We start from the raw sequence: 110,407 nt of genomic DNA, 5'->3' as shown, positions 1-110,407 counted from the left end.
TTTAAGTCCAAAGTCTTAAGTACAATTAGAGTCCAGTCCCACCGTAGAGAACGACCAGCGCCGCACGGCTTTGGGAAAAAAGAGCAATCGCGATTAGATTTGTGAAGCGCGTTTTAGTTGTAGGATTCTGTCCAAAGTTCTTACTTCAAACACGTCGAGGAGCGTTGACTTTTGAAAGATGAACTGCTAAAATCATCCAAGAATCGACTTTAGATCGTGTTTGTAGAGATCGTGTTTGTAGAGATCGTGTTTGTAGAGATCTAAGCGACTTTGTGAGCAGCTTTTATGCAGAATGAGATAAGACGTTTTCTTGACGTTTCTTCATTACTTTCCGTCGTAATTGCCCCTAGAAACCTGCAGCCCCGGTTAAAAGTCCAACGATTGTACAGTTCAGAAGTCAAAACCGTCGAGAGCGTCCACGATGCAAAGTCCAGTTTGTCGTCCGGATCCGATGGCGTAGACTCCGGGCTCTGAGATCTGCAGCGTCTGAAGAGCTCCTGAGCCCGTCTAATCCCGGTGTGACTCTTAATCCCAGCGGGAGTGCCGGGGTCAGGCTCGGTGCCAATTACACCCAACACTCTGCACATGAGCCGCCCCGGGGCAGCGCGAGACAGGTGTGGCGGCCTTTCTGCATCTGGAACATCTGGAAACATCGTCTTTGAACAAGTGCTCCGGAAACTGATCTTAAATTTGAAATGATTTGACTGTTTCAAGAGGGAAATCACAGCCGACCCTTCTCACCATGGACAGGGTCTATTTGAGCCACTCCCCTCAGGTATGAGGCCACTCCCCTCAGGTATGAGGCCACTCCCCTCAGGTATGAGGCCACTCACCTCTTTCTTTTCCTTCTGCCGTTGGACTCCTGAACACTTCTTAAACACTGTCACTTTAACAATTATTCAACCAATACTATTCACGCACTGTTCACAAGTTTATTTTTTATTCTTTACCTTATGCAATAAACCTTTTCTGATTCTGAAACGAGCCGGAGGAGTCAGGTTTGTGGAGGAGCAAGGTCACTTTTTTTTATACATTTTAGTGGAATAAAAGCTTTTGTTTTAGTACATTTTTGGGCTAGAATGTTACATAATCTTTTAGTGTTTTAATGGAATAATCCTGGTTTAAGGTCAAGTTGCTTCAATATTATGGTTTATGGTGATCTTTTATGTAACTTCTGTCATTTTATCTGATTTGATTTGATTCCACCAAGTAAAACTGTGGCAAATATCGTGATATTGATCCGATCCGATACCAATAAGTTTTGGACTAAAATGCATTGAAACTCCTCAATTTTACATTTGCCCTCGTTATTTTCGTTCAGCCTCTGCTTGAACTAAACTGCTTCTAAGCATTTACACTTAATTATTAGTCTATGGTGAATGTTTTAGGAAGATGAAGTGCACCAGACGCAGGCAGAACATGCAAACTCCACACGGGAAGTCCCTTTTGCTCAAAGCAGCAGCAAAAAGCTCCAAAACCCACATCTTCTCATTGTTTTTAGACCGTAAAGATGAAACACTGCACTGTTCCAGCTGATCGAATAAAACAAACACCTGCAGTCATTTCTAAACAGCGGGAAAACGATCACGGCGCCATTATTACTGAGAAAACGAACTCAAGTCGCACGTTTCACACACAACATCGCCCCCGTCATTTGCTCTTTTAATTAAAACGTACGGCGTTATTGACCACGGGCCGACGGGGGGAACTGCGGAGGCGTTCCTGCTCCTGTGAGAGGCTGATACTGCCCCCTGTGGGCCAGAGAAGGCTTAATCATGGGGGTCACGACCTGCAGACGCGACACTGCTGAGCGTGCATCCATCAAAGAGCGACGCTGCCTCTGTGTCGGGTCGTTTCAGCCGTTTTATGACATGTTCTTGGCCCGGGCTCAGATTGAAAGGTCACACACTTGGCTCTGCCCGGAATGTTCCGCAGTACGGCATTGACCTGATCTGTCCTGCGATTATTCAGTCACGGGTGATTATGTTTTTTTTTGTCCTGTAAATCATACATTACTGTGGCCTCTCCACAGATGTGAGCTGTAACTTGGTAATAGATGCGTTTAATGCCAAACTGTGGAACATTATGGAATAAGAGGAGGAGGAAACATCGTGGGTCTCTCTATCGACTTCGCGTTCAATAAATCAGGGTTTCTAGGGTTTAATATTTATGGTATGTCATTATTAGTAGTATTATCTTTTGTGTACAACGTTAACATTGGAGCTGTGTATTTATTGCAGCTCATGTTTTATGGCTACATTCTGGGTCAATCACTGTGATTGACCCAATGGCTGTTAGCGTGTTTTCCGGACTATAAATCAGTCCAGAGTAAAAATCGCACGAGCCAAAAAATGCATAATAGAGAGGAAAAAACATATATGAGTCGCACTGGAGTATAAGTATAAGTATAAGAACAGGCATTACATCTTGAAATGCAGTTTAAAATAATAACAGATGAGAGAACATGGTGAATAGGTGTACGTATGCTAACGCTAACACCTTCAGCTACATGACGTATGCTAACGCTAACACCTTCAGCTACATGACGTATGCTAACGCTAACACCTTCAGCTACATGACGTATGCTAACGCTAACACCTTCAGCTACATGACGTATGCTAACGCTAACACCTTCAGCTACATGACGTATGCTAACGCTAACACCTTCAGCTACATGACGCATGCTAACGCTAACACCTTCAGCTACATGAGGCACAGACAGAACTGTGGTAAGTGTCTGGTATGTTAACGTAACATATGAACAGTTATTCAGATAACTATAGCATAAAGAACATGTTAACAAGTTTAGCAAAGCATCAGTTTTACCCCAAATCACTAAATCCATTGAATTCTTCTTCCTCTGTGTCACTTCTAAAAAACTCCACAAACTCCAGAGGAAGTGCAGATTCTTCTTCTGCGTCGCTTAGAGCCTAGAGCGCCCTCTTGTGGTTGTCAGAGTGAAAATAACGACCAAAATGATATAATAATGTGTTTATAATATCACATATAAGTCGCATCCCGGCCAAACTATGAAAAAAGGTCATAACGAGGCATAAACCGTTGAGCGACCAGTAGATGGCGCCAACTTCTGTCTGATTTGCAACCGCACAAAATAAACTAGAATAAAACAGAAGCTTGTCATTAAAAGTCTGCGTTCCCTGCAGCGAACTCCCCAAACTTCCTCAAAAGCGTCTCCCTCGGCTCTCGCTGAGTCGAACTGAAAGAGAAGACACGGATTTCGGAAAATCCTCTTCAACTTTCCCCTCAAACGAAAAGGAAAAACGCAGGCGCGCCACAGGGGGAAACGCCATGAGATAACAATGTCAATTACAAAGACATTCCGCCTCTTTCCAGGACACGTTTCCACTGAGGTGAAAGCAAACGGGACGATCAAGGGTCTTTCCTCAAATACTGCGATCCGGGACGTTTGCCGAGCCCCCTGTGGCTTCAACGGAAAGATCCAGAATCAGGGGGATAAATGGGCCTATATTCTGCTTAACTGACATTCGTGTGGTAAACCGTGTCATATTGAACCTAGAACGGGGTGATAATCGATACTAAAACACAGCATCGTTGATAAATACTCATTTGTAAAAGTATTATTAAACGAATCACATAAATAGTTGGAGCTTTCCTTTAGTCTTGATCTATATCCTAAGACGTAGAGTGTCACATGGTTTGAGTTTGAGCCGCTTTCCTCAGGTCGGATTGTTTTACGATAAAAAACAATTCAACGTTTGATGAAAACAATGTTCTGTTCAGCTGCTCTGAGCGGGACAATCCATTATATTAATCCAATTGTTTTAATCGAGGTCACTTTCTCTCTGTTGTTTTGGATGTTGGACGTTGTTTTGAGATTGTATTTCATCTACTTCATGTGTAAAGTCCAGTTTTGTTCATTTATACACAGCAAACCAAGTTACGGAAACATTATAAGAGCGACACTTATTCTTGGTGGTGGTGGTGGTGGTGGTGGTGGTGTTAATGTTTTTGGTGTGGTGGTGGTGGTGCTGTTGTTGTGGTGATTGTCGTTGTTGTTGTTGTTGTTGTTGTTGTTGTGGGTGGTGGTGGTGGTTGTGGTGTTGTTGCTGCTGCTGCTGTTGTTGTTGTTGTTGTTGTGGTGGTGTTGTTGTAGGTGGGGGAGTTGTTGTTGTTGTTGTTGTTGTTTTGGTGTTGGTTGTTGGTGGTGTTAATGTTGTTGTTGTTGTTGTTGTTGTTGTTGTTGTTGTGGTGTTGGTTGTTGTTGTTGTGGTGTTGGTTGTTGTTGTTGTTGTTGTTGTTGTTGTGGTGGTGTTGTTGTAGATGGGGGGGTTGTTGTTGTTGTTGTTGTTGTTGTGGTGTTGGTTGTTGGTGGTGTTAATGTTGTTGTTGTTGTTGTTGTTGTTGTTGTGGTGGTGTTGTTGTAGATGGGGGGGTTGTTGTTGTTGTTGTTGTTGTTGTTGTGGTGTTGGTTGTTGGTGGTGTTAATGTTGTTGTTGTTGTTGCTGTTGTAAGAAGAAGAAGAAGAAGAAGAGAAGAAGAAAGAAGGAGAAGAAGAAGAAGGAAGAGAGAGAAGAAGAAGAAAGACGAAGAAGAAGAAGAAGAAGAAGAAGAAGAGAGAAGAGAAGAAGAAGAAGAGAGTAACTGAATACACACGTTATAGAAGCAAGGCAAGTTTATTTGTAGAGCACATTTCATACACAAGGCCATTCAAAGTGCTTCACAGCAGGAAAAATGCATTAAAATCACAAAGAAATTACAGAAACACAATAAAATTAACTAAATAAAAAAATAATAATAAAAAAAACACCTAGCCACAAAGGGCAACGCGTCCTCGGAGTCCAACTCCTTCTTAAATCAGTCCAACTGAATAAATACACACGTTATAACTGAATATACACGTTATAAACACGTTATAACTGAATATACACGTTATAAACACGTTATAACTGAATATACACGTTATAAACACGTTATAACTGAATATACACGTCATAACTGAATATACACGTTATAAACACGTTATATAACTGAATACACACGTTAGAAACACGTTATAACTGAATACACACGTTATAACTGCACATTCATGTCTTTGTGTCACTGGGTTTCAGAGGATGACAAACAAACACTGTTGCCTTAAGAATTAACAATTCAAAACTAAATACTTTCTATATTTGGAATAGTCAAAAGTCCTCAAAATGTCTTCCTGAAGATGTGAGACAAGTTCTACTCTGACAATGTTTTGCTGTCATTTCTTTGTGATTTTAATGCATTTTTCCTGTTTGTGTGAAGCACTTTGAATCACCTTAAGTATGAATGAACTTGCCTTGTCAATAAAAAGGACAGTTATTATAGGACAGTTATTATAGGACAGTTATTATAGGACAGTTATTATAGGACAGTTATTATAGGACTTTTATTGTGGGACAAATGGTCAAACCGGTCATAGGCCCTCTGAGATCTGATTTTGGATCACGTTTTGGATCATTTTCTGTGTGACAACAACAACAACAACAACAACAACAACAACAACAACAACCACCAGTGAAAGTGAGGTCTGAACTTCCCCCTGATCCCCTCTCACGTCCCACGCACGTCCCCCGCACGTCCCCCCGCACGTCCCCCGCACACACTTGCCCCGCGTCTGGAGGATGCTCTGCGGCGGTGCGGGCCTCCTCTCTCCCCCCCGCGCTCCTCCGGGGACCAGACCCCCGCTGCGAGGCCTCCGCTCCCCGCCTGTCACGCGCCCCGCTCCGGCTCCACGCGCAGCGGCGGCGCGAGGAGGCGACTTGTTACGCGCAGCATCACCGCCTTTTGTCGCTTCGAGCTCCGGCGAGCGGCGGTGACGCGCGTGCGGCGCGTGTGTTTGCGTGTGTTTGCGTGTGTTTGCGTGTGTTTGCGGGGCATTTCCTGCGCGGTTATTGACGCGAGTGGCGGACACGCTTACCTTCCAGATCCACGCCATTCTTCACTGCTTCGCAGACGATGGTGAGGCGCTCGTGCTCCCGTTCGGTGCGGAGAAGAAGCGGAGTAGAAGCGGACGGATGCGCCGCGTTTCCAGGTCATTTACGCGCGCGGCGGAGGCGGTGCGGCGTGGTGCGGAGCGGCGGGAGGCGGTGCGGCGTGGTGCGGAGCGGCGGGAGGCGGTGCGGCGCGGTGCGGAGCGGCGGGAGGCGGCGGACAGGGCAGCGCCATCAATGTTTCAGTCTGTCCCGTTATACGTCTCCGCTTTCCGCCGAGGAGCGCTGGGGACACGGGGTCACGCCGCGCTCTGATTGGACGAAGATGGAGCGATGGCCCGCCTCGCGCTGGAGTCACGTGACCGGCTTTACTTTCACTGCGTTTCCGTGTTTATAATATATGAAGTTTGATCAGATTATTTGAATAAAGCCCTGAAACAATTACTCATCTTTTTTGGAATTGCACTATTATAAAAACCTTTTGTACAGACTGTTTACAACACTTCACATTGAATATTTGAATAATAGAATATAAAATATTTTGAATATAGAATACAGAATATTTGGAATATAGTCAAATGTTCAATATGCAGGGGACAATATTAGTCCATGGAAGAGGAAATATTTCACTTTAAGCACCACCGTGTAAGATTTATGACAAAAAATACTCCTAAACACCTAAATAATATGTTTTGATAGTAGTAAATATATAAAAAAGATTTGCACTCTTGATGTGAAGGAGCTCGTTTCTCCACAAACTTGACTCGTAACTTTTCTGGTGGAGGTTTTAACTTCACATTTCCAGGAGTGATGCAGGTGGTGAGCGGCGACCACGAATGTTACACGTTGCTGCTTTAGGTCAGAGTAAAGTTCAAAGATGTGGCTCCAGAAATCACTATTACCATTACTATACTATTACTATACTATTACTATACTATTAATATACTATATTATACTATACTATTACTATACTATTACTATACTATATTATACTATACTATTACTATACTATACTATATTATACTATACTTTTACTATACTATTACTATAGTAGAAAAAGCTTCAGTTGTAGTCATCTGGACACAGAGCTCAAGGTGTGCCCACCAGCTCAGAGGGCAAGAAGAAAGAGGAAAAATATGTCCGAAATGCCCTCTCAGCCTGTGGTTACCCCGCTTGGGCTCTCAACAGAGTGAAGAGAACCAAGAAGCAGGACAAAAGGGAAACTGAACAGAGAAGGAAGGGTGTTTCTATCCTTTATGTCTCTGGCCTGTCGGAAAAACTGCAGAGAATTTTTAGACAATACGAAGTCCCTGTTTATTTTAAACCAGGAAACACTTTAAGACAAAAACTGGTTCACCCAAAGGACAAGTTGCCGACTCAAAAACAGAGCAATGTAGTTTATTCGATCCAATGCAGTGAAGAAAGCTGTAAAGAACGTTACATAGGTGAGACGAAACAGCCTCTACACAAGAGGCTCTATCAGCACAGAAGAAATACTAGTTCAGGACCTCAGAGTGCCGTGCATCTCCATCTTGAAGCCTCTAATCACTCGTTTGAAGACGGTGAGGTGAAGGTTTTAAGCAGGAGAAAAGATGGTTTGAAAGAGGAGTCAAGGAAGCTATTTTTGTTAAAAAAGAAAGACCTTCTTTAAACAGAAATGGAGGGCTAAGGTTTAATCTTCCTGTTATTTATAATGGGATACTGAACCCCTGGAAAGGTAGAGGACCAGGACAAGGACATTTAAATGCTAATCAGGTACTCAGGGTGGTTGAGCCAGGGTCTCACAAAGACAAAGAGGATTCTAATAGCCCATTAAGATTCTGAATAGGCTAGCTCGGTAGATACAAGGGGGGAGTTTCTGTTGAAACAAACAACTCTTTCTACTTCAGGAAGGCTCCTCCCAATGGGCGGGTCTTACCACAGAACAGTATTAATATCGGAGTTCTCGATCTAAATTCTTTTATTGACAATGACTCTTGGATGAGAGTCGAAACGTCTATTTTTTCAAACTGAGTCCAGATGACTACAACTGAAGCTTTTTCTACTATGGAACACGCCTGGACGAATGAGGGATTACACTGACACATACTATTACTATATCTATTACTATTCTATACTATACTATATTATACTATACTTTTACTATACTATTACTATACTATTACTATACTATACTATATTATACTATACTTTTACTATACTATTACTATATCTATTACTATTCTATACTATATTATACTATACTTTTACTATACTATTACTATACTATTACTATACTATTACTATACTATTACTATACTATACTATATTATACTATACTTTTACTATACTATTACTATACTATTACTATACTATTACTATACTATTACTATACTATACTATATTATACTATACTTTTACTATACTATTACTATACTATTACTATACTATACTATATTATACTATACTTTTACTATACTATTACTATACTATTACTATACTATTACTATACTATTACTATACTATACTATATTATACTATATTATTACTATACTATTACTATACTATATTATACTATACTATTACTAAACTATTACTATACTATGTTATACTATAATTTTACTATACTATTACTATAATATTACTATTCTATACTATACTATACTATATTATACTATACTTTTACTATACTATTACTATACTATTACTATACTATATTATACTATACTATTACTATACTATTACTATACTATTACTATACTATTACTATACTATACTATATTATACTATATTATTACTATACTATTACTATACTATATTATACTATACTATTACTAAACTATTACTATACTATATTATACTATAATTTTACTATACTATTACTATAATATTACTATTCTATACTATACTATACTATATTATACTATACTTTTACTATACTATTACTATACTATTACTATATTATACTATTACTATACTATATTATACTATACTTTTACTATACTATTACTATAATATTACTATTCTATACTATACTATACTATATTATACTATACTTTTACTATACTATTACTATACTATTACTATACTATACTATATTATACTATACTATTACTATACTATTACTATAATATTACTATTCTATACTATACTATACTATATTATACTATACTTTTACTATACTATTACTATACTATTACTATATTATACTATTACTATACTATATTATACTATACTTTTACTATACTATTACTATAATATTACTATTCTATACTATACTATACTATATTATACTATACTTTTACTATACTATTACTATACTATTACTATACTATACTATATTATACTATACTATTACTATACTATTACTATACTATTACTATACTATTACTATACTATATTATACTATGCTATTACTATACTATTACTATACTATTACTATACTATACTATATTATACTATACTTTTACTATACTATTACTATACTATTACTATACTATTACTATACTATTACTATACTACATTATACTATACTTTTACTATACTATACTATTACTATACTATATTATACTATATTATTACTATACTATTACTATACTATTACTATACTATACTATACTATGCTATATTATACTATACTATTACTATACTATTACTATACTATACTATGCTATACTATCTGCGAAGAGTTGGCCACTGTCCAGGATGTACCCCGCCTAAGGCCCGAAGTCACTGGGATAGGCTCCAGTCACCCGCGACCCCAAAAGGGAACAAGCGGTAGAAAATGGATGGATGGATATAATACTATGCTATATTATACTATACTGTTACTATACTATACTATACTATACTATATTATACTATACTATTACTATACTATACTATACTATACTATACTATATTATACTATACTATTACTATACTATACTATACTATACTATACTATACTATACTATACTATACTATACTATATTATACTATACTATGACGTTTTTGTCTGTAGATTTAGTCTCAGTGGTAACCTTAAGTAAGACACTGTAACTTCAATAAAAATATTTGTGTTCAAATGTATTTATTTGTTCAAATTTATTTATCTAAATATATATAATTTAAAAGTATTTGTTTATTTATTTGTTTATTTATTTTTGAAGCTGGTGTCTTACAGCTACAACGGACTTATTTATGTTTTTTGTCTTTTCACTCTCTTTGTCTTGTTTTGTTTGTTTTTGTTTATTATTTGCTAAAAAAAAATTTTTTTAATTAAAACATCTAAAAAAATATAAAAATAGAAGTATAAGACTTCTAGAATAAACAAACAATTGTCAGATGAATTAAGAATGAGAATAAATTCCTTTTCATCTGTGTTCTATTGTAAAGCGTCTACAACATTCACTCTTCTTTTGTGTTGACTGAAAACAGAAGAGAAAGAAATGAATGTGACCTGTACAAATATGTTTATGTCTGCACTTTTCTTCTTTCCTCCTCCGGCTGGGCCTTGAGCTCCTTGTGCTTCTGCATTTTGACACAAACAGTCGACATTTCACACATTTGAGGTGAAAGTGCGACACACTCGCGCTCTGACTCTCGTGTCAGTCGAATCCTTCTGTGTTTTCACTGGAGATTCTACTTTTATTCCAATAACCCGCGGTCAGACACAATTTCAACGATATGTCAGATTAAATTCCATATCTGATCATATTTTACACCTCTGATCATTGTAATATGCTCTGTGGGTGAAAATGAGACCGATGTGCGCTGCCTGCATCTGATTTCAGAGCAGTTCGTCCTCCGTGAAGCAGAAGCAGCGAGTGTTGTTAGCCTGCTCGATGCTGTTCATTCAATCAATCACATTTTATCCTAGAGCACAATTCGTACAAACATGCAGTTTGCATGTTTGTACAAAACACAATACAGTATAAATCATGATAAATCAATAGAAACACATTTAAATAGTACTTTAAAATCAACAAATAGTACTAGTCAAGTATTTCAGTCCAATGCACGGCCAATGAGAGAGAGTTCATCTAGTGTAGAGAGTTCATCTAGAGTAGAGAGAGTTCATATAGAGTAGAGAGAGTTCATATAGAGTAGAGAGAGTTCATATAGACTAGAGAGAGTTCATCTAGAGTAGAGAGAGTTCATCTAGAGTAGAGAGAGTTCATCTAGACTAGAGAGAGTTAATCTAGAGTAGAGAGAGTTCATCTAGTGTAGAGAGAGTTCATCTAGAGTAGAGAGAGTTCATCTAGAGTAGAGAGAGTTCATCTAGACTAGAGAGAGTTCATCTAGAGTAGAGAGAGTTCATCTAGAGTAGAAAGTTCATATAGAGTAGAGAGAGTTCATATAGAGTAGAGAGAGTTCAACTAGACTAGAGAGAGTTCATCTAGAGTAGAGAGAGTTCATCTAGACTAGAGAGAGTTAATCTAGAGTAGAGAGAGTTCATCTAGAGTAGAGAGAGTTCATCTAGAGTAGAGAGAGTTCATCTAGAGTAGAGAGAGTTCATCTAGTGTAGAGAGAGTTCATCTAGAGTAGAGAGAGTTCATATAGAGTCGAGAGAGTTCATATAGAGTAGAGAGAGTTCAACTAGACTAGAGAGAGTTCATCTAGAGTAGAGAGAGTTCATCTAGACTAGAGAGAGTTCATCTAGAGTAGAGAGAGTTCATCTAGAGTAGAGAGAGTTCATCTAGAGTAGAGAGAGTTCATCTAGAGTAGAGAGAGTTCATCTAGTGTAGAGAGAGTTCATCTAGAGTAGAGAGAGTTCATCTAGAGTAGCGAGAGTTCATCTAGAGTAGAGAGAGTTCATCTAGAGTAGAAAGTTCATATAGAGTAGAGAGAGTTCATCTAGAGTAGATAGAGTTCATATAGAGTAGAGAGAGTTTATCTAGAGTGGAGAGAGTTCATCTAGTGTAGAGAGAGTTCAACTAGACTAGAGAGAGTTCATCTAGAGTAGAGAGAGTTCATCTAGAGTAGAGAGAGTTCATCTAGACTAGAGAGAGTTCAACTAGAGTAGAGATAGTTCATCTAGAGTAGAGAGAGTTCATCTAGTGTAGAGAGAGTTCATCTAGAGTAGAGAGAGTTCATCTAGAGTAGAGAGAGTTCATCTAGAGTAGAGAGAGTTCATCTAGACTAGAGAGAGTTCATCTAGAGTAGAGAGAGTTCATCTAGAGTAGAGAGAGTTCAACTAGAGTAGAAAGTTCATATAGAATAGAGAGAGTTCATATAGAGTAGAAAGAGTTCATCTAGAGTAGAGAGAGTTCATATAGAGTAGAGAGAGTTCATCTAGAGTAGAGAGAGTTCATATAGAGTAGAGAGAGTTAATCTAGTGTAGACAGTTCATATAGAGTAGAGAGAGTTCATCTAGTGTAGACAGTTCATATAGAGTAGAGAGAGTTCATCTAGTGTAGACAGTTCAAATAGAGTAGAGAGAGTTCATCTAGTGTAGACAGTTCATATAGAGTAGAGAGAGTTCATCTAGTGTAGACAGTTCATATAGAGTAGAGAGAGTTAATCTAGTGTAGACAGTTCAAATAGAGTAGAGAGAGTTAATCTAGTGTAGACAGTTCATATAGAGTAGAGAGAGTTCATCTAGTGTAGACAGTTCATATAGAGTAGAGAGAGTTCATCTAGTGTAGACAGTTCAAATAGAGTAGAGAGAGTTCATCTAGTGTAGACAGTTCATATAGAGTAGAGAGAGTTCATCTAGTGTAGAGAGTTCATATAGAGTAGAGAGAGTTAATCTAGTGTAGAGAGTTCATATAGAGTAGAGAGAGTTCATATAGAGTAGAGAGAGTTCATATAGAGTAGAGAGAGTTCATATAGTGTAGAAAGAGTTAATCTAGAAATATCTACACTGAATGTACAAATAAAGGATGATTGCAGCGGTGGAGAAGCCGTGGCTCAGACCGCGAGGCTGTTCATCTCTGTCTCTGGACGACTTTTATCTGTCCTGCTCCAGCTGCGACGCCTCGATGGCCGATAACCTCCAGCCGCGTGTGTTATAGATATTTATAGAAATGTGTGAGGGCGGAACACACGGGAAAAGAAATCGGCTTTTATTCAACAATGATGTGGTGAAAATGATGATCCAGCAGCACAGGAGACGCTTTTATACACCAGGGAAACCAGAAAAAACAGTGAATGAAAACTAGATACACAAACTAGGAACATTCTTTGGTGAAAAGGTGCAACAGGAAACAACAGATATAATTGCAAAATGTGAAAGAAAAAAATAAAATGAAAAATAAAATGAAAATGAAAATGAAAATGAAAATAAAATAAAGAAAATAAAATAAAATAAAATAAATAAAATAAAATAAAATAAAATAAAAAAAATAATAATAAAATAAATAAATAAAATGAAATAAAACAAAATTAAATTAAAAATAAGAATATATTTAAAAAGTCTACCTAACTGGCCCCAAATATATGACATAATTTAGTTTGAGTCGACAATGCAATGAATTATTTTGAATCTTTGTGTAATACATTATATTTATATGGATAACAGGAACAAACATAATTTTATCTCATTTTTAGGTGCATTTACATGTTGTATTTGGAACAGAATTAATTTTAAATTTTTTCAATCATTGAAATTTTTCATTTTTTTCTTTTTTCCCCTTTAATTTCCTTGTTAAAACCCGCTCTAGTTCAAACCAGCAGAAAGAAATCAGATTACGGTGGGAAATCAGATGGTGATCAGATTTCCGGCGTGCGCTGCGAAGTAAAGAGACGTATCGGTGTTAAAAACTCCACAAACGTCTCACGCTTTCACGTCGCTCCACGTCAAACTGAACTTGTGGCACTGAACCCCGGGAAAAAGTGGATCAAACGGTGGTGAAATCCAATCCCAGCGCACGACATGGAGCGGACGGGACAGAACATGCTCTTCCCTGACCCGTTTAAGCCCGAGTATTTAATCAGCACATTTCTAATACTCCTGTGAGGATTACACCCACCCACGCCGCTCTAATGACATTATATCTCCTTTAAAAGGGAAACCTCATTCATCTAATGCTTCAGCTGCAGAATCTGGATAGATACAGAAGTAAAAGAACAGATCACTTATAGGAAGCTTTAAAAAACACTCTTCTTAATAGAAAAACTCTTATAAACAAAACTCTTACAGACAAAACCTGTCATATTCTTAATTGAAATAGAGAGAACCAATAAAAATGAAATAAAAATGAAATAACATAAGACAAAAATAATATTCATAATAATAATAGTAATAGTGGCAAAAGTAAACACAGCTGTTATATGCACATGCATATGACATTATTGTGTATGAGTATTGCACATGATTAAGTCAGTATTGCACATGATTAAGTCAGTATTGCACATGGGTATGTCAGTATTGCACATGGTTAAGTCAGTATTGCACCTGGGTATGACAGTATTGCACATTAATATGACAGTATTGCATATGGGTATGACAGTATTGCACATGGGTATGACAGTATTGCACATGATTATGTCAGTATTGCACATGGGTATGACAGTATTGCACATGGGTATGACAGTATTGCACATGATTATGACAGTACATGGGTATGACAGTATTGCACATGATTATGTCAGTATTGCACATGGGTATGACAGTATTGCACATGGGTATGACAGTATTGAACATGATTTTGACAGTACATGGGTATGACAGTATTGCACATGATTATGTCAGTATTGCACATGGGTATGACAATATTGCACATGATTATGACAGTACATGGGTATGACAGTCTTGCACATGATTATGTCAGTATTGCACATGGGTATGACAGTATTGCACATGGGTATGACAGTATTGCACATGATTATGACAGTACATGGGTATGACAGTATTGCACATGATTATGTCAGTATTGCACATGGGTATGACAGTATTGCACATGGGTATGTCAGTACTGCACAAAGGTATAACATTGTTTGTTTTAGAGTCTGACAGCAGCAGAAGGAAAGAACTGTGAAACGTCTCATTCACACAGCGAGGGTAAAATAAAAGATAAATCCAGATAAAATAAGATAAAACCAGCTCCGAAGCACCTCTGACTCACACGTTCTGTTTTATTTACACCTTTTTTTGAGCCAGAATCCACATGAATCCATGAAATACGAACATCCAGGGACGGGACATTGAGAGAGTGACTCATACAAGTACCTGGTGTTCATCTGAACCACAAACTGGACTGGACTCATAACACGGACGCACTGTACAGGAAGAGCCAGAGTCGGCTCTACCTCCTGAGGAGACTCAGGTCTTTTGGAGTGACAGGGCCACTCCTGACAGGGCCACTCCTGACAGGGCCACTCCTGACAGGGCCACTCCTGAAGACCTTCTATGACTCTGTGGTGGCATCAGCTCCTGTAGGTGTGGCCTGCTGGAGCAGCAGCATCACAGAGAGGGAGAGGAAGAAGCTGGACAAAGCTCCGTCCTGGGCTGTGCTCTGGACTCGGTGCAGGAGGTGGGGGACAGAAGGGTCCTGGCTAAACTCACATCTATGCTGGACCATGAGTGTCGCCCCCTGCAGGACACTCTGTCCCCTGTCATTCATGTGTATATAACTGATGTAAATAAGAACATATTATTTTTTTTACTTTTTTCCCTCCATTCCCTATTAAGTTATGAGAGGTCCTGTCTACAGGAGTTTTGTTAATAAGAGTCTTTGTTTTTTGTTTATAAGAGTTCTTCTATTAAGAGTGTTTTTTTTGTAGAAGGAGATGGACTCGATGGACGAACACTTGTGGAAGGAGATGGACTCGATGGACACTTGTGGAAGGAGATGGACTCGACGGACGGACACTTGTGGAAGGAGATGGACTCGATGGACACTTGTGGAAGGAGATGGACTCGATGGACGAACACTTGTGGAAGGAGATGGACTCGATGGACACTTGTGGAAGGAGATGGACTCGATGGACGAACACTTGTGGAAGGAGATGGACTCGATGGACACTTGTGGAAGGAGATGGACTCGATGGACACTTGTGGAAGGAGATGGACTCGATGGACACTTGTGGAAGGAGATGGACTCGAGGGACGGACACTTGTGGAAGGAGATGGACTCGAGGGACACTTGTGGAAGGAGATGGACTCGATGGACACTTGTGGAAGGAGATGGACTCAATGGACGAACACTTGTGGAAGGAGATGGACTCGACAGACGGACACTTGTGGAAGGAGATGGACTCGATGGACACTTGTGGAAGGAGATGGACTCGACAGACGGACACTTGTGGAAGGAGATGGACTCGATGGACACTTGTGGAAGGAGATGGACTCGACGGACGGACACTTGTGGAAGGAGATGGACTCGATGGACACTTGTGGAAGGAGATGGACTCGATGGACGAACACTTGTAGAAGGAGATGGACTCGATGGACACTTGTGGAAGGAGATGGACTCGACGGACGGACACTTGTGGAAGGAGATGGACTCGATGGACACTTGTGGAAGGAGATGGACTCGATGGACGAACACTTGTGGAAGGAGATGGACTCGATGGACACTTGTGGAAGGAGATGGACTCGATGGACGAACACTTGTGGAAGGAGATGGACTCGATGGACACTTGTGGAAGGAGATGGACTCGATGGACACTTGTGGAAGGAGATGGACTCGATGAACACTTGTGGAAGGAGATGGACTCGAGGGACGGACACTTGTGGAAGGAGATGGACTCGAGGGACACTTGTGGAAGGAGATGGACTCGATGGACACTTGTGGAAGGAGATGGACTCGATGGACGAACACTTGTGGAAGGAGATGGACTCGACAGACGGACACTTGTGGAAGGAGATGGACTCGATGGACGAACACTTGTGGAAGGAGATGGACTCGATGGACACTTGTGGAAGGAGATGGACTCGAGGGACGGACACTTGTGGAAGGAGATGGACTCGAGGGACACTTGTGGAAGGAGATGGACTCAATGGACACTTGTGGAAGGAGATGGACTCGATGGACACTTGTGGAAGGAGATGGACTCGATGGACGGACACTTGTGGAAGGAGATGGACTCGAGGGACACTTGTGGAAGGAGATGGACTCGAGGGACACTTGTGGAAGGAGATGGACTCGATGGACACTTGTGGAAGGAGTTGGACTCGATGGACGGACACTTGTGGAAGGAGATGGACTCGATGGACACTTGTGGAAGGAGATGGACTCGATGGACGCTTGTGGAAGGAGATGAACTCGAGGGACGGACACTTGTGGAAGGAGATGGACTCGAGGGACACTTGTGGAAGGAGATGGACTCGAGGGACACTTGTGGAAGGAGATGGACTCGAGGGACGGACACTTGTGGAAGGAGATGGACTCGATGGACACTTGTGGAAGGAGATGAACTCGAGGGACGGACACTTGTGGAAGGAGATGGACTCGATGGACACTTGTGGAAGGAGATGGACTCGAGGGACGGACACTTGTGGAAGGAGATGGACTCGAGGGACACTTGTGGAAGGAGATGGACTCGATGGACACTTGTGGAAGGAGATGGACTCGATGGACGAACACTTGTGGAAGGAGATGGACTCGACAGACGGACACTTGTGGAAGGAGATGGACTCGATGGACACTTGTGGAAGGAGATGGACTCGACGGACGGACACTTGTGGAAGGAGATGGACTCGATGGACGAACACTTGTGGAAGGAGATGGACTCGATGGACACTTGTGGAAGGAGATGGACTCGAGGGACGGACACTTGTGGAAGGAGATGGACTCGAGGGACACTTGTGGAAGGAGATGGACTCGATGGACACTTGTGGAAGGAGATGGACTCGATGGACACTTGTGGAAGGAGATGGACTCGATGGACGGACACTTGTGGAAGGAGATGGACTCGAGGGACACTTGTGGAAGGAGATGGACTCGAGGGGCACTTGTGGAAGGAGATGGACTCGATGGACACTTGTGGAAGGAGATGGACTCGATGGACGCTTGTGGAAGGAGATGAACTCGAGGGACGGACACTTGTGGAAGGAGATGGACTCGAGGGACACTTGTGGAAGGAGATGGACTCGAGGGACACTTGTGGAAGGAGATGGACTCGAGGGACGGACACTTGTGGAAGGAGATGGACTCGATGGACACTTGTGGAAGGAGATGAACTCGAGGGACGGACACTTGTGGAAGGAGATGGACTCGAGGGACACTTGTGGAAGGAGATGAACTCGAGGGACGGACACTTGTGGAAGGAGATGGACTCGAGGGACACTTGTGGAAGGAGATGAACTCGAGGGATGGACACTTGTGGAAGGAGATGGACTCGATGGACACTTGTGGAAGGAGATGAACTCGATGGACACTTGTGGAAGGAGATGAACTCGAGGGATGGACACTTGTGGAAGGAGATGGACTCGAGGGACACTTGTGGAAGGAGATGGACTCGATGGACACTTGTGGAAGGAGATGGACTCGATGGACACTTGTGGAAGGAGATGGACTCGATGGACACTTGTGGAAGGAGATGAACTCGAGGGATGGACACTTGTGGAAGGAGATGGACTCGATGGACACTTGTGGAAGGAGATGAACTCGAGGGATGGACACTTGTGGAAGGAGATGGACTCGAGGGACACTTGTGGAAGGAGATGGACTCGATGGACACTTGTGGAAGGAGATGAACTCGATGGACACTTGTGGAAGGAGATGGAACAGAACTGACTCAAGCGCTGGAGTGTGAAATATCTTTGGACTTTTGTAAAACTGAACCATTGACTTTTGCTCTGAATTTGGACAAATTTACGGGAAACTGGAACGAATCCTTTTGGTTTTGAAATATCTACATTTCTTTTGTCACGTGTGAATATGACGTGGCACTTTTACTGACGCCGCCTTTGAATGTTTAGTACAACATCCTTTCTTCAAGTTAATAAGGTAAAAAGTGGCTGAAATGAGTAATATGAGTAATATTTGTCTTGTTTTGAGTATATTTTGAAGCATAAATTATCTTGTTTTACTTAAAATAAGAAAAAGACAAGTATTTTTCCACTTGAAATGAGGAAAAAGAAATGCTATAACACTGGAAATAATAACAAAACTTACTTCTATTGGCATTTTTTTATTTGAAGAAAGTCAAAATGTACTAAATGTGATCACTTTTTGACTTTTGTCTTGTGTAAGTTTCCAGTACCTGTGATGGACACTACGAGAAGAGGTGTTTCATGCGTGAGTGGAAGTACTCGTGTACTCGTGGTTTCATAATACTTTCCCAGACTCTGATTACAGCGTCGTATTCTTCTGTCACCGACTAAATACCTCACATCGGACGAGCTCGCTGCGTCTCCCGGCAACCGCCATTATGTCCCGTCCAAAAGGAGAGACAAGGAACAATCCTGACCTGTGTGTGCTGACCCAAGGGACGGGCCATCGACAAAGGCCAAAGGGAGAAGAGGAGGAGGAGCAGGAGGGGAACAAATCAGTATGAATGTGAACAGAGACTGAGCCACAAACACAGACTAAAAGATTGTTCTTAAGTCTGTTTGTTGACACTTCTCTTCTCCTCTGCACATGCTCAGTTAGAGCTTCTCTTCTCCTCTGCACATGCTCAGTTAGAGCTTCTCTTCTCCTCTGCACATGCTCAGTTAGAGCTTCACTTCTCCTCTGCACATGCTCAGTTAGAGCTTCTCTTCTCCTCTGCACATGCTCAGTTAGAGCTTCTCTTCTCCTCTGCACATGCTCAGTTAGAGCTTCACTTCTCCTCTGCACATGCTCAGTTAGAGCTTCTCTTCTCCTCTGCACATGCTCAGTTAGAGCTTCTCTTCTCCTCTGCACATGCTCAGTTAGAGCTTCTCTTCTCCTCTGCACATGCTCAGTTAGAGCTTCACTTCTCCTCTGCACATGCTCAGTTAGAGCTTCTCTTCTCCTCTGCACATGCTCAGTTAGAGCTTCTCTTCTCCTCTGCACATGCTCAGTTAGAGCTTCACTTCTCCTCTGCACATGCTCAGTTAGAGCTTCTCTTCTCCTCTGCACATGCTCAGTTAGAGCTTCTCTTCTCCTCTGCACATGCTCAGTTAGGGCTTCGCTTCTCCTCTGCACATGCTCAGTTAGAGCTTATTTTCTCCTCTGCACATGCTCAGTTAGAGCTTCACTTCTCCTCTGCACATGCTCAGTTAGAGCTTCTCTTCTCTGCACATGCTCAGTTAGGGCTTCTCTTCTCCTCTGCACATGCTCAGTTAGAGCTTCTCTTCTCCTCTGCACATGCTCAGTTAGAGCTTCTCTTCTCCTCTGCACATGCTCAGTTAGGGCTTCTCTTCTCCTCTGCACATGCTCAGTTAGAGCTTCTCTTCTCCTCTGCACATGCTCAGTTAGAGCTTCTCTTCTCCTCTGCACATGCTCAGTTAGAGCTTCACTTCTCCTCTGCACATGCTCAGTTAGAGCTTCTCTTCTCCTCTGCACATGCTCAGTTAGGGCTTCTCTTCTCCTCTGCACATGCTCAGTTAGGGCTTCGCTTCTCCTCTGCACATGCTCAGTTAGAGCTTATTTTCTCCTCTGCACATGCTCAGTTAGAGCTTCACTTCTCCTCTGCACATGCTCAGTTAGAGCTTCTCTTCTCTGCACATGCTCAGTTAGAGCTTCACTTCTCTGCACATGCTCAGTTAGAGCTTCTCTTCTCCTCTGCACATGCTCAGTTAGAGCTTCTCTTCTCCTCTGCACATGCTCAGTTAGAGCTTCTCTTCTCCTCTGCACATGCTCAGTTAGGGCTTCTCTTCTCCTCTGCACATGCTCAGTTAGAGCTTCTCTTCTCCTCTGCACATGCTCAGTTAGAGCTTCTCTTCTCCTCTGCACATGCTCAGTTAGAGCTTCTCTTCTCTGCACATGCTCAGTTAGAGCTTCTCTTCTCCTCTGCACATGCTCAGTTAGAGCTTCTCTTCTCCTCTGCACATGCTCAGTTAGGGCTTCTCTTCTCTGCACATGCTCAGTTAGGGCTTCTCTTCTCCTCTGCACATGCTCAGTTAGAGCTTCTCTTCTCCTCTGCACATGCTCAGTTAGAGCTTCTCTCCTCTGCACATGCTCAGTTAGAGCTTCACTTCTCCTCTGCACATGCTCAGTTAGGGCTTCTCTTCTCCTCTGCACATGCTCAGTTAGGGCTTCGCTTCTCCTCTGCACATGCTCAGTTAGAGCTTCTTTTCTCCTCTGCACATGCTCAGTTAGAGCTTCACTTCTCTGCACATGCTCAGTTAGAACTTCACTTCTCCTCTGCACATGCTCAGTTAGAGCTTCTCTTCTCCTCTGCACATGCTCAGTTAGAGCTTCTCTTCTCCTCTGCACATGCTCAGTTAGGGCTTCTCTTCTCCTCTGCACATGCTCACTTAGAGCTTCTCTTCTCCTCTGCACATGCTCACTTAGAGCTTCTCTTCTCCTCTGCACATGCTCACTTAGAGCTTCTCTTCTCCTCTGCACATGCTCAGTTAGAGCCTTCTGAACACGGTCACAGACTGAGCAGCTGCAGGAGAAGAAGACACAAGCTTCCCGCGCAGTAACGCCCAGTGGCCTGTAGAGGCCATTTTAGAACATTTCATACAGTTGTGACACAGTGATTTTAGATTGCCCTGATTGCCCTGAGCGCCCTGAGCGCCCTGAGCGCCCTGAGCGCCCTGAGCACACGCCACTGATAAACAGGCGACGCCCACACTTTCATCTACAAAACAATCACACTTTATACAAATGAAACCCTTCTGTCGCGAGTGTGCGGACGACTTTATTACAATCACGAGTGTCCGACTCTGCACCGGCTTAAACGTCAGATTTACTTGAAATTGGAAAAGAATCTACTAAAATGACGTCGAATGTCGAATTGTTTAATCGTTCATCTCACAAAAGGAGACGACTTTGACATGTTTCGACTGTAACTTCAGATTTAATCAAGTGTTTTCTCCTCGTCTTTATTGAAGTAGAAATGTTCTCGTTCGTGTGACAGAAGAAACATTTTCCGCTTGAATGAAGTAAATGCTGTTTTCACATGTTCCACACACGGCTCTTGAGCGCCCCCTACAGAAGACTGAAGAACAGTTTAGTGTCTGTGGTGTTTCTCCTCAGACTCAGACGTGAAGGTTCCAGAGCCTGGTGGTCATGGTTACCAACATTAACAGACTTTATTGAACCAGGAACGTCCCACAGAGATGGAGCGAGTCCTGGCCCCAGTGGGAGGAGCCTGCTGAGCACAGGGAGAACATGTAAACGCCACACGGACGAAAAGCAGGACCTTCTTGCTGTGAGGCGAGAGCACCAACCACTGCATGAGGTTCATTCTGGCTTTTCCTCCAAATAAAACATGTATTTTACTCATGAAAACGCTTCACTCACACTTCTGTTTCTGCTGCAGTGAAACCCAGTGCTAACCACTCTGCCACTGTGTAAAGCCCATGAACGTTTTGTCCAATCACATTCAGCCTTTTACTGAGGCGTTTCCTGCGACTTGTTCATTAGGAAATATTAAACTGCATCAGATTTAAACAGAGGACATGATGGAGGCGGGGCTAGCATGTTGTAGTCAAGGGTTACGGTGCCATCTAGTGGTTTCCTGCTGAAGCAACAAAATAACACAACTTAACAGAACTGAAAGAAGTTAACTCGAGTAACTATTTTTTACATATATTTTATTTATTTCATTTCATATTTTTATATACGAAACAGAATGTGCAGAAAGAAAAAACACTCGTAAACATGAACTAAACACAAACATAATCACGGCACATTTCTACAGAGCCAAAGAAACTTCCAATGTGAAGATTCCGTTCGCCGCCACAGGCCAGGGTTCCCTCAGAGTGGTTTAGTCTGTAGGTGACAGCGCCCCCTGGTGGAGCACACGCGCTCAATAGAGTAAAAACTTTCCATTATTATTAAACCAGCACATATCGGCCGTCTTTGTCTTTAGATTCATAACTCTGTTCTCTCCTCTTACGTTTGCCTTTTTATGACGAATAATTGAACAAATTGACCAAAATTCGGTTAGTTTTTCATGTTCAATGTCACTCAAATGGGACTTAAATGGGCTCAACGTGCACTTAACGTTTTGAGTAACACTTTTAACTCGCTCAGAAAGTATAATCATTTGGTCGACGTCACAGTCGGACTCACCTGACCCGGGTCCACATGAGACTCGACAGGACAGAGCAAACTCCACCGCTTGGACTCCTCTCGTGACTCCATCGAGTCCTCCATCGAGTCCTCCAGACTCCTCCCTCCCGTGACTCCTCTCGACGACTCCTGTTTACACCATCAACTCGGACCCTGCACCAAAGGTAAACCTCTCCTGCTCCATGTCCTGACTGTGGACGCTGCTCCTGACCTTTAACCCAGTGAAGCGTGGGTCAAATGCAGAGGACAATCACGTGCACCTTGACCTTTAAACACAGCAGCTCAATAGACTTTATTTACATTGACAGTATTTTACATAAATGACGTCACGATGTAGTACAACAGAAAACAGTCAAACACAGACTGACGTTCCAGAGTCGGACTCGTTACAGGAAAAGGACCATCACATGTTCATTGTCTTTAAACGGGTGAGAAACGATGTCATAAGTGTTCAGTTGCATTATTAATGTTCTTGTGACTGCGTGGAACCGCCCTGAAGAAGATGATTAGGAAAACTGCATTTGTGGATTTAGTTTGTCTAAAACAGACCTGGGCAAACTACGGCACGAGGGCCACATACGGCCCGTTTGTCTTTATAATCCGGCCCGCCAAACGTGCCAAGTAATTTTTTTCTTTTTTTTAAAGAAAAGAAAATTAGGCCAGTCCTGGGCATTTGGCCCCCGGCATGTTTTAATCCGGCCCCTAGAAAGATTTTAGTTTCTATTTTTTTAACTGTCTAACATCTGTCTGCACTTGTATCCTTAATAAAGATGACATGAAGTGAATTAAATAATAGATTTAAAAGCTTATATTTGACAGAAAAGTGATATTCTACTTGATATTTAATATATATAGATTTTATTTTTTTCACACCAATGATCACGGGCCGGCCCTCCGCTTCTTGCCTGGATTTAAATATGGCCCTCAGAGGAAAAGAATGGCCCACCCCTGGTTTAAAACCTCGTCCAGCTTCACTTTGCATCCGTGTTACATTTGTCCATAACTGCATCACAACATTGTCATTTAGCGCGAGCGGAATCCAGTCATAACATAAAACATTAACATTAGCTCGTCCTCAACACGCCAACGTTGGCTCGTCTACGACATGCTAACGTTAGCTTGACGCCGTAGCGATCATGATTTGAGACAGAGACGAGTCCGATGACGACTTAAGCACAGCACGGGACACGACACAATCAGAGGAACGTTCAAGGCAAGCGGTTTTTTATGAGGCTCAGAGGGACACGACCTCGTAAACAGGTGAACGTGGCGTGTTTTTGACGTGTTAGCCGCGTTAGCACGTGTTTAAACGCCTGTTATGTGCATCGTATGTCCTTCAACACGTGTAAATCCTTCAGCCTCGTCTGCAAAAGAGTTTCAATGTTTCTGACATATGTTTTTGTCCATGTGTTGCTTGTGTCCACATGTTTTTGGTCCACGTGTCGTTTGTGTCCACATGTTAGCCGTTCGCGTGTCCAGCAGGAGGCGCTAGCTGAGCACGTCGGGCTGCAGGCCTCTCCTCTGCAGCACCTCCTCGGGCATACACAGCACCGGGTTCACAGCCTTCACCGGCTCGTCGCCCAGGAGTGACAGGCCGGCCACTCCGAACAGCGTGTGGAACGGGTCCACCTACAGGACACGCGGGGAAATACACGCAATCAGGACATGTCATGTCACCGTACAGATTTAACACGTATAATGTGTGTAAAGACGGCGACTAACCATTATTTTAGCATTCAACGTGTCTAATAATGATTTCTATTGAACATTGAACACTTTTAAATACAAATAAAAGGTTGACATTTGATGACTGAAGGCTTCTAGAGTGAATATTTATGGACAGAGTGTATTATCAAAGAAAGTCTGAAATTGTTCATCATTTTTGGACGTTTTCATTTAAAAATACAACCGTCTTTGTTATAAAAGCTCTTCTTGTCTTGTGTTGTAGAATCTGTGTGATTACTACCTTTACAACAGTCTTTTCACACAGTTGCAGTAAATAAACGATCTCTTGAGAGTCAGTTACTGTAGCAGGTGTCGCCCTCTGCTGGTCGTCACTCACCATGTCTCCGGGGCGGTCGGCGAAGCCTCCGGTCTCCTCGTCCTGACACGCCAAGATGAACGCCCGGAGTTTGCCTTTGTCGATCCAGTGGATTTTACCGATGATTTTCAGAGATGCCAAAACCCACCACGAGTAGCAGACGTCGGGGAGCTGCGCCGGAGACAAGGAGGGGGAGGAGCTTTTATGTGACCACACCCTCTACACGCCAAGGGAACGCTCTTATAGCACAGGAACATTATTGTAAGTTATGAAAATGTGCATAATGTGTGTAATATTTCTGATCGAATAACAATGCATTTTCTAAGAGAGAAAACTCAAATATATGAGTGGAAAAAGGATGACAGTCAATTTGGGGCAATAAAGCTCAGGGGCAAAACAGAAATTAACTGAACTATGTAAATAAAATATCATTATTGACCCATATTGTGAGCATTTAAAGGGGACGTACGGTGGAAATTCAACTTTTATGAGTTTTTGACCAGGTTTTAATGTGCTTTCTTCATCATCAACTTACTCAAAGTTGTATTTGTGCTTTCACCTAGCCCCTATCTCCGCCCACTGCGCCGGGTCAAACGTGTGGGGTTCAAGAATGTTGCAAAGGCATTTTTAAACAATAAAACTAAATCAAATTAAAACCTTTTGCTTGTTACAGTGAACGGGATTATGTGGTTTTAGAAGCGTTTGGGGCGGTTTGGGGGCGGTACCTTCTCTGGGCGGCCGTTGAGTCCTCCTGAGGGCAGCTGCCTCTCACAGAGCCACCAGCCGAGGAGGTCAGCGTTCACCTGATGCAGCTGCCCGGTCAGGGACAGGAACCCAGTGCAGCAGTAGATCTGAGGGGGAGGAGCACAGGAGGAGGAGCATATGAGGAGGGGGAGGAGCACATGAGGAAGAGGAGGAGCACATGAGGAAGAGGAGGAGCACATGAGAAAGAGGAGGAGCACATGAGAAAGAGGAGCGCAGGAGGAGGAAGAGCGCAGGAGGAAGAGCGCAGGAGAAGGAAGAGCGCAAGAGGAGGAGGAGCACAAGAGGAGGAGGAGCGCAGGAGGAGGAGGAGCACAAGAGGAGGAGGAGCACAAGAGGAGGAGGAGCGCAGGAGGAGGAGGAGCGCAAGAGGAGGAGGAGCACAAGAGGAGGAGGAGCGCAGGAGAAGGAAGAGCGCAAGAGGAGGAGGAGCACAAGAGGAGGAGGAGCGCAGGAGGAGGAGGAGCGCAGGAGGAGGAGGAGCGCAGAATGAGGAGGAGCGCAGGAGGAGGAGCGCAGGAGGAGGAGGAGCGCAGAATGAGGAAGAGCGCAAGAGGAGGAAGAGCGCAGGAGGAGGAGGAGCGCAAGAGGAGGAGGAGCGCAGGAGGAGGAGGAGCGCAAGAGGAGGAGGAGCGCAGAATGAGGAGGAGCGCAGGAGGAGGAGCGCAGGAGGAGGAGGAGCGCAGAATGAGGAGGAGCGCAGAATGAGGAGGAGCGCAGAATGAGGAGGAGCGCAGGAGGAGGAGCACAAGAGGAGGAGGAGCACAAGAGGAGGAAGAGCGCAGGAGGAGGAGGAGCGCAAGAGGAGGAGGAGCGCAGGAGGAGGAGGAGCGCAAGAGGAGGAGGAGCGCAGAATGAGGAGGAGCGCAGGAGGAGGAGCGCAGGAGGAGGAGGAGCGCAGAATGAGGAGGAGCGCAGAATGAGGAGGAGCGCAGAATGAGGAGGAGCGCAGGAGGAGGAGCACAAGAGGAGGAGGAGCACAAGAGGAGGAGGAGCACAAGAGGAGGAGGAGCACAAGAGGAGGAGGAGCGCAAGAGGAGGAGCGCAAGAGGAGGAGCGCAAGAGGAGGAGCGCAGGAGGAGCGCAAGAGGAGGAGGAGGAAAAGTCAGGACAAAAACATGTTTAAAACAGGAATTATTTTTTAATTAAATTGACGGCGAAACATTATTTTTGATAAAGATCATAAATACAGATCCATCTGAGGGAGGCTCACTATCGCCCTCTGTGGGACACAACACACTCATTTTAATGTTATGCACTGCAGAATATGAACATGAACTTTTCTGAGGTAACGCCATGGCAACAACCTCCACGGAGACTCGGGTGACTCGACGTAATTAGTTGTGCTTAAGATACACATAATACACATAATACACATAATACACACTATGCCGACTGTATTTACACTGACTGAGAACAACAACAAATATTTATACAATCATATAATTTCATATTCATACAGTCAAATGAAAAAGCAGTTATTAGTGAAAGATTAAGACTGTGGCTGCATTATCAACACTACTTAGTCATTTCCCCCACAAACAGAATGATTTGGGTCCGATGTTGCTGTGGGACTCACCTGACCAGCGTGAGACTCTGACCCGGGTCGACATCCGAAACCGCCGTCGAAATTCATACACGACAGAACAAACTCCACGGCTTTGTCCACGTTTATGGCGTCCATCTTCCCCTAGAAACACACGACGCGTCACAACACAAGACATCGCTCTGTCAATCCCAACGTCACAACAAACACGACGTACCAGCAGCGCGAGCGTGGCCACGGCGCAGAAGGAAAAACGCGTGTCTATTTCTCCTGATAACGGGACGGAAAGACAAGAAATAACGTTCAGTTTTTGTTTCGCTCGTCTGTACATTTCACTCTGCGGGAAAATACTCGGGCTGCAGCGAGTGATGGACTAAGAGTTACTCGTATGATTGTGTATTTGTGTTTTTGAGCATCGCAGTCGTTATCTGGACGACACAGACTTTAAAAAAACACACAAAAAGACCATTTATGGCAAAGACAGTGGTGTAACTACCGTATTTTCCGGACTATAAGTGGCACATTTTTTCATAGTTTTGGCCGTTGTGCGACTTATACTTATATACTTATACTCCCGAGCGACTTATATGTGATATTATTTGTTATTTTCACACTTGCAACCACATTTCATACCCCAGTGCAACTTATATATGTTTTTTTCTTCTCTATTATGCATTTTTGGGCTTATACTCCGGAAAATCAATAATCAAAATGCCCAAAAAGAATGAACAATTTGGGATTTTAAATCAATAATACACGGTAGTAGTAACTATTCTTTATCTAGAAGCCTTCGGTCGTATTGTTAAAACGTTTATTTGGTCGATGTGTGTATTTAAAGTCGCCTGCTGAAATACTCGCTGGCTGCAGCCCTGACAACGGTGCTTAAAGACAGTTTCTGGATTTGGCGCGTAAAGTGTCTGACCCCACTTGTCTCCGGCGAAGGAGCCGTCGTCCTGCTGCAGCCCCTTCACGTACTCCACCACACGGCCCACGTCCAGCGCGTCCGAGCAGTCGAACAAGCACAGGATCTGAAAGGGGACAGATTATGCTAAATCAGCTTTAATAATGAGCTATCGATCCATTTATGACAGTGTTTCCTCTTCATTTAACTCAAAGTTGTGGTTGGATTGATTCCTGCAGGTTTGAATAATCCTCTATTGTCCTGTAACTGAGGCTCCAGAGCTCAAGTTTTCACCTACCCCCTATCCCCGCCACTTTTCTGTCACGTTTACTCCACGAGAATTGGATTAAACTAAACTAATGCCACCACAATCTGTGTGCAAATCTGTGGGAAACGCTCAAAAGCAATTATTTATACTAAAACTAGTATCAAATCCAATTCAATAATCACAGAAATATAAACAACGCACACATTAATTGCCAAATGTACCAGACCATCTATATAAATATAATCATATTAATAGAATAGTCTAGATTTTTTATCAGAAATAGAGTGAAATCACATGGTACAGGCAAAACCTGGTTTACTGTTTTTGGTACTATTTTTTCCCCATCATCATCATCTCTGGAGTCGGAAGCAAATTGATATTATTATTATTATTATTGTCACAACATCAACAAGAAGAGTATAATTGTGTTTTGGCCAATCATTGCAACACATTTTGAAGCGAAATTGCCACAGAAAATACGACTCTCTTTACCGACTGAAAAAGATTGTAAAAAACAAAACAAAATACATCAGCTGTAATAAATACATTGTAGAAACACTTAGAGGACTAAGTAACATGTTTCATGTGATGGTTAAATATGTGTTTTTGGAACCTACAGACTCCAAAGACAAGACTGAGTCTGAGGAGCTGAACATGTGACTTCATCATAGGACAGTTTTCTGCACTTAAGGACATCAGGAAGATGAAATTCGAATGCATTTTGTTATTGCACTTAATCAAAACATAATTTTAGTAAACTTTTAACACCGACTTTAAGGGATATCATGAATCAGGACGTGTATGGTATCGAGGACCCTGTATCGGGATAGGTATTGTATCGTGAGGTACTAGGCAATACCCAGCCAAAGCCCTAAACGAGTCGTGGACGGCGAGCGGACGTGTCCCGGTGGGCGTGTCGCGGGCTCACCTGCACGGCGCCAAGTGTGTACAGCAGGTGCGGGTCGTAGCGGGCGTGTTGTGTGTGTCGCGGCGGGCGTGTCTTGGCGGGCGTGTTGCGGGCTCACCTGCACGGCGCTGAGTGTGTACAGCAGGTGCGGGTCGTGTTGGGTGTGTCGCGGCGGGCGTGTCGTGGCGGGCGTGTCGCGCGGGCTCACCTGCACGGCGCTGAGTGTGTACAGCAGGTGCGGGTCGTGGCCGATGCTGGCCCCGACGCCGCCGCTCTCGTGCTGACAGGACTTGATGAACTCCACGATCTCGCCGCGGTTCATCCGGTGCAGCTGCCCCATGAGGTCCATCACCGTCAGGCCCCAGTAGATGCCGCTCATCCTCAGGTACTCGGACAGCGTGTACTCCTGGCAACGTGGTGACAAACACTATGTTAGTGAATGTTGTCACAACGTGGTGACAACATTCACTAAATGTTTCTTAAATGCAGGTTTGTGCTGAATTAAGACACATTTTCCCACCAACTCTTATTTTTATTGTCCTGTGTCGTTTTAATTTTTTGCAATGTTTTGTAATTGTCTTATATGTAACCTGCCTAAGGACAAGATGGAAATTAGCATCGGTCAGATATATATATATATAGATATATATATAGATATATATATATAGATATAGATATAGATATATATATATATATATATATATATGTATAATTTACATGTGTTCAATAATACAAACTGTCCCGATGAAATAAATAAATACAACATAAAAAAAATGAAAATTAATAAAATATATTAATAAAATATTAAACATTTAAATAAATTAAAATTTAATTTAATAAGAGGGCTACTGTAAAACTTGAGTGACAGTTGGATTCAACCAATTGCAATGAAGCGTGACCTTTCTGTAGAAGATAATTACTTTCATTACTCCTTGAAGACAATAAAAAGATACTGAGTTCACATTAAATCATCGTGATAAAATCGAAGTCTGGCTCGGTCTAGTCTCTTGGACGAGAGTCCAAACATATTGTGTCAAGATGAACAACTGAAGCTTTTTACTACAATGGAACACTCCTGGACCATTGAAAGATTATATATACAACAAGGGAGTGTCTGCAGAGCCGCGGCGCGCGGCCGAAAAAGCCATGTTATTTTTCTGCCGGCTCCTGAAACTGCGCCGCTATTTGACCGCGTTTAGCGCCGTTTTAGACCGCGGCGGGTTAAGGTTAGGGTTAGGGTTTGGGTTAAAGTTAAGGTTAGGGTTAGCCATGAGGCTATAACGGGCTATAAGGGAAATGCCGCGGTCCCTGAAACTGCGCGGCCATTTGACCGCGCCGCGGCTCTCCAGCCACTGCTCGTATCACAAACAAACATGGAACAGAGAGCCGACACCCTCTAAGATAGCAATAATCATCTTACTTTTGTCTAACGTGTAATTCATTATCAGGATTTCCCAATAATAATATGAGACTACGGTGACCCCAAAAAATTCAAATGTAATCCCACATATTCTAAAAACAAATAAAATACTACATTTTTATTACAATTTATTATTTTTGATTGATGAACTTTCACAAAATCATAAAAAACTAGCTGAACTGTTAAATAAAAACATTTAAAATCAAACAGATGATTTTAATCACAATTGGACCCTTCATATAAGTATAAGGAGGATGTAAACAGAACACTGCAGTTACACTACATAATAATCAGTATCACGAGATTCAATGACACAGACCCAGCCCCAGATGCTAACATCAGTCACATTTACTCACATAATCGTCCTTTTTGGAGCCATAACTCGCGATGTAATCCGCGTGTTTGTCCAGCAGCAGGGTCGACGGGGCATCCGGCTTAATAATCACATCTTTTATTTGAGTGCCCTAAAAAAAACACAGCCAAATGTTCAGGTAAAAGTGACAGCCTCAGTGCTAAAGCTAAATGCTAAAGCTACATACACAGCGCAGATGCTAGCTCCACATTTAACACGTTTTGCATGATTTTAAACAGATTTCAGAATAAATCCAGACCGTAAATACACCGTGAGATACACAGAAGTCAGTTTAATCAGGAATATTCAGAACAGTCCCAAAAACACGTGTTAAAAGCAAATAAACAAGGCAGATGTTACCATTGTGGAGACTTCAGCCTTTAGCTAACCGCTTCTTCTACAGTCACTTCTTTGGCGGTGCAACTGAAATTAGCTCCGCTTAGCGCCACCTGCGGCCGCTGTGGAACTACATCTCCAGCTACTATTTTATGAGCTTCATTAAAAAAAAATTACAAAAAAAAAGTATAATTTGTGGTAAGATATGCACTATTTATATGTATATAAAAGATCTGAGGATAAAAAAATAAAAACGTATTTAATTCCAAACAGACAAATCATTAAGTTGTGTCAAAAATGAGGTCATGTACACACCATAGTTACGGTTAAAAATGTTTTATTTATTCAATTTTTTTTCACATGCTGAATACATAAAAAGCAACTGAATGTCACTTTAAAAATACAGCTTTGATCCGATGCGTGTGATTCGCTGAACTTAGTCATCATTGTTCACTTGAAATCCTTGTTTTTTCACCAAGAACTGTCGTCGCTCTGCATTAGTGGTAAATGTTGTTGCTTCGTCTCGTTCACATTTTAAGCAGCTCAACCGGGTCTAGTCGTTGTACATTCAACCAAATCGCACAAAGAAAACAAAAAGAAAATCTCTACAGCTCATTATTGTACAAGAAGAGTTCAAAGTTATTGGCATTTGCAAGCGGTCGATCCGGGGTGCGTTCGATTTCGTCACGTCAGACTGTTAAGGCAATCATTTTTGTGTTCTAGATAATCTCCAAACGTAGTATTAACAATGTACATATAAATGAGGCAACCATTTCTCTTTATATAAAAATCGATGCAGTGACGTTACTTCTTGTACCGTCCGAGATGTTCACGAGCCACGATCAGTCTCTGGATCTGAGCCGTGCCTTCATAAATCTGCAACAAACACCACGACAAAGTGTTAAGAATAAAGTCTAATGCAGTGTTTCTCAGACGTTTAGCATAAAGGAATCCACCTAAACCAGGTTATATACCAGGTCTACAGGGATGTCTGAAGTAAATAGTGCCAGACCTGCTGCATTAGCACACGATAATAAAGCTATAAAAGAATAACTATATATTAGGCCTTTCCTTCTCAAAACGCTGATCCCACCAAATAATGACATGGTTTTTTAAGTCAGAGGTTAAAAAAGTGCTCTATAAAAGATTAGGATGAACAATATCTATTTTCATACGATTTTGACTTTTTGAAAAAATCTTTTATTAGAAATAAATCCATCTATATTTGTACTTTTTAGTGTAATGGCCGTCTAGCTGAGGCCGATATTTAGTTTTGGTCAACCTGCCGCTTACAAATAATAATAAAGAGCTAATTACATAAATATCACCTTCTACCTTTATTTGAAAGTTTAATTTTACTATTATTATTTTTTAATGTTTATAGTAGTCGTTCCCATGAACTATATACACTCAATCACATTTTACACATCTTAAAAACACAACATATCTAAAATTCTATACATTTGTCCATTTGTCATTTCATCAATACACAATTACATGCAAAATTCAAAAACGATTTACGAGGAATAACATTGCAGTTACCAGTAATATTGAGAACATTAAACATAATACATTGTTAAAAAGGCTTGTATTTCTATTGTGTCCACATTAGGAGTAATGTTTACCAGTCCTGCATCGTTTAAATAACTTAGTTTTGATCGCACTTTTCACAACAAGACAGAGTTCACACTTTAACATTCACTACATCAAAACTAGTACAGGACAAAGAGCAGGACAAAGAGCAGGACTAGAGCAGCAGGACTAGAGCAGCAGGACTAGAGCAGCAGGACTAGAGCAGCAGGACTAGAGCAGCAGGACTAGAGCAGCAGGACTAGAGCAGCAGGACTAGAGCAGCAGGACTAGAGCAGCAGGACTAGAGCAGCAGGACTAGAGCAGCAGGACTAGAGCAGCAGGACTAGAGCAGCAGGACTAGAGCAGCAGGACTAGAGCAGCAGGACTAGAGCAGCAGGACTAGAGCAGCAGGACTAAACCAAGTCCACATCAGAACTAAAATGGGCTCAATCTTTGACCAGACCAGTGTGTGAGCGCCCCCTGCTGGAGCACTTAAGCGTGTAACGTGGCTTGAGAGAAACGCTACTTTTCCGGCGATCGCGTTGAACGTTTCCACTCGCCGCGCCGCTTTACCAGACCCGACGCGTAAACCGCCCCCATCCTCACCTGGTAGATCTTGGCGTCCCTCATGAGCTTCTCCACGGGATAGTCGCTGTTGAACCCGTTGCCCCCGAACACCTGCACGGCGTCGGAGGCCACCTGGTTGGCGATGTCCCCGGCGAAGGCCTTGGCGATGGAGGCGTAGTAGGTGTTGCGCCGGCCCTGGTCCACCTCCCACGCCGAGCGCTGGTACGCCATGCGCGCCAGCTCCACCTTCATCGCCATCTCCGCCAGCAGGAACGACACAGCCTGGTGCTGCGGGACGGAGCGCGGGTTTAGTTTAGTGCCAACGCAAAAACATGTGGCTCTTCTTTTAAACAGAGATGCAGATCGTTTAGAAACCGACGATGGTTTTTGGGCCAACATTTAGAGGTCATTTTGATTGATTTTTTAACTACAACCCAAAAGGAATGACAAAAATGTGTAATTATTGCAAGCGAGTAAACACCAAATGTAGTACTTGTCCCGCAGTTTGAGAAACACTGGTGTAGCGCACAAAAAATAAAAAGTAAATAAAAAAGGGTTTTGTTTATTTGGCAAACACAATAATAATAAAACGAACGGAGCATAAGTCGCACCCGGAGTATAAGTCGCACCCGGAGTATAAGTCGCACCCGGAGTATAAGTCGCACCCGGAGTATAAGTCGCATCGGAGTATAAGTCGCACCAGCCAAAAAATGCATTATACAGAAGAAAAAACATGTATAAGTTGCACTGGAGTATGAAATGCGGTTGCAAGTGTGAAAATAACAAATAATATCACAAATAAGTCGCTCCGGAGTTTAAAGGTGGTATGGATGATTTTTTTCAGCAAATTTTTTATCATATTTCCTCGTGGCGTGGATAAATCATTTGTCCTGCCACGTATCAATCATAAAACGCACCTATCGCTCACCTGCACCGGTTCGTGCCCACGTTTCCACGTGCCTAAGCGCATGGATCTATCATAATATAGTTCCCTCAGTGTACGGGGCAAAATGAAGACGGAGAAAGACAGTTGAGCTGACGCAGAAGTGGACAGAAATCTACGGGAGACGAGAGATGCGATGCGCTCCGTTGCGCTAATAAACAAACGCACGTGTGTGTTGTATCAGTCCGCACGGGGGAGTGGCATGTGCACTTCCGCCTACGTTCTCAAATCGCCGAAAAATCGTCCATACCGCCTTTAAGTATAAGTATAAATATAAGTATAAGTCGTACCCCGGCCAAAACTGCGACTTATCATCCGGAAAATACGGTAAACTGAATTGAACAGTGTAAAAATAACACGTTGAAGTCAATATTTGTTTTCGATTTTACTTAAAATGTACAATATGCTCTATATGATGGAAAAGCTTCTTAGTAAATGTTATATCCGCCAAACAGAAAGCACAATTAGCCCCGCACTTTGGAGTAAACGAACCCTACGCTCAAAATCAGCCAACAATAAACCTGAACCCGACGCTTAACGCTCTGTAAACTCGCTCACAAAATCAAATCTACGTCGTCAAATTTCGTCCGTCATGTCGTCATATTAAACCCTGCACGACTTCAGACGCTTTGGGACAAACCTCAGCGATGACTTTGCCGAACGTCTTCCTCTCCAGAGCGTAGTACGTGGCTTCCTCCAGCGCTCTCTGTGCCAGCCCAGTCGCTCCAGCAGCAACCTCAAAAACACCATGACAGAGAAGCCGTTTAACGTGGGATTACGATGCAGACTAAAGCTTTCACAGCAGTTCTCTACAATAAAATCAGGACAGCACAGGATCGGAAACACTTTTAGCCAATAACGTGGCATTTCCGTCAGTCGTTAGGCCCTTGACCGATGCGTTATACTGACATTACTTCATTAGAAACATCGTAATATGGTCTTTCTTTGTAGACTCACGGGCGGCCGCGTCTTGTCGAACGCCCCCATCGCGATCTTGAAGCCGGCGCCCTCCGCGAGCAGGACGTTCTCCTTGGGGATCCGGACGTCCTCGAACACGATGCCGCGGGTGTCGGAGCAGCGCTGGCCCATGTTCATCTCCTGCAAACACCATGACGCAAATTACGCAACACGTATGAGAGGAAACGCCGAAACCAAAGGCCGCGCTAGTTTGATGGCGTCACCTTTCGGCCCACTTGGATCCCCGGAGTGTCGGCGTCCACGATGAAGCCGGTGAACGCTTTGCCCGCGGAACATTTTGGGTCGAGGTTTGTCCGGGCCAAAAGGAAATACCTGAGCGAGTGAACGGAAAAAGAAGAAACATATTTACCGTTTTCTCTTGTTGTATTCATTGTAATTTCCACAATAAGCTTCATAATTTAGCACATTCTTCTTCCGTCCTCTCCAATCGTTCTAAAAAGCATTGTGGGAAACTAAGCTATACTAGAAGCTTACGGGGGAGTTTAGAGAGCGTGCAACCATCTTCTCAGATTCAGAAAGCGCTCAGTTTCAAATTTACCGGTTTCTATGACGTCAATAGTCTCCGGTGCCGTTTTTAAGTCCATAGACCATCGCCAAACTCTTTTTCAAACACATTTCTGTCATCAAATCCATCTGTGTGCGTTCGTTAGCATGTCCGGGAAGCTAGCTTTTTTCGCTTTTTAAATGTAATTCCGTCTGCTGCCAGTAGATGGAGCGCTTACACCGAATCCTGATGAGAAGAACACTTTCTGAGAGGCATTCTTTCACTTCATACATTATTTTACGTTCTAAATCATGATATGTCAAAGTAATTAAAAAAAAGGTACAGGAGCGCGTTTAAAAGGCTAATGACTAACGAATAACGCGGCGTACAGACCAGTTGGCTTTGCCGCCGTTGGTGATCCACATCTTCTGCCCGTTGACCACGTACTCGTCCCCCATCTTCACGGCTTTGGTTTTGAGCCCGGCCACGTCCGAACCGGCCCCGGGCTCGGTCACGCAGTAGGCCTGAACACAAGCAAGCTATGACGTTTAAAAAGACCGAATCGTTCTCGTGAGCGGAAGAAGGAACGCGATGTGAAACGTGGTCAACACTTACACACATCAAAGGCTCTTCCACCATCCTGCCCAGGTATTTCTTCTTCTGCGCTTCGGTGCCGGCGATAATCACGGGCATTTGCTGCGAGAGAAGAAGAAGAAAAATGCAGTATTGTTAAATCATTCGGATACGTTGGCTTTAGTACGTCACGTTTTATTAATCAGTGCTTGTGAGAGCAAAGTTAAGTTTATGTACAGGTTTGTTAATATTTTGTTTTCTTTCTCGGATAAATCGTTTGGTTGTTTAAATAAGCTAAATTAGTTTGATTATGTTCAGATGTAAATGTGTTACCGTCACTTTAAGAGAGAGAGATGGCGCTATGGAAACAGTCGAGACGGCGTAACAGACGGAGCCAAATGGTTTTCTTACCGTAGTATTCTATTTTTTTGAGAATAGCTTGATTTGATTACCGTATTTTCCGGACTATAAGTCGCACCTTTTTTCATAGTTTTGGCCGGGGTGCAACTTATACTTATTCTCCGGGGCGACTTATGTGATATTATTTGTTATTTTCACACTTACAACTGCATTTCATACTCCAGTACAACTTATGTTTTTTTCTTCTCCATTATGCATTTTTTGGCTGGTGCGACTTATACTCCGGTGCGACTTGAAAGTACACGAGTAAAACCATCGGCAAAAACAAGACGCGGCGCAAATAAGGATCGGAGTAAGAGCCGGTTCTTTCAGTCAACTTAAAATCCACAAGGACAATACGATGACGCCCGAGAGGACAGGCCAGTTTAGTGACATCGTTAGATTGTGATTCTTCTTCTGACAATATTTCCACAAAGCAATAGGAATTGTTGACCTAATTAATCTGTAAATGTCAGACACAAAAGAGTGCAGAAATGTCACTTTACACTTGGAGATTACGCCGGACGTGTCGGTCTTTTTCGAGGCATTTTTAAAAGTTTTAAATCTCAAGCAACAAAATAAAAATTCAAATTTTGCATATCTCCAAAACAAAACAATTTTTCTTGACATCTCCCACCCCGACTGTGACGTTTAACGCAGCCGTTTGCTCCAACACAGACACTTTTCCCTTCCACTAGCTCATGATTTTAGAGCTAAATCTACCACAATATAAAACATAGAAAATAACTATATTTTTGGCTCATTATTTACCGTTTGTACAGCTTTTATGTGTGTATTTTTTGTCGTACGATAAGATTCGAGCTGTGGAGAGTCAAATAAGTGACACAATTGTTAGTCTAATGTGTCATTTGTGAGTTTAATTGTGCCATTTATGCATCGCCGCTCACGTTTTCTTCACCGGACGGTTCTTTACAAAGGCTTTACGGTAGTTTCAATATCATCGTTTAGTGTGACGCTTTCTGGAGCAATATCACGTTCTTGTGTCTTATAAGCGGCGATCCAAACCCCCCCAGAGGTCGGACGTGAGCTCTTACCCCGAGCGAGTTGGCTTCGATGGCCGTCTGGATCCCGGTGCAGCCGAACGCCAGCTCTTCTGTGATGAGGCAGGTGTCGAAGATGGACAGACCCATTCCTCCTGAAAACACCAGCGCGAGAAGTCAGAAACGTGCACGGAGAGAGACTAAGGGCGAGACAAAAACGGGCTAAAAACGCACCGTATTCTTCCCCGATGTGACCGTTGACCAGGCCCAGCTCCCAGGCTTTCTTGATAACGGGGAAAGGATACTGGAAAACAGAAGGAGATTATGGATTTAACCGTACGAAATGTAGAACGGACGAGAGGTCAGATCGCGCTCACCTCTCCGGTCTTGTCGTAGCCGGCCGCCACCGGGACGATTTCTTCACGGGCAAATTTACGGGCGAGAAGCTGGAACTCTTTCTGCTGCTCGCTCAGTTCTGTGGAGCCACGACAAAAAAAACTACGGTCACCAGACGAGTGAGGACGAATGTGTGGACGAATGTGTGGACGAATGTGTGGACGAATGTGTAGACGAATGTGTAGACGAATGTGTAGACGAATGTGTAGACGAATGTGTAGACGAATGTGTAGACGAATGTGTAGACGAATGTGTGGACGAATGTGTGGACGAATGTGTGGACGAATGTGTGGACGAGTGTGTGGACGAGTGTGTGGACGAATGAGGACGAATGAGGACGAATGAGGACGAGTGTGTGGACGAGTGTGTGGACGAATGTGTGGACGAATGTGTGGACGAATGTGTGGACGAATGTGTGGACGAGTGTGTGGACGAGTGTGTGGACGAGTGTGTGGACGAATGAGGACGAATGAGGACGAATGAGGACGAGTGTGTGGACGAGTGTGTGGACGAGTGTGTGGACGAGTGTGTGGACGAATGTGTGGACGAATGTGTGGACGAATGTGTGGACGAGTGTGTGGACGAGTGTGTGGACGAGTGTGTGGACGAGTGTGTGGACGAGTGTGTGGACGAGTGTGTGGACGAATGTGTGGACGAATGTGTGGACGAGTGTGTGGACGAGTGTGTGGACGAGTGTGTGGACGAATGTGTGGACGAATGTGTGGACGAATGTGTGGACGAATGTGTGGACGAATGTGTAGACGAATGTGTGGACGAATGTGTGGACGAATGTGTGGACGAATGTGTGGACGAGTGTGTGGACGAGTGTGTGGACGAGTGTGTGGACGAGTGTGTGGACGAATGAGGACGAATGAGGACGAATGTGTGGACGAGTGTGTGGACGAGTGTGTGGACGAATGTGTGGACGAATGTGTGGACGAATGTGTGGACGAATGTGTGGACGAATGTGTGGACGAATGTGTGGACGAATGAGGACGAATGAGGACGAGTGTGTGGACGAGTGTGTGGACGAATGTGTGGACGAGTGTGTGGACGAATGTGTGGACGAATGTGTGGACGAATGTGTGGACGAATGTGTGGACGAATGTGTGGACGAGTGTGTGGACGAGTGTGTGGACGAGTGTGTGGACGAGTGTGTGGACGAATGTGTGGACGAATGTGTGGACGAATGTGTGGACGAGTGTGAGGACGAATGTGTGGACGAATGTGTGGACGAATGTGTGGACGAATGTGTGGACGAATGTGTGGACGAATGTGTGGACGAATGTGTGGACGAGTGTGTGGACGAGTGTGTGGACGAGTGTGTGGACGAATGAGGACGAATGAGGACGAATGTGTGGACGAGTGTGTGGACGAATGTGTGGACGAGTGTGTGGACGAATGTGTGGACGAATGTGTGGACGAGTGTGTGGACGAGTGTGTGGACGAGTGTGTGGACGAGTGTGTGGACGAGTGTGTGGACGAATGTGTGGACGAGTGTGTGGACGAGTGTGTGGACGAGTGTGTGGACGAATGTGTAGACGAATGTGTAGACGAATGTGTAGACGAATGTGTGGACGAATGTGTGGACGAATGTGTGGACGAGTGTGTGGACGAGTGTGTGGACGAGTGTGTGGACGAGTGTGTGGACGAGTGTGAGGACGAGTGTGTGGACGAGTGTGGACGAGTGTGTGGACGAGTGTGTGGACGAGTGTGTGGACGAGTGTGTGGACGAGTGTGTGGACGAGTGTGTGGACGAATGTGTGGACGAGTGTGTGGACGAATGTGTGGACGAGTGTGTGGACGAGTGTGTGGACGAGTGTGTGGACGAGTGTGTGGACGAGTGTGTGGACGAGTGTGTGGACGAATGTGTGGACGAATGTGTGGACGAATGTGTGAACGAATGTGTGGACGAGTGTGTGGACGAGTGTGTGGACGAGTGTGTGGACGAGTGTGTGGACGAATGTGTGGACCAATGTGTGGACCAATGTGTGGACCAATGTGTGGACCAATGTGTGGACCAATGAGGACGAATGAGGACGAATGTGTGGACCAATGAGGACCAATGTGGACAGCAGAGCGACTTCCACAAACACGTCGGACTTTAAGGTCACAGCAGCTTGAGTCGATTATGGTAGAATTGTGATAATGTTTTTATTTTAATCACACAAATTCTAAAACGTTAGGAACAGTTCGACAAGTCAAACTAAATCCTCACAAGCTGCTGCTCCTTTTCTTATTCATCAAAACTAAACATATGTCTAATTATTTCATATAAAACACAGCAGCACTGTAAGTTTAGAGGTGGAGGAGGGTTTTCAGTTTTAGAGCGTATTGAATGCTCCACAGTGCGGCATTAAATCTTTACATTTACTGAATCGCAGATATTTTTTGTGGTAGTAGTAGTTTAAAAACATGTATTCATATCGTCAGCTGCTCGCCACTCCACAGATCCGACCCGTGACATGGCCTGGTGGAGTCTCCAATGTTTGTGACATGTTTAATGCCACAATGTGGAACACAACAGCTCCATGGAGACGAGCAGAAAAACCTTACACAGTGTACCACAATATCACAACAATTTACACAGAAAAAAACTAACAAAAGTGCAGATCTTATTCAGGATTTGAGTAGGTTTAATTATTTAATTTGTGTGTTGAGCAGTGGAGTTTTGAGCAGTGGAGTTTTGAGCAGTGGAGTTTTGAGCAGGCTTAGGCCCGGACAGCTCTCACTGGAATCTTAAAAGGCCCATTTAAACCTGACGTCATCCGATTGTCACACTTCCACTGAGGTCAATGTTAAAAAAAGAAAACACAAGCTGAAAGCGATCGCGTTGATGAAGAGAGCGAATCATGAATCTGCCCTTTACAGATAAATTCACCGTCTCATAGTATTTTTCGGTACGAATGTTGCAATTGTTGTTTTAGGACGGATCCCAGAGATGTTGAAACGTTTGGCCAGTTTCACGTCATCGTCTCTTTCATCTGCAAGGCTGGACTTTAGAGAGTCTTCAGTCGATTACAGCTCTGGTCTTTTGAGAATGTATGAAGGTGAATACAGTGTTTAGACTGGAGCTCACCAAAGGAGAATCCCCCGGCTGGAGCAGGATCTGTGGCGTTAGCAGCCGCTGCACTCGTGCCCTGCAGACGCACGCCGCAGCGCAGCGAGGCTCTGATCAACTGCAAAGAGACAGGACGTATACAAGCAGTTCAATGGTGTATTCAACGCTTCAGAAGTCTTTGATTGTGAAAGTCAAAGGTCAAAAGACCCTTTAAAACGCTGTGCTCAAAAAGTGAAGTCGAACACAATTTCAACAACATTAACAGACATCAGCTCTAAACAGTCGTTAATAATGTCTTTTTATGACGATAAATAAGCTTGTGGTGAATTTCCAGACAAGAAATGTCAGTTACTTTGATCGTTTCCATCTTTATGGCATGGAAAAGCAAACTTTAAAGGCAATAAAGGCATTTTTTTTAATTCTAATTCATGCTAAAATATGTAATAGATCTGTAGATAAAATTAAAAACTATAGTGGGGGAGTCAACAAGTATTTGTCCTGTAAAGCCCAAAAATAAAGATTTTGCCTAAATGATCGGAATCAATTATAATCTCCTTTTAAATGATGTAAAATACAGTAGTAAATGTGTTTAAAGCAGCTCTGGCATCACTCACGTTTCATGAGCAAAATCCTCCTTGCTTTTTCATTATTTTGTGATATTCTGGAGATAAACACAAGTGTCTTCATTCTATTCCACTTAAACTTGTTTAGGAGGAACTATTGTTACACAGATAATGCTAATTCTTTATATAAAACGTTAACAGAACAAGGACATTAAGCAGTTTGGACCATATAAAATCATAATAATCCACAGTCTTTTGTAGATGTTTAATGACTGAACTTGATCATAAACAAGGGCGAAATGTAACGTCAGGTTAAGGTGAAAAGAGGTCACGACAACACGCGCTGTTTATAGACGCCGCGCCTCGATTACAAACTACTAACTTTATGAAAATGCTCCAAATGCAACATGTGAATATTGATAATAACAAGAGAAGATCAAATGTGCAAGAAACGTTAGCATTTTGTTGCGTGAAGCTAGCACGGCTCCAGTGTTTACGTCACAACTGCAGCTACGTTGACAAATTGACAACTATTTGGATTTAATGAGGTTTAAAAGACCTAAAATGATATAAATGCGTGTGTGGTCAGGCTTACCTTGTTCATCAGCATGTTTTCTGAGAGGACAGAGCGAGAAATGACCCGATATAAGTGACCAACGCCACCTTTGTCCTACATATGACGAAACATGCGCTCAGCCAATCAGAGGCAGGCATTCGGTCACGTGGCGCAAACCAGGAAGTAGTGTTTCATAACATAACAAAAATATAAAAACGATATAAAAACGAATTTAGAAACGTCGTGTAATGTATTTATTCATCTAAAAAATATTGAAAATTTATGCCCGAACGAAAAAAATGGCTTATAGAGAGCAATTTAGAGACCAGCTAAACTAAATTAAAATATAAAAGTGACTTTGATCATAATATACTTTGAAGTTTAAACATAGTTTTGATTTTCTGAAATTACTCTGGTTTCTAGGCTGAGCTGATAACCAATAAGAATATTAAAACTGTATTTTTCATGCAGATATTCTTTTCATGTGTTTTATGGCAGTTTGTATCAGTTACATTTACAGCACTTAAGACTTAAGGTTTAAATAACCCAGAAGACGTTTCACTTAAAATTTCCTTTTCCAATTCAGTTTACCTCCATCTTAAATTTGCCTCCTGCTGTTTATGCTTAATTGACGCAGCAAAATCTGAGAATGATTGAACAGAATCAAAGACCCTGTGTTCAGAACAAGTGTCACTTTAATCCATTACCAATATTGGTTTTATTCATCCAGCCACTTTATTCTGATAAATTTGTTTCTTTATAGCAAAGATTAATTACCAATCGATTCTTTGCAATAAATTGTGGTTCAGTTTGTGCAGTTCAATGACAGACGAGACAGGACTGGGACGAGAGGATTTTATTGTCGTATCAAACTTCTGTACATCTATTTGCCCTTTTTGGCCTTGATCTTCCTCAGGTAAAACTCGAGCTCTTTTCCCTCCAGGACGTATCCGTCTGCTCTGCCGCACTGGCCCGGTCTGGAGGCGATGCACGCTGCAACAAGACCACAGGGTTAGTCCAGGTGAACATGAACAGTTACATCTGTGACAATGTTCAGATTAATGTATAATGTGCGAGTGCCACAGGGTGTAAAGGCCCAGATCCCTCACACACAGGGAAAGGCTCTCAGGTTCATGTTCCTGTATTATCAATGACCTGGAGACAAACTCCACAGACACTTTCGATACAGGGTCAGTTATTTCAACAAGTATGTTCTTCTGTTTCAAGGACAAACTGATCCACAGGGTAAATAATACAAAGAATCACCTGCTCAAAGTTAACATGCAAATATGTCATGAAAGTGTTTAATAATCAGCTCATTCTTGGATTAAAAGAGTTAAATTGTGATGAGTTTGAGGGTCTCACCGAGCAGCTTTCCCTGCTGGAACTGCTCCTCTAAGAGCGTGCTGATCTTGGCCGTCTTTTTGCGCTCGTCGTATTTCTTCTGCGTCTTCTTCGACCTCTTCTTATTCAGAACCTCCTCCTCTTCGGGAGTCTGTGCGACAGAGAAAAACACGTGTCATTTGCCTTTGAGCGCGATCGTTTCGGGCAATGACGTTAGACAAAACGTCTAAGTCTTTCTCAGAGTCACGATTATCACCACTTTCATTCAGTAGCAGAACTGGACAAAGATATCCTCACAGAAAGACAAGTTTAACGAGCCATGTTACCATTTGCAGCTCACGTTTTATGGAAAGTATAATTAAAAAAAAAAAAACACACGATTGGCACAAAAAAAAGTCTGCAGCAAATGTAGAAACCAACTGATGAACAAAGTAGGTTTTTATACAAAGACAGTTTACGGTATTCCTTCTTTTAGCTATAAAAAAAAAAAAAAAAATGGCTAGAAAAGAGGCGTAGTGGGCCTCGTACCACTGTCTGTAGGGCATGGAGTCCACCAGCACGATGCAGTTCTTCACCAGCGTCTTGGTACGGACCAGCTCGTTGTTGGAGGCGTTGTAGACCACGTCGATGATCCTGGTTTTGCGCATGCAGCCTGGCAACAAAACACACACAAGCACGTCAGTATGACATGACCCCGAACAGGAAGTCAAACGGGGCGGGGCCAAACATTCTGGTCAATAATATCGCTCTTAAATCATTTAAAAAGGCTTCTCCAAATACTTTACAGAAAAATATTCCCTTAAATTGTACAAAAAAAAAAAAAAAATCTCTGGGAAAGTTTAAATCTTGAGAAAAAACATTTAACTGTAGCTTTTTCTCTAAAGATTTAAACTTTCCCACTGCTTTTAAGCACAATTTAAGTCACTGTTTCAATGTCAAGTTAAAATGTAGTCGAGAAACACGGTTTAATGACTGAAGAATAATATTTAAAAAAACAGAACGTTTGCATCGTTCTTAAAAAAACAAGTCAATTAGACTTTTATATTACTTGTTCCTCTTTCCATCTGCAGAAAAGTAGTTTAAACATTTATCTTCATCTAAACGTTGAATACTAAACTACTAAAATCAACACTAGTCTGATGTGGCTCAATCGTAAGCGTGGGATGTTTCTCAGAGTCACGTTGTCGTCACATACATTCAGTAGCAGAACTGGACGAAGTTATCTTCATCGAAACAGAACCTGAATCATAACGCTCGTTTCCATGGCGACTTACACTGAGCCCCAAGAGAAGTTCCCGACATTAAGCCTCAGAGCTCTGTACTTCTTGTTGCCACCGCGGACCCTCACGGTGTGGATACGGCGAGGTCCGAGCTGGAAATACAGTCGTTAATGACAAATCAAACTTTCATAAACGAGTGTTTGGATGTTTTTAATTGCATGTCAGAGTAACTATGACATGTCCTGACATCGGCAAGTCCCAAACTTTGAACCAAAACGGCTCAAAAGAGGACAAACCTAAGGCATAGTTTTCATCACTCACGTTGCCACAAAAGGCCAAATCCACACGGCAGCTTCGATTAATTTACTATAATGCCACTTGAAGCTCATTTAAACACTAAATGTGACAAAGTTTGAGCACAAATCATATTAATCTGACTTCTAAAGCGCCGAAATCCACAATTTTACCAATGGAAAAGACGAGAACGGAACCATTAAACATCTGCCGTGAAGTGAAGTAGTAACACATGGTCGTATTTAGTGGATGAATGCATTACAATGTCAATATTACCACTTTTAGGATACAGAATAGTGACTAATTTGGCATAGAATGACAAATGCTGGTTGTGTCCGGTTCTTTTCTGCACGTGTGGAGGTAGAGGACCTGCAGTGTTTGACCACAGCCTCTGGAAACACGTGTTAAAGGTCCTCTCACCTTGGTGTTCGCGGGAGGCCTGCCCAGCTCATACTCTCTCTTTTTGTGGTAAGGCTTGCGTTTGTGCCAGTTGTCTCTGGAGATACCTGAGAGACAAAACACACTTTAACACACGTTTTTAATCACAGTATCTTCCATCAAACACGTGAGTGAGATGCTTAAGGATCAGTTCTCCAAGGTTTGTTGTCCGCATTGGGAATCGGAGTAAATAAGAGTCATCATTTTCACTCAAGCGTCAGATTAAAAACGTAATAAAGCAATTTTAGACTGAATTACACAAATAAAGCTGATTATATTTTCATTTCAGTGGCAAAAACAAACTCCAACAGCGACACGGAGAATGCAGCATGGCAAACCTCGTGTCAGGCTAGCGGCTAATGCTAACAACTAAATGGCTTAAACTGGCAGAATTGTAACGTAAAATTGGACAAAGAGAATTAAGACGTGGCGACACAACTGCAGCTGTTACGGACACTGACACTACGACAACTTTAATTGGGTTTAAAAGACGTAAAATGATATAAATACGTGTGTGATCAGGCTTACCTTGTTTTTCAGCATGTTTGCAGAGGACAGAGCGAGAAATGACCCAACGCCACCTTTGTACATGTGACGAAACGTGCGCTCGGCCAATCAGAGGCAGGCATTTGGTCACGTGGCGCATGCCCGGAAGATTTTTTTTTTTCAACCTTAAAATGAAACAAATTTAATTTCCTCGTATATTTATTCATCTACAACTAAAGACAAAATATTAAAAGCATACTTTATGCCAAATGAGAAAACGGCTTTGGGAGCAACTTATAATGGCTAAAATATATATAGAATACAAACCTCACTTTATAAACTTAAACCCAAATAAAATGTGACATTTAGTCTTGAATGTCGGTGTAATCCCTCATTCGTCCAGGCGTGTTCCATAGTAGAAAAAGCTTCAGTTGTAGTCATCTGGACTCAGTTAGAAAAAATAGACGTTTCGACTCTCATCCAAGAGTCATTGTCAATAACAGAATTTAGATCGAGAACTCCGATATTAATACTGTTCTGTGGTAAGACCCGCCCATTGGGAGGAGCCTTCCTGAAGTAGAAAGAGTTGTTTGTTTCAACAGAAACTCCCCCCTTGTATCCACCGAGCTAGCCTATTCAGAATTTTAATGGCCTATTAGAATCCTCTTTGTCTTTGTGAGACCCTGGCTCAACCCCCTGAGTACCTGATTAGCATCTAAGTGTCCTGGTCCTGGTCCTCTACCTTTCCAGGGGTTCAGTATCCCATTATAAATAACAGGAAGATTAAACCTTAGCCCTCCATTTCTGTTTAAAGAAGGTCTTTCTTTTTTAACAAAAATAGCTTGACTCCTCTTTCAAACCATCTTTTCTCCTGCTTAAAACCTTCACCTCACCGTCTTCAAACGAGTGATTAGAGGCTTCAAGATGGAGATGCACAGCACTCTGAGGTCCTGAACTAGTATTTCTTCTGTGCTGATAAAGCCTCTTGTGTAGAGGCTGTTTCGTCTCACCTATGTAACGTTCTTTACAGCTTTCTTCACTGCATTGGATCGAATAAACTACATTGCTCTGTTTTTGAGTCGGCAACTTGTCCTTAGGGTGAACCAGTTTTTGTCTTAAAGTGTTTCCTGGTTTAAAATAAACAGGGACTTCGTGTTGTCTAAAAATTCTCTGCAGTTTTTTCCGACAGGCCAGACACATAAGGGATAGAAACACCCTTCCTTCTCTGTTCAGTTTCCCTTTTGTCCTGCTTCTTGGTTCTCTTCACTCTGTTGAGAGCCCAAGCGGGGTAACCACAGGCTGAGAGGGCATTTCGGACATGTTTTTCCTCTTTCTTCTTGCCCTCTGAGCTGGTGGGCACACCTTGAGCTCTGTGTTGTAAGGTTCTGATCACTCCCAGCTTGTGCTGTAGTGGGTGGTTGGAACCAAAGAGCAGATACTGGTCCGTGTGTGTAGGTTTCCTATATACTTCTATTTGGAGTTTCCCGTCCTCTCCTCTGATCGTGGAACAATCAAGAAAGGCCAGTTGAGAAGAAGGCACTGTCCTCATTCTCAGGCATAGCCCCAAAACTGTGGCTTCGCTATGTCGATGATACTTTTGTAACAATTAAGAAACAAGAGCTGGAAACCTTCTCTGATCACATCAATGCTGTGGACCCACATATCAGGTTTACAAGAGAAGACGCTAAGGAGAATCGCTTTGCCTTTCTTGATTGTTCCACGATCAGAGGAGAGGACGGGAAACTCCAAATAGAAGTATATAGGAAACCTACACACACGGACCAGTATCTGCTCTTTGGTTCCAACCACCCACTACAGCACAAGCTGGGGGTGATCAGAACCTTACAACACAGAGCTCAAGGTGTGCCCACCAGCTCCGAGGGCAAGAAGAAAGAGGAAAAACATGTCCGAAATGCCCTCTCAGCCTGTGGTTACCCCGCTTGGGCTCTCAACAGAGTGAAGAGAACCAAGAAGCAGGACAAAAGGGAAACTGAACAGAGAAGGAAGGGTGTTTCTATCCCTTATGTGTCTGGCCTGTCGGAAAAACTGCAGAGAATTTTTAGACAATACGAAGTCCCTGTTTATTTTAAACCAGGAAACACTTTAAGACAAAAACTGGTTCACCCTAAGGACAAGTTGCCGACTCAAAAACAGAGCAATGTAGTTTATTCGATCCAATGCAGTGAAGAAAGCTGTAAAGAACGTTACATAGGTGAGACGAAACAGCCTCTACACAAGAGGCTCTATCAGCACAGAAGAAATACTAGTTCAGGACCTCAGAGTGCCGTGCATCTCCATCTTGAAGCCTCTAATCACTTGTTTGAAGACGGTGAGGTGAAGGTTTTAAGCAGGAGAAAAGATGGTTTGAAAGAGGAGTCAAGGAAGCTATTTTTGTTAAAAAAGAAAGACCTTCTTTAAACAGAAATGGAGGGCTAAGGTTTAATCTTCCTGTTATTTATAATGGGATACTGAACCCCTGGAAAGGTAGAGGACCAGGACCAGGACATTCAGATGCTAATCAGGTACTCAGGGTGGTTGAGCCAGGGTCTCACAAAGACAAAGAGGATTCTAATAGCCCATTAAGATTCTGAATAGGCTAGCTCGGTAGATACAAGGGGGGAGTTTCTGTTGAAACAAACAACTCTTTCTACTTCAGGAGGCTCCTCCCAATGGGCGGGTCTTACCACAGAACTGTATTAATATCGGAGTTCTCGATCTAAATTCTTTTATTGACAATGACTCTTGGATGAGAGTCGAAACGTCTCTATTTTTTCAAACTGAGTCCAGATGACTACAACTGAAGCTTTTTCTACTATTTAGTCTTGAACGCGCAAACATCTTCAGAAACCCATCTGCAAATAATCATTTTAAAAGTATTTTAAGTGCTAACAAATTACAGGATTTTTTTATTTTAAGGTTAATATAAAACGCATCTTTTACTTGGTAAAAGCATTTCATTTTCCAATTCCATTTAGCTTCTTAAATTTGCTAACGTCAAATTGCTCAATTGAAGCAAATTCCAAGCACGTTTTAACAGATCAAGACGATTGGTGTTCAGTACATTTATCATGTTGCCTTTTTACCCCTTGTATTGAAGTATTTTCTGTATTCAGACTTTACTGTGATGAAACCAATTAATCAAGCTTTTTTGGCTTTCATAAGTGCTTAAAAGACACTTTACATTCTGGTATCTCAGGATTGCCCTAAAGCCACTTCATTTTTATTATTTCTAAACAAATAATTAAGCAATTGAGTCATTGCAATAGATTCTGTGGTTTATAGTAAGTGCAGTTCAATGACAGACGAGACAGGACTGGGACGAGAGGATTTTATTGTCGTATCAAACTTCTGTACATCTATTTGCCCTTTTTGGCCTTGATCTTCCTCAGGTAAAACTCGAGCTCTTTTCCCTCCAGGACGTATCCGTCTGCTCTGCCGCACTGGCCCGGTCTGGAGGCGATGCACGCTGCAACAAGACCACAGGGTTAGTCCAGGTGAACATGAACAGTTACATCTGTGACAATGTTCAGATTAATGTATAATGTGCGAGTGCCACAGGGTGTAAAGGCCCAGATCCCTCACACACAGGGAAAGGCTCTCAGGTTCATGTTCCTGTATTATCAATGACCTGGAGACAAACTCCACAGACACTTTCGATACAGGGTCAGTTATTTCAACAAGTATGTTCTTCTGTTTCAAGGACAAACTGATCCACAGGGTAAATAATACAAAGAATCACCTGCTCAAAGTTAACATGCAAATATGTCATGAAAGTGTTTAATAATCAGCTCATTCTTGGATTAAAAGAGTTAAATTGTGATGAGTTTGAGGGTCTCACCGAGCAGCTTTCCCTGCTGGAACTGCTCCTCTAAGAGCGTGCTGATCTTGGCCGTCTTTTTGCGCTCGTCGTATTTCTTCTGCGTCTTCTTCGACCTCTTCTTATTCAGAACCTCCTCCTCTTCGGGAGTCTGTGCGACAGAGAAAAACGTGTCATTTGCCTTTGAGCGCGATCGTTTCGGGCAATGACGTTAGACAAAACGTCTAAGTCTTTCTCAGAGTCACGATTATCACCACTTTCATTCAGTAGCAGAACTGGACAAAGATATCCTCACAGAAAGACAAGTTTAACGAGCCATGTTACCATTTGCAGCTCACGTTTTATGGAAAGTATAATTAAAAAAAAAAAACACACGATTGGCACAAAAAAGTCTGCAGCAAATGTAGAAACCAACTGATGAACTGATGAAAAGTATGTTTTTATACAGTTTACAGTATTCCTTCTTTTAGCTATAAAAAAGAAAAGATCAAACTCTTGTCTTCAAGAAAATGCAAACCTTCTAAATTTGGAAAATAAAAGCAAACAGTTGCAATAGATAATGAGCCAGTGTTTGAGTCATAGTGTCTCTTTTGTGCCGTTTAACCTGCAAACACATTACTCTTATAAACCCGGCGGGGCGGGACTCTGCGGCGGGCGTGGCGTACCAGCTTGGCTCCCTTCTTGCGTCCCAGAGGAGAGGCGTAGTGGGCCTCGTACCACTGTCTGTAGGGCATGGAGTCCACCAGCACGATGCAGTTCTTCACCAGCGTCTTGGTACGGACCAGCTCGTTGTTGGAGGCGTTGTAGACCACGTCGATGATCCTGGTTTTGCGCGTGCAGCCTGGCAACAAAACACACACAAGCACGTCAGTATGACCGCTCGATGAAGTGACCCCGAGCGAGAGGTAAAACAGGGCGGGGCCAAACGTTCGTCATTTAACAAGGTTTCTCTAAATACATTTTTACTTGACAGAGAAACCTTCACTTAAATTTTCCCAAAAAAGCAGTGGGAAAGTTTACATTTAAAACCATTTAACTGTAGCTTTTTCTATAAAGATTTAAACTTCCCCACTGCTTTTAAGCACAATTTTAAGTTTCTGTCAAGTTAAAAAGTAGTCGAGAAATGCAGTTAAATGACTGAATTTAAAACCAGAACGTCTGTATTGTTCTTTAAACTGACACGTCAACACGAATGTCAATGACACATGTTCCTTGCTGATCATCTTTACATCTGCAAAATGGATTAAACATTTCCCTTGATCAAAAATTTGAATACTAAACAGCTCAAATCAACACTAATGTGGCTCAATCGTAAGCGTGGTATGTTTCTCAGAGTCACGTCGTCGTCACATACATTCAGTAGCAGAACTGGACGAAGTTATCTTCATCGAAACAGAACCTGAATCATAACGCTTGTTTCCATGGCGACTTACACTCTGAGCCCCAAGAGAAGTTCCCGACGTCCAGCCTCAGAGCTCTGTACTTCTTGTTGCCTCCGCGGACCCTCACGGTGTGGATACGGCGAGGTCCGATCTGGAAATACATAGTCGTTAATGACAGATCAAACTTTCATAAACGAGTGTTTGGATGTTTTTAAATTGCGTGTCAGAGTAACTATGACATGTCCTGACATCGGCAAGTCCCAAACTTTGAACCAAAACGGCTCAAAAAAGGACAAACCTAAGGCATAGTTTTCATCACTCACGCTGCAAAAGACAAACTTCACACTGCAGCTTAGAGTTATTTACCTTAACGTTACATAAAGCTAATTTAACCCCAAATGTGACGCAGTTTGAGCACAAATATTAATCTGACTTCTTAAGCGCTGAAACGCAATAGGATTCACAATTCTACCACTGGAAAAGATGAGGATGGAACCATTTAACGTGGATGAATGCATTACAATGTCAATATTATCACTTTTAGGTTACAAAAAGCGATTTGCCATAGATTGACAAATTATGTTAACTAACCAACCTAGACTCTTAAATGTAACAAATGCTGGTTGTGTCTGGTTCCTTTCTGCACGTGTGGAGCTTAATAACCTGTAGTGTTTGACCACAGCCTCTGGAAACACGTGTTAAAGGTCCTCTCACCTTGGTGTTCGCGGGAGGCCTGCCCAGCTCATACTTTCTCTTCTTGTGGTAAGGCTTGCGTTTGCCGCCGGTCTTGCGGCGTTTGTGCCAGTTGTCCCTGGAGATACCTGAGAGACATAACACACTTTAACACACGTTTTTATCACAGTATCTGCACTTTTGACATGACACGAGACGCTTGAGGGATCAGTTCTCCAAGGTTTGTTGTCCGCATTGGGAATCGGAGTAAATAAGTCATCATTTTCACTCAAGCGTCAGATTAAAAACGTAATCAAGCAATTTTAGACTGAATTACACAAACAAGCTGACTATATTGTAATTTCAGTGTCAAAGACAAACTCCAGCAGCGACACGGAGAATGCAGCATGACAACCTCACGTCAGGCTAGCGGCTAATGCAAACTACTACAGATGAATAGCTAAGATTGGCAGAATTGTGACGCAAAATTTGACAAAAAGAATAAAGACGTGGTTTAGCAAAACATGTTCCAATCTGGGATGAACTACGCGGTGCTAAAATAGATAATTTCCAGCAAACTTCACCTCCAGAAGCTAATGGATTGTCCAGCGCGAGTAGCAGCCATCTTGGAGCGCACAGGCAGCTGCGCGAATATAGTCATTAAAACTGCAAATCTGCGTCAATCCTCGTTATAAGATTAAACCCGTTTCATCTGCAGAATAATTATCTACATTTTGTCAAACCGTGATTATTGTATTCCGTGGTTTAATGGTCAGATGGACATAGATTCTCTCCCGGATCCGAGCGTGAAAACACGTACCCATTCTCAGGCGCCGGCTAGAAAGAGGTAGCGCAAAGGCTCATGGGTATGTTTGAAGGCCCCAAAGCTCGCGATGGTTTAGCAGGTCAGCGAGACTTAGGCAAGATTACTGTGCACAGACCATGGAAATCAATCAATAGTTTTAGGTTTAAAAAAATTATTAAATCCACATTTCTTATTAAGAATGCGGTTATTTAAAGTTTTTACACATTGATAATGCCATAGACCTTTTAAAAGAATGCAAACAAATATATTCTACAATCTGGAAACTAATTCTGCACCGAATATCACACAATATCTTAAATCAAGGTGGTTTTGACAATTGAAAAAGATTAATGTGATGTGAGAGACACCTACAGAATAAAACACTTTACATTTCTGATTCAGGCAAAATCCTGATTTTTTAGGTGTTTATGTTGACCCCACATTAGCATTTAGATTTGTAAGTCTTATCTTGTCTTGATGTCACTTAACTGGTAAAAATGTGTTACGGTCGACTTCATTTTGCCTTCGTTCTGAAGCTTTTTACATTCTGATGACTTTTTATTGCATAATTTGGAAACATATTTTCTCTAAATTGAAAATATCACACCATTCACTCACTTCAATTCTGCACTAAAATGTCAAAACAAGGCCCAAGATGTTTGGATAACTATTTAAAACCCATGAACAGTTTAAAAAAGGGTAATTGGGCATTTTGCGACTTATTAAAATCTAAGAAATTGCACAACTTTCCCAGAATATGGTGAGTAATCTTTGTATCAAAATATTCTTATTTTCTCCTTTCAAATAAAGCAATGATGGTAATTATTTAAATTGTCCTATAAAACACATACAATCATACACAATAGGGCAGGAATCAAAAATTATTCTGTCCATACTACTGTATTTTGTATTTATATTCAGTAAAGATCTATATGTATATCAGTTTATTTTATTATTATTATTATTCATTATGGTTTTGTGTCACATCACTTTGTCAAAGAATATTCCTCGTGTCCACTGACAATAAAACACTTTTTCTGATGTTTTTCTAACTTCTTTCAGCGTCTTGTTCATCTGCCATTACAAGAAAAATGAAATGAAATAAAAGAAGAGCCACACAAATCAATCAAAAAAGCCAAATCCTCCTTTACAGTATTATTTTAATTGACACAGCTATGGTCATCGGCGTTTGTGTGAATTGGCTGAATGTGGCGGCAGGTTTGGTGCAGGTTAATCATGTCGTTAAAGAGTTTGTGGAGAGCGAAGCGGGGGCGGGCTAACTCCTCCCACTGGGCCCGGCTCGCTCCTCCCACTGGGCCCGGCTCGCTCCTCCCACTGGGCCCGGCTCGCTCCTCCCACTGGGCCCGGCTAGCTCCTCCCACTGGGCCCGGCTAGCTCCTCCCACTGGGCCCGGCTCACTCCTCCCACTGGGCCCGGCTCACTCCTCCCACTGGGCCCGGCTCACTCCTCCCACGGGCTCATGTCCGTGTCGATGGCGACGCAGTTGTACGCGGCGTAGCGGAGTTTGTCCTCGCAGATTTTAGCGCTGGAAAAGAGGGAGGAGAAAACATGAACCAATGACGACTTGGATCGATGCGGTACAAAAACAACAACAGCACTAATCAAACAAAATCACACTGTACGACCCGACAAGCACACAATAAAAGGAGACGGACATCTTTGCGTGACGTAACGGACCCATTTTTATTGACGCCATCGAATCGAAATTGCTATTTGAATTACCGTATTTTCCGGACTATAAGTCGCACCAGCCAAAAAATGCATAATAGAGAAGAAAAAAACATATATAAGTCGCACTGGAGTATGAAATGCGGTTGCAAGTGTGAAAATAACAAATAATATCACATATAAGTCCCTCCAGAGTATAAGTATACAAGTATAAATGTAAGTATAAGTCGCACCCCGGCCAAAACTATGAAAAAAGGTGCCACTTATAGTGCGGAAAATACGGTAATGGAATTAGCAAATGTCAAAATATCCAACCCTGGCTCTTTTTTATATTTGGAAACGTGAAAGGTGTGTGTGATTGTACCGTCTTATTATGAAAAATAAAAAATGTGAAAAAAACTAATAATATTAAACTTTTACGTCCGTTCTCGGACAGTGTATTTTCACGAGGGAGCTGCAGGGGGAGCTCTATCTCCAGAGTTCCTTCATTCTGCTTTAAGGCAAGTTACTTTAACAAACAGTCGTGGAAACTAAACACCAGCAGAGGGCGCAAAGACATCATCAGAATGAGTCTGGTGAAGGTAAAAGTGCGGATGATAGTACAGTAACGTGTAGATGTCGAGTTCACTGTTCAGAAAAGCCTCGAAAGATGATGATTTTGAGTAAAACCGCTAAAATCATATGAAAAACAGGCTAAATTTAATAGAAATACCTTGGATAATTTGGTAAATAAAGTGTGCTGGAGCATGTAGAGGACTGAGGGAGGGAATCAGACGTTTCTGACCTGTAAGAACAATAACAAATGTAAATACTATTGTTTTTGAAGGCGCATTCATCCGTGGGACGAGTCTTACCCTTGTTTATCCGGAAACACATAGATGGGAGCGGGAAGGCGGCTCCTCCCGGTGACAAACCGTAGAAACCTGCTACGATCGGCTGAGAAAGAACCAAACAAAACCAATGAGTGAGTCGATTATTCAGCCAAAGGTTTCAAAATGTGATCTAATATGAAGTAAACGTGAGCGAACCGTTGGTGAAGCTCGTCAGTGCTTCCCATAAATATTGCACTCTTACATCGCTCTGCTCCAGGTCCTCGTATCGAGCTGCGGAGGAAAGTCGTTTTAGTCACTTTATCACACTGCGTTTCCTCAGATTCAATCATTTAAGAAAACATCCAAATGCATTTCTTTCAGACAATACGACAAGCTCAAATAAAACAAGATCGGTCAATGGAACGAGCGGTTATTTTCTTATTTCGAGTGCAGTTTTTTGGCATTTCAAGTGAGAAAATCATCGTCGTTTTCCACTTTTTTTTTTAACTAAAGAAAAAAACAGATTAAAAAATATATACCGTATTTTCCGGAATATAAGTCGCACCAGCCAAAAAAAAAAGCATAATAGAGAAGAAAAAAACATATATAAGTTGCACTTGAGTATGAAATGCAGTTGCAAGTGGGAAAATAACAAATAATATCACATATAAGTCGCTCCGGAGTATAAGTATATAAGTATAAATTGCACCCCGGCCAAAACTATGAAAAAAGGTGTGACTTATAGTCCGGAGAATGCGGGTATACAGAAAAAAAAGAAGAAAAAACTGTGGGGAAAAAAGTGTATATTTGTGATGACAGTTTCAGGAAGAATAGATAAAAAATGTTGTCCTGTTTTTGAAAAAAAAAATGCTGCTACATTTGCTAAATTTGTCCATTTCAAAATGTTGTGGATTTTTCTCTCCATTTTCCGTGTCTTTTTCTCATTTCGAGACGTTTCACGCTCGTTCCATTGGCAAATCTTACTCAAAATATCAAAATATACTCAAATCTAGACAAACGCCGCTTAATTCAAGCGCTGATTCACGTCTGAGCTTAATGAACACGTGACACGCACTGAGTCGTTTGAGCGCCTCCACGGAGATCTCCGGGTCGCCGCACACCTTCTTCTCCACCTCCTGCCACGTGAGGAGGTCCAGCACGGCCTGAGGGACGACCTTCAGCAGCCCTGCCTGCATGGCTGCGATCTGCCACACCAAGCACACTTTAAAACACTTAAGGAACAAGACGTGTGAAAGTCCAGCTGTCATCATTTAAAGACAAGTGGACGTTATTTTAGACTCAGATCTAAGGATGTCATGATATCACATGTCAGTGTTACGATTATTAAAAAAACATCACAATTTAACGATTATCGAGACTGTGACCAAACAAGAGTGAAATCTTTAATTGTCACTGTTCCTCAATTTTGTGACCGACTTTATGAAATTGAAGACAAAATACAATAAACTTATAAAACAGCCAGATAAAAAGTACTTTAATTTGAAGTTTTTGTTGTTTTGTTATATAAAATAAATAGTAAAAATAAAAAAAATAAAGTACTTTACATTTTTTTGGACTATATATTGAATTAAAAAAATTAAAATAAAAAATAAATGAAGTACATTACATTTAGGTCTACTTTTAGACTATATATTGAACTTTTTTTTTTTTTTAAATAAAGTACTTAAGATTTAAGTGTATTTGTATTGAACTTAAAAAAACATTTATTTTGCTTTGAAAAATGTAACAATAATTTTTTGGTTCTTAGGATTATATTGTGAACTGAATCATCACGATCATCGATTAACCTTGACATCTCTACTTAGATCCCGTATTTGTATAAAAGTATAATACAAAATGCTGTACATTCAGCTGCATAATGGACGCCACATTACAAAGACACGATCGGTCACTCCACCTGTTGCTTGCTCTCCTCCAGTCGGGCCTTTTTCACCAGACGGATGAACTCGCAGCGGTCTTCGTACCTATGGACAACACAATTAACACATCTCTGCTTAATCTGCAACGGGAATACAAGACCAACACGTAAACGAAGCCAAACAAGGTTCTGGTGGAATTAGGCGAGAAAAATATTCAAATGAAAAATATATTTTAGGCTTTTAAAGTCATGGCCAACACTTTGTAAGGTTAAAACGCCATTTAAAAAAAGATAACGAGTTAAAAAGTGCTTATCTCGTTTTGGGTGTGTAAGATTACGGAACAAGTGTAAAACATTTGACTCACTGTACATGTTTCCAGAGAATAACGAAGCTTACCATATTTTCCGGACTATAAGGCGCACCTTTTTTCATAGTTTTACTTATATTTATACTTATCCTTATACTCCGGAGCGACTTATGTGTGATATAATTTGTTATTTTCACACTTGCAACTGCATTTCATACTCCAGTGCGACTTATGTTTTTTTTCTTCTCCATTATGTATTTTTTGGCTGGTGCGACTTATACTCCGGTGCGACTTATAGTCCGGAAAAAACGGTAAATCAAACTGAACCGAATCTAATGAAACAGAACCCGTGTCAGAGTTTCCTAAAGCTCTGAACTCGTGCGTTTCTGTATCGTGAGGGGACGCTCCGAGTAACCACCGCTCTTATAGTCCCGTACTTCACCGCGACGTTGCCGCCTCCCGGGATCAGCTCGGCCACCTGCCCGTCGCTCAGCAGCGTGGTGTAGATCAGCTCCTCGGCGAACCTGAACTCGAAAATCTCCCGGTCCATGTGCTCGATGGCCTCCAGCGAGTTCACCTGCCGAGAGACGACGCGCTGATGAAAGGGAGTTCAGAAGGTGAGAAACGAAGGCACTAGTTTATCAGGGCGACCGTTTCCAGACGCGGAATGATCTAAAAACATGCTGTGGATAAAGTTCAAACGTCACACGGAAAGAAGAATCAACTGTAAAAAGTTAACAAATATCACTTTATACCTGCACGTTTGCTTGTTTACAATAGTTCATCTGACTCAATTATGTGGATATAAATTCAAAGTTTATTTTTATTCTTATTTAGTTAACCCAATTTTTATTCATGTGGTATTATTTTTTGCCATTATATTTGTTGTTTCATAAGATAAGATATTCCTTTATTGTCCCACATGGGGAAATTTCATGTTGCACCTCATCACCAAGGAAGGAAGGAAGGAGGTTAGTTAGTAAGTTAGTTATAGTTCATCTGACTCCATTTATCTAAAACGTGCCTGGAAATGCTGTAATTTAAGTTCAAACGTCGCACGGAAAGAGAATCAACTGTAAAAAGTTAAAAGATATCAATTTATACCTGCACCTTTGTTTACAATAGTTTGTCTGACTAAATTGTGTGCATATATTCAGTCAAATTCAGTTTAAAAGTGCATTTTTATCTTATTTCATAAACCCCATTTTGTATTTATGCCTCGTTATTTTGTATATTTTGCCATCATATTTGTTGTTTCATGTTGCAACGCAGACAGTTCGTCTGTGAATCTTGTTTTGCACATTTGTTTGTTTGTTTACAATAGTTCATCTTTTATCTTATTTAGTTTTTAGTCATGCCATATTATTTTTTTTCTATATTTTGCCATCATATTGGTTGTTTCATGTTGAACCGCAGACACTTCCTCGTTTGTGAATCTCGTTTTCTCAAACCAACAATGTTAATAAACCTTTCTAATTCCGATTCGCAATTTAATATCAGTTTTAATCACGCCTCGACCACAGTTTCACCTTTATCACGCTCGGTACATTTACTTTTGCCTCGAGAAGCGACTCAATCTCGCCATTAGCGCGTCGGGACTCACCAGAACCGAGTCCACGGCCGGGAAGTCCTTGGTCCAGCTGACGGTCTCTCCGGTCAGCTGCTTCCACACGAACCCGGGCAGCGCCAACACCTGGACGGAGCGTGTAAATGCAAGTGAGCCAACGAACTGTAGAACATTTAATGTGAAGCTTGTGGACGCACCAGAAAGTCCTTCCCTCGGAGCGCGGCGCCCATCAGCTGCCCGATCCACTCGTACTTCTGGAACTCTTTGCACGACGGGTTGGGCACGTAATAGTCCCGGGCCTCTAGCGCCCCCTGTGGAAGCAGCGAGCGGGTCAAAACACAAGAGGCTGCAGATACGGAACAGATCATTGTTCTAAAGACATTATTAAGAGAGGAGATGATTCAAACGGGATTCATCAAACGGGAATGAAACTACCGTATTTTCCGGACTATAAGTGGCACCGGAGTATAAGTCGCACCAGCCAAAAAATGCATAATAGAGAAGAAAGTGTGAAAATAACAAATAATATCACATATAAGTCGCACCCCGGCCAAAACTATGAAAAAGGTGCCACTTATTAGGTCAGAAAATACGGTACGTAAACATAACAACGTTACGGTTTCAGGCCTCGTAAACCAACTTCCAGCTGACTCATTTCTAACTTGGATTACTCTATTCTGTCATTTATCCAGATTGTTTTACACATGTTACAAAGTTGTGCAAAAGCCTGAGGTCTCAACAGTCAGAACGAGCACTGGGGAAGTCGTGTACAGTTTTGATTACAGTAAATTCACATGTTGTTTAGGCGATATGACAAAAGCCTTGGTCCGGACTTGGAGGCGGTGAAACGCACCTCGTTAGACGTGCGGGTGAAGAAGGGCAGGGGCAGAGGGCACTCGGCCGAGCTGGGGCAGAGCTCCTCGGACATGTCTGCCAGACTGTCCCTGAAGCCGCCGCCCTGGTCGATGATGCCCTCGGCGATGAACTTACACTCCCACCACTGGTCGTACCGTGCTGGCCACCTGCAGGACGAGAGGCGTCACTACGGTTCTGACCACGACATTAATGAGTCAATGGTTTGAGAGCTCTTGTTTGTAAAAAGCTCTGCAAATGAATGGGACACGTTTGGACCGTCATTACTTTATGACAAAAATGTTAAGTTTGTTCCATTTTTATTTTTAATTATCTCTTTTTGAACCATTCTGAATTTGAGTCATATTTTACTCTTATAAATGTCATTTTGCACACATTTTAAACTGAAAATATGACCAGATCAAACTAAAACTGGTCATTTTATCCATTTATACAGGGAAAACCCAATGAGAAAAGTTATTTTTCACATCAACAAACACAGGATACTAAAACACAAATAAAACATTGAATAAAATTAACCAATACATAAAAACATGTACACATACACCATGAGATACTGTGTGTAGTCCTGGACCAGTGTTTTCAAATCATTAAAAAGGCATAAAATGATTTAATTTTAAAAGTCTCTGCGTTTTGTAGCACAGGAGCAAAGTCTGTTCAGAAAATGTCCAGTTTTGTCCTGATTGAGCTTCTTTTGCTGTATATACATTTAAAAAAGTGCACAACCTCTTGAACGTCTTAAATCTAAATTAACTTAAATCTTTTGCTCAGTCGAGTTACACTTTCTTCGCTCTAGAACCTGGACAGACGGATCACACAGACAGTATCGACACAGTAGAATCAGACTTTTGATACTTCCGTCCATCGTTCTCCACAGAGCCGACGTGTGAACCGCACCTGTAGTCCAGAGTCTTCTCATACTTGTCCGACGGCTTCAGACCTTCATAAACCTGCACAGAGGAAACAAACCGCCTCAGTAACGTGCAGAACGGAGACACGCGGTTAAAGCAGTCGCCCACGTGCCGCACCTGGTTGAAGACGGCGTTCTTGCAGCCGGGGTCGAGGGACGGGTTGTCGCGGTGCTCCATGGCCAGGCGGCGGTTGATGTAGAGGCGGGGCATGACGTTGGGCTTGCTGGTCTCAGAGTCCTTCAGACACTGCGTGATGAGCGGCGAGCGGCGCTTGGACAGCATCAGGAGCTGCTTTATGCTCTGCACCGGGAACAGAACCATCCCTTATGTTAAGAGCTTTATCCGGACAGTTGAGAGTAAAAGAAAGACGAGGAATAACGTTCGCGGAGCCGGTTGCTGACAAATAACGATAAAGTTCAGCGTTTGTGCTTCTATACACGAGCTATTTCTCCCCAAAGCAATAAATTACCCATTGAGTTGCATAAAAAAACGTGTCATGTGTCATTTGTTTGTTCGTGCCGACAGAGAAGACGTCCAACTTTGTTTTTGTTTCATAGGAATAAGCCCGGAAACTACAGCGATGTGAAGCGTAAACCGGGTCAACAAATATTAAAAACATTAAAATAGTCACGTGAACGATACCTATTGTGGAAAATAATCAACTCCGGCTATAAAAGATGGGCGTGATGTAAAAATGTATGGACACACGCCGATCAACAGGCTTTAAAGCTCGACAAATAAGATGTGGTCCTCTGCTGGTTTGGCATTAAAAGCGCTGTACACGATTTTTTTTTACAGTTTTGAAACATGAAAAACAGAACCAGTTCACTTTATATTCTTAACGGCTCCACGTGCGTCGCTCGCTTACCTAATACATCCTAAATATTCACAGCAACGTGTTTAGAAGTGTTTTTCACAAGCCTCTGAGCGAGTTTTACCGTGCAGCGCAAAGCTAGCCGACATTAGCCTCCTAGCGGCGCACTTGCTGCTTCTCAGAGTATAAAACGTGAGTATAAAAACTGCTGTGGTCACATTTTCACCTGAATAGATGCTTAATTTATTACATGCAAAATCGGGTAGATTACCGTATTTTCCAGACTTTAAGTCGCACTTTTTTTTCATAGTTTTGGCCGGGGTGCAACTTATATTTATACTTATGTGTGATATTATTTGTCATTTCATACTCCAGTGCAACTTATATATGTTTTTTTTTCTTTATTATGCATTTTTTGGCTGGTGCGACTTATACTCCAGTGCAACTTATAGTCCGGAAAATGCGGTAACTAGTCGTTTTTCACGTTTCAAAACAGGGAAAATCAGGCACGGCGCCCGACAATGAGCCACCCCAGCTGAATGCAAAAAAACAAACTAAACAATTACCTTTATATGGTTAAACGTCCCGAGGCTGTAATCCCAGGCTGGAACCAGATGCGGCAACACGCTGTCCAGCAAGATCATGAACCTGGAGAAGCGAAAAGGGTCAAACGCATCATCGTGGCTACCGACCTGAATCCCGCCTGTAACATTTCCTTTTGTCCGTACCTCTGTATGACGAGGGCCCTCCTGTAGAGCACCTCCGGAGCCGTGCCCTGGAGCCGCGGGTACCGGACGAGGTTGGTGGACTGGAACACGTCGGCGTTCAGCCCGAGGTCCCTTTCGCAGGACGACTTTATCTTCAGCCCGCGGATCCGGACGTCGATGCCTTCATCTGGAGAAGAAGAACGTCACTGAAACACTTTAAATCCAAGCGGGAAGTTTGTATTTCCCCCGTATCCGTCAAAGAAATTATGAAATTGTTACCACGGCATTCTTCGATCCGGACTTCTACGACGGGAAAGTGGGAGACCATATCCTCCAGCACGCACACCTCTCCTATAAGGTTACTGTGGCACAACAAACGCACGTGTTAGAACCTTAAAAAAAAAAAAACACACAATTTATCAATAATTTTACTTATTAAGTCAAACACAAGTCCTGATTGCATCTTTTTGTCTCCAATGTTTTTTTTGTTCATTTTAAAATAAAAAATTGAGGCCAGAGCAGGATTTTGCCATCGCGGTAAAGCTAACGACAACTAGCGTGCCAACAGTGCTCGCTAATTAGACTCAGACGGCACACAGCGACCTGATTTTGACCCCGAGTGCTGCTTTTACAGTAGATCTGTGCTGGGGCAAAGCAGGTTTTACTTTATTACATGGAAAACCAAATCAGGCATAGGCCATTTTTTTGTTTTAATACAACTGAAATGACATTAATATTGCTATTGCAGTGCTTGACAATCATATCGGCATCATTTCCGATATGGTGCAGCGCTCTTATTTACAGTACAATTTTGTTTTATTTTGAAAGGGAAACTTACTCGTCTATGGTGACGTCGCTGAGTTTCTTCAGGTTGTCTCCTTCTCCTCCGTAAACGGTCACTCTTTTGGGCATGTAGTTGTCGTCTGTGGCATCGACGGTTAATATCAACTTACTGCCAAAGACAAAAGGAAATAGACTTTTGGTGTTAGATTTTAGCGTGCAAATGAACAGCCAAAGTGAAATGTTTGAATACAAGAAACTCATCATTATCCCATTTCTGGACTTTCCACACAAAGTACCACCTGAGAAAATATTTGCCTTTCCGTGCACCATCAGATCTGAACCAGGTCTAAAACGGGGCTCTTCTTTGTCTAAAATGGGGCTAAACCAAGTCTAAAACAGGACTATTCTTGGTCTGAAATGGGGCTAAACCAGGTCTAAAACAGGACTATTCTTGGTCTAAAATGGGGATGAACCAGGTCTAAAACAAGACTATTCTTGGTCTCAAATGGGGCTAAACCAGGTCTGAAACAAGACTATTCTTGGTCTCAAATGGGGCTAAACCAGGTCTGAAACAAGACTATTCTTGGTCTAAAATGGGGCTAAACCAGGTCTAAAACAGGACTATTCTTGGTCTAAAATGGGGCTAACCCACTTCTAAAACGGGACTATTTTTGGTCTAAAATTGGGCTAAAACAGGACTATTCTTGGTCTCAAATGGGGCTAAACCAGGTCTAAAACAGGACTATTCTTGGTCTCAAATGGGGCGAAACCAGGTCTAAAAATAGGGCAACACAACTGCTATACTAGCTTCCTAAATTTGAGTGGCCCAAAACTACAGTTATGGGTCATTTATTGTCCTTGTAGTAAAGTCCGTGGTCTGCAAAGGCGCACCGGTCAGGAGTATTGGGTTTATGGCCAAACGTAAGCGTTCGACTGTCCTGCTGTGAACCAAACCCAGGCCTTTCTATTGGTCACTGGTCCTACTTTGACTACTCATGTAAATGCTTTGAGCCGTACTTGATGACGCTGCTTTGTCTCATGTGCAGTCGGATCCAGTGCTGCCCCTGGAGGCCGTCACTCTCCCAAAACGTCTCCGTGTCTCCGTCGGTCAGACAGCCTATGCCGCTGGGTTGATCCTGGCACGAGTAGAGTTAAAGCAACCATCAGAAATCAAAGGAAATGCCGCTTCCACAGTTTGTGACCTGCACTTACCGAGCAGGAGGAGACTTCGATGCTGATCACGCACTGCTTGACGCTGCCCAGGTTTTCGTCTTCTTTCCCGATGTGTTCGTAGAAATAATGCACCAAGTCCTCGTCGCATTCGTACGTCCAGGTCGGAGGGACAAACCTGCAACACAGACATTATATATTCTAATGCATTAAATCAATTCATGCCTTGCTGTTCCACAAATAAACCCTTAGAATCCAAATAACTATAATTTGGTCAAGTTGTACACTTTTTAAAATGAGGTTTATTTATATATAGTTTTAGTAGATTATAATGTGATCCGACCCAATTTCACAAAAACATACAGTTTTCAATAAAACAATGATCTAATACGGTGTCATAATTTTAAAATGACATTATAGAATCATCTCACGTCCCCCACTTTGGGAACCACAGGACGAAGACTGATTAATCGACTGAAACACTAATGTCCTACAGCCCTACTAATGAAAAATAATATATAGTCGCAACAAACATGATAAAATACAGGGGGGAAAAATAAAAAAATCTATTCTATTTTTTTTTTTTTTTTTAACTTAATCAATAACACATTTTATAAAGAATAAACAACACGTCTCCAAAGTTCTGCCCTCTGTAGAATTACCGTATTTTCCGGACTATAAAGTCGCACCGGAGTATAAGTCGCACCGGAGTATAAGTCGCACCAGCCAAAAAATGCATAATAGAGAAGAAAAAAACATATACAAGTTGCACCGGAGTATGAAATGCGGTTGCAAGTGCGAAAATAACAAATAATATCACATATAAGTCACTCCGGAGTATAAGTATAGGTATATAAGTATATATATATATAAGTATAAGCCGCACCCCGGCCAAAACTATGAAAAAAGGTGCGACTTATAGTCCAGAAAATACGGTATAAATTCTATCCTCTTGGTCATCCAAGTCCTGCTTCACGAATGTTCACGGCCCTGACACTGACCTCAGCCTCTGCACAGCCGTCTGGTCGCACTCGGCCACGTTGGGTTTCTTTCCGAGGAACAGTGCGTTCTCCACGTCCACCACCTGATCCCAGCGGTGACACGGTTTGGAGTCGGAGCCGAAGAGCTGCTGCTGCCGGCTCACCGTGTCGGCCGACTCCACCGGCACCAGGCGGTCGCCGCCTTCTGTGTGTTTACACACCAGGATCCAGCCCTCGGACAGGTCCTGCCCCGGCTTCTGCTCGTCCAGCTGATCCTGTGGAATGTGGACGAGTGTGAGAGAGGAGCACAAATAAAATATAATAACAAAATCATAATCATCATCATAATACACAATAATAATACATAAAAACATTATACATTATAAGAATAAAATAAGAATAACATTTAAAAAACACAATACATAATAATAAAATATAATACTAAAACATAATAATAATAATAATAGTAATAATAAAATATAATAATAATAATAATAATAATAATAATATAATAAAAATAAATAAAAACGAATAATATGTTCGCTACATTTTGATCATCCTATCAAGGTCTGTCAGGTAAGGCAAGTTTGTAATATAAATTCAGTTTAACAGAGTATATTAGGTCAGAGAATATAATAATAGTAATAAAAGTGTGTGTAGCAGAATATGTCCCAAACGGTTCATAGCTGCCGCCCTCTTGAGCCAAACAAACACTTCACGACTCTTCACACGGAACACTTCCGTCTGTACCTTGTTCATTTTGACCCATAATCCCTGGCTGTTGCAGTACTCCTCTCCCGAGGTCCGGATGCACGTCCCTTTCTTCGGCTCGATGTGGTACTTGGACAGTTTTTTGCTCTGAGGCGTCTGGTGCGGCGAGTCGAACACGGACACGATAGTTTTGCCCACGCTGGAGACTCCGCCCAAGGGTCCGGAGGAGGCCGAGGCGCCGGAGGAGGAGTCTTTACAGATCTTATAGCACACTTCTTTGGGCACATAGCACAGACACTCCGGGACGGGCTCGCTGCTCCGGAAACACTCGATGCATCTGCGGCGGGGGAAGAAATGAGGGTTAAAATGCATTCAGACTATGGGTGGGGTCGGGCATGATTGGAGTTTAGCTAGCGACTGTTCAGATCAGAGACATAGAGGGTTACTATAGTTACCAGTGAAAGCCTGTGTTTACCTTGCATCTGGGGACACAGATATATCGCGTTTATGAAATTTGATATTAAAATATTATATACGGTTCATTTAAAAGGCACAGTATGTGACTTTGAGGAAGTGGAGCCGCCTCATAATTCCACAGAAATAGAAAGTTAAACTATACTGGGGGTTATTATAGCCAAAGGAACAACATTTCCATGGAAAACAAACAGGAAGAGGCTCCTCTAGGCCAAGTACGAGTTAGGTTTGTGAATATGCAAACTCGCCCTCAGTAAGGACAATTATTACTACATTTGTGGCACAAGTGACATATTGTGCCTTTAGATAGATCTATTTGAACGACCGCCCTGGTGAAAAAGGTTGAACATCCTTTGATTTATACAGAATACAGAATACAAAAGAGCAGCACTAGATTGGGGAAAGTGAAACGTCCATCATGTTTCCTCAAATGCTCGTTATAATAAATACTGTGAAAGTCCCTCATCACTTGCTATAGTATCTCCACGTTTCCCCCAGATTGTTCAGACCTGTTGATGAAGCGGATCCTCCCGAGCAGCAGGTGAGGACTTTCCCCCAGAGACATGACGCTGCGGGCGGGACAGAGGCCGGACTCGGGGCCCCGCTCACATCACCACAACAGCCTGGCTCGGTTTGGACTCTGGCAACGCACAACAAAAAAACACAACAAAACAGAAGATTCACGAGTGCACGAGCGATCCTTTTGTTCACGCGAGTATTTGCGCCCCCAAACGAACACAAAACTGACATCTATAACAAATGTAAGATGTTTTATTGATACGATGTTGACGGTTCAAAGTCCAGGGAAGGAGCTTATCACCTGCCAAACGCAAACTAAACACTCCTGTCAATGTTAACGCCGAGTTAGCTAACTTTAGCATGCTAACGGAAGAGAAATGTCCACTTTGACCACGTCCAGACGCCAAACTGACCACTCTGACTGGAAAACAGGTGAGATAACGTTTAAACGACTTAAAGCGAGCCTAAATATGACCGTCCACTGACCGCGAGTGTCCAAAGAGCAGTTTTTTGAGGAGGAATCCACCAGCGCGGAAATAGTTGCGACACTTTTGGCCCACTGCAACTTCCGTTGACGTCTTTCAAAATAAGTTTTTATTTCTACTTTTATTTTTAATTTAATTTAATTTTTTGTATTGTCGTAAACTCGCAAATACTACTATGATAAGAAATAGAATAAATGTATAAATACTAGAATTGTATATTGTAATAATAATGGGCGTGGCAGGAAAATAAGCAGCAGGAAACAAATTGTGGAAAAAATGATCAATCTGAAAAGGGAATGCCCAATGACTGAATGAAAATATAATATAAAAAGACTCAAGTAATGTGGAGAAGCAATTTATGTTTTAATGACCATATAAAACATTTCGTTATTAAGTTTTGTTATTAGAAGTGAGGAGTGAGCTGAAGAGGATTAAAGTGAGGAAGGCAGCAGGACCTGCAGCCCCAGGCTCCTTAAGTCCTGCGCAGATGAACTGTGTGGAGTTATGGAGCATGTCTTCAACATGAGCCTGAAGCTGAGGGTGGTACCACAGGTCTGGAAGACCTCCTGTCTGGTACCTGTGCCTAAGACACCGCGCCCCAAAGACCTCAACAGCTTCAGGCCAGTGGCTCTCACGTCCCACCTGATGAAGACACTGGAGCGGCTAGTCCTGGACCACCTCCGCTCCACCGTGAGCTCAGCCATGGACCCGCTGCAGTTTGCATATCGGCCTGGCATCGGAGTGGAGGACGCCGTCATCTCCCTGCTGCACCGCTCTCTCTCTCACCTGGAAAAGCCTGGCAGCTCTGTGAGGATTCTGTTCTTCAATCTTTCCAGCGCCTTCAACACCATCCAGCCGCTGCTCCTGAGGGACAAGCTGGAGACGGCTGGTGTGGAGTATGACCTGGCAGAGTGGATCCTGGACTACCTCACAGACCGACCCCAGTTTGTGAGAGCACGGGACTGTGTGTCTGACACTCGGACCTGCAGTGTGGGGGCACCCCAGGGCACTGTCCTCGCGCCCTTTCTCTTCACCCTTTACACTGCAGACTTCAGACATGACACGGACAGCTGTGTCCTCACGTCATCGTCACGGACGACGATGACGCGGAGTACAGAGGACTGCGCAGGACTTTGTGGACTGGTGTCAGCGGAACCACCTCCTCATCAACGCGGGGAAGACCAAGGAGATGGTGGTGGATTTCCGCAGACGCCACCCCACTGCCCCCTCACCAGTGAACATCCAGGGACGGGACATTGAGAGAGTGGACTCATACAAGTACCTGGATGTTCATCTGAACCACAAACTGGACTGGACTCATAACACAGACGCACTGTACAGGAAGAGCCAGAGTCGGCTCTACCTCCTGAGGAGACTCAGGTCTTTTGGAGTGACAGGGCCACTCCTGAAGACCTTCTACGACTCTGTGGTGGCATCAGCCCTCCTGTACGGTGTGGCCTGCTGGAGCAGCAGCATCACAGAGAGGGAGAGGAAGAGGCTGGACAGAGTCATCAAGAAGTCCAGCTCCGTCCTGGGCTGTGCTCTGGACTCGGTGCAGGAGGTGGGGGACAGGAGGGTCCTGGCTAGATTCACATTTATGCTGGACCATGAGTGTCACCCCCTGCAGGACACTCTGTCCGCTCTGGAGAGCAGCTTCAGTGAGAGACTGATCCACCCTCGATGTGTGAGGGAAAGATTCCGTAGGTCTTTCCTTCCTGCTGCTGTCAGACTTTATAACAAAAACTGTTAGTACTGAACACTCGCAATACTGACCTAACCTAATACTGATGTGCAATTCTGTCATATGTGCAATTGCTGTTGGAATTCATGTGCAATTACTGTGAAATTCATGTGCAATCTATGTGCTGTCGTGACACATATTCATGTGCAATTACTGTCGTGATCACATGCAATGGTATTTATTTATTTATTTATTTATTTGTCTATGGGAGTTTTTATTTATTTATAGGAGATCTTCTACTGAAAGTGTTTTTCAGACTTCCTATAAGTGATCTGTTCTTCTGTATCTACCTCTGTATCTACCTGCGTTGCACCAATGAAATTTCCCCATGTGGGACAATAAAGGAATATCTTATCTTATCTTATCTTATCTTATCTTACATAATGTCACATCATTTCAGACCATCCAACTGACATGACCGTCCATTACCCCACAGCAAAGTGAGAAAAACAATACAAATAAAAATAGTACGGGTTTGAGTAGTTTATTATTTACCTAATTTTACTAAAATGTACAATTTTCAAGTAAACAATCAGTCAATAGAACTTTATTTGTCCTCGAGGAGCAATTCAGGCACAATGAGCCATTAAATGACAGCGCTAATACAAAACTTAGCTCAACAAAAGTCCCAGTGTCAGGGCAGTTTGAGGTGAGTAGCAGCCCTCAGGACAAAAGTGTCCCTCCTCTGTTTCTTGTAATTATTTATGTATAGTATAACTTCCAGGTAATCTCTCAACTCCACTTTAAGAACCATTGTGCTGCCCTCATCCCAGAAAAAAAACTACTTCATCTACATTATTTATTCTAAAAGTAGATTTTTATTTTATTCCTAACATATCAGTTAGGAATAAATAAAGTAAAAATAATAGAGTTTTGTATCCCTCCTTTGGTTCATACGCAGACAACATTATGACTGCACTGAACATTGTGAAGTCTTTGTGCGGTTCAGAATCCGGCCGTTGCTCGCGCGTTAATCGTTTTGTGTTATTTCGATGGTGACCAGCCCGTCGCTCTCGTCTTTGTCGTCGCTCAGGTCCGTTCTGTGGCGTTCCTCTTGGCTGGACGGAGTCTGTACATCGAGCAGAGACGGCAGACTGGCTCCACGCAGAATGCCTTTGCTCCTCTGCACAAACTGGTTCAGTCCGTCGCCCAAAGAGCCTCTGGGGGGAAAGTAGTGGGTTTTACCGTCCTCGTCCACGGGGTAAGTCTCCAGGTCGTCTGCGCTCATCCTGGGAAACGTTACACCAACATTTTTATCATTACATTTATTTTATATGGCAATATTAATAGTTTTAGTACAAGTGTCAGGTATATGGGTTTAGTATCAGTGGGGTTCAATAACATTTTAGAGTTTATGATGAGCCTCGTGACTAGTTATGGCCAAAACATCACAAAAATATTCCCAAACAATTTAAAAGAATGAAGAAAAAAAATCCTATCTCATAATAATAACCAGTGAAGAATGTGTTAAAAAATAGCTCAGAATGTATTCAAAAATAGCTCAAAATCTCATAAAATGTATCCAGTGTAAAATGTTAGAAAATGCTAGTTTAATAAAGGGTAAAAAAAAAAAAAAGTGTAAATTGCTGTATAATTTATGTTTAGGACAAATTTATCAAGAACTGTCAAAATGTTGTTTATCATTTTTTAATAATCTTAAGCTACAAGCTAAAATAAGCTACAAGGGCGGGGCCAGAGAAAAAAGATGATTGGGTAATTAAAAAAAAAAAAATAAGAAAAATAAGAGAAAAAAGGGAAACCCATAAAAAAAAGTGAAATAATTGTCAATAAAAGGTAAAATGATTGCCCTATTTTACAGTCCATTCACTTTTTTTGCAATACTTGAACCATAACAAGACATGTAGGCCTGTTTATCACATGTCTGATGGATTGCAAATACATAAATCTGCAAGTTAGCAAACATTTGCATAGCACAACGTAATACAAAGTGAAATGCATTAAAATAACAATACAAGTGGATAAAACGACAGTCCAATATAAAACCACAAAACAAACACATAATCAATGCATTTTTCATTCCAGAGTGCCAAAAATATGACAATAATTAATACGTGGATTAAAAACACGGCTCCGCCCCCAATGCGCCGGCGTGTTACTGACCTCATGTCGTAGGCGGACCCTTTGAACGCTGGTCGGAGCGTCTCGGCCGCCGTGGACAGAGTGTAAGGGACGGAGAAGTATCTCTGAGCCCAGTGTTTGTCCTTCTGCAGCGGAGCCAAGTTCTGGTACATGTTGTCCACCGCCAGCATGGAAACCTGCATCGCGACAAGAGCAGGGAACGTGACGTGGCACAAGACGATGCACTTCATGCTAGTTCCTCTCTTTTATGTGTAATATACGGCAAAACGTCTTGAATGTCGTTAAGATTTTGCTGCTCTTATGTAAAGTCGTTGCTCATGTTCACCGACAAGTCAACAATGCATCTTTATTATTTGCTGTTGAGATGAGTGGCTCTGCGCCAAATCACACAACCAAATGATGGCTAATCGTGGTGCTCAGGGCAACTTCCTGAACCCGGTGAATAGGGTCGTATTGAAACATATATGCAAGTTTTGGCCTTAAGAATCAACGTATTTTCCGGACTATATATTTTTCATAGTTTTGGCCGGGGTGCGACTTATACTCCAGAGCGACTTATAAGCGATATTATTTGTTATTTTCACACTTGCAACCACAAGAGGGTGGTCTAGGCTCTAAGCGACGCAGAAGAAGAATCTGCACTTCCTCTTCCTCTGGAGTTTGTGGAGTTGTTTAGAAGTGACACAGAGGAAGAATAATTCAATGGATTTAGTGATTTGGGGTAAAACTGATGCTTTGGTAAACTTGTTAGCATGTTCTTTATGCTAGACTACTACTTCCTGCTTCCGAAGAGTGCACACGCTTTTTTGCTCGCTCTGCTTGCTATCGCTGCTTTCCTTATTTATTTTGCTTTTTAATCAGTTTTTGTCTTCCAAACATTTTTGCTTTAGACTTTTTCAAGTAAACCAAGGATTTTAAGAACATTTTTCCAGTTTTAACGACATATCTGACGCCAGCGACATGTCCGTGAGAAGAAGGGAGAAAGACTGTGAACGCTGTCAGAAATATCAACAAGAAATTAAAGAGCTGAAAACACGGATATTTGTTTTGGAATCTGAAAAAGTTCTTCACGATACCATTCCTGTGTCAACCGACGGTAAGAAGAGCACACTTTTTACAAGAAAAACTGCTACTTTCAACCTAAACCGCAGTGACTCTGTGTCGTTTCCAAAACTGTCTAAAAACCAGAAAGACCAGGCTGTTTCTTGGAACAAACTTGGAGCAAAGCCTAAACGATACAAAGATAACGTGAAGTCGCCTAAAATACAGCTCACCAACAGATTTTTACCACTTTCAGAGATGGAATTAAAGGAAAAAAGGAAAGATGACGTGGCCAAAATACAGCGAGGAGGATCTGTGCCACAAGCCAAGGTCACGGAGATTGTTTTAGTTGGGGACGGCGCGATAAGTCACGTGACGCATGAAAAGATAAACACACATTCTTTTCCAAGCGCCACTGTTTCTGAGATAACGTCACTCCTTCCAAATATTATGGCTAAGCATGGAGGAGCTAAACAGCTGATTGTGCACGTGGGTGCAGTGGACATGCGGCGGGAACAGACTGAAGTTTTGAAAAAAGACTTCTTGAAGTTATTCGACGTGCTTGATAAAATGGAAATCAAAACATTCATAAGTGGACCTCTTCTAAACATCGACAGGAGGATAAACAAGTTTAGCCGGCTTCTTCAGCTGAACACATGGCTGTCCAAAGAGTGTTCCCCGAGAGGACTACACTACATTGAGAACTTCTATCTATTCTGGTAACGAGAGGACCTGTTTAAGAGAAATGGCCCCCACCTATGCAGAGGTGGAGTGAGGGTGCTGACAGAGAACCTGCTCCACGCTCTGAGGCATTGGACTGGGCCTGGACAGGGTCCTGAGCAGATAGTTAGAGAAGAGAGGAATGAGAGAAGAATTCCTGCTCCATCAGCCAGAGACCGAGCCAATGTTTCAACATCAAAAGCACCACAACCTCAGCCTCCACCAAAGGATTCATCAGCAGCTGCTCCACCACCACCAGCAAAGGATTCAGCTCCAGCTGCTCCACATTCACCTCCACCGCCTCCAGCAAAGGAACAATCTTCAAAGGCCTTGGACCCATCTGTGACAAGCCCAACAACATCCCTGTCATCGCCCCTGCCTTCACACCAGCCCTGGGTTCCCCCTGCAACATCTACTCCCACTAAAGATTCATCATTCTCCTTCTCATCTCCACTCTCACCCATGGGCCTTCCCAGCCATTTTGAAAGTCTGATCAAATCAGGCATTAAGATGGCTCCACTCACGCCCAATATAGCAAGGGCTATGCCGACTACACCAACAAAAGCCCCACCACCCATCCCCCCTCGCCTCTCACCTGGTCCCAAACTCTCCTTGGCTACAAAAGCCCCACCACCCATCCAACCTCGCCTTTTACCTGGTATCTCCCATAGCTAGGATGCACTGGGTCTCAGCGTTGCCGGGACTTATTGTCACATCAAAAATCAAACCAACCCGGGGCCCTATGTAAAAAGAGCCCCCCCTAGTGCTATTTCTGTAGTCACATCATCACACAGATGGAAAAACAAAATGCGAGTCAGGCCCAATCTGAGAAATGTGATTCATATTCCCTGTGAAAAGATAAAGCCCAGTCTCACTGAAACTAGTCTGAAACTTGCTGTGCTAAATGTCAGATCCTTATGTAACAAATCTCTCTTAATTAATAATTGTATTTCTTCTTATAATCTTGATTTTATGTTTTTAACTGAAACATGGCTTGACAAAAACACAGGAAATGTAGTTCTGATAGAATCTGCTCCACCCAACTTTAAGTTTGAATCTGAAACACGAGAAAACAAAAAAGGGGGTGGAGTCTGTGCTGTCTTTAGAGATGAAATAATTACCCGCAGGTTGTCTTTTGGGGTGTTTTCATCATTTGAGTATGTATCCTTTAAAATGGAGCTAAAACGGTCTCCATCCATTCTCTTCATTGTTTTATACAAGCCTCCCCAGCACTGCCAAAGTTTTATTGATGATTTTACTGAGATGCTTTCAGTCATATGCACAGACTTTGATGGTTTGGTCATTACAGGTGATTTCAATGTGCATGTTGATAATATTTGTGACAGAAACGCTAAAGAGCTTGATGCTGTCCTTGAAACCTTCAGTCTTACTCAGCATGTGAGAGGCCCCACCCACAGCAAAGGACACACTCTAGATCTCATAATTACAAAGGGGGTAAATATTTCAAATGTTAATGTGATCGATGTTGCTCTGTCTGATCATTTCTGTGTCTTCTTTGACCTGTCTGTTTCTCCCAAACCTCCGGTTGGTCCTGCAGTTGTTCAGAGGAGACACATAAGTGATGGCACAGGTGCACTGTTTATGGAAATGATAAACTTTGAAAATGTCTCATGTTCTAATGTAAATGATTTGTTGAACTCTGTTACATCTAGTGTTTTGAATGTTCTGGACACCATCGCCCCTATAAAGGCTAAAATGGTTAAAAATAAGCAGAAGGCGCCGTGGAGAAATGATGATTCGGTCAGGGCACAGAAAAGGGAGTGCCGCAGGGCCGAACGGAAATGGCGCAAGTCAAAGCTCCAGGTTCAAAAAGAGATTTACAAAGAAAAGCTGAACATGTACAACCTAATCTTATGTAGAACTAGGGAAAGATATTTTTCTGAAATAATTGGAAGCTGCAGTAACAACTCGCGTGTCCTGTTTGCCACAGTAAACAGATTAACAAACCCTCCAGCTCAGCTGCCGTTAGAACTCATTTCCACATCCAAGTGTAATGAGTTTGCATTATTCTTTAATGACAAAGTTCAGGGCATTAAAAATGCTATAAATCCCACAATGCAAAAAATTACCCTAAAACCACCAAGACACTTAGAGCTAACTCACTTTGCACCAGTAACTGACAAAACTGTCCATGAGATCATCACCAGTCTGAGTTCATCTACATGCTGCCTTGATGTGTTACCCACCAAATTTCTAAAATCTGTGCTGAACAGTTTGTTAGCACCATTCACTCACATAGTTAACATGTCGCTTCAATCTGGAACATTCCCAATGTCTTTGAAAACTGCGGTCATAAAGCCTCTCCTAAAGAAGAGCAGTCTTGATGCCGCAGTACTGAGTCATTACCGGCCCATCTCTAAGCTCACAGATTTCCTCTTAATAAACAACTCATTTGATGTTTTTCAGTCAGGTTTTAGACCTCATCACAGCACTGAGACTGCTCTTGTCAAGGTGACAAATGACATCCGCCTGAACACTGACACGGGCAAAGCCTCAGTCTTAATTCTGTTAGATCTGAGTGCTGCTTTTGACACTGTCGATCATGGGATCCTCTTACAGAGACTAGAGGACTGGGTGGGCCTCACTGGCACTGCCCTAAACTGGTTAAGGTCCTATCTGGAAGACAGGAAGTACTTTGTTGAAATTGGTAGCTGTGTCTCAGACCACATGACCCTGACCTGTGGAGTGCCCCAAGGGTCAGTCCTGGGTCCCCTTCTGTTCAACCTCTACATGCTGCCGTTGGGTCAGTTGATACGCAGTGAAAATGTGTCCTATCACAATTATGCAGACGAGTCAGATCTATGTTTCACTATCGGCAGGTGACTATGGACCAGTAGATTCACTCTGTCACTGCATCCAACAGATCAGTTTGTGGATGCAAAACAACTTCCTCCAGCTGAACTCAGACAAGACTGAAATAATCGTTTTTGGCCCACAGAAACAAAGAGAAAGTGTTAGCGGTCACCTCCAGAGTCTCGCTCTAAAACCTACAAACCAAATTAGAAATCTGGGGGTAATAATGGACTCAGACTTGAACTTTAATAGCCACGTCAAATCAATAACATTAGCAGCTTTTTACCATCTAAAAAACATTGCCAAAATCAAAAATATAGTGTCAAAACCAGATTTAGAGAGTCTTATCCATGCGTTTGTCTCCAGTAGATTAGACTACTGTAACGGCCTGCTCACTGGTCTCTCCAAACGAGCTGTAAAACAGCTGCAGTACATCCAGAACGCTGCTGCTCGGGTCCTGACTATAACCAGGAAGTATGATCACATTAGTCCTGTTCTCAGGTCTCTGCACTGGCTCCCTGTGGCTCAGAGAATAGACTTTAAAGCAGCTCTGCTTGTGTACAAGTCTCTCCATGGCCTAGCACCAAAGTACATCTTGGATATGTTAGTGCCATATGAACCATCTCGGACTCTGAGGACCTCAGGGACCGGCCTCCTGCTGGTGCCCAGAGTCAGGACAAAACATGGGGAATCTGCGTTTCAGTTTTATGCAGCTAAAATCTGGAACAGTCTTCCTGAAGATGTGAGACAGGCTTCTACTCTGACAATGTTCAAATCTAAGCTAAAAACAGTTTTGTTTAGCTGCGCATATGACTGAAAGGATTTTTTCTTTGCACTCTTCTCTTTTGTTTGTGATTTTATTAGTTTAGAAAATCAGTTGGATTGATAATTTTTAATTTAGTTAATTTTATTGTATTTCTGTAATTTCTTTGTGATTTGAATGCATTTTTCCTGCTGTGTGAAGCACTTTGAATTGCCTTGTGTATGAAATGTGCTCTACAAATAAACTTGCCTTGCCTTGCCTTGCCTATAGTTATCTGAATAACTGTTCATATGTTACGTTAACATACCAGACACTTACCACAGTTCTGTCTGTGCTTCATGTAGCTGAAGGTGTTAGCGTTAGCATACGTCATGTAGCTGAAGGTGTTAGCGTTAGCATACATCATGTAGCTGAAGGTGTTAGCGTTAGCATACGTCATGTAGCTGAAGGTGTTAGCGTTAGCATACGTCATGTAGCTGACGGTGTTAGCGTTAGCATACGTCATGTAGCTGAAGGTGTTAGCGTTAGCATACGTCATGTAGCTGAAGGTGTTAGCGTTAGCATACGTACACCTATTCACCATGTTCTCTCATCTGTTATTATTTTAAACTGCATTTCAAGATGAAATGTCTGTTCTTGGTCTTGGATTTGATAAAATAAATTTCCCCCAAAAATGCAACTTATACTCCAGTGCGACTTATATATGTTTTTTCTTCTCTATTATGCATTTTTTGGCTGGTGCGACTTATACTCTGGAAAATACGGTAATCGAAAGACACATACTGACATCGTAACCCGACTATCACCGATCGCCACCCAGTCTAGTTTCCGTAATGAGGCTGGTTACATCCGGGAGGGCATCCGGGCATAAAAGGTCCGTCATGTTGGTGCGAGAGACACTGAGATAGCTTTGCTTCAGTGACCTTTGAAAACAACAAATGAGTTTCCGAAACGACCTGAATGTTGCGGTCGATGAGTTGGTTGGTCTCGAAGTCGTCGTCGTCTTCGCCGAACGGATTGACGATCAGCTCTCCGACCTGCGCAGGCCACAAAAGGTTCACCGATCGCCAACGCCAACAATCGAGAACGGCACAAGAAAAAGCTGCGGTTTTGGCCGTGCGACTTCACCTTGAGCCAGCCGGCGTAGAAGAAGAACTGCAGCAGCGTGAAGACGGGCACGTACAAGTCGATCCGGTGGTCCTTGTAGCCTTTGGCGGGGTTCAAGAACTGCCGCCCGACCACGCAGAAGGCGAAGAACGAGTACACGGCGATCGTCACCACCTGCGGGAGCGACGAGAGGGAAAGACAAGTCGAACCGTCATGAATACAGAGCTCACATTTTCTATTGTTGTAGTCGTTGTAAATATGTCACTAAAAACTTGAAAGCGACATCGAATCGATGACGATTTCTTGCTGTAATGTCAGAATACATGTATAACTATTTATCAAGTTAAATGTATTTATTTATTTTTGCTTTTAACTACATTATAATGTATATTTAGCTTCAGCTTTTTATAATAGCTTTAGCTGATTAAAGTCTTTTGGCTTCATTCAAACCTGAATCTTGTTTACGAGGTCCTCTCCTTCTGAGTCTAAAAAACACTTACACATATTTAAATATTTTGTAACGTCTCATGGGGAAGGCTAGCTCATGTTTATTTCCCCATGGTAATTCCTTTTGCTCCCAGTAGATGGAGTGCTAACACAATTATTGATGAGAAAACACCTCACACTGTTAAAGTACATTATTTTAAGTTCTAAAACCAAAGAAAAGTGACAAAAGCAAAGTCAAAAAGGCCAAAAACTACAAATAATGCTTGATGTGTGTTTTAAATCGCGTTTGTTTGTTTGTTTGTTTGTTTGTACCTGGGTGTAGACCAGAGGGATGCTGATCCAGTCATAGTGAAACAAAAGGCTGCATTTGGCTCTGTAGTTGTTGAGCTCCTGGAGAGACAACATTTGCAGTCAGTTTTTCATAAAGTGTCGATTTCTATTGCTTGAGGAACGTTTCTAAATTCTGAAATGTTAAAGAATGTGATTACGTCCTTCAGAGGAACTTAAAAGTGTGCTCTTGTCTTCAGTGTCTTACGTCCATGAGCAGCCTGAGGGCCATGTCGTCCCTCACACGGCCCTCCTCTCTCGCCCTCGAGGCCAGGTTAGAGAACCAGGTCAGAGGCATCCAGTATTTATTATAGTCCGAGTGCAGCGAGTCCAAGAGCTTCAGCTCCTGAGCACTCATGAAGCCTGGAACACAGAAGTATCTTATACTTACACACAGTTTTAAGTTATTAAAACTTAAGTTAAGTTTTTTAGTTATTTAAATTCCTCAGAATGTTATCTTTAGGTGTTTCTTTAGTTTTTTCATTTTAACACTATTTTGGCTGTTGGTGTTTCTCTTTCTTTGTTTTTCAGAAATGATCAAACTGATTTTATTGACCAATGAAAATATCTTTGTATTGTCCATCCAGAGCATTAGTTGCTATTTTATGTTTGTATCTATCTTTTCTTTATTGTGTCAGTTTGTTGAGGTCAAAGATCCAGTATATATTTGCTCAAGTAACGTTTTGTTATAATGTTATTTTAAAGTAACAGTACTCCTATTTAAACGTTTGGTTCTTGTTGTTTTTTTACCCAAATTTGGTTTTGTATGAAAAAAGTACATAAGTCACACACATTGTTTAAAAAATAAAAAGAGTTGTGAACGGGGCTGTAATCATACATCGATTATTCTTTCGATAAACCGATTAGTTCAGATTACGGGCCTGTCAGTATGATTTAGTTTCCAGCGTGGATTGAACCAACACGATGTCACTGTAAAAAAACTAAACAAAACGTCTCATCCCAAAAGCACCGCCGCAGCTCCGCTCCTCACCGGCCTCCACGACGTGTTGCATTGTGGGAAACCTCTTGCGGACGCGGGTGCTGATGGAGCGCAGGATGAGCACGGACGACAGGTTTGCGTATCTCATGAGCGTCCGTCGGAGCAGGCGCCCCCTGGTGTCCGCGCCGTGCACGTTCCCGGACACCGCCATCATGAGGTTGTCGGGCAGCGGGAACGAGGTGTACTGCCCCCACCAGCGGTTAAACGCCAGCGTCACGTAGAAACCTGCGGGACACATGGGATCAGAGTGGAGGCGTGCTCATCTGTCGATCGTGACGTTACATTTGCACGCCATCGACTGATTCATTTACTAAACGATTACGACACGATTGTTGTTGTGTCCTTGAGCAATGCACCTGACCCACCATGTCTGCGGGATTGTGTGGACATGTGTTTGGTTCTGGTTGGTGCTGAATGGCAGCCACATTACCCGTATTTTCCGAACTATAAGTAGCACCTTTTTTTATAGTTTTGGCCGGGGTGCAACTTATACTTATATTTATACTTATATACTTATACTATACTTATACTCCGGAGCGACTTATATGTGATATTGTTTGTTATTTTCACACTTGCAACTGCATTTCATACTCCAGTGCGACTTATGTTTTTTTCTTCTTTTTTATGCATTTTTTGGCTGGTGCGACTTATAGTCCAGAAAATACGGTACATCTTTCTTGCCCTGGGGCAGTTGTGGCTTATTATTTAAACAAGGGGAAAACGTTTTTTTCACGAAATAACTGTAAAATGTACACTCTGAATAGTAATAAAATGTTTGTAATTTTGTCAAGGAACACAGGGAAAAAATAGGTAATTTTTTATTAAATATTTGGGCATTTTCATTCTGAACTGTAAATAATATTATATTGTTATTAATTTCAGAAATGTATCGGAAATTTGAAAAAAATTGTAATGTGGTGATTTCCTGTGTGAGGGTGTGTTACTGTTATTTTCCTCATGTGACTTTACAGAGCTTTTCTGTCGGTAAATTACAGTCCTATACTTTATATTTTGGCTGTGTTATTATAAGCATAAACCGGTTTGATGAGGTCTCTGCTGCCCGCGGCTGGTAACGGCATGTAAAGCCTCACCCAGGACGAAGAGCAGGGCGTGTAAAGCCTCACCCAGGACGAAGAGCAGGGCGTTTAAAGCCTCACCCAAGACGAAGAGCAGGGCGTTTAAAGCTTCACCCCGGACGAAGAGCAGGGCGTGTAAAGCCTCACCCAGGACGAAGAGCAGGGCGTGTAAAGCCTCACCCAGGACGAAGAGCAGGGCGTGTAAAGCCTCACCCAGGACGAAGAGCAGGGCGTGTAAAGCCTCACCCAGGACGAAGAGCAGGGCGTGTAAAGCCTCACCCAGGACGAAGAGCAGGGCGTGTAAAGCCTCACCCAGGACGAAGAGCAGGGTGTGTAAAGCCTCACCCAGGACGAAGAGCAGGGCGTGTAAAGCCTCACCCAGGACGAAGAGCAGGGCGTGTAAAGCCTCACCCAGGACGAAGAGCAGGGCGTGTAAAGCCTCACCCAGGACGAAGAGCAGGGCGTGTAAAGCCTCACCCAGGACGAAGAGCAGGGCGTGTAAAGCCTCACCCAGGACAAAGAGCAGGGCGTGTAAAGCCTCACCCAGGACGAAGAGCAGGGCGTGTAAAGCCTCACTCAGGACGAAGAGCAGGGCGTGTAAAGCCTCACCCAGGACGAAGAGCAGGGCGTGTAAAGCCTCACCCAGGACGAAGAGCAGGGCGTGTAAAGCCTCACCCAGGACGAAGAGCAGGGCGTGTAAAGCCTCACCCAGGACGAAGAGCAGGGCGTGTAAAGCCTCACCCAGGACGAAGAGCAGGGCGTGTAAAGCCTCATCCAGGACGAAGAGCAGGGCGTGTAAAGCCTCACCCAGGACGAAGAGCAGGGCGTTTAAAGCCTCATCCAGGACGAAGAGCAGGGCGTGTAAAGCCTCACCCAGGACGAAGAGCAGGGCGTTTAAAGCCTCATCCAGGACGAAGAGCAGGGCGTGTAAAGCCTCACCCAGGACGAAGAGCAGGGTGTGTAAAGCCTCACCCAGGACAAAGAGCACGGCGTGTAAAGCCTCACCCAGGACGAAGAGCAGGGCGTGTAAAGCCTCACCCAGGACGAAGAGCACGGGGATGTAGCTGGTGTTAGTGAACTGGTCGCAGTACAAGGCCACACGCTCAAACAGGTCCTGCTGCTTCAGTGTCAACACAAATCTGAGGGAGATAATGACACGTCTTCATATACGACATGACCCACAGACAATTCAACTTTTATCATGTTAAAGGCGTGTCACTTCACCGGCTTGTCACAATCCAGCTGTTTCTCTTAACATTGTTCTAGTCAATGTGAGATTATTTATTATTGTTATTTTTGTGATATATGTTTCAGAAAGAACAAATACTCACAGTGCTTTAGTTTAATTGAGTAAATTATTTGAGTTATTATTGTTCTTTTCTGAGTGGATTATTAAACTTGTGATCAAGTGTAATTTTAGCATGTTATTGTAATTAGCTACATTTAAAATCATGTAGTTACTGTCTGTCTGCACGGCTGGCTCAGACTAGTCAGAGCTCAACTTAATTAAGCTCCAAATAAAATATTAAGTTTGTACAGAAATTGTTCTAATGCTACTAAAACTGTCTTAAAAAAGTGAATATTTTATTTTATTTATTTTATTTATTTTATTTATTTTATTTATTTTATTTATTTTATTTATTTTATTTATTTTATTTATTTATTTTTTCTCAGTGATTTTATTGAAGTTGTTTATATATTTATTTATTTTTATTAGTATTATTATTTTTTTTTATTTATCAGGGACATTTATAGTTACAAACAGAACAGAATTTAAGATTTTACCAAACATTTTGCCTGTTTGTCCCCAGTTTATCATTGCACTTCCTGGTTGGACATGACAAATATGACACAGATAGAGGTAATTCCACAACAGTTACCTAGCAACTAGACTGTAAACAAGAGTCAACATCCACAGCATTTATGATCTGACAAACAATAATCCTACATAACACCTTTATTTTGTTTGTTAAACCGTCAGAAAAGTGTCAGTCAAGTATGAACTGTCTCTGCGTTTTCAATGGCACGTCGCACATTGATGACATCACAGAGGGATTCAAACTGTTTAGTAAAATCTTAAATACAACTGCGTTCGCTACATTTGAGTGAAATGTGTAGTCTGACCTGTCACGTGGACTTTAAGCAGCAGTTTTTGTTCATTCTGAGTACATTTTGACTACAGTAGACTCTTTCTACCACCGCGTGTTTCCCGTCTGCTGCGTCGCACCTGTAGAAGAGGCTGAAGAAGAGGTAGACGGCGCAGAAGACGGCGCACTCTTTGTAGACCAGCCGGTAGATGCTCCCCTTCCACCTGAACAACAGCCTGGAGAAACCCCCGAAGCGAGCGTCCGCCACCTCCAGCGAGTACGACACGGTCATGGCGACGACACCACGACACCACACGTACAAGTATATATGTTCTGGCTCATTGTACATGTAAAGTACACGAATACATGAAAGGGAAGAAATGACAAAAACTGATTTAAAACACACGTCCTTTTGATCCACAAGGGAAATGCTCACAGAAGTTCAATGGTACAATAAATGAAAAAATAACCATGAAAGTAGATTCATAGTAAAAAATGTAAAGAATATCGTAAAATTCTAAAACATGTGACCAAGTGCATGTGCAAATTCATAAAAAATAATAAATGTGTTAAAGTGCCTATGAGAGGTTTTTATGATTTTCTAATTTTGACTTTATTTGGTGTGTTTATACCTGTTGTACATATAAATTATAGTTTTACATTAATCGAGCAGGTATTTGTGGAGAAAACTTTAACATATCTGTAGAAAATGACAGGAAGTGACATCACACCAGGAACACTCATTCCAGTCAAAGTTTATGCAGAATTTACACAAAAGAAACAACTTTCTTTGTGTTCAAATTAAAAAAATTAGATGAGTTTGGGCCCAGTGTTTGCTGGGTAATTTCCTAGTGTCATATCATAAATTACAAACAGGAAGTGAAATTATAAACATAAAAAATGGGCTATTCTGTGATAAAACTTGCATAATTTTAGGTATATTCAAAATATAATGATATTAACTGCATTTTAGTTCAATGAGTGGTCCGACCTGTAGGGGGCGCTTTAAGCACCGCTACATTTGCAGGACAAATGCACTTTCGAAACTGTTGAGAGACTGATAAATTAGTATTACAACGTTCATTAAACGGAAACTTACTGATAAACGCATACAGGAAACAGAATGTGGATAAGTTTGAACTAAATGAGCCTACTCTTATTTTGAAAAGCGTGTTTTTTAAGCGCTCGTACCTGTGGAGGCGTCGTCCTGCAGGTGAAGTGGAGGCGTCGTCCTGCAGGTGAAGTGGAGGCGTCGTCCTGCAGGTGAAGTGGAGGCGTCGTCCTGCAGCTGAAGTGGAGGCGTCGTCCTGCAGCTGAAGTGGAGGCGTCGTCCTGCAGCTGAAGTGGAGGCGTCGTCCTGCAGGTGAAGTGGAGGCGTCGTCCTGCAGGTGAAGTGGAGGCGTCGTCCTGCAGGTGAAGTGGAGGCGTCGTCCTGCAGGTGAAGTGGAGGCGTCGTCCTGCAGCTGAAGTGGAGGCGTCGTCCTACAGGTGAAGTGGAGGCGTCGTCCTGCAGCTGAAGTGGAGGCGTCGTCCTGCAGCTGAAGTGGAGGCGTCGTCCTGCAGGTGAAGTGGAGGCGTCGTCCTGCTGGTGAAGTGGAGGCGTCGTCCTGCAGCTGAAGTGGAGGCGTCGTCCTGCAGGTGAAGTGGAGGCGTCGTCCTGCTGGTGAAGTGGAGGCGTCGTCCTGCAGCTGAAGTGGAGGCGTCGTCCTGCAGGTGAAGTGGAGGCGTCGTCCTGCTGGTGAAGTGGAGGCGTCGTCCTGCAGCTGAAGTGGAGGCGTCGTCCTGCAGGTGAAGTGGAGGCGTCGTCCTGCAGCTGAAGTGGAGGCGTCGTCCTGCAGCTGAAGTGGAGGCGTCGTCCTGCAGGTGAAGTGGAGGCGTCGTCCTGCAGCTGAAGTGGAGGCGTCGTCCTGCAGCTGTAGTGGAGGCGTCGTCCTGCTGGTGAAGTGGAGGCGTCGTCCTGCAGGTGAAGTGGAGGTGTCGTCCTGCAGCTGAAGTGGAGGCGTCGTCCTGCAGCTGAAGTGGAGGCGTCGTCCTGCAGCTGAAGTGGAGGCGTCGTCCTGCAGCTGAAGTGGAGGCGTCGTCCTGCAGCTGTAGTGGAGGCGTCGTCCTGCAGGTGAAGTGGAGGCGTCGTCCTGCAGCTGAAGTGGAGGCGTCGTCCTGCAGCTGAAGTGGAGGCGTCGTCCTGCAGCTGAAGTGGAGGCGTCGTCCTGCAGCTGAAGTGGAGGCTCTTCCTCTTTCGCCTCCTTTTAAACCTCAGAGTCGAGCCATAATTCATGTTTTACACACTGGAACGTTTATTGCCGTTAAAGGACGACCAGAATATTAACAGTAACAAGTTAATCAGAGCCGTGGTTTTATTTTGAGTTTCTTGCTTTTACGTTACATTCCCCAAACATTGTAACAACGTAAAAGTGGTCAAAAGTTTAAATTATACTCCCAATTAGAGTACTTTGTCAATAAAATGACGTTAGACGCGTACATGTTGATGTATTCACATTAGTCTCTGGCGTACTGTATTTTTCATGATTAAAATGACTGAATATTGAGCTGTAAAGTTGAACAAATCTCACTGTTAGAGCTCATGGTTACTGTGTCTTTCTCTTGACTTTTTATCTCTCCTCTTCTTTCTCCGTCTCCTTCCATTTTGTCCGTAATGCCCTTCTTTCCTGCCAGTAGGAGTTTGCTTCAAAGGTATCCATTTATTGTGTCATGGCAGGAGTTATGAGGCCCAGATACATCATTCTCAAATAATGTGCAATTGTCGTGTCTTAAAAGCTTTATATTTATTTATATTTCGTCACATCAGGACAGTCCCAGAACACATGATCTCTCTCCTTTCTCTCTCTCTCTCTCTCTCTCTCTCTCTCTCTCTCTCTCCCTCTTTCTCTCTCCTCTGGTGATAAAACAAGCATGCATTAAAGAAATACAAATTAGACAAATTAGATCTAAACAGAATGAAAATATAAATAGACTTAAAATTTACACAAAATTTACAATAACATTTTTCTCTCTCCTTCTCTCTCTCCCCCTCCCTTTCCCTCTCTTTCTTCCTCTCTTCCTCTCTCCATCTCATTCCCACTCTCTCTCTCTCTCTCTCTCTCTCTCATGTTTGATTTTCTCAGGCTCTTGTCTTTCTCTCCGTCACTCTCTCGTTACCTCAGAGATACTACTCGCAGAGGACATGTTTACAGAGGACATGAGTGACGTTTATATCCGTCCTCCCTCTGTCACTTCCTGTTTCTCTCTTCAAAATATCACTCTAATCTGAACGGTTAATCATCTGTCCGTTCTATCTGTTCTATTATGTTCTATTTCGGTCACTAGAGGGCATCGCTGTCAGACTTACTTTGGGCTAACTGCATGTTGTTCTAGTTTCACAGTTACCATGGTGACATGTTGAACACATTTGTAAACACAGCCAGAGTTTTGATGATCTAATAACTAAAACATCCACATTAATGAACTTTTAACCTCATCAAAGTCGTGTTTTGATTGATTCCTGCATGTTTGAATAATCCCGCATTGTTCTGAAACTGAGGCTCGAGGGCGCAGACAATCTCCGTTTCCACCTACCCCCTATCCCCGCCCACATCCCTGAATTTATCTGGAATTGTTTGAAAAATGAAGACTCGGAGCGACACATAGACTCAAAAAATGTCAAAAAAGGAATGAAAACCAGCTACTTCTAAGGTGAAACGTCACTCTGAAGAGGCTTATCAGTTCAGGAGTTTTGTCAAAGGATACTTTTCTGTTACTTCTGTTTTAGAGCCATGTTGCGGTTTACAATACAACAAAACGTGAAGTGATGATCTGCTCATGTTGTGTACACTGACGAATAACTCCTCCTCCTTTCAAATCGATAAAAGTGATTCACCAAAACTCTCTGTCATTGAAATAACCGTAAAGGTCAAGAAATGAGATATTAATCCGACTTTTTTTATTACCTGGAGACAGATAATAATAATAATATATCAACCAACAGTGCACAATAACGTCTCTTTTGTTTACACACGGCTTAGGAAAGAGGATGTGTTTGGTTTGATTGTAATCTGAGGGAAAAACACTCAAACGTCTTGCGGCGTAACACATTTCTTCAAACGATTGTAGAGTAAATTGCTTGTGTTGATGTTTTCTTTGCGTACGCTGCACTTTTACCTTCACTTTAAAATTAAACCGTGACAAATACAGTTGGTTTTATGCTGTAAGGTTCATTTATTCAGGTCACAGTGCAATCGTAACCCAAAAACTTATAATTGTGACATTTTTAAAAGCAAAATTAAGTATGTTTTGGTTCAATTTAGTGTCCAAAAATGTAAATAACTTTGTTTATCCGGCTGTTTTTTGTCAAATGAACAGATTAACCAAATCATCTTGACACCACTGCTCAGAAGAATTGATGAAATATGCTGAAACGTCAAATAAAAGTCAAATTACCCGGGAAAATCAATGCAATTCCAGCAAACGTGAAACATTTGTAGTGGCTTCTTTTCCCGCGCTTTAGAGGGTTGTTTTTGAGGCGCAGGTAAACGAGACCGCTGAGGCCCGGCCCCCATCGCCAAGTGAAACCCGACGCCGCAATGGCACCTTCCCACGGTCATAGAAAAGAGACATTCCTCAGATCTGTGGCTCATAATGGGACAGAGTCGAGGAGAAAACGTATCCGCCAAGGCCATAAAAGTGCAGGGCGTGAGCGTCAGTACGGCAGTTCAAATGACTTTTATTCCAAATATTTAGGTACTTTTGTAAATATAGGTAAATATTGCAGTAGTCGAAGGTTGAAATGTGGTGACTGAAGACTTTTAGATTGAAAACACTTAGAAATAAAGAGTATTATTGATGAAAAATGTGAAATTTGCTCTTCCTTTTTGACGTTTTGATTGAATAATATCACTGTCTTTGTCATAAAAAGTATGTTTCTATGTGTTTTGGAGTCTGTGCAGTCCAGATGATTATTCAGCTAATTGTTGCACGCCTAATTATGTGTGAAAACACTGTTAAAATCTGAACTAAACTACGACTAAACCTGGAACTAAACCTGGACTAGAATAGCAGCTCTGGATCAACGTTTAACTTATATTAAATCACATTTCTTTTGACAAATAACGCCTCATAATTTGATTCCTTTCTCAAACGTTATCTTTATGTTGTTGTTGGAGGAAATGAAAACCAAACACGGTCAGAATTTTAAACTGAAATGAAACAAGGAAGGTAAGGTTAAGGTAAATATATTTAGAATTTTGCTAAAAATTTGAAAAATGTTATCACAGAATAGCACATTTTTGAGGTTTATAATTTAACTTCCTGTTCGTAATTGATGACATCACACAATTGCACACAAACTCATCTAATGTCACAATTACAACTTTATTTTGTTGAAATAATTTAATGTTCAGAAATTTAATGTTTAGAATGTCAAAAAAGTTGTTTATTTGTGTATATTCAGCTTAAACTTTGACTGGAATCGGTGTCCCTGGTGTGATGTCACTTCCTGTCATTTTCTACAGATTTTTCAATGTTTTTTTCTCTTCAAATACCTGCTCAATTGGTGTAAAACTATAATTTATATGTTTAACAAGTATAAACACACCAAATTAAGTCAAAATTACGCAATTGTAAAAACTTGTCACACGCCCTTTAAACTTAATCTTTATTTACACAATCATTTATCAAAGTGCTTTGTGTTTTAAACCAGATTTATCTCACTTTTATCTCCTCCGTTGCCATAACGTCTGCTCATTCTCACCCACCGTCTCACGCATCGACCGTCTTTCGTCCTTCGATCGAGTTTTATCCGGACAAAGTCAAATTGCACACGTTTCCTGTGAATTCCTCGTCCCAAACCCGTCGCCGTTCATCACTTTGGGGCTTTCACGTTGTCGCGCGCCTACACTGCAGCTCATGTAACGTCCGGGGAATTTAAAATGGAACTTCGACCTGGAAACGCGGAACAATCGAGCCGCGTGACGTCAAGGGAAATATGTTGATGTATCTCTGCTTCAAAAGGTGCACTTTGTATCTTCTCTATTTCATTAACGGTGCAAATGAAGCTGTTTGTATTCGACGTTTCGCACGTTTTGTGAGTCGCGGGCGGTGTCGTGTTTTGCGTGTGTCGGGTACAAAGTGGGGCCTGTATTGAGTTTGTCCTGTGTTTCCTCCGTTTTCCCACAGGATTGAATCATTTCCTCTTTCTTTGTGCGGCTCGTTATCGCAGACAAAGACACAACGACATATTTGTGCAGATGGAACATTCACTACATTCATAATATTCACTTGCGTCATAAATGTGGCTCCTGCTTCAGTGAGAGCCACGTCGGTCGCTTGTCCTTTTGGGGTCTCGTAGAAAATAGCAAGTACCATAAAGAATGTGCAGTAAAATACACATTTGAAGAATAACTTATGTGTCAATGATAAAAGAAAAGATAAAGGAAATAGACATTACAATGCAAATTTGTCGTCTGCAGAAATTATGTTTGTTTATGTTCTGTTTAAAATTGTGAAAAAGCAAAAATACAAACTTCAAATGGGCTGTGTAATAAGTAAAACGTTAATGGAATTGAGATTGTAGTAATTGTCTGCTGTTTGCAATGTTTGGTGTTTTTTTGTGTTTTTTTGACAGTTTGTGGTTTTGGAAAAAGAGTTCAGACAATAATAATGTGTGTAAAAAGTCTGCTTTGTATTTGTTTGTGAGGCTTATTTTTTTTTAAGTAATGTTTGTGTGTTAAAAAAACAAAACATAAAATCAAATCAAAAATCAAGATCAACAAGTTTGAGAGGATTTTTTTTTTTACCAGCATACAAAGTGATGTTAAGTAAATTAAAAAGTAAATAATAATAATAATCAAAATCAAAATAAAAAAATTAAAATTAAATAAAAATTTAAATCAAATATGATAAAACTTTTGGCATAACATTAATCGTACTGCACAACATTAAAATATGATAAAAAGCCCTTAGATTTGACAGTGGGAGCCAAGCGTTGCCAGGTTAATATTTACAGATTAAAAATGGCCATAAATCAACGTCAGCGTTGCCATTATCTGCTGCTTAGCGCACGATAGCTCTTTGTGCAAACACGGTGAGTCCTCTTCCCACAGTCAATCATTACATACATTGACGTCTGGCGTTTCTACGTGTTTGCATCTTAATAACACAGCATTTTTATGTCCAAACGTCTCCTTTTTTACTTTGATTCATTGTTTATTTGAGACTGTAAACGGTTGTGCAGATCTTGTGTCGTGAACAGATTTTTGGGGGCGGATCAAGCCTTTAAGGTGGAGATTCTGAGAGTTTAACATTTACATGTCCTATATTCTTTAAGCAGAAGTAAGTAAACTTTATTGATAGAGCTCCCCCTGCTGCTCTCTGGTGAGAATACACTGTCAGAGAACTGTTGCAAACGCTTTTTTTCTTCTTTTTTTGCTAAATAAAATACATTAATCACATACAAAAACACAAACAGATATAAAAAAAGGCCAGGGTTTCTCAGGAGAGTTGTTTTTGGGTTGAGGCTTAACTTCCCCTCAGAGACAGCAGGGGGCGACGACGGAAACTTAAAACACCCAGAATAAACATATTCAATCGTCACAGGGACTTACAAAGATGTTTAATAAGGTAAAATGTGACTTAGTTCTCCTTTAACAAAGCGCTGAAAAGTGTTTTAGCTTTGGCGTTCCATTTGACTTCAGGACTATGTCTCTGGACTCAAAACTCCTGCTGTGGACACAATAAAAGGATACACTTGGCACATTCTCTTGGCAGAAGGAAAAAGGCCATTACAGAAAAGAATGATGACACAAACTGAGCCGACGATCAAAGACAGGACCGACATTATAACTGACACAATTAAAGTCTGATTTAATTTGAAAATTGATCTTGAAAGAATTTGGACCAAATGGGAAAATTAAGTCTTGTTCCTGATCGAAGTTCCATGTTTAAAAAAAAAAAAAATAATAATGATAAAGATGAATAATAATACAAAATTAAACTGTCCTATTCTTAGTGAACAAATAATTATGTCGTATAAATATTTATGTTTATTTACCCATTTCTGTTACAATTTGGTGCAATATTATGAGTAGAATTGAAAAAAAAGCATATTTACCCCAAATATACTGCGTGAATGAGGTGATTTTAGAGAGCATATCTGGCTAATCCAAGTGTTCTCAGTGAAAATATGTGTTTTATTTTCATGTATTTTACTTATTCATTGCTATTTCATGGTTTTGTTGGGACTGTTTTGTTTTTAAAATGTGCTATATGAATACAGTGTATTTGGATAAAAAAAGAAAGCCGACATACTGACATCAAATATAGACATTATTTTCTTACATGTGGTTTAAGCGATAAACAAAACATAAATCTTGGATAAAACATCATTTATAAAAGTCCTTCCAGTCTTTTCCGGAGCGTTCCTGATCCTCACGTTAAATCCACCGTGTCAAACTCGCCGTGGTCCGAGTCGTCCAGCGTCAGTCCGGGCACCAGGCTGTAGTACTCCGTGGACTGGGTCAGATAGGCCTTCTCCCGGTCGGCAGAGTCCCGCAGCACATCGGTCACGCTCACCGCGTCCAGCTCGGCTCCGGGGCCCTCGTCCGGCCGGCCCCCCGCCGCCGCCGCCGCCGCCGAGCCTGAGCACAGCGAGTCCGCGGAGCCCAGCCTCGCCTCCACCTCCTCCTCCACCTGGTAGATGTCCCTGGTGCTGCTGAGGAGGGCGGAGCAGGGCCGGAGCAGGAGCTGGTTCTGCAGGATCGACTCGGGTCCGGGCTCCCGCGGCGTGTCGGGGGCCGGGGGCGGTTTGGAGGGGGGTTTGAGGCCGTTGCTGAAAGAGACAGAATGTATAAGGTAAAGTGATGGTTCTCTTCATTGTCCTGTCAGGAGCCCCCGGCCCCGCCCCCCGTGCTCTAGGTAAGCTCGGCGTGACCTGGAGAACCTCACCTGTGTAAACCAGGAAAAACATGCAAACTCTGCACAGGAAGTCGTGGCCCGACCTTCTTGCCGTGAGAAAAGAGAGCTCGCCACTCAGCAACTACGTCCTTAAGTGATTAATGACACCCGTGGATCTTTGTTTTACGTTTTGGACATTTAAAGTCACAATATTGATCTGAAACCACTTGATAATTCAAAAACGGCGGCGCTGATTTCTGCTGATACTGTATCTCACAGGTTAAAGCGCCCCCTACAGGTCGGACGACTCGTTGAACTAAATGCAGTTAAGATAAATATGTTTTGAATTTTGCTAAAAAAAAATGTAGTGGGTGTTATCACAGAAAAACACATTCTTTTGGTTTAAAATTTCACTTCCTGTTTGCAACTGATGACATCACACTTGGAAATTACCCAGCAAACACTGGGCCAAAACTCATTTAATGTCACAATTTATTTTATTTGACAAATATATATATATATATATATATATATATATACATGAGAGCGACTTTATTTTGTTGAAGTAATGTTTAAAGCGTCAAAAAAGTTGTTTCTTTGTGTAAATTCTGTATAAACTTTGACTGGAATGAGTGTCCCTGGTGTGATGTCACTTCCTGTCATTTATCCACAGATTTTTTGACTTTTGCTGCACAAATACCTGCTCGATTGGGGTAAAACTATAATATATATATGTACAACAGATATAAATACATCAAATAAAGTCAAAATTGGAAAATTGGCACTTAAAGGGGAAAGAAATGGAACACCCAGAGCAGTGGGCGGAGCAATGTTGCGGAGTGTGTAAATGAGAAGGAAAAGCAATTATAGCATGGTTAAAAAGCTCTTAAAAGGTAAATTTTGCACATGTCTCTTTTAACATTGATTTCCTGCCACAGCTGCCCTGAGGCAAACTGGCGCACACGTTCATGCACGAGCAGGGCGTGTGTTGCCCTCGCACGACTGACCTGTGATGGTGGTTCTTCTTCTTGGAGCTGAAGGCCGGGACTTCTTTGCCGTCGGTTCTCCCGCAGCACCAGCACAGCACCAGGGCGGCGAGGATGAGGAGCGGCAGAGCGATGAAGAGCGCCGTCAGCCGAGTCGGGCGGCAAACCTCGGCCGCGCTCAGCTCCGACACCGCCCAGCCGGCCAGAGGAGGCGGAATCGCACAGGTCAGGTTCGCGAACACGCCCTGGTCTGTCGAACTGTGAGAAGAGCAGAAGGATGGAACGGGATAGACTTAAAGGGCCCATGACAGGTTTTTACGATTTTCTAATTTTGACTTTATTTGGTGTATTTAAACCTGTTGTACGTATAAATTATAGTTTTACATGAATCGAGCAGGTATTTGTGGAGAAAATGTTGAAAACTCCGACATTGAAGTGACACCAGGCACACTGATTCCAGTCAAAGTTTAAGCAGAATTTACACAAAGAATTCAACAAAATAAAGTCGCTCTCGTGTATTTGTATTTGTCAAATTAAAAAAATTGTGACATCAGATGATTTTTTTCTCAGTGGTTGCTGGGTAATTTCCTACTGTGATGTCATCAATTACAAACAGGAAGTGAAATTATAAACCTAAAAATGTGCCATTTTAGAATTTTTTTGTAAACTTCAAAATATATTTATCTTAACTGCATTTGAGTTCAATGAGTCTTCCGACCTGTAGGGGGCGTTTTAAATAAAAAAATCCCAATATTTTAACACTGGCTTTGTTTAATGAAGCAAACTTTTAATATTTTTTAATTTTATAGTCGACCTGAGTCAAAATTAAAATATAAACCAAGACAAGCACAAAGCTCTATCAGAACACAATTAATCATTCTTATTTTTAAATATAGACATATAGATTTATATTTAAATCTGTCTCTTTATTTTAAGTCACAACAATCACATTTAAGTAAAATCTCGGAAAATTTTATTGGAAAATGTTTTGCAAATGAGAGTCGTGTTAAAAATAGGTTTTATGTGAAATAATGACTTGCATAAAGTAAAGCCAAATTCAATTAAACTCATAATTGGAATAAAAAAAGTTGTAAATACAATTTGTGATTTTGTCTTTCATATTTAAATGTTTTTATTTTTCACATGTATAAGAAAAGGGAACACAGCAAAACAAAAGTCAACATTCTCAACCCGATATTTCTTCAGTCTGAAAATATTTTTACCTTAATCTAATAAATAGACTTTCACAGTCACATAAGAAACCACAGCTTAATTAGTCGACAAAAGCCTGTTATTCCACATTAAACCCACACTAACTGCAGCTTCGTCCCGTGTAACTCACCGGTTTGTGTGGCGGGACGCCTCGATCTCCTCCATGAACCCGCAGGAACAGTCCCACGGGTTTTCCTCCAGGTCCAGCCGGGTCAGACTGGGCTTCTTCCAAACGGAGCTCGGGAGGAACTGGAGCTCGTTCCGCTTCAGGTTTAGGTTCTGGATCCGGTTGGCGTCCTGGAGCAGGTCCGGGGGCAGGTCCTGGAGTCGGTTCCCCTCCAGGTGAAGCTCCGTCAGGTTAAACATGGAGGACAGGAGGCTTCTGGGTAAAGAGCCCAGACTGTTGTGGTTCAGGAACAGTTTGGTCAGACTGGACGGGCCTGTGACGAGAGGAAAGTCCAGGTGAGTTTGATGTCCACACCAGGAATGTCGAGGTTAATCAATAATTGTGAATATTCAGTTCACAATATAATGATGAGAACCAAAAAATTGTAATTGTGATAATTTTTGAGGCAAAACTTGTTTTTTTAGTTAAAAAATAGACCTAAATGTAAAGTACTTTTATATAAAAATTAAAAAAAAGCGGTGCACCCTGGACAGGGGTCAGCTCGTCGCAGGGACAACACAGAGACAGAGACAAACATTCACTCACATTCATTCACTTGGACCAATTTAGCCCAAAACATGCATGAGTTTGGATGGTGGGAGGAGCCAGGGAACCCGGAGAGAACCCACGGTAACACGAGGAGAACATGCAGACTCCACCCAGAGAGATCATGTGACGTTGGTCTGGAGGTGAGAGTGCTAACAGATGACTAACCACTTTGCCACCGTGCACGCCGTGTTTTGTAAAGTCGGTCACAGACTTGAGACACAGTGACATTTTAGACCACGAGAATGAGAGAAAATGAAAGATTTCACTGTTGTTTGGTCACAGTCTCGATAATTGTGAATAATCGTTAAATCGTGATGTTTTTTCTCACAATAATCGTAACACTAAATTGTGATATCGTGACAGTCCTACTCCACACTATTCATTGTGGCTGAACAGTTACAGTTAGAGACAGAAAACGCACTAATCCTACTTAAACTTGAGCGTATCCCGCGGTCTCACCTCTGTCCGCCGCCCCCTGGTGGATGTGAGAGATGTTACAGTGGGACAGGTCCAGAACCTCCAGACCGGAGACGTTACTGAACCAGGACCAGTTTAAGAGTCCCAGAGCGGAGCCGGAGAGGTTCAGACAGCAGCCACCAGGAGGCGCCGTGGAGGAGGGCAGCGACAGGGCCACAGTCGCCCTGGGGCAAATGCACGCACCTGCCACCCCTGTCCAAACCAGGAACAACCAAAACACCAACGCGTTACACCGGAGGAACATCTCTGCAACACAGACAGTTATGTCTCGTTAACTGGATCGAGAAAACGCCACAGATCGAGAAAAGGCCACAGATCGAGAGAAAACGCCACAGATCGAGAAAAGGCCACAGATCGAGAGAAAACGCCACAGATCGAGAAAACGCCACAGATCGAGAGAAAACGCCACAGATGGAGAAAACGCCACAGATGGAGAAAACGCCACAGATCGAGAGAAAACGCCACAGATCGAGAAAACGCCACAGATCGAGAAAACGTCACAGATCGAGAGAAAACGCCACAGATGGAGAAAACGCCACAGATGGAGAAAACGCCACAGATCGAGAAAACTTCACAGATCGAGAAAAAACGTCACAGATCGAGAGAAAACGCCACAGATTGAGAGAAAATGTCACAGATCGAGAGAAAACGCCACAGATTGAGAGAAAACGGCACGGATCGAGAAAAAACGTCACAGATCGAGAGAAAACGCCACAGATTGAGAGAAAACGGCACGGATCGAGAAAACGCCACAGATGAAAAAAACGCCACAGATCGAGAAAACGCCACAGGTCGAGAAAACGCCACAGATTGAAAAGGAATAACAAAGATTTTCAAATGCTTTTTGAGATTTTAAGACTTAAAGAGATTTCAGGTACAGCACATTTTGAATTCACTTCCATTTTATCGTTTAGCGAGATGTTTTCGTGTTATTGTGAGGTCAGATAGTACCGTATTTTCTGCACTATAGGGCGCACTGTCAATGAATGGTCTAAACATTCGGTTCATATATAAGGCTCAATAAGGGATCATCTCAAAATGGGCTGAAGCTGAAAAGACGTAATGTTTTTCGTTTTGGGGGGGGTTGAACCTACATTTTGTCTTCTTGTTGCTTTAAAGCTTCATTACATCGTTGTGGCAGTCATTGTTTTGAAATGCTAAAAAACTCTATCAGCAACGAGCATTAGGCCAACATTAGGCGGCGGGTGCAGGCGGGGTGCGGCGGGTGCGTGCGCGACGCGGCTGGTGCAGAAAAGTTGGAAAAGCTTTTTTGCGGCAAGACGCAGCGCAGCAAATGATCAAGAGATTACGCTCTAGTAACGTGCTACGCACTGACCAGAAGAAGGACCAACAAAAACCCTGCATGAGGTTTCGGCCAATCACAGAAGACGTGAGATTCTCACTGAGACAAAAGCACGTGAACTGCTTCTGTCATTCTGACATGTCTAAGGTAACTCAGGCAATTGACAAGAAACTCACTCTCTCATCCTCTTGAGACCATCTCAATGTGGTCATCTCACAGTTTGGGTTGAATGGGATGTGCCGTAGGGCCCCTAGGGCCCCTAGGGCCCGTGGACCATGTGGATTAAGTAAACAAACATGCGCGACAGGTGACATTAGTTGGAGAGTTCATAACTTCTAAATATAAACTTACCAAAGGATGTTCAGGGATGTTCACTAGAGGTGAGCAGGGTCCATCAAGCTACTATCGTTTTATCAACGCGTAAAATTTTATGTGAAGCCAGACATTTTTTTTTAAGTCTTTTGAGGGGGGGAGGGTCCAGAGAGAGACGAAAAATATTTCTTTTCAGCTTCAACCCATTTTGAGATGATCCCTAAGCGAAACAAAACGTGTACCACACAAAATCGCTTCGAGGCCGGTAAGCACGACCAAAATTAATCCATATATAAGTCGCACTGAAAAGGCCTTTAAGTGCGCCTTATAGTGCGGAAAATACAGTAAAACCAAAACCTAACGAGGATCATGAGACACAAACTACTACATTAAAGGCGGTATGGACGATTTTTCGGCGATTTGAGAACGCAGGCGGAAGTGCACATGCCACTCCCCGTGCGGACTGATACAACACACACGTGCGTTTGTTTATTAGCGCGACGGAGCGCATCGCATCTCTCGTCTCCCGTAGATTTCTGTCCACTTCTGCGTCAGCTCGAAATGTCTTTCTTCGTCTTCATTTTGCCCCGTACACTGAGGGAACTATATTATGATAGATCCATGCGCTTAGGCACGCGGAAACGTGGGGACGAGCCTGACGCGGCTGCAGGTGAGCGATAGGTGCGTTTTAAGGCAAGGCAAGGCAAGGCAAGTTTATTTGTAGAGCACATTTCATACACAAGGCAATTCAAAGTGCTTCACAGCAGGAAAAATGCATTCAAATCACAAAGAAATTACAGAAATACAATAAAATTAACTAAATTAAAAATTATCAATCCAACTGATTTTCTAAACTAATAAAATCACAAACAAAAGAGAAGAGTGCAAAGAAAAAATCCTTTCAGTCATATGCGCAGCTAAACAAAACTGTTTTTAGCTTAGATTTGAACATTGTCAGAGTAGAAGCCTGTCTCACATCTTCAGGAAGACTGTTCCAGATTTTAGCTGCATAAAACTGAAACGCAGATTCCCCATGTTTTGTCCTGACTCTGGGCACCAGCAGGAGGCCGGTCCCTGAGGTCCTCAGAGTCCGAGATGGTTCATATGGCACTAACATATCCAAGATGTACTTTGGTGCTAGGCCATGGAGAGACTTGTACACAAGTAGAGCTGCTTTAAAGTCTTTTCTCTGAGCCACAGGGAGCCAGTGCAGAGACCTGAGAACAGGACTAATGTGATCATACTTCCTGGTTATAGTCAGGACCCGAGCAGCAGCGTTCTGGATGTACTGCAGCTGTTTTACAGCTCGTTTGGAGAGACCAGTGAGCAGGCCGTTACAGTAGTCTAATCTACTGGAGACAAACGCGTGGATAAGTCTCTCTAAATCTGGTTTTGACAGTATATTTTTGATTTTGGCAATGTTTTTTAGATGGTAAAAAGCTGCTGATGTTATTGATTTGACGTGGCTATTAAAGTTCAAGTCTGAGTCCATTATTACCCCCAGATTTCTAATTTGGTTTGTAGGTTTTAGAGCGAGACTCTGGAGGTGACCGCTAACACTTTCTCTTTGTTTCTGTAGCCAAAAACGATTATTTCAGTCTTGTCTGAGTTCAGCTGGAGAAAGTTGTTTTGCATCCACAAACTGATCTGTTGGATGCAGTGACAGAGTGAATCCACTGGTCCATATTCACCTGTCGATAGTGAAACATAGATCTGAGTGTCGTCTGCATAATTGTGATAGGACACATTTTCACTGCGTATCAACTGACCCAACGGCAGCATGTAGAGGTTGAACAGAAGGGGACCCAGGACTGACCCTTGGGGCCCTCCACAGGTCAGGGTCATGTGGTCTGAGACACAGTTACCAATTTCAACATGTTGTTTTATGATTGATACGTGGCAGTACAAATGATTTATCCACGCCACGAGGAAATATGATAAAAAATTTGCTGAAAAAAATCTTCCATACCACCTTTAAGTATTCACAGTATTTTCTGACACTAAAGTGCGAACGCGAAAAGTCAATGAAGGTTGTTTTTTACTTGTTTTGGCTAAAGAAACAAACGCATATTTACTGCGTATTTACTGCGTATTTACTGCGTATTTACTGCGTATTTACCGCGTACTCTGCTGTAAACACTCCTGCGGCGTCACAAATACAGTTGCATGAGTCTTACCTGCCGGCGTGCCCAGGTGCCCGGGTGTTATGGAGCTGAAGCAAACCCGCTGGAAACCCTCAGAGGAGGAGGCGGAGCAGCAGCAGCGGTCGCCGTGGGAGACGCAGCAGTCACCATGACACCAGGGGCCACGAGGGACCGGTCCAGAGGTCGACTTCAGCAGAGACGGAAGATAAGGTTAGATTTAAGTCATGCAACGTATTTAGGCTGTTTCCTCCTCCTCACAAGTGCTCCTCGGTGTTTTTAAAGCCGATAATCCTTCATTCTGATCACTTAAAGTCCATTTGGTCTCATGTTCTTCTAATTATGACTTTGTTTGATGTGGTGAATGTTTATCATAGTTTTACTTCTGATAAGTTGCAGTTTGTGAAGAGATTTTGAAAGAATAAAAGTTTAAAATGACAGGAAGTGGAGCTGAATCCCTCTGTGATGTCATCAGTGTGCGACACAGAGACAGTTTAAACCATGGTTGGACTAAATAAAGGTGTTTTATAGTATTATTGTGTGTCAGATCAGAACTGTTGTGTCATTTAAGTGGAGTTTGGCTCTTGTTTACAGTCTGGTTGCTATGGTAACGGCTGTGGAATTACTGTAAATCATATTTGTGCTCACGTCCAACCAGGAAGTACAATTATAAACTTTACAAAAACGATTTCAAACTATGAAACATGAAATATCAGGGACGAGACACAATTCCCACAAGACAAGATTTTTACATAATTTATGATAAATAATTACCAGATTAATATTTCCCTGGTGACATGAAAGTAAAACAAAGAAACACAAATGTCTCAAAATGTGTAGGACCAAACGTTTTTTTTTTAAAACGAGATAAACACAACGAGAAGGCTCTGGTCCAAGGTTATTTTTCATGGATTGTCCAGCAGGGGGCCTCGGAGTGGGGTCAGGGGTCAGAGGGCAGAGGAAACAGAGGCTCATGAGTACACATGAGTTACCATGGTTACACTGAAGGGTGTGCGACATCAAACGAACCATAAAGTGACCATAAAGTGACACCAAATCTAGTAAATATAAAACGTGTGTTGTAATGTTGATCAATCTATTTTCTGACGTTTCACCGGCCTCAGGTTCAACCGCGTCATGTTATGTTTACTTTATTTCACAAAACCATCGACATAAATCATACAAATGCGATTGTTGAATAAATAAATGTATCCACTTAAATCTAGACAAAAAATCTGACTTGTTTTACGACATTTTTACTGAATAAACCCTAAATAAATACGATTATTAAAATTCAATAACTGAACCGGCAGAGGATTTCACTTATTTCAATGGCATTTCCCAAGTGTATTTTTCTAGTTTTAAGAAGGTGTAATTTAGCAGAGATTTGGGCTGTAGTTCTTTAGTCACAGTCGATTGAAATGTATTACTAGCCAACTATTTATTGTGATAAGGGTTCTACTGTGAGGATTTCACCAGGTTAATTACAGTTAATATAGGATTTTCAAAGTATTTTAGCTTTAAATTCAAGATGGAGAAGTGAAACGCCACCACATCATCTGCAGCAAAAACACTTGTAACTGAATAAATGCAAACACTGTGGAACATTCCAGGCAAAGCCACTACATCTTCACATTTAGACCAATGACAGGGCAGAGTTTGAGACAAAAACTAACACCATGACACAGCTAAAAACTCATAAACAGGAAAACAAGTCCATTTAAAGACCCAGATTTATCTTTAATTGTGTCCCTCATTTGTGGTTTTATCTAAAGACATGGCATTAAAGCTCAGACAGACAAACTACAGCCCGAGTCAGAGGAAAACATGGCCACGCCTCCACAGCCACGCCTCCACAGCCACGCCTCCACAGCGAGCAGGAAGTGAGAGACAAAGAGCGTGACGTCAGCTTTCCTTTCCTGCACAGAGAGAATGTTCTAAACCGGATCTAAACCGGGTCCAAACCAGGTCTAAACAGGGTTTAAACAGGGTCTAAACAGGGTCTAAACCAGGTCTAAACAGGGTCTAAACCAGGTCTAAACAGGGTCTAAACCAGGTCTAAACAGGGTCTAAACAGGGTCTAAACCGGGTCTAAACCAGGTCTAAACAGGGTCTAAACCAGGTCTAAACAGGGTCTAAACCAGGTCTAAACAGGGTCTAAACCAGGTCTAAACCGGGTCTAAACAGGGTCTAAACAGGGTCTAAACAGGGTCTAAACCGGGTCTAAACCAGGTCTAAACAGGGTCTAAACCAGGTCTAAACAGGGTCTAAACAGGGTCTAAACCGGGTCCAAACCGGGTCTAAACCGGGTCTAAACAGGGTCTAAACCGGGTCTAAACAGGGTCTAAACTGGGTCTAAACAGGGTCTAACCCGGGTCTAAATCGGGTCTAAACCGGGTCTAAACAGGGTCTAAACCGGGTCTAAACTGGGTCTAAACCAGGTCTAAACAGGGTCTAAACAGGGTCTAAACTGGGTCTAAACTGGGTCTAAACCAGGTCTAAACAGGGTCTAAACCGGGTCTAAACTGGGTCTAAACCAGGTCTAAACAGGGTCTAAACAGGGTCTAAACTGGGTCTAAACCAGGTCTAAACAGGGTCTAAACCGGGTCTAAACAGGGTCTAAACCGGGTCTAAACCAGGTTTAAACCGGGTCTAAACTGAGTCCAATCAGGGTCTAAACCGGGACTAAACCGCGTCTAAAGTGATACGATACTATATGAAACAATGGAGATCTGGGTTAGCCGAATGTTCCAAAGTAAAGCGATCTGTATTTTCAACATACATTGAGGATGTATAAGTTGAATAGTGTGGAACATTAAAAGGGTCAGAGGAGTGATATGCCAGTCTGTAAGTGCCAGTCTGTAAGTGTGCCAGTCTGTAAGTGTGCCAGTCTGTAAGTGCCAGTCTGTAAGTGTGCCGGTCTGTAAGTGTGCCAGTCTGTAAGTGTGCCAGTCTGTAAGTGTGCCAGTCTGTAAGTGTGCCAGTCTGTAAGTGCCAGTCTGTAAGTGTGCCGGTCTGTAAGTGTGCCAGTCTGTAAGTGTGCCGGTCTGTAAGTGTGCCAGTCTGTAAGTGTGCCAGTCTGTAAGTGTGCCAGTCTGTAAGTGCCAGTCTGTAAGTGTGCCGGTCTGTAAGTGTGCCAGTCTGTAAGTGTGCCAGTCTGTAAGTGTGCCAGTCTGTAAGTGTGCCGGTCTGTAAGTGTGCCAGTCTGTAAGTGTGCCGGTCTGTAAGTGCCAGTCTGTAAGTGTGCCAGTCTGTAAGTGTGCCAGTCTGTAAGTGTGCCGGTCTGTAAGTGTGCCAGTCTGTAAGTGTGCCAGTCTGTAAGTGTGCCAGTCTGTAAGTGTGCCGGTCTGTAAGTGTGCCAGTCTGTAAGTGTGCCAGTGTGCCAGTCTGTAAGTGTGCCAGTCTGTAAGTGCCAGTCTGTAAGTGTGCCGGTCTGTAAGTGTGCCAGTCTGTAAGTGTGCCGGTCTGTAAGTGTGCCAGTCTGTAAGTGTGCCGGTCTGTAAGTGTGCCAGTCTGTAAGTGTGCCAGTGTGCCAGTCTGTAAGTGTGCCAGTCTGTAAGTGCCAGTCTGTAAGTGTGCCGGTCTGTAAGTGTGCCAGTCTGTAAGTGTGCCGGTCTGTAAGTGTGCCGGTCTGTAAGTGTGCCAGTCTGTAAGTGTGCCAGTCTGTAAGTGTGCCGGTCTGTAAGTGTGCCAGTGTGCCAGTCTGTAAGTGTGCCAGTGTGCCAGTCTGTAAGTGTGCCAGTCTGTAAGTGTGCCGGTCTGTAAGTGTGCCAGTCTGTAAGTGTGCCAGTCTGTAAGTGTGCCGGTCTGTAAGTGTGCCAGTGTGCCAGTCTGTAAGTGTGCCAGTCTGTAAGTGTGCCGGTCTGTAAGTGTGCCAGTGTGCCAGTCTGTAAGTGTGCCGGTCTGTAAGTGTGCCAGTGTGCCAGTCTGTAAGTGTGCCAGTCTGTAAGTGTGCCAGTGTGCCAGTCTGTAAGTGTGCCGGTCTGTAAGTGTGCCAGTCTGTAAGTGTGCCAGTCTGTAAGTGTGCCGGTCTGTAAGTGTGCCAGTCTGTAAGTGCCAGTGTGCCAGTCTGTAAGTGCCAGTGTGCCAGTCTGTAAGTGCCAGTGTGCCAGGCCGTTGTGTCTGAGAACAGATCCAGTTTCCTCCACACTCGGGTTCATGGCCTGATTCTGTGCCACCAAAAGGATAAATAATAATATGAATGTATCGAGCTTTCCATGACAACCACAGCCCATTACATTATTCACTCTCTCCATACTCGGTGGAGGTAAGTCCAACTGTAGCCACAGCTGCCCTGGGGCAGACTGACAAAGTGAGGCAGCCGATCTACGCCGGCTCCTCCCACCATCACTCAATGGTGCATCAGCATGTCACTGCAGGTGTCACATGTCCTCTTCGGTGTTCAGCTGAAATAACAACTGATAAATCTTATTGATTTATTGATTCATTTGACAGGGACAGTGCTGCCATAGCAACAGGCAGAGCAGCTGATGCAACGCATTCCAGACAAAACATGCACTAAAATAAAAGCACGTATTTTCATGTTGGTTGTTTATATTGCACCTGTGTGTTTACTGTGGCGGGCTTGCCTCTCCACAAACCTGACTCGTGCTTGGCCTGGAGGTTCAAGTGTCACAACAAACAGAAAAATCAATGTATACATTACACTTATTATAAACCACTCACTGTTCCAGCTTTGCATACGGGCATTTCCCCTGTATTTGTGGCTTCACCTTTCCCTCACAGTTACACAGTTACATTTAAACATGTACAGTTACATTTACATTTAAACATTTACATTGACACATTTACACAGTTACATTTACATTTACACAGTTACAGTTACATTTAAACATTTACATTTAAACATTTACATTGACACATTTACACAGTTACATTTACATTTACACAGTTACACAGTTACATTTAAACATTTACATTTAAACATTTACATTGACACATTTACACAGTTACATTTAAACATTTACATTTAAACATTTACATTGACACATTTACATTCGCTGCAGTTGAACTCGTCACAGCTGTAACACACTTGATTTGAATAGATTTGTTTGTTTTGACCTTCGTTCACACGAGTTTATTTGAGATAAGTTGAAGCCTTTAGACTCGGCTGATCCAGTCTTTATCTCGTCTGCGCCGCAGATTTGTCCGTTTCGTCGTGATAATCGGCACCGAGACCGAAGCGCACTTCTAAATGTGACTGCAACTGTTACAAATACTTATTTAGATCTATATTCTTCTGTTGTTTGTTGAGCTTTAGTCACATGTGGCACAAAACACTTCAAAACGTATCATTGTTAATTATTAATCATGTCATAACCGCAACAATTAATCAAAATAATGTGTTGACAGTTATTGTGACTATTTATTATTTCCTCATAATTGTTAGACTCTAAAACACATGCAAAAAGTATTTTTATAACAAATATATTATGTCAAATATGTTATGTCAAAATGTCAAAAAATAACAAAAAATGCAGATTTTTCATAAACAGTAAAGCAGCAGTTAATTATTATTTAGTCATCAATGGATTATGTTCAATTAAATGGATTTCCAACCAAATAAAGGTGAAAATATGGTGCCCAAAGGCTTCTACATGGAGAATATTAATTAATAAAGTGTATTACTCTATTCGTATATGAGTCTGTGCAGTGCAGTTTACGATAATTACCAAAATATGCTTATTTTTTTTAAGTCGACCAGTCACAATTACTCGATTGTTGCAGTCCTAAAAAACACACTTTTTCTCTATTAATTAATTTTCTCTATCTATGCCTTCACTAAGCATGTATGTATCAGGTTAAAAACGAATAAAACACATCAGTGTACAGAAATAGTTCGACTAAAAATGATCAAAAACGTCAAAGTCAAAAACAGTTGCAAAGATATGTATATTTATATTATAGAGGGACATCCCCAGTGCGACAGATATGTATATGTATATAAGTTACCTGTCCTTTTCCTCTGTATCTACCTGCGTTGCAACAATGAAATTTCCCCATGTGTGGACAATAAAGGATTATCTTATCTTATCTTATATGTATATGTATATTAATATTATAGAGGGACATCCCCAGTGTGACAGATATGTATATTTATATATATATATATATTTATATTATAGAGGGACATCCCCAGTGTGACAGATTCAAGCAGAAGAAGTGAAAGTTCTCACCTCAGACTCTCCGCTCCAGGGGCTCCGGGCTCCGGGCTCCGGGCCGCTCCAGGCCGGGCTCCGGGCGCCTCAGAGCGGACACAAACCTCCGCCGCGCGTCGCTCTCACTTCAGGCCTGGTTCATTCGACTTCTACATCACCGACTTGGACCGCGGCAATCGGGACGTTCGGACCCGTGGATTGCGTCTCCGTTTGCGCATTCGACGCTCCGGACCTGCGCCAAAAGAAACCGCCGCGATGATGACGTAATACGAGCCGGCGCGCGCGGACCAATCACAGCGCGGCTTTTGTTGTGCGGCTTCAAAGCAGTGTTGGACTGAATGTAAGTGATGTGTAACCGGTGTCTGGGCAACAGGAATGAAATCATATGATGATATGAACAGATTTGAAGTCATGTTTTGTGTTTTACCAGGAATTAATATTAAAATAAAGAACAGTAGTATTTTTGTTTGTGTTTTTAGGTGATAAAAACTGTATTTATTTATCTATGTGGATGGTCTTTATTAATATGTCTGGTAATATAATAATATGACCCTGATCCAGTAAAATATCAGAGGCCTGGTTATGACCCTATGGCGCCTCCTGCTGGATAAACCTGGTCAGTGATTCACTCAAACGTCACAAACAGGTTCTACTAAAAGGAGGAGCGTTGCACTCACAAATGTACAAAATACAGGAATGTATCACGTAAATATGAGTATCACATAAGGAAATGTGTGGTCTTTTGAGTACCACAAGGTCCAAACAAGAGCTTTAGGTCTAAATTAGGTTGAAAACTGGTCAAAAATAAGACAAGTTATGAACAAAATCCCCCTAAAGAGGTCTTGATCTCAATGAGTTCTTACCTGGTTAAATAAAGGTGAATAAATGAAATGTAAAGGAATCTGTGTAGCACCTTAAGGAGCTCGCGTACCACAGCTTGAGAACCGGTGTTGTAGGATACACGTTGTAATGACTGTGGTCGTATGGTGAATATTTCAAAGTAAATATCATTTGTAGTCTTCAATGCTTCAAGTCCACATTCTACTAAATCTGTAATTAAAGTAATCAAACCTGTAAATAAACTTTATTCTTTATACTTTTGTGATCTTTCCCACAAAATTAAATGTTGTGATGTCACTGTAAACTCTGATAAATACCAAAATATACTACTTCATAAACAGATTTACACTGCAACTTGAGTGACGTGAAGTTTATGACAGCATAAATTTAATCTATTTTAATCTGCAAAAGAAGATTAAAAGCTTAGAGCGTGTTAACAACAAAACATTTAAGATACTGTATATATTTCAATTACGAGATATATATTTTTTTAAATGTGTGAGTACAATGCTCTTCCACGAGTAGGAAAGAATACACTGAAGTTAAAATCAAGAAGATTACATTTGAACTAAAGGATAAATTGGACAAATTTGACCAACTTTGGACTACCGTATTTTCCGGACTATAAGTCGCACCAGCCAAAAAAGTGTGTGAAAATAACAAATAATATCACATATAAGTCGCTCCGGAGTATAAGTATATAAGTATAAATATAAGTATAAGTCGCACCCCGGCCAAAACTATGGAAAAAAAGTGCAATTTATAGTCTAGAAAATACGGTAGTTGGAATGTTTGTTTTGGAGTTTGAGAGCCTTAGTTTAATTTAAATGTAAATTCTGTTCTTTATTTTTGTCTTCTTTCTCTCTGGTCATGTTCTGTGTTGTGTTTTTGTATTAAATGTTTTAATATTTTGAAAAAATTGTGGGCAGAAAAAAAAAAGATATATATCAAAACTGCAAGGGAACTAATTCATAAATACAAAAACATAATAAAATGGGACTAAAAACAGACTTAAACATGTTTTAACTCGGATCATTTCAGGCCTAAACCAGGACTTAACCTTTGACCTCTTAAAGGTGCACCCTACATCCCTTTAAAACCCGGAAGTGAAAAAGATCTATCACGAAAGAAATACAAACCATTATTTATTCTGGTATAAAAAACATTTTCATACAAAAAAATAATAATCTTGCTACAAATCAGTGTAAACATTTTTAGTTTTTTGTGTTTTTTTAACTAAAGAGTGCAGTAAACATGTAAACAACACACTTTTCTCCCATTCAAAATAACTAGGATATAACAAAGACATATTTAAACGGTATTTACCAATGTTTCGCAGTATAAAGAATGCATAGTAAAGTATATTATGAGCGCTTCTGCATTAGATTTAACGTTACAGAGTTAGAAAACACAGATATATTAAGATGGTAGCCTTTAAACAGATGCAGCGATAGCAAAAATACAGCTGCCGAACACCTATTTGTGAGTAAAACATATATTATTTACCACTTTTCATCACTTTTATCGTGCCATTTTTGTTCATTTCTTTGCACTAAAGTTTCCCCCGTTTATCCTGATGACGTGCAACTCCTCTTCCAGACAGCTGGGGGCAGCACCAAACCTAATGTTGGCATGTTTTTGAGGAACATTCAAAGGCGTAAACAGCTCGGAAAATTGAGATGTAAATATTGTTCGCCCTTTTACGCAAAGGTGTGGCGCTTTTGTGTGTAGTGTTGTCATGGTGATGTCATGGTGATGTCATGGTGTTTTCATGGTGTTGTCATGGTGTTGTCATGGTGTTTTCATGGTGTTGTCATGGTGTTGTCATGGTGATGTCATGGTGTTGTCATGGTGTTTTCATGGTGTTGTCATGGTGTTGTCATGGTGTTGTCATGGTGATGTATGGTGTTGTCATGGTGATGTCATGGTGTTGTCATGGTGATGTCATGGTGTTGTCATGGTGATGTAATGGTGATGTCATGGTGTTGTCATGATGTTGTCATGGTGTTGTCATGGTGTTGTCATGGTGTTGTCATGGTGATGTATGGTGATGTCATGGTGTTGTCATGGTGATGTATGGTGTTGTCATGGCGTTGTCATGGTGTTGTCATGGTGTTGTCATGGTGATGTATGGTGATGTCATGGTGTTGTCATGGTGATGTCATGGTGATGTATGGTGTTGTCATGGTGATGTCATGGTGTTGTCATGATGTTGTCATGGTGTTGTCATGGTGTTGTCATGGTGTTGTCATGGTGATGTATGGTGATGTCATGGTGTTGTCATGGTGATGTCATGGTGTTGTCATGGTGTTGTCATGGTGATGTATGGTGATGTCATGGTGTTGTCATGGTGTTGTCATGGTGTTGTCATGGCGTTGTCATGGCGTTGTCATGGTGATGTCATGGTGTTGTCATGGTGATGTCATGGTGTTGTCATGGTGTTGTCATGGTGATGTATGGTGTTGTCATGGCGTTGTCATGGTGTTGTCATGGTGTTGTCATGGTTATGTATGGTGTTGTCATGGTGATGTCATGGTGTTGTCACGGTGCTGTCATGGTGATGTATGGTGATGTCATGGTGTTGTCATGGTGTTGTCATGGTGTTGTCATGGCGTTGTCATGGCGTTGTCATGGTGATGTCATGGTGTTGTCATGGTGATGTCATGGTGTTGTCATGGTGTTGTCATGGTGATGTATGGTGTTGTCATGGCGTTGTCATGGCGTTGTCATGGTGTTGTCATGGTGTTGTCATGGTTATGTATGGTGTTGTCATGGTGATGTCATGGTGTTGTCATGGTGTTGTCATGGTGTTGTCATGGTGATGTATGGTGTTGTCATGGCGTTGTCATGGTGATGTCATGGTGTTGTCATGGTGTTGTCATGGTGATGTATGGTGTTGTCATGGCGTTGTCATGGTGATGTCATGTTGTCATGGTGATGTCATGGTGATGTCATGGTGTTGTCATGGTGTTGTCATGGTGATGTATGGTGTTGTCATGGCGTTGTCATGGTGTTGTCATGGTGATGTCATGGTGTTGTCATGGTGTTGTCATGGTGATGTCATGGTGTTGTCATGGTGTTGTCATGGTGATGTATGGTGTTGTTATGGTGATGTCATGGTGTTGTCATGGTGTTGTAATGGTGTTGTCATGGTGATGTCATGGTGTTGTCATGGCGTTGTCATGGTGATGTCATGGTGTTGTCATGGTGTTGTCATGGTGTTGTCATGGTGTTGTCATGGTGTTGTCATGGTGATGTCACGGTGCTGTCATGGTGCTGTTATGGTGTTGTCATGGTGTTGTAATGGTGTTGTCATGGTGATGTCATGGTGTTGTCATGGTGTTGTCATGGTGTTGTCATGGTGATGTCATGGTGTTGTCATGGTGTTGTCATGGTGATGTCATGGTTTTGTCATGGTGTTGTCATGGTGTTGTCATGGTGATGTCATGGTACAAAATCATCTCAATCTTGATTCCAACCAAAATGCTCAGAATAATATGCAATAACAGGACTTTTTCTATTTTTTAGACACAGTAATGATGATAAAAACAACATTTCAGACCACAGAATTTAGAATAATTGTAGCTAACCATGTGGTCTTTTACTAGTTCTGATATCGGTCGAGACGAGCGCAGCAAACTAACGATTATTTTATTAATCGACTCGTCAGCGATTGTATTTTCCATTTGTCGACAAGTCAAACGATTATTTCTTTTGTGCATTGAGACTTTTAAAGACAGACTTTGGAAAGAGGGGTAAGGCAAGGCTGCGCTTGGTCCCTCCTGTTGTTCCCTTTTTATTTGGAACCATTGGCCCAATATGTTAGACAATCGGAAACATTTGACGGTGTTACATTTGATGGGACGGAACATTAAATTACCTGCTACGTAGAGACTTTTAAAATAAATAATCAACCAGACAAAAAAATAAATATGCCAAAAGATGGCTTCTAGATAGAGAATATTTATGAATAAAGCGTATTATTCATGAAATTGTTGATTCCTTTTTGATGTTCTGAAATACAAATGTTATAAAAGCTCTTTATAGAGTTTGTCTGGTCCAGATGATGATTACGATGATCTAAATATGACTACAATTATTTTTTTTATTGTCGACCAGTCACGATTAGTTGATAAATCATTGCAGCCGTAATCAAGACCAGTCCAAAACATTCAGTAAACTTTGTTCTATACATTTCATTTCTCTCTTCTGTAGTGTCAATATTTATTTTTTTAATTGTGCTTTTCAAATGAAGTTCAATCCATTGTCCTTCGTGTATGTTGTGTGGAGGTGGGAGGAATATCGAAAAATTTATAATATCGCAATGGTTGTTATGGAGATTGGCAAAACTAGAATATTTATTGAATG

At 42.2% G+C, this 110,407-nt stretch overlaps 6 protein-coding genes, 1 long non-coding RNA gene and 8 other non-coding genes across 15 annotated transcripts; all 15 read right to left on the bottom strand.

The window, feature by feature from the left end:
* Positions 1-23,409: 23,409 nt before the first annotated feature.
* On the bottom strand, positions 23,410-31,583 carry rabggtb (Rab geranylgeranyltransferase subunit beta). Its single transcript, XM_072440654.1, has 9 exons — positions 31,560-31,583; positions 31,204-31,311; positions 29,636-29,833; positions 28,274-28,379; positions 27,569-27,621; positions 27,385-27,495; positions 25,769-25,894; positions 25,065-25,214; positions 23,410-24,631 (listed from the first exon to the last, which is right to left on the bottom strand). The coding sequence occupies exons 1-9, from the start codon at positions 31,560-31,562 to the stop codon at positions 24,491-24,493; spliced, it is 996 nt and encodes a 331-aa protein (XP_072296755.1). The 5' UTR covers positions 31,563-31,583; the 3' UTR covers positions 23,410-24,490.
* A 272-nt stretch (positions 31,584-31,855) lies between these two features.
* Positions 31,856-42,783, bottom strand: acadm (acyl-CoA dehydrogenase medium chain). The gene is made up of 12 exons (XM_072440653.1): positions 42,668-42,783; positions 41,528-41,627; positions 38,430-38,527; positions 38,287-38,356; positions 38,107-38,207; positions 36,695-36,775; positions 36,473-36,603; positions 35,799-35,907; positions 35,575-35,715; positions 35,258-35,353; positions 33,714-33,962; positions 31,856-32,411 (listed from the first exon to the last, which is right to left on the bottom strand). Exons 1-12 carry the CDS (start codon positions 42,680-42,682, stop codon positions 32,340-32,342), a joined length of 1,263 nt encoding a protein of 420 aa, XP_072296754.1. The 5' UTR covers positions 42,683-42,783; the 3' UTR covers positions 31,856-32,339.
* Positions 42,784-43,469: 686 nt separating this feature from the next.
* On the bottom strand, positions 43,470-44,147 carry LOC140355789 (small ribosomal subunit protein eS8-like; the record flags this gene model as incomplete). The annotated part of the gene is made up of 2 exons (XM_072440438.1): positions 43,470-43,621; positions 43,994-44,147. Coding segments are annotated over 2 exons (264 nt in total), but the record flags the coding sequence as incomplete, so codon positions are not given.
* Positions 43,698-43,819, bottom strand: LOC140356952 (small nucleolar RNA SNORA71). Its single transcript, XR_011926253.1, has one exon. It is a non-coding gene; the product is annotated as a small nucleolar RNA SNORA71 (small nucleolar RNA).
* Positions 44,148-44,205: 58 nt separating the features above from the next.
* On the bottom strand, positions 44,206-44,274 carry LOC140356955 (small nucleolar RNA SNORD38). The gene has a single exon (XR_011926256.1). It is a non-coding gene; the product is annotated as a small nucleolar RNA SNORD38 (small nucleolar RNA).
* An 864-nt stretch (positions 44,275-45,138) lies between these two features.
* On the bottom strand, positions 45,139-45,206 carry LOC140356953 (small nucleolar RNA SNORD38). Its single transcript, XR_011926254.1, has one exon. It is a non-coding gene; the product is annotated as a small nucleolar RNA SNORD38 (small nucleolar RNA).
* A 37-nt stretch (positions 45,207-45,243) lies between these two features.
* LOC140355979 (uncharacterized) lies at positions 45,244-46,470 on the bottom strand. The gene is made up of 3 exons (XR_011926047.1): positions 46,453-46,470; positions 45,907-45,992; positions 45,244-45,344 (listed from the first exon to the last, which is right to left on the bottom strand). It is a non-coding gene; the product is annotated as an uncharacterized lncRNA (long non-coding RNA).
* On the bottom strand, positions 45,408-45,516 carry LOC140356960 (small nucleolar RNA SNORD46). The gene has a single exon (XR_011926260.1). It is a non-coding gene; the product is annotated as a small nucleolar RNA SNORD46 (small nucleolar RNA).
* A 3,254-nt stretch (positions 46,471-49,724) lies between the features above and the next one.
* LOC140355978 (small ribosomal subunit protein eS8) lies at positions 49,725-53,185 on the bottom strand. The gene is made up of 6 exons (XM_072440652.1): positions 53,102-53,185; positions 52,324-52,430; positions 51,661-51,760; positions 50,893-51,068; positions 50,249-50,378; positions 49,725-49,876 (listed from the first exon to the last, which is right to left on the bottom strand). The coding sequence occupies exons 1-6, from the start codon at positions 53,103-53,105 to the stop codon at positions 49,767-49,769; spliced, it is 627 nt and encodes a 208-aa protein (XP_072296753.1). The 5' UTR covers positions 53,106-53,185; the 3' UTR covers positions 49,725-49,766.
* On the bottom strand, positions 49,953-50,074 carry LOC140356951 (small nucleolar RNA SNORA71). Its single transcript, XR_011926252.1, has one exon. It is a non-coding gene; the product is annotated as a small nucleolar RNA SNORA71 (small nucleolar RNA).
* Positions 50,459-50,527, bottom strand: LOC140356954 (small nucleolar RNA SNORD38). The gene has a single exon (XR_011926255.1). It is a non-coding gene; the product is annotated as a small nucleolar RNA SNORD38 (small nucleolar RNA).
* On the bottom strand, positions 51,553-51,620 carry LOC140356956 (small nucleolar RNA SNORD38). The gene has a single exon (XR_011926257.1). It is a non-coding gene; the product is annotated as a small nucleolar RNA SNORD38 (small nucleolar RNA).
* Positions 51,827-51,935, bottom strand: LOC140356959 (small nucleolar RNA SNORD46). The gene has a single exon (XR_011926259.1). It is a non-coding gene; the product is annotated as a small nucleolar RNA SNORD46 (small nucleolar RNA).
* A 1,060-nt stretch (positions 53,186-54,245) lies between the features above and the next one.
* On the bottom strand, positions 54,246-67,839 carry hectd3 (HECT domain containing 3). The gene is made up of 22 exons (XM_072440651.1): positions 67,770-67,839; positions 67,274-67,404; positions 66,330-66,627; positions 65,601-65,854; positions 64,642-64,777; positions 64,447-64,565; positions 63,485-63,598; positions 62,926-63,008; positions 62,668-62,833; positions 62,506-62,587; positions 61,243-61,425; positions 61,112-61,164; positions 60,195-60,363; positions 59,539-59,652; positions 59,378-59,467; positions 58,212-58,351; positions 57,506-57,572; positions 56,663-56,792; positions 55,804-55,878; positions 55,630-55,711; positions 55,488-55,559; positions 54,246-54,632 (listed from the first exon to the last, which is right to left on the bottom strand). Exons 2-22 carry the CDS (start codon positions 67,327-67,329, stop codon positions 54,548-54,550), a joined length of 2,568 nt encoding a protein of 855 aa, XP_072296752.1. The 5' UTR covers positions 67,330-67,404; positions 67,770-67,839; the 3' UTR covers positions 54,246-54,547.
* Positions 67,840-70,403: 2,564 nt separating this feature from the next.
* Positions 70,404-83,285, bottom strand: best4 (bestrophin 4). The gene is made up of 9 exons (XM_072440309.1): positions 83,132-83,285; positions 81,943-82,043; positions 79,820-80,053; positions 79,037-79,191; positions 78,814-78,891; positions 78,076-78,228; positions 77,904-77,984; positions 71,631-71,785; positions 70,404-70,738 (listed from the first exon to the last, which is right to left on the bottom strand). The coding sequence occupies exons 1-9, from the start codon at positions 83,281-83,283 to the stop codon at positions 70,480-70,482; spliced, it is 1,368 nt and encodes a 455-aa protein (XP_072296410.1). The 5' UTR covers positions 83,284-83,285; the 3' UTR covers positions 70,404-70,479.
* Between the last annotated feature and the right edge of the window lie 27,122 nt (positions 83,286-110,407).

Source organism: Eucyclogobius newberryi, unplaced genomic scaffold, assembly GCF_026437365.1.
Source record: "Eucyclogobius newberryi isolate DKJ021-1_F unplaced genomic scaffold, fEucNew1.0.hap1 SCAF_12, whole genome shotgun sequence".
NCBI lineage: Eukaryota > Metazoa > Chordata > Actinopteri > Gobiiformes > Gobiidae > Eucyclogobius > Eucyclogobius newberryi.
Note: the sequence above shows the minus strand (reverse complement) of the source record. Positions and strands in the feature narration are given on the sequence as shown.

Excerpts from the sequence above, each read along its gene's own strand:
- acadm (XM_072440653.1), bottom strand. Across the intron at positions 36,776-38,106 it reads TCGAAGCCAACTCGCTCGGG|CAAATGCCCGTGATTATCGC; the intron begins GTAAGAGCTCAC and ends CTTCTCTCGCAG. Across the intron at positions 35,354-35,574 it reads TCGACAAGACGCGGCCGCCC|GTTGCTGCTGGAGCGACTGG; the intron begins GTGAGTCTACAA and ends GGTGTTTTTGAG.
- rabggtb (XM_072440654.1), bottom strand. Across the intron at positions 29,834-31,203 it reads GCTCCAAAAAGGACGATTAT|GAGTACACGCTGTCCGAGTA; the intron begins GTGAGTAAATGT and ends CCACGTTGCCAG. Across the intron at positions 27,622-28,273 it reads CTTCGCCGGAGACAAGTGGG|GAGAAATAGACACGCGTTTT; the intron begins GTCAGACACTTT and ends TCCCGTTATCAG.
- hectd3 (XM_072440651.1), bottom strand. The coding sequence starts at position 67,329 with ATGTCTCTGGGGGAAAGTCCTCACCTGCTGCTCGGGAGGATCCGCTTC. Across the intron at positions 63,009-63,484 it reads AGCGACGTCACCATAGACGA|TAACCTTATAGGAGAGGTGT; the intron begins GTAAGTTTCCCT and ends GTTGTGCCACAG. Across the intron at positions 59,653-60,194 it reads TCACCCGCACGTCTAACGAG|GGGGCGCTAGAGGCCCGGGA; the intron begins GTGCGTTTCACC and ends CTGCTTCCACAG.
- best4 (XM_072440309.1), bottom strand. The coding sequence starts at position 83,283 with ATGACCGTGTCGTACTCGCTGGAGGTGGCGGACGCTCGCTTCGGGGGT. Across the intron at positions 77,985-78,075 it reads TCTACGCCGGCTGGCTCAAG|GTCGGAGAGCTGATCGTCAA; the intron begins GTGAAGTCGCAC and ends TGGCCTGCGCAG. Across the intron at positions 70,739-71,630 it reads GGGTCCGCCTACGACATGAG|GATGAGCGCAGACGACCTGG; the intron begins GTCAGTAACACG and ends AACGTTTCCCAG.
- LOC140355978 (XM_072440652.1), bottom strand. Across the intron at positions 51,069-51,660 it reads CTTCTCTTGGGGCTCAGAGT|GCTGCACGCGCAAAACCAGG; the intron begins GTAAGTCGCCAT and ends TTTTGTTGCCAG. Across the intron at positions 50,379-50,892 it reads GCAAGAAGGGAGCCAAGCTG|ACTCCCGAAGAGGAGGAGGT; the intron begins GTACGCCACGCC and ends TCTGTCGCACAG.